The following is a 144,179-nucleotide window of genomic DNA, read 5'->3' as shown; positions in this document are numbered from 1 at the left end:
AACACAGTGATAATTTCATGTTCAAAAGAGCTGGGAGGGCTAACCATTATGCAAGGTTTCAAAACCACTTTTCACAAGATGGAGATATGGCACATGTGACGCACCCAACGCACCATTTTTCTTGGTAAACACAATGTGTTCATGATTTTTAAAGCCCAAGTAACGAACCAACAAACAAATAAGTAATCCCAAAGGAATAAAAGAAGATAAAAAAGTGAACTCGCCATCTTATTCTAGCAGGGAACAAAAGATCGACATAAGTTGTCATCTTCCTCAATAAAACCCTGCCTTAGAAAAGGTAATTACAAGACCCCACTGACTCTGACGTGCGGAGGGGGAATGAAAACATTTGGGTTCTGGAGAATCACAGTACAGTACACAGCGCTCACAAACAGAATGAATAATTGAAATCCAGTGCTTTTGTGCTTCACTGAAAAAAAACACACACAATATTTCATGGCACATAAATTTACTCAGCTTATTTGCATTAAGGTTGAATGATCAAAGCACTGTCCATAAGAAAATAGTGATGGTACCTTGATTTAAATGTGATGAGGATTCATAAATATTCTTAGGCAGCAAGATGTACCTACATTTAATCAGCACTTATTAAAATTTTATTCCCTATAGTTATTCAACAGGATCTGTGGTATAAAAACATAATTACAAAAATCAGATTTGAGCTCATTTGACAACAGAAGGGTTTTATGGTGACCTATCTCCAAATGTTCCTATTTGTAATTAAATGCAGCGATCAGCAGTAAGGATTTTGAAGCTGTTTTAGTAGTTCCGCTATTCTGCTTAACATGTGGCACCCGTAATAATTAAAATGATACTAACACATGCACAATTTTATGGCCCTTATGGTGCAACCCATTATGCCAAATAAGGGCCTCTGTTTTCACAGCATACTGCACATGGTCTCATTACACCCACTTTTCTTTTCCTGTCTTCACACTAACAACTGTTAAAGTGAATCAACACACGAAACGTACTATAACAGCTTAGTGTTTATGATATGTGTGCTGTTAGTCAGTGAACAGGAAAATCTAAACATTTACTGTTTATGTAAAGAATAGCGTTAGTGTTAGCGAATTGCTCGGGTCTGCTTACTTTATTATCTAGATCACAAACGTAATGATGGGTTTCAATGGCATCTATATTTTTGCTTTGTTTTGTTTTTCAATGCAGATGTCTATAAAAACCGTTAGAATTTGGCATTTACATATCTTAGAATACATCTTCTCAACCATGAGATAATTTAGGAAATCACTTAAAAAGAGAAAGATCAGTCAGTACATGTCATTCGTTGTTGTTGTTGTTTTTAAAAAAAAAAAAAAAAAGGAAAGAAAAAGAAGAAGAAGAAGAAGAGTGAAAGATTTAAAGGATTTGGAGATGATTTCCCCCACAACGTACCAAGGCTGGATCTGGTTTATCTAAGGTGTGAAAAGCAATAAACCATTTTTACGTGGCACCACACTAAAATTCACAAGAAACTGGGAATTTGAGATTAGTGCCATTTTAACATGAATAATTTTGTAATTAAGAAGCTCCTCAAAGACTTCCTACACTCATTTTACAGTCATCAGTTCCGAATGGCGTTCAGTCTTTTTGTTCTGGGACACGGTCCAAAGTAGTTCCCATCGGTAGAACACCAACGGATCGGGCAAGATCTCACTCCTGCATTTCACATTGCCATTTTTTTTTTTTAACATTATTGGAAACTTCAGATAAAGAATAACCATCTTTCTTCTTTTTTTTTTCTTCTTCTTGAGTCAAATTCAATTCTGTCCATTTAGGAATTTTGCCATATTGGCGCTAACCAAGAGTAAGCTGAGCTGAGTAGGCCTTGAATGTTAACGGTTTAATAGCTCCATTGATTGCAAAGATACAAAAGAAAAATGCTCACAGATTGCAGCCTTCACATGGTTTGGCTCCAAGATCTCATCAACAGTGTGACGTCGACCGGTAGAGAACCATGTGGATGCTGTATGAGGACCATGCGCTCGTTACAGAACTGTGAAAATTTGTGGGACCGCAAAATAAAAATCATCAGCCAGGAAAAAGAACACACACACACACACACAGAAAGATGAGAAGTGGTAGGGAGAAAGCAGCTTGAAAAAGACCTAACACATTCTTCTATACAAGCTCCTTCGTAGAAAGACTAGGAGCAGTTAATATTATGTAAATATCACCACAGGTCCAACAAATCTGTCACAACCACAGCTACCCCAAGCTCAGCGTGTCACCGACACCAAAGATTTCACCCACCGTAGTTAGGATGCTTACAAAAACAAAACCAAAACCCACCCTGTTCAACAAATAAAGAAGCCATAAAGCTTTCCATCTGAACTTAAAGAAAGTTGCATTTGGCGATCCCCATCTTTTGATTAAAGTGTTTGTCATCAGCAGTAGTATTTACTACCCTCTGATCAAAAACAAATAACCCACTTTGTTTGTTTCTTACTGCAAATGAATTAAATTAGAAGCCATTAGGAGGACTCGCTGTTTCTATCCTTGTTTCAGCAGTGGTAGTATTTGAAGTTTCCTGCGGTAAGTTCATTACTCGTATTTTGTCCAGAATTAGTGAAGCGTGCTGAAAATTGCTAATGACAGATGTTTCTCCACTCTGTCACACTTCTTGTATCATTTGATTTGGAAAGCAACATACGGTGTTCTGCTCTATCAGTATGTCACAGACTGTCTGTAAACAGCTGGTCATAACTCAGTTCAGTGAAAACCATTACTTTCCAATGAAGGGCTGGACACCCTCCAAATTGCATTTTGGCATGGCCTCGGCTGCATAATGCACAAAGTTCCTCTGTTCTGAGGTTACCTAAGGAAGATTTCTCACTTTCCCCACTTGTTTTTGTGTTTCAGAAAATAAGAGCGTTTTCTCAGCAGTGATAGAAAAATCAAGAGAATATGAAATAAAAAACTATTCTAATAATTTTATCAAGCACCCCCCCAAAAAAAATCTTCAAATAGTGCAATGCAAAAGACAACACAAAACCCACCCAAAATTTGTATCTTACCATTTCTAGTTATGACTCCATTTGAAAGGAGTATGCATTATTTGGGTCAAGACCTATAAGTGGGCATATTTAAATGTTTCCTATAAAACAGTTGTGGCGTGTGAGCATGACCATGTGGCTATTCCATGATGTCTGGTCATAGTGAAAAGTACTAAAGTCATCCTCGTCATTGATACAGTGGTGAAATTCAAAGAAATTTGTCCTGCGTTTTTTTTTAAATCTGAAACTCATTCAAGCCAAAAACCAAAAATAAAAATAATATAAGTACAAGACCATACACACTATTTTTAACATGACATTTTAAAACATACCGATAGTCACATTAACAATGCCAAGTTATTTGAATAGTCATCATATATCGAACACCAAGGACTTGTTAGCATCACCTTTCAGAAAGATTGGAATTTTGTTTCCCCCTGGTAATAAAATCTCACACTGAAAACCTCTGGATAGAGTAGTGATAACTAGAGACATTAAATATCTATAAAGCCACCAAGCATTTCCAAATCCATAGAACTTTCTTATACATATGAAGGACTTAACAAAAGGAAGTGATCCCATTTGGGGGACTGGATGATACATGCCCATCTCAGCTTAGCACTCCTTTCAATCAAACATCAAGTACTTACATGTGCCAGATAACTGCTGGAGATACTTTTGTGAGACTCTTTTCTATACATAAGGGCAGAGACTTATAAACACTGAACTCTAAAAGTATTCTTTCTCCACCTGGCAAACCACACCTCCTTCCAGATCCGGGTCCCACATCACCTCTCTGAAGCCTTTCCTGACTCCCCCAGGCACAGCTGGCCTACATCCAGGCCTTCCCCACACACTCCTAGAAACTCTACTAGAGGATTACAGATAGCGGCCGCCTGAGCACAAGAGTGAGCGTAATTCATTTCGTGAGAGAATTCAGAGGATGTGACACTTTGTCTTAAAAAGTAACTCACATGTTCAAAGTATACAACATTTTAGAACATCCTGATGAAGAGATATGTCCAAGAGTAGAAGACAACTGCATAAGAAAATTCCAATAAATAAAAACTATGTACATTGTGAAGAGTCTCTTTAAAACAAGATACGTGATCTAATACCTGGATCTAATTTTTTTTCTCATCTTCTTTTAGGCCGGGGGTTTAACAGGTACCCTCCTCACTCGTAAATAAAATCAATAGATCCTGTGTATGAAAGGATGAAGGATTGGACAATTGGCCAAAGATAATTTTTAAATGAAAACACAAATACTTTAAAAGTCATATAACTCATTACACGATTGTCTATAACTGGTTGCCCAAAACATTGGTATTTTAAGGCAGTACTTCAGTATGAGATATTTCTGTATGACTCCTAATATGAGATTATTCCTGAAAATTACTTTACATTGGTCTTGCTTATATTAATAAAAAGAAAAGCTGCCTTCCTGTGGGATGTGCCCAGCTTTTTGAATAGGCTCTTTTCAGTTGCTATATTTTAAGTTTCTTGGCTTCCATTTACCTGCCCAATTGAACTACAATGAGCCACAGAAGAGTATTACCACCTATAATGAGCAGCAGAAGGGGTTCAAAGGGGCATTCCTCTCTGCCAGCTGCAGAGGGTTTTACCTTTTTAAGGTAAGCCAAGAAAACATGTGATTGATTCCCTTAGCTGCTCAAAGCTGATGAAAGAAATTTAGAGAGAGAAATGTCTTCAGAACTGTTAGCCTTTCCCCCAAGTCTCTCTTCCCTCCTTCCTTCTTGGAATATTTATCTGTGTTTATGATGAGTCCCCTTCCATGGCTCACCTCTCACTCCTTTGCCTCTGCTAACACACTTAGTGAAGGGCTATTGCTTTTCCTTTGCAGAGAAATACTCTCACATATCATTAAAAGTAAGTGCCTATTCATTTTTCCAAAAGGTAGTACAGGAATCTATGTAGAGTGATTGTGCCAGGTGACGGTAATATAAAATTAGGGTTTTTGCATGAATATTACAAAGAGAATTGTCTTTGTTGTTGCTGTTGTATTTGCTGTTATTTCGATTATAGATTTTTATTCTTCTTTTTTACCTTCCGTTATAGCCTCCCCCCCCCCCCCCCCGCCCCCAACTGTAAGTAGTGCTACTTCTAAATGTGAACTATGGCTCCTAGAGCAGATGGGTGAGAAGAGAAATAATTTCCACCCTATAACTTGCTAGAAGAGCTCAGTGCTTTGCCAGTTGGCTGGGAGTTTCTGTTCTCAAATACAAAATACACAGATTCTCAAAGCTTGGTCCTCTCTATGTGGTTCTTACTTGAGTCTCTTGAAATCTCAATAGGGCCAAAAAATTATTCATTGAATTTTTGACTAATGAAAATTGCACATTATGGCCAACATCCTATTGATAGTCCCCTGTTGTACTTCTGATCAAAACCTTGGCCAGAAAAAAAAAAATGATACCATTTCTGTTCAATATATTCCCCAAAAATTAAGGTGGACATTTTTCCTCAACGAACATAATTCTTTTTAACCACTTCAGGGAAGAAATGCTTTGCAACAATACACAACTAGAGCTTTTAAGGAGACAGCAAAGCAAGGAGGCATAAAAAATTACTTCAGTATACCGTGTCTGTAAAATTATAGTGGCATACTGGCTCCTCCCAGTTTGTGGATAGGAAGATAAACCAATGCAAATTATCCATGATGAAACAACTTAACAATTTTATCTCATTTGACTCAATTCCACTGAACAAATATTTATCGAATGTCTACTAAGTGCAAAACTCTTTGCAAGGCATTAAGAGAAAATAAAGATAAGTATATTTCCAAGTGTGGAAGAGTGCTCTAAGGCCAATGGAAATAACTGTAGAAATAATTAGAATACAAGACAGTATTATAAAGTGCTTTACAGTTGTGTGTACATGTATAAAATATCTTAAAAAGTGGTCGCGCATTTTATAATTTTCAATTTAGGTAGCTAGATCCCCATTTTCCACCAAAACAAGACAAAAACCCTAACTCCCTGTGATTAGATTACAAATAGCTTTTGATTATCTGGGGCCTGATTAATAGTGTGCCTATATAATTTATCATCCAAACAAGGACACTTTGAGAGTGAAAGTGATGCTATTAATAATCATGCCAAGTCAATAGGAATAAACTGGGATTGTCTCAGGCAAATAGGACATATGGTCACCCTATTGATTACCTAATCTTAGTATTACTAAGACAATATCACTCTCATTTTTCTGCTTCTTCCTGCTACCTGCCTACAGCAGACGATTTATAGCATTCCATGAGACAAGCCAGGAACAAAATGAGACTGTGTCAGAGCCATCAGTTTTACATGAAAAAAAAGACTGAATGAGAATTGCTTAAGAAACACCCAATGGATCAGGTGCTAGTGATACAAAGATATGAACAAATAAATTCCTGTCCATATTTTGCTTTAAAAAAAATTGGAAGAGCTTATATATATTAATAACACATTTAAATATTTAAAATTCTTTTTAATTTTTTTATTTTACCATTAAAGTATATTTTGATTATTATACAATATTTTTACAAATAAATGTTTTAAAAACACTGAAGTGCATATGGTAAAATACAAAGAGAAGGGAGCAGTGAAATTACTCTTCTGCAAATGACTTTAATTCAATTTTCCCATTCATGAGTCATGATAAATTCCTCCAGAATGTCTCTTACTCTTTCCTGCCTCCTTTCCACTTCCTCTTTTACTTTTCTTCTCCAAATCCAACATAAAGATTATGGACAGAGAAGTGAAATAAGCTACGCAGTCAAGATTACAAGGACATGGTAAAGGTTTGTGGGAAAGAAAGTCATCCAGTGTCTTTATTTCCCATCTAAAATCCACATTAAAATGGCAAAAACATATGTGTGCAATGAGCAAAATCAAATCGAAAAGAAACACCAAATCCAGTTCCTTAGGAAATCCTTAAGGAGATGTTTTTAATTATATGCATAATGGGATGATATGTAAGGAAGGAAAATATTCCATCAAAAACAGAAGAAGCAGAAAGGTAATATTCTATGCAGGCCTAAGCCAGCAGACAGACATCCCTCTTGCAGTCTGGGGTTCTCGCAGTCCAAGACCCTTCGCTCCTTAGCTCCCGCCACTGCCACTGTGCTCGCCAGCCGTGAGCCCAGCTTCTGGCTGAGCGGTGCTCCCCCTGTGGGAGCACAATGACCACCAGGGGGCAGCTCCTGCATTGAGTGTTTGCCCACTGGTGGTCAGTGTGCATCATGGCACACTGGTCTTTCCGCCACAAAGACCACTTAGGCTTTTATTATATACAGTGGGGCCTTGACTTACGAGTTTTATTCATTCCGAGACCGAGCTCGTTAAGGAGCTTGTTAAGGAGCTCATTAACTCAAATTACTGTCAACTCAATGCAAAAAATCGGCCAAGAGACAGCTGGTATCTCAAAAAACTCATTAGTCGGGACACTCGTAAGTCAAGGCCCCACTGTAGATACTTCAGCTGGTCAAGGGAGCATTCATCTGCTTTTCTAACAAATAGTGCCATTTTCTTCAAAGAAAAGTCACATAAGAAAAAGGATGATTTGACTTGTCTGTGAGAGGAAAGTAAACTAAGAAGAAACCAAATAATAGGAAATAGTTAACAATGAACAGAACATGCTCTCAGTAGGATATATGGAACTATTAAGAACTATACTAAGCCCTGGCCAGTTAGCTCAGTTAGTTGGAGCATCATCCCCACACCAAAGGTTGTGGGTTCAATTCCTGGTCATCACATATCTAGGTTGTGAATTTGATTCCTGGTTGGGCCTATACAGGAGACAACTGATGGATACTTCTCTCTCAAATCAATGTCTCTCTCTACCTCTCTTTTTCTCTCTCTCTCTAAAATCAATAAAAACATATCCTCAGGTGAGGACTTAAAAAAAAAGAATTATATTAACAATAATACCTTTAATAATATAATGTCAACTATGTAAAAATTATACATTTACTTATTTATTCATAATATGGAAAAATACATTAAAATATTAGTATTATCTTTAGATATTGGAATTGTGGAAGATTTTTGTTTTCTAATTTTTTTATAATTTTCAATATTTCTAGACTATATTACTAAGACAAACAGTAAACAGAATCCATAAAACATTATTTAAAGAAAAAGTAATTTTGTCCAGTGTATCATTTTCAAGTGCAGAAACATAATTAGGAAAAATAACCCTCTCACACCAAAGCTGAATCTTACTTATTTTTCTTGAACATATAGTCTCAGACATTTATTTTTTACTAGCATAGGCATCATAACCCACCAAATATGAATAAAAAAAGCCTTTAATGTAACAAAGTTACTTCTCTGAAATTAGGTGATAATGACTTCGGTGAGAACTTACAGATCTGCCAACATATAACCTCCTCTCCATTTGTCATTCAGCTAGCTACTCTTTCAGAGGACTGTTTTTACCCTAAGGGCCAATATCATTTTAATAAAGAAAATATGCAGATGAATTTTATGATTTTCCTGCTTTCATCTACTACTTCCTGAAAATCAAGCCAAGCAATGCCAACATTCTACTGTTTAGAGGTATATGCAGATCGCCCCCATCAAAATCAGTATCTTAGACTCTGCCTGGTCGTGAAGAAAACTGCTTGTCCAAAGAAAGGCACATAATCAGGAGTTAACAGAGATTCTCATTCAGGAAAGAATTGTCACCATTTTTTCTGTGCTCCGGCCAGAACAACATATGGCAGCCCAGCTGACAAATATAATCTTTTCCTCTTTTTTCCCATTTCACATGCACATTTCATTTGTGGAATATTAAAACTTCACACAAAGTGCCTGTTAACCCCTTGGCACCACAGCATCCCTCGTCTGGGACGTGCTGTTTCCCAGATTCCTCCCGTCCAGCTGTGAAAAGGGTGAGGCCAATAGAGAACCGGTGGTCAGGGGCCTTCTGCCTCCATCGAGAAGGGACAGATTCTCAGCTCTTTCATGCAAAGCTGTCTTTATGTTAGAAAATTTATAGCTTCCTGGCTTCAATATAAACTGCCCTGATACCCTACATCCCACAGCCTGAACCAGAGGTATTTTCAGAAGCAGCTGTACTCACATCCTGCTGTCCGCGGAGGCCCCCGGCAGGCCCACTCTCCCCTCCACCAGCACACTGCCGGCCCCATCCTAAAGGAAGAAAGCAGGCACACGTGATTTAACTAGAAAAGACCACTTTGCTCAGTTCTCTGCCACCATCCCCAGACTTAAGCGTTGGTTCAGGTTTACACATCTTTGCTGATAGAGGCAGTATAGGAGGCCTCCTCACACTCACCTGCATTACACTGCAGAGCCCCCTGTAATCCCAGGCAGCCCAAACACACTTCCTACAAGGTGTGGCAATGTATGATTTCTCTTTCCATTCACTCTTTTATATTTTGTTTTTTATTTAGAAAAATTGCTTCACATAAAATGAGGCACTGAAAATATATTTGTTTATAAATGTCAAACATACAGAAAAGCAAAAAAAAAAATTTAAAACACATAATGCATGGATTCATCACTGAGATTAAGCAGATGGTACCAACTTGCCATATTCGCATCAGATTACACTCTTAAAAAAAACAATATATATATATATATATATATATATATATATATATATATAATGTTTCAGGAGCATCTGACCCCACACCACATTCCTTCTCCCCCAGGTTAGCCACTACTCTGAAATGTGTGAGCATTATTCTTTTGCAATATTAAGTGTCCTAATACACATTCATGTGACCATAAATCGTACAAATACTAGTGGTTTGTCTCTTTCATATTTTCTATGAATAGTATCATGCACATACATTTACATATGTTTTGCACTTAACATTATGCTTCTTTGTGCAATTTATTCATGTTGATGTCTGCAGATCTAGCTTACAATTTTAGTTATTGTATACTTTCCTATAATTTCAATAAATAAAAGTTTACACATTCCCCTAGTAAGGGGGCAGTAAATTATCCCATGTTTTTGCTATTATAAACAATCCTGCTTGGAACATCCTCCGTCACGTCTCCTTATATACATAGGCCATATATTCTCAATATGTGGAAGTAGCACCAGGAAGCAGAACTGCTCAGGCCTAGACTCCCAACACCATCAGCTTTAAAAGTCTGGCAAACTGTTTTCCAAAGTGATGGTATCAGTTCTTGTTTTCACCATCAATTATAAAAGTTCCTGTTTCCCCACTTTCTTGCCAACATTTGGTGCCATCACACTTAATAACTGGCAAAAATGGGATGTAGGTGGTAGCTTTTTGTTGATTTAGTGCTCAGCTCCCTAATTATTAGTGAGGTAGAGCAGCTTCTTATGCTTATTAGACATTTGTTTTTTCTTCTTTATAAATTGCCTTTGCCCATTTTTCTTTTAAATTAATTACCGTTTCTCATTGATTTATAGAAATTTTTTATAAATATAAACATTATGAGGATCTTCTCCAAGGCAGTCAATAGCTTATCTTTGTACTTTTTTTCATATCATATTTTGCTATTATGTAAAATTATTATTATTATTATTATTATTATGGAATATAATCAAATGTATCCTTATCTTATGATTTTTACTTCTCATATCTCAGTTAGAAAGTTTTTTCCCATACCACAATACCAAAAATATATACAATCCTATATTTTCTTATACAGTCAGTTTGGCTACAGTGTTTGTTTTGAAAATGCAAATTTAAAAATATATGAACATAACACAAATTTCCAATTTACTTATGTGAAATTTCATCAGCAAGAAACACTAGATGAATGCAGAAAACAGAATGCGCTTAACCAAGCTGCATAGGAATACACAAAACACACACATGGATGTACCTGAAACAGCCAGCAGCTCTCTCAGTTCAGTCTTGTTATAGGCCACGCCCATTCCCATCTGGTGTTAAACTTTCCATGAGATTTCAGATAACCTCTTCCACTACTTCAGAATTACTCACCAGTTGAAACTCCTGTGGTGACCACTCCACAAGCAACCTTGTTTTTCAAGATAAAGTGCCAGATTTATTGTTGTACTTACGCATTTTGTAACCATTTTTTCCAATATTTCCTTTTTGTGTCTCAATGATAAAGTTTTTGAGTGTTGTTGTCTTAATCTCATTTCTGTGCTTTTTACTGATTTTGTATGATAAGTGTTTTGGTATAACAGAACTGACTTATGAGGTGTATAGTATTGCACTTTCCATCTAGATCTTTAAGCCATCTACAATTTAATTGTATTAATATTATACTATAGAGATAATTTTTATTTATTTTTTTCAGAGAGAGAGAGAGGAAGGGAGAGGGAGAGAGAAACATTAATATGAGAGAGAAACATCAATCAGTTGCCTCTCATATGCACCCCAACCAGGGATCTAACCCAAAACCTGGGTATGGACCCTGACCCAGAATCGAACAGCAGCCTTTTGGTGCACAAGACAATGCTCAACCAACTAAACCACACCAGCCCATGCGAAATAACTTTTAAATTAAAAAAACTATTTATCCTCCATTGTAATTATCACATGCTTCTGTTTTGTTTTGTGGTTGTTTGTGTGTGCTTTTTGGGGGGGAGGGGGGTGCTGTCTCAATTTCATTATCTAGGACCTCAAGGAAAAAGTTTGATTAAGACTAAGACCAATGGTATCTGTGAAATTGAATACTTCTCAAGTTTCATGATTTAGAATATTTGCTATAAGTTTTTGGAAGATAAATTTTCTCAGGAAAAGGAAATTCTCTTCTATTAATAGTTTACTAAACAAGAGTACAATTAATTACTTTTGAATTTTATCAGCTTCTCTTTCTGTATCTATTGAAATTATCCTTCTTTCATCTCTTAATATGATTATTTATTATAATGGCTTTATTTAATGTTAAACTCTTTGTTCGTATTTTGAAATAAATGCAAATTAACCATGAAATAGATATGAGTGGTTGATATTTATGTGTGTGTATGTTTGTATGTGTGTATTATATTTTTTCTATAGTTTTATTTCAGTACTAGAGGCTCAGTGCATGAAATTCATGCACAGGTAGGATCCCTAGGCCTGGCTGGCGATCAAGGCCAATCTGTGGGGCAACCAGCGGGGCAATCAGGGGCCCCTGATGGCACCTGCCTTGGCCAGCCTGGCACTGCCTGCTCACCGGACCCACCCCCCACCACTGGTCACCTCCCTCTGTGGGGCGACCGGCAGGATGATTGGGGTGACCTGCTGGCAACCGCCTTGGCTGGCCTGGAGTCTGCAGGCTAGGGGAAGCTCCTGCATTAAGTGTCTGTTCCCTGGTGGTCAGTGCACGTCATAGTGACTGGTGGTTCCATCAGTCTTTCTGCAGTTTGGTTGATTTGCATATTAGGCTTTTATTATATAGGATAGCTACAAAAATAAATAAAACTGCCCAGCTGGGCATGGCTCAGTGGTTGAGCGTCAACCTATGAACCAGGAGGTCAATGTTCAATTACCGGTCAAGACACATGCCTGGGTTGTGGGCTTGATCCCCAGTGTGGGGCATGCAGGAGGCAGCCAATCAAAAATTCTCTCTTAGCATTGATGTTTCTCTCTCTCTCTCTCTCCCTCTCCATTCCTCTCTAAAATCAATTTTAAAAAATATTTAAAAAATAAATAATTAAAACGTACTAATTTCAACTGTACAGTATGAAGAGTCTGGGAAGATGTATATAATCATGTGACCACAATCAAAACATTCTATAACCTGCCAAATTTTTATCTTCCTGCAATCTCTATATATAAAAGCCAAGCGACCAGAACGACAGAATGACTGGAACAATTGACAGAAGTGTTCTGTGTAAAAGTAAAGGAGACACATGGAATAAAATGACTCCAGGGTTTGGGTTTGTTTTTTATTTTATTTTATTTTATTTTATTTTATTTTAAAAGCAGTCAACTAGAGATTTTGGCAGAGTTTTTTCTTAGGTTTTGGATCTTAGTCTTACTAAAAATATCTTTATTTTTACCCCCAATATTTTTTTGTACCCCCAATCTTGATTTACATTTTAGGTATGCTTTAAATTCTAAGTGGACAGTGGTTTGTTGTTGTTTTTTACTGTATTTTGAAGATGATATTCCATTGTCTACTGCATTATACTGTTAATTATAAATTTGCTGTCAGTTTAATTTTTCTATCTTTTTAGAAAATCTGTCTTTTCTCTCTAGCTACTTTCATAATCTCCTCTTTGTCTTTGGAGTTAGTTCTGCAGATTCACTATGATATATTTATGTCGATGTATTTTTATTTATCTTTCTTGGGACATGTTGTATTTCTTGAATTGGTACCTTCATGTCTGTATATCAAGTCTTGAAAATTCTTAGCGTTTGTCTTTTTTAATATTGCCTTTTCTCTTCTAGGCTTCTTCTCTGGGACTCCTATTAAATCTCTATTGATCTTTCTACTTTTATCACCCATAGTTTTGAAACTTCCTTTCATATTTGTATCTACTTATATCTCAAACCATATTCTGGGTAACTGGATTATTTCATTTTCTGATTAAGATATATCTTTTAGTTTGCTAGTTCTTCCATTTATTTAGCTATTCTAACAACTTATCAATGGATTAACTGGTACTTTTGTTTTTCTGGTGATTTGAATTATGCTAATCTTCCCCCATAAGACTACAGGCTCCATGTGAGTGAGGATAGGGTCTCACAATTATGTCTCTATTACACAGCCATAGTGCTACCCACCTGAAAATGCAAACCAGCATAGCATTGTTGCAAACCAACAATAAGCCAACAATTAAATCTTTAATAGGTTAATTTTCATATTTAGAAATTCTGTTTGATTTTCTTCATATCTGCTTATTTATTTTAGTATTGTATTCTTTTCTTAAGTTTTGGATTTCTTCTTTTATATTTTTAATTATAATAAATATACAGTCTGCATCAGATTGCACTATTCCTGTTTATGTGTATGTGTATATATGCATGTGTGTTGCTGACTCTTATTCTTATGTGTTTTGTAATTTGGGGTTATGAGGTCATCTATACTGAGACTTTATTCATGGAAATCTTGTATGATATGGGTTGAGGAACTGTCCTTCCAGAGTTTAATGCTTGCTTCATCCTGGTACCAAATTTCATGTTGATTTCTTGGTGTAAGAGTTCCTAAATAATGTTAATAGAATAATTACAAACCCCAACCCCTCATAAAGTTCATTTTTGGGGGTTTCCATTCTTATGGATTTTATTATTAACTAGAGGCCCAGAGCATGACATTCATGCATGGGAGGGGGATGGAGGGTCCCTCAGCCCAGCCTGTGCCCTCTCACAGTCTGGGACCCCTTGGGGGATGTGTGCCTGCCAGGCCCTGCTGGCTTAGGCCTGCTCCCCACAGGCCTAAAACATCCCACAAGGGGTCCTTAGCACTGCCGCAGCGGCTGGAGAGGCTCCCGCCACCACCACTGCACTCGCCAGCCGTGAGCCCAGCCTGGGGGAGAGCACTGACCACCAGGGGACAGCTCCTGCGTTGAGTGTCTGCCCTCTGGTGGTCAGTGCACATCATAGCGACTGGTTGTTCCACTGTTTGGTCAATTTGCATATTAGGGTTTTATTATATAGGATTATTATTATTATTACTGCTGTCGTTATTATTATTTAGCTGATGGCACAGTCTGAACTTTATGCAGATACCCTAATTCCAACTTCCCACCTCATGTAATCTTAAGGTCTCATATTCTGTTCCTGCATGGATATTAAAACCCAAGATTCTAGATGATTAAGACAATCTTTTCTAGGATCTAAGATAACCACAAAATCAGCTCAAGTCCTTATTGTTTTATTTTAATTCTTATATAAATTGGGAATTTCCATTTTGTTTATTGAAAGTTCAGCCATGTGTGCAAATTAATGTTGCTGTGGTCCATCCAGCATATGTAAATGTTTCAAGAAAGAGAATTTTCTAATGATTTTGGTCTGTTGTCTCACTAGAATCCCCATTTACTCTTCAACTCACTCCATCTGGCTTCCATCCATATCATGCTTTGAAGCTACTCTTGTTGGGGTCACTAATGACATTCATCTTGCCAAATCCAATGGACAGTTTTTTGTCCCCTTACTCAGTTTTCAGCATTACCTAACAAATTTAATTATATCCACCTTTTGAAAGTTATCTAGTCTTGGGTTGTTCTTTGCTTCCTGTGTCATCCTATTCTCTCCCTGGTTCAGCCCTGGGCACTTTTACCTTTCTATATTTTCTCCCTAGGTGATCTTATCCATTCCCTTGGCTTTAACCAAGCATGCATATGCCAATAGTGCCCAAATATAAACCTCTAGCTCAAACCTTTTTTGAATCATATACTCATATGTCTAAAGACTTTCTTAAGGAGTCAAGTTAAATGTTTCATAAACATCTCAAACATGTACAAAATTGAACTCTTGATCCTCACACCAACACAATTAATTCCTCCTCTAGTCTTTCATTTTAGTAAATGGTCCTTCCCTTCACATTAGCATCAAAGACTCATAGGGATTCACCCTTGATTCTCCACATCAAATATATCATCAGCTCCTGTCAATTCTTAATCTCAACTACTTCTCTTTTTCTCCAGTTTAACCACGAACATTCAAACAACCATCTCTTCTCTGAATTCCTGCAAGAGACTTCTATCTTGTCTTCTGCTTCTGCTCTTTCCCCCTCTAATTCTTACTCACTCTACACAACAACTAGAGTACTCATTAATGAGAAGGGAGTTTATATTGGGGACCTAGAACCAAAGCCAAGGCCTAGATATTCATGAGTGAGACAGTAGTTGCCATGCAGTTGCATGCTGTACTTTGGGAATGACAGCAAAGCATGTAAATAATAAACTAAGAACTTTAACCATGAAAACCTAAAAGGCAGTGGGTGAGGCTAGCTGGGAAGCATCAGCTTTCAGCATCCTAAAATTAAGAGCCACCTAGAGCTGGATCTTACTGGTAGACTGATGAGAATTCCCAGTTCTCTCCTTGGAAGCACAAGTCATGTCTTGAGACAGAGTAAAGGCCTAGAATTCTTGGATAATTAAGAGCAAGGAAAACCACAAGAGACAGAATGGACTTCCTGCTAACATGCACAGATTAAGGGGATTTAATGAGTAATTGGGAAAATAAAAAAGATAGGATTGTATTGCAGCCCCGGTGCGGGGGGGTGGGGGGGGTGAATAAGATACCACTCCAAACCATAGTTCATATATGAGATAGGGCATTTTCAAATGTTTAAAGACTAATTATAGTTATGAGGAATGGAGGAAGCTTCTTATACATGGCATCTAGAGCAGACAGACCATTGCTCTAAAAAGCCTCCTTAATGCCCAGCTCTCTCTATTGAAGTCCATGGACAGTCTGACTTAGAAACAGCCATATGGAGAGGAAAAGGCAGTTATAGAGACATTTTCAACTGACAAGAAACCTGCTCTTGGAAGAAGATAAGCAAGCGAGGGCTAATTAGTAAGTGTAACACTGGCTCCTTAATTAAACTCTCCCTTTAGATTCAACCTATTCCATGGAATGACATTTAATAATATTGAGTTATAGTTATAAATGAGTTTGCCCAAATGTTTTCATCTTTGATTAAGATAAACATTGCCCATAGAGAAACAACCTTCTCAAGTTAAGTCATCTATGAATAGAGTTTTAGCAAACCTTTTTATTCTGGAGCTCAGATTTCCTGTGAGTACTGGCTACCAAAGTGAGTAGTCACTTTTCAAAAGCTACCAAGCAAAATCATATGCCAATAATATTGTGACACACTTTAACAGCAAGAATATACATATATCCATTCGTGTATATATAAATGAATATATAGCAATGAAAGATATTCCTCCCCCCCCCCCCCCCCCCTTTAGAGATCAGTAAGAGGTTGAGAAGGAGTAAGTCTTATGTTGAAACATAAGACTGCCATTCCCCAGGACATCTTTGGAAACCATGATGGCCAAAATTCCCTTGCCTCCACTAACGATACTTTGTTGATGGTGGGTAAAGAGCAAAAGACGGAAAGAAGTAATACAAAGGTTTGGATTAAAAGGATTTCTTTTTTTGGAGTCAGTTGTTTGTTTTTTTTAATAATATAAATGTCCAGACATTTGGATTTACAGCTCTAGTCCACTTGACTTCCACTGTTGTTTATGGTGGACGACTTTCTGAAAGAACCAGGATCCTTTAGGACAATAGAAACAATTGTATTTGCTATTAGCCATATGGACCTGATTTTCCGAAATGTTCAAGACTGGTCAGGCTTTTGTTCATTTGGGCTAAACTGGGGCATCAAGGATGATTTTTTTTTTTTTTGCTAGGATTATAGTTAGTTGTGATTGTATCTAGTTCATGGGACTAGGAGCCAGGATCAGGATCTATTTTTTCTTAATTATTGTATCCCAAAATAAACATCTGCGGAACTGAAACTAGACTATTACCATGGTCTTCTAACTAGTCTTCAGTTATAAATGACAGGAAATCTAACCCAAATGGCTTGTGCAAAGAGGCAACTTATTGGTTCATAAAATTGATAGTCTGGTAGTTGGATTAGTTTTGAGCATGGCTGAATTCAGGAGCTTAAAGGATATCATCAGAACTTGATCTCTTGGTGAGTTCTCTTTTCCTCTGTGTGTTGGGCATTATGCTCAGGCAGTTCTCATGAACACAAGATGGCTCCTGCACCTTTAGTTTCCTGCCCACCCAGATTAAAGTACAGAGGGAGCATAGTTATTTGATAGATGGATTTTTCACAAATGACTTTCGGTCAGGATGTTTCGAACCCCATTGAAAGAAAGAAAAGTGTATTCTTAAAGATCAAGCGAGTCTCCCAACAGCATTACCTATGATGAATGGGTGAGTCAAAAAACTTTAAGAAGTTCCTAGAAGACAATAACCTACACAGTGTGCATCAACTACCCACAACTAATACAGTGTGGGGACTTTTAAAAAATATTAGCCTTCATTGTGACTTCAGCATGCTGAAACAATGTCTGCACAATGCCAAAAACATCCAGATGGAAGTGGAGAACTCAGCCGCCACCACATGCTTCATCTGCACCGGAGTCTTATGGAAGCAGCCAGCATGGATCTCTGGGGCCTGGAAGAGTTGCCGGGCAAAAAGCCAGAAAGGAGGAATATTGCCAATATATGTTTAAATTAAATTAATTAACATTTATATAACTCTCTACATGGTATAAAGAACTTCTATCAAATATAGTGTCTCATTTAATCAGAACCACCACCCTATAAATTGGTGTTATCCTTTGCTGCATTTTACAGATAAAAATATGTAAGACTCAGAAAAGTTTAGATGATATAGCTGGTAAACAGTGGAGCCAGGCCTTGAACCCTGGTCTTCTCAAGGAGTCTATAATGACTGAGTGCTTACCATGTGCCAAGAACTTCTGATGACAATGAAAACATATCCTTGTACTGTAATTCATGTCCTCTACATAGATGTATTATTATAGAGATGGAGGATAAACGTAAATGAAGCATACTGCATTCTACCCCTAGGTTTTCATATATATAGATACTTATGTCTATATGCCTTCACCTTTCTATGTTCCTACAAAGTACTAGGAAGCAAAGAAGAAAAGTAATAGAAGTATAAGAATACATTTGAAATTCAGTGGATTTTGTTTCATGAGGCCCTAATACTACAAACATGAGCCCAGACAGGTTTCACATACCTTCTTGGATTATCCACACCTAACAAGGCATATGCTTCAGTGAAGACAGATAGTAATAACCCAATATGTTTCTAAGATTCACAAGTAGACAACATGGGGCAAGTTGCCAATTCCGTATTCCTGAGACTTATTCTAAGTAATGGTCTTTGTTTAATGATATTATGCTCCAGAAAGAGAGTTCTGGGTTTATTCTTGTTTCTAGAATCATCTAAATCAAAGCAATCCTGTTGGCACATTTTTGACCGATATACTTTTATTCCCTCTAAGTCATAAATAGTTATCCACGAGACCTTAATTTTAGGGGCAAGAATAAAAGATATGCGCAACACTGAGTTTGGAATCACCGGTTTCTACAGATTGAAAAGAGAATCAAAGTTTCCTTCAGAAAAAAAAAGAAAAATACTATCAGATCAGAGATACCACAACTAGGTGCAGTGAGTTCCTGAAGTTTCATGGCAACTAGGAGACAAAAATAAGTGTTGCCTGGTTGGTGTGGCACAGTTGGTTGAGCGTTAACCCATGAACCAGGAGGTCATGATTCGATTCCAGGTCAGGGCACATGCCCAGGTTTGGGGCTCAATTCCAGTGGGGGCATGCAGGAGGCAGCTAATCAATGATTCTCTCTCATCATTGATCTCTCTCTCTCTCTCTCTCTCTTGCTCTCTCTCTCTCTCTCTCCCTTCTTTTCTCTGAAATCAATAAAAACATTTTTTTAAATGAGTGTCTATGTGAAGGATGCAGCCATGCATGTGTGTCCTGAGGCAAATTCAATGTCCTAAAGCATTATTATACCTCAAAGCTAAATCTCATATTCAGGGTGAACAGATTTTTCTAGAACATTGGTCACCTTTCCACAACAATTTATACTTCCACCTACTGCAAAAAGATTTTTTATGTCAACAGATATTCACAGATATCTATACCCAGATCCCTGCCTAGACTTCTAAATTCCTCCTATTCAACAGTTTCAGAAAAAAAGAAAAAAAAAAAACACAAGATTGTAAGTTACAGCCAAGCAGTCAGACTTGGGAATGATTATGTATTCCCTAAACTGAAAAGATTATAACCCAATAAGAACATATGAGTCAGGTCCTAGATATAGGAGCATTATATTTTGAGTGTCTAATGTAACATGAATTACACGTTATAATTTCATAATTTTACATAATCATGCACATGAAATAGATACCCTATGCTCTTCATATGATTCCTTTCTATCTACCAGAGGTTTCCATGGTAAACACAATCATCATCTTTGCATAGTTTAAAAACATGCTGTTTTACTTCAGGTTTAGCAATCTATAGCCAGGGGGCCAAATCCAGCCAGCAGCTCATTTTATATGACCCATGAGCTAAGAATGGTTTTATAGTTTTAAATAATTGTGTGTGTTTAAAAAAAAAAAAAAGACCGCAACAAAAACCATATGTGGCCTACAAAGCCTAAAATAATCACTATCTGGCTTTCTATAGAAAAAATTTGGTGATCTATTTTAAATTATGAGTTGCCAACGAATATATCTAGTTCGTTTACTTTAGTTTATTTACTTATTTATTTAATTTTCTTTAATGAGGTATATCAATACCACATACCTGAGCTCAGGGCTGGGGCTACCTGAAGTGCTATATACAGAACTCTGAGGCTGCACTCAAGGGTGGCAGAAAGGATGCTATGATCAATTAGTGAAGCCTCCAGAGATGTAGGAAATGGGGGTGCAATCCTGACACATTGCTCTCTGTGCCTTAGCTCCCAGGGAGAGATTTTTTAAAGTGTAGCTATATTTATATATGTAACTAAATATGCAAGGGTAAGAAACAAACTCACGAGCTAAAAGCTAGTCCTGGCCTGGAATATATCACCGCATGTTCACAGGGTGACTGAATTAGCTTCACAAAGTTGCATAAACGAGATACTTGCACCCAGTGGTTCGGATCTTCTTTTTCAATTGAGCATCTCCCCAAGTGTGGGTTGCAGCTTAGGTGATCTAGAACCCCAGAGAATCTACACTCGAGCTTTACAATCAAGCATTTATAACATTTTAGCAAATATTCATAAATATTGAAGGATTATGATAGCCAAGCATGGCCCGGCTCGCTGCTTCCTTTATAGCAGATTACATATGTTCATGTGCCAATTTTCTTCTTTCACCTATGAAGAAAGTGAAACCAGTCGCCAAAGGAAAAGGTCACTGCTTGGTCTGCAGTTACAGTTTGAGACCAGGAAGTACATTCCTTCGAACTCTGACAAGGATGTAAACCAGAAACACAACCTTGCTGTTGTACGCCAGTTCTAAAAGCACAGCATGTGGCATTGCTTCAAAATGTATTACCTCATCAATTCATTTCTGAAAAAAGTCAAAATAGTGGAGGCAGTCTATTTTGCCAACATTTTGAATCAAAGCTGTTTTGAGTTCTTCAGGCACCAGAAAGCAGCGTTACTTAATGAGCCGCATCCATGCCCAGCGCTGGTGCAGCTTTGGGGTCCAGAGCTGCACACGATGCATTCATTCACTTGTTCATTCATTCAACAATACTCATCGAGGGAGGACCAAAGGCCCAGTTACTCTACTCAGCTCTAGAGACACAGAAGTAATCAAAACACAGTTTCTGGACTTACAATCTAAGAGGAGATGTAAATGGATAAGCAAACAATTAAGAGGCAGTGTGGAATGTGCTGTGAGAAGAAAAGCTTAAGGTTCCATGAGAGCATGTGGGGGGCACTTAGCCCAGATCTGTGGTGACAGGAAGTGAGGAAAGGCTCTGGAGAGGAGTTGAAGATCTGATGAGCTCTGAAAGAGGAGAAGCTAGACAGTGTGACTGACTTGCACCACCACCTGCATGCTCAGGGCATAAAATGGAGAGGACTCTCTGGATCCCCCAAGGGTAGCAGGGACCTCCAGAGGAGCATGATACACACAAGATGGCTTGGGACTGGAGACAGCTGTGGAGCAGTAGGGACTGGGGTATTTGGGGCAGAACAACCTAAGGGCACACTTGTGTATGCTGTCATCAAGAGACCAATCTTAGGGCTGGGAATTAAGACAATTGCATAGCATAAGAACATATAACAAGACTGTGACGAGTTCTGGGGGAGCGTATGTTACAAGGACTCCCTCTATATTATTTTGCTAGGGTTGCCTAACAAAGTACCACACACTTAGTGGCTTAAAATACAGAAATGTGCCCTGGCTGGTTAGCTCAATGCACCAAAAGGTTGTGGGTTTGGTTCCTGATCTGGACACATGCCTAGATTGCAGGTTTGATCCCAAGTTGGGGCACATATGGGAGGCTGCAGATCAGGGTCTCTCTCTCTCTCTCTCTCTCTCTTTCTCATCAAAAACAAACAAAAAAAGTATATCCTCAGGTAAGGATTTTTTTAAAAATACAGAAACGTGTTGTCTCACAGTTCTGGAGGCTAGAAATAAAAATCAAGATGGTGGCAGGGTTGGTTCCTTCTGAGAGCTGTGAGAAAAAATCTGTTCTCTCCCCTGGTTTCTGGTGGTTTGCTAGCAGTCTCTGACACTTCTTATAGGCAGTATTCTCCTTGTGTCTCCACATCATTTTCCATCTGCACATGTCTTTTTCTCTTCATATGACCTTCTTTTAAGATTAGGGCCACCAGTCATATTGGATTAGGGCCTATCCTACTCCAACATGACCTCATCTTAACTAAACACATCTCAATGACCCTATTTTCAAATAAGGTCCCAATGTGAGGTCCTGGGAGTGAGAACTCACGGGGGGGGGGGGGGGGGGGGAGTAGGGGAGGGGGGGAGAGGGGGGGGCAGGAGGGGGCACAATTCAATCCACAATACAAAGTAAGGGAATTTCCTTCCCGCTTCTCTCCACAAAGCAGCAGCAGCAACAATGACAATCTAATGACACCTAAAGTGGAAGGGACTGGGGTTCAGCCCTTGGAGCCAGGACCCCAGGGTGCCAGGAGTGTAGGGTTAGGGAACAATGGGAAAAAGCGCAGCGTAAAGATAAAAATCTCCCGTTTCAGCTCTAAGTCCTTAAGTCATCAGGTCTTCCACCTTGGCATTGTGCCTGTCCTAGTCACTAGACCACAAAAAATGGAATGAGGCCCTCTGAAGGTGAGCAGGTTCCCATGTGCCCCTGTGCCCAGCAATGAGGGCAGGTAGCCCTCCTTAACCATGAAAAACAGGCTCTTTGCTGTTGTCAGGCCAGAAGCACAGAGCTGGATACAGGAAGCAGAACCTCCAGTCTACTCGAGGAAGGGAAAGGAGGGCAGGGGAGGAGGAAGAAAGTCGAAGGTCACCTGGTTGTGTCCTGTTTAAGAGGCTGGAGCCCATGGCCAAATGTTATTTTAGAATTTGGTATGTCACACCGGCACAGCACCACCTGCCTGCAGTCACTCTCCTACCAGTGGGGGAATTAGGCTAATTATGTCTCCAGGCAGGTATTCCCCTAGTTTTAGGGGAACATAGACCTAAAGTAGGAAAGTTGCTGTGGAAAGGAAACTGTGGGTACAATACAGTGGCGAGTGAGCAATGAATGAATGCCACGAAGTCCTGCCCTCCCCAGAGCCCTTGCATTCACATTTCATAATGAACTTCCAGAAGCAGCAGGACTCACATGGGGTCAGTGAGGAGGCCTGCATGTCACAGATGTCAGCTCCTATAATCCCAACCTCCTCCTTTGATACTAGTCCATGGGGAAGCTGGGGACTTCAGACATGAGGAGACTTACCTAAGGTGCCCCAGTGGGAGAATAACAAAAAAAACACCCTACTGCTAAACGTTTCATTCAAAGCTCTTTTCCCACCATCATTCTGTCTAAAATTGCTTGCTCCCTGTGTTATTACTTCACTAGGACCACTGTAGCCAAGTGCCACAAACTGGGTGGCTGAACCCAGAAATTTATTTTCTCACATTTCTGGAGGCTAGAAGTCTGAGATTAAGGTGTCAGCAGAGCTGGCTTCTTCTGAGGTCTCTCTGCTTGGCTGATAGATGACTGTCTTCTCCCTGTGTCTTCACATGGTCTTTCCTATGGGCATGTCTGTGTCCAAGTCTCCTCTTCTTATAGAACCCATCATATTGGCTAAGGGCCTATCCTAATGATCTCAGTTTAATTTAAATAGGCATTTAAAGGTTCCATCCCCGTTTGGCCAGCCTGGCTCAGTCGGTTGAGAATCGCTCTGGGCACCAAAAGGTTACCAGTTCAATTCCTGTCCAGGGCACATTCTAAAGGCAATTGATATCTATCTATATATCTATCTCTCTATCTCTTTTTCTCTCACACATACTTTCTCTCCTTCATTCCCTGCCCCCCTGCCTCTCTCTAAATATGCCCTTGAGTAAGGATTTAAAAAATAAAAATAAAAGAATAAAGTTACCATCCCCAAATACAGTCACGTTCTAAGGTACGGGGAGTTATAGTCTCAATATATGAATTGGAGGGACACAATTCAACCCAGAGCCTTTTCCCAGGAGTTCTTGCTTCACAACCAGCTTTGCTGGTGCCACACGACCCTGCCCTTGGATGAAAATTGGACAGGGCCCAGTGAGCTCCTGGAGTACCATCTCCTGGCAGCCCACAGCCAGAAAGTTGTTTGTTGTGACAGCTTTGCCCAGTAGGTACAAAGGGCTGGACCAAGTCAGGCTTTGGGGGCTGTCCACAAGGCACAGATTGAACATTGAGCAGGCTCTTGATGAAGCAGAAGCAAAGGGAGCAGGCAAGGAGAAGCAGAGGCTGCAGAATGGTGATTCTAGAACAGAACACAGCGCCTGCTGCTACTGAAGAGAGAAAAACACCTGGACTCTAGAGCCAGGCTGGACTCTGGATGAACTTCCAACGACCACATTGCTCAGCTTTAGTAAGGTCCCCACGCTGTGCCTGGGTTTTGAAGCTGCCAGTCTATGATCTTTCTTATTTCCAGGAGTATCTTGATGTTAAAAACCAATCAACATAACCAATGCCTGAAGTAGCCATGGTAAACCAAAAGAACCCTACTCTAGATGGCTCTTTTTCTTCTTCTCTGCCTAAGAAAGGCATGTTCCCTCTGGCAGAGAAAACACTCGAGCATATGCTTTCTTTTTTCTCTGAGCCTGTGACAGTCGTGAGGGGTTGAAGTGGAGCTGAAATGGCCCTGCTACTCCCTGAAACAGGAGTAAATGGAAAGCAGGAGCCTGGAAAAGCAAAGTCTGCGATGGTCACAGCGTCGCGGACCGCTCTCATTCTATTTGTATCTTGAGTTGAGCTAAATCTGATTTCAAATGCAATAAAAAGAAAGAACGGGAGGAACGTGACCCATTCAGCAAATCTTCCATGAATGTCCTCCCCCAAATTGTACTCCTCACCTCCCTTTTGAGTACATTTCAAAACAGAGAGGTTGCAAGAACCTCATGTCGTCTATCTCACTGCTCCTACTTCTTACCCCTTTACATGGCAGTGAATCACCTATCTGCCCTCTTCATGATATCACCTTTTTGGTGTGTTTTTTAACAGTTAGATTCCATCTTTTGCCATTACATTCGAAGAAATATTTTTTAAAATATATTTTTATTGATTTCAGAGAGGAAGGGAGAGGAAGAGAGCTAGAAACATCAATGATGACAGCGAAACACTGATCAGATGCCCCCTATACGCCCCACACTGGAGATGGAGCCCACAACCCGGGCATGTGCCCTGACCGGGAATCGAACCCTGACCTCCTGGTTCATAGGTTGACACAACCACTGAGCCACATCAGCCAGGCCAAAGGAATACGTTTTAAATTTCTTTATCTTTTTTTTCGTTTTAGATGAAGCCCTCTATTCCTTTGCCCATTTCCATTATTCATTCTAGACTTACTTCAATCCATCTTTATCTTTCTGGTAGCCATGATCCCCAGATACTCTTCAAGATTTCAGAATCCTTAGTTAGTTGCAGGTCCCTCTGGGGTGGAAATCAGGTCCCTGGCTTGTGTTCTATTTCCCTGCTGTGTCTGAGCCAGTGCCCCTCACCCAGGAGGCAGAAAACAGATGTTTCCTGACTCATTCCTTTATTCCGGCTATTTATGGCAGGGGGGCCATCCCTCCCTCAGGGCAATGGGAATGTTTACATACCTCACACAGAAATGCTAAGATTCTAGCCTTCTCTTGCCTTCTAACTGATGGTTAGTTACATCACTATCTCTTCTGGTATCTCCCCTTGTTGACCTGAAGCCACAGTGAGGCTACAATATATTTCTCATCCCTGAGTCTTTCTATCAGCTGTGGAAGAATCCAGGTATGTGATATAAACTCTTCTCCAACCCCAAACTTTCCCAATTGCCAATGGAGGGATTGGAAGCTGGTAAAAATAAATAAATAAATTCAACCTTGGCACTACTTCTTGAAGCAACTTAGAGATCCTGAACCAAGCCTTCTTTCTTAGAATTAATAATTTCTTGCCAAGAGATGCCTCAAAAGGCTTTAGAGCAGTGGTTCTCAACCTTGGCTGCACATTAGAATCACCTGGGAATCATTTTAAAATCCTGATTTCTGGGCCTCATCTTTCAGAAATTCTGTTTCTTTGTTACTAATGTTGTGGCCCCACCCCATAACAAAGAAACAAAATTTCCGAAGGATGAGGCCCAGAAATCAGGATTTTAAAAAGATTCCCAGGTGATTCTAATGTGCAGCCAAGGTTGAGAACCACTGCTTTAGAGGCAAAGCCACCCTGACAATAGCTGATGAGGACGCTGCAGGGCTAGCTGAGCAAAAATAAGCAGTACCTCCAAGGGCTGGAGAGGGAGAGAAGCCTGTGTGCATGAAAAAATAAAAAGGTGACTTATTTCTAATCATGCCTAAGTATCTTTTTTCTTTTTTTTTTTTTTTTTTTTTTTGTAAAACAGTTGAGCTGTTAACTTCTATGCTAAGGCACGTATGCACTTTGGAAAGGTAATTTGAAAGCGAGTTGAGCCATGACAAATAGGGACAGCTGGCCTAATTGAATCATTTGATCTAAGACAGCTCAACTTGGTTATCCTCACGGCAGCCCACACTGATATTAGCAAGTGAATCATTAGCCATGAAATCATGTCGTCTTTCTCCACTGCAGCGTCTTGACATGACAGCGATCGCAGTCTGCCTTTCATTATGGCCCCAATACGTTCTTTAGTCTGTCAGGAGCACAACAGAGCAGCTTAGAAAACTTTTAGGCTCAGCCACAAGGGAGTCATGTGCTCCAACGTGCCACACAGTGCATTTCAAAGGAAGATGGCACCAGTTAGCGACAGGAGCGAGCTAGGTGCACCCGAGCAAGGGCACCCAGGCTGCATGCGTTCAGGCCTCTCCAGCATCCACGCCTGCAGTTGGAAGACAAGAGCAGCCAGTTTGTGGTCACTTGGGGGAAAGTGGACTCTAATGGAGTAATGATAAATACTCTAACACTTGACCTGCAGGCACCCTAAGGGGAGTCTTCATGTATGGAGGACATTCTTGTCATCTTTCATTTAGTTTCAGCAAAGGAAACGGAAGGGACGAGTTCCTCTTTTCAGTGGGTTTGTCAAAGGCGCCGAGGCAGGGAGTTCAAGTGAAGGCTGTGAAATGAGTGCTGGGCCCACAAGGCACTAAAGCTTTAGGGCAACAGGATACCTCCCTAGCTTGTTCCTGCACAAACAGAGCCCTTTTTAGGTCCCCCTCTCAACACTGTGCCTAAGGGGGCATGTCCTCCATTCCCCGCGAGGCAGGGACTAGGACAAGGCTTGTGAGGACCGAAGGAGTGAGACGGGGAAGGAGAGAAAGCCAGTACAAGATGCACTGGCCTCTGCTCTGACCAACTGCTTCGTCCTGCTGGGGCCTCTGAGGATCTATGAAAGGCGCCTCGGAACTGTCCACCACAGGGAGAAAGGAAGAAGCTGTCATTCACTGGCTCCTGGTCAGAGATGGCCCCACACGGATTAACTCCTTGCACGTTCAGTTTACACATGTGAATGAATAGCACTGTCCTTGGCTGCCCCCACCAAGCATGAGAAGGAAGGCCCAGGGCCGTGCGGCCTCGACAGGGCACCAAAGAAGTGCCTAGAGCAGTCTCTCGGCCTAAGGGGTGGGCTAGTCAGAACTGAAGCAATCATATTGATCAGAGTTATCAGAAACAGAAGTGTAGCTTGACTGCAGTTCACGGCAGGTAACATGTAGACGAGGTAATAGATACAAAGATTTAATGGGGAAACGTCTGAGTAAACAACCACATTCACAGAAAATTTTTATGCTGAAAATGACATCAGATTAAGAATGCAATCTAGTCAAGACCCAAACAAAATCTGATATGGATCACTTTCACAGCCATCTAAACAGTAGGTGAATCTGAAAAGCAATGACAGAATTTTCTTAAAATAAATGTTGAGTTGAACCCCCCTACCCCTCAACATTGTAGGTGTGGCGGGGGGGGGGGGGGGGGGCGGGATATGGGAACAACAATCAATCTGAGTCACAAAATGTCAGAGCTGGAGAGCAGCTTGGAAGTCATCTCCTCCAAACCCCCTGTAATTACTGAGAGAAAATCGAGCGCTCCAGATTCCACTGCTGGCGGTGGCAGAGTGGATTCCTGAACCCAGACCTTGCTTCGCCTGTGAACCTGAACCACAGGACCAGCCTCACCTTCTGAGGGGAGCATGGCGCACCAATTGAGAGTGATTTGACATCTAGAACCTGACATTTTGTAACGCCCCACTGCTCTATATGACAAAAATATTTCATAGTAACCATGACACAAAACAAATAAGAGCCAGACAAGAATTGCAGGCATAGAAAAAAAGTTTAATGTGCGGCTTGATTTTAACTATGCCAGGAAAAACGTTAAAAAACTTTAAATTTAAATAAATATTATAGGACAAAAAGGGGAAAGGGCCCAATTAGTTATTCACTAGTTTTTAAATATACCTAGTAATTTGAATTTTGATGCATTGGTTACAATTCAATATAATAATATTTTATGTAAATCATTGCCCAGTAACTAATTTACAAATTTTAATAAAACCAACATGTCTGCAAGAGGTACAATTTAGGTATTATTAAACAGGGCAACTTATGTGACTTTGTGTTGTCTTGATTTTTAATAGTTGTAAAGAAATTAACTATTTTTGAATAATATATTTTAATTTTAAATACATATTCAAATTCAGTAAAATACTTCATGCAAAGCTAAAATTTGTCTTTACCAGCAAAAATCTTGCACTTGCCTTTTGCACTCAGTTTTAAATTTTAAATACTAATAAAAACTCCAAGTAGTCACGTCGAATAATAGAATTAAAGAAACACAAGTTTTCTTTCTTCATCCTAACACTAACTCCATTATCACTGTTTACTTCTAACATGTCCATCGTTTAAACTTGTCACACCCAAGGATCAGCGCATGCACTACACGGAAGGCAAACTGGGACAATTCTGAACCAAAGGAACTTTCTCCTGAAATGAACACATTGTACAGTCCATGTGTACTGGGGGTCGACCGTATCACCAGGAATTCTTTAAGATAACTTCCGGGTAGAATACTACGTTTACTAAAGAATAAGTAATAACAACAGCCTAATTAAATGATTTAAACTCAGCAGTAATCCCAACAATTGTTAGAACTTAGATCCCAAAATATCTAAGTTTTTTCCAGAGAGTACTTTGTCACTGACATTGTTTAGAATCATTGGCAAATGGCGACGATAAAAAGCAGACCCGCTTTTGGTAAGTTTTATAGTTGTTCGTGGATTCTCTGCAGAGTCACCCCTTACTTGAGCACGGTTATGGACGTGCTCAACAGCAGGGTGGCTCTGGTTTAAGAGGTCTTAAGGGAAGGCCCGATGCTTTGTTCTTATTTTATAACATTTGGCCCAGTGCCTAGCATGTGGTGGGTATTCAACAAGTATGACATCATTCAATTAAACTTGGGAGGCTCATGTTCCATCTTTGCGGGCCTGGGCTCCCCCAAATCACAACATTCTAAAGGCAGCAAAAGCTCACAAACAGACCTGCATTTTATGTCTGGCTTAGTCAGATGCACAAGTATAGTATGGCATTCTGTTCGTTTCTAAAGCAGAGAGTATGTTTATGGGGTAGTGTAATTCTTCTAGGAGTGGGCCAAAATCATGCTAGAAATCTGGTAGCCGGAGAGAAACAACACAGCATTGTCTCTGCTGTGAGGAAATCAGGCTTAAGGAAGGAATCCCACTTTAATGCCAATCTTAAGAGGCTGCAGCAGGGACCCAGTTGTATGCAAAGTGAGATGCAAAGCTGTTGCTATTGAAATAAAATGGGAAAAACCCTACCCTCAGGCCGATGCCCTGTTTCATATATAAAAGAGGACTACTATGCTCACCCCATTCTTTCTAGGCTCTCTGGCTGGCTTCCTTTTGCCTTGTAATAGGTCTGCGAGAAAAAGCAAACTTTGGAGTAAGGATGCTCTACACTGAATATTTGTGTTCCCCCAAAATGCACCGAATCCTAATGCCCAGTGTAATGGTATTAGGAGGTGGAACCTTTGGGAGGTGCTCAGGTCACCAGTGTGGAGCCCCCGTGAATGGAACTAGGGCCTGATATAAAAAAGGCTCCAGAGAGACCCCTTGTCCCTCCCACCATGTAAGGGCACAGCCAGGAGATATTGTCTATGAACCAGAAACCACCAGACACTGAATTTGCCAGCAACTTGATCTTGAACACACCCAGCCTCCCAAACTGTAAACAATAAATTTCTACTGTTTATAAGCCACCCAGCCTGTGTATTTTGTGAGGGGAAACCCAAGTGAACTGAGACACAAGGAGAGCAGTAAGGCTTCCATACAAGCCCCCCTAAATTCCATTTCACTAGCCAAAGGTTAAGAATAACAGAGCCCAGGTAGCATGGCTCAGTGGTTGAGCTTCAACCTACGAACCAGGAGGTCACAGCTAGATTCCTGGTCAGGGCACATGCCCGGCTTGCGGGCTCCATCCCCAGTGGCGGGCATGAAGGAGACAGCCGATCAATGATTCTCATCATTGATGTTTCTATCTCTCTCTCCCTCTTCCTTCCTCTCTGAAATCAATAAAAATATGTTTTTTTTAAATAATAATAATAGAATCCTTGGCAATGGGCACAGTTGCTTTCAAATTTGTGATTTCATTTCCATTTTTCACAATGCGAATACTCCGCTGATTTTTCAGGGTTAATTGAACAATTTGTAAGAGAATATGCCCACCTTTTCAAGTATATCCAATGTTTTCCCCAAGTATTTCTATTTTTCATTTTTCCCTGATTTTCACATCATTTTCTCCTGAGCAGATAGCATACTGTGTGCCAGCTGGACCTGGACTATAGTAGGTTTGTTTCCAAAGTAGGTTCATGTCTAGAGCACTGGTAAAAGACCAAAGAAAATTGACCAGAAGAAGATTTTCTAGGAATATGAAATGAAACAACCCATATCTGAATTGTCATTGTTATACATGTTTACAGTGTCAAATGCAGATTTGCTATGTCTACAATTTTTCAACCTAGTATTCCCGTACCTCCATGCCCTTACTTACTAACTCCTATAAGAAAGGAAGGACAACTCAACAAAAGGAAAATAAACAATCCAATCAAAAAATGGGCAAAGGACCTAAATAGAATCTTTTCGAAAGAGGACACTCAGAAAGCCAAGAGACACATGAAAACATGCTCAAAGTCACTAATCATCTGAGAGATGCAAATCAAAACAACAATGAGGTACCATCTCACACCTGTCAGAATGGCTATCATCAACAAATCAACAAATGACAAGTGCTGGAGAGGATGTGGAGAAAAAGGAACCCTCCTTCACTGCTGGTGGGAATGCAGACTGGTGCAGCCATTGTGGAAAACAGTATGGTGTTTCCTCAAAAATTTAAAAATGGAACTGCCATTTGATCCAGTAATGCCACTTCTAGGAATATATGCCAAGAAAACAGAAACACCAATCAGGAAAGATATATGCACCCATATGTTCATAGCAGCACAATTCACCATAGCTAAGATCTGGAAACAGCCTAAGTGCCCATCAGCAGATGAGTGCATTAGAAAGCTATAGTACATCTACACAATGGAATAATATGCTGCTATAAAAAAGAAGGAATCTTACCATTTGCAGCAGCATGGATGGAACTGGAGAGCATTATGCTAAGTGAAATAAGCCAGGAAGTGAAAGAAAAACACCACATGATCTCACTCATTTATGGATAATAAAGAACATTATAACCTGATGAACAAAAAGATAGATACAGAGGCAGAGAAGCATGGAGCAGACTGTCAAATTACAGTGGGAAGGCTGGGGAGTGTTGGGTGGGGGGGCGGGGGGGGGAGATAAGAGATCAACCGAAGGACTTGTATGCATGCATATAAGTATAACCAATGGACACAAGACACTGCAGGGGTGGGGTGAGGGCATGTGCTGGGGAGTAGGGGAGGCCATGGGAAGGTCAATGGGGGGAAAAAAGGGGGAGACATATGTACTACTATCTGTAATACTTTAAACAATAAAATAAAATTTTTAAAAAAAAGAAAGGAAGGAAGGAAGGGAGGGAGGGAGGGAGGGAGACAGGGAGGGAGGGAAGGGGGAAAGTGAGTTAATTTGCAAAAAAAAAAAAATGTTTTAGATAAGACCAAGTCATCCTAGTTGAATGCCCCAATCTTCACAGCATGTTAAAAACATCATTAACTGCTTTGTGATTAATAATGTAAGAACTTCCCTTTAGTCGACAACACAAAATACTCCAAGTATTGTCAACGAGTCACTTTTAAGTTACCTGCTACCCAGCTCGTATAAAAAATTCTGCTGTTAAAAGTTATATAAACAAGCAAACAACAAAAAAATCATCTGAAGTCCACATAGAGACCTCCTTCTCTTGTTCTATCCTTCAACCTCTGAGAACTGTATTATGTAAGAGCTTCACAGACTTGCTCTCCCCGAACTGTGGCTTCACAATAAGGAAAATCTACCCCCCCCCCCCCCAGCTGTTAGTAAAATCGTGTTGCGGGAAAGGGCATGGTCCCCTGTCATGGGTGGGCCCTCTGCCTGTACAGCAGTCTCTGCATGGTTTGCTTTGAATCCAAGAGAAAGAAAAGCTTTGCTTCATCTGGGGGATGAATTCTGGGGAATTCATGCTGGGGAAGTGGGATGATGAGGACAATGAGAAGTCTGATTTCACTGCTGATCTTTAATGGCTGACAGCTTGTAAGACAACCCTGTCCCTCTGTCCCTTGTGCCCACATCAGGACAAGCTGATAAGAAGGTCTCTTCTTTGGTGCATGAAGGAGATTCAAACCACACAAGTCCCCCGTGCCCTAACCACAATAAAAAACCCAGGCCAGGTTCCTTTCCTTGCTCTCTCTCAGGCCACTTCTGCCCAGCTCTCCCCCAAAGACCTCATTTATAGGAGTTGCAAACCTTTTCATATCCTCCATCAGTCTTGACATTCCAAACCAGTTTCAGGTCAGGGTCTCTCTGCTTTGGCAGGGTGAACATAATCGCTACCTTCTTTCTTACAGGAGAACTAGATCGTGTCTCCCTTTTGATCTTGGCCAATGTAAACACCAAGTGGTTACAGCAGGCCAGCGTGGTCTGTAAATTGTGGACATCTCCAAGCCAGGTGAAGGGGCACCTCATGGTCACTGAAATGAACTCCCAGACCCAGTTGGAGGCCCCTTTCATGCCTTCCTAACATGAACACTCCTTTGTCCCCGGGGCACTTGTCTGTGTGGCTCACTACTAGACTGTAAGCTCTCAAGGGCAGGTATCTACCCATCATGTTCACCATAGCATTCCCAGAACCTAGCTCTTAGCAAATGTTTGATCAACGAATAATTGAGAGAATAAAATTTAGGTAGTGGTTTGTATAAAAGCAGGGCAAAGATTAATGTGCCACACCCTCACAAAAAGATGAATGTGCCACACCCTCTGTAGCTCAGAAAAAGAGAAATACCCAACAGAAACCCTACCTATGGCATTCTAATATAGTTAAGCAGCCAGTGTGGCTTATAATTGCTCAGGCCCTAAACCACCACAGCCACCTGCATTGACATACTGGAGCAAATCACAATTTACTTCCCAAAAGTTAAACTTCATTAAGTATTAGTTTAATTTAATGTTTTCCAGATTAATTTAAGATTAATTTATATCCAGCTATTTGCACAGCCCAAGCAGTATCTCTCCTTTCTGTCATTTCTATCAGCTCGCAGACAGCAGAAAAAGGGGAAATGTATGGTTAAGGAGCTCTATGATAGAGTAAGTAGGGGGAGATTTAATTAAACTATTACATATCTTTTCCTCGAATGTGAAAAAAACTCATAAATTTGCCAGTGAGCAGAGTGGTATGCATATCAGAAAGCTTGATAAACAAATCTTTGCAGATATGACAGTGGTGCTTACAAAATGACTGGAGCTGAAAATCTTGATACTGTGCTTAACCCTACATTTTCTGCCTGTCTAATAATGTGTATTTATGCCAAAAGACTCTTTTATCTCTTGTTGATAGAATTTGTTTTCAAAAGGAATGAGAAAAAAGGGAAGATTGCTCATTAATATTCAGTGAGTCTCCTTTTGTGCATGACTGTCTTTCCCAGAATCAGAGGATCTTAGGGCTCAAAAGAAACCTGGGGAAAATCTAGTCCCAGGGAATTCACACCTTTAAACAAGGTGCCCTCCGTCAAATGACATCTTATATGGAAATCCATGTTTAAAACAGAGCAAAGCAAACTGCTGTGAAGTTGGGGGTGGGCATCTGAGTCTTCCCCCACACCCCTCCTCATTCTGAGGAGCTTCATCTTCAGTCCCAGAGTTCTGGAAATACAGTCTGAAAGGAACTCACGTAATCCAACTCCCCCATTTTACAGATGCATAAAACTGAAGCAGGCAGGGCAACGAGTTTCGTCAAATGGTGCTGGTAAACTATAACAAATCCAAGTTATACCCCGCCCCTCCCCTCCTGACTCACTGCTCTTCTGACCACCCTGCACAGCACCCAGAGCTCCCTGTCCACATGGACAGTGACTGTCCAGGTCTGGGAGAGAGTCTAACCAGAGGGAAACGGTCACAAAATATAAATCTGTGAGCAGAACGGCTGAGCCCCTATGTAATGAGATTGTCTGCTGGTGACTCTGTTTTAATTACTAATACCTGCAAATGGTTTTGTTAACAAGAAGCAACAGGCCCAAAATGGCTAAGCCCATGACACCAAAATGTAATACCTGACCTAAAAGCAGTTTTGACCTTCCCAGGAAGGTAATCCAATCCAGCCAGTCTGGAATTTTCTGGTCAACACCAATGAGGTAATCATCCTAATATAGAGACCTTATTATCCCCCAAAAGGAAGTGACCTTGCCCAAAATAATGTTTTTGTTCGTTTATGACTTCCTTGTCCCTTCCTGTCTCTAGAAGTCTTTCCCTTTCTATACCACTCAGGAGCTCCTTTTTACTTGGTAGATGGGATGCTGGCAGATTCATGAATCATAAAGCAAATTAAATCTTTAAATTATACTCGGTTAATTTTGTTTTTTAACAGATTCCGTGGCAGAAGTAAGACCAAAGGAGACTTCCTATGGCTCTGGGGACAATGAGAAACACAGGCGTGGTACTAGTGAACCTCTTTAGTTTACCATCTTTCTCATTTCCTAAGTTTATGGGTCAGTTCCCTCTCGGTTCTGGGCTCTGTTTTCTTTCTATTGAGCTCCCAATGTAGTTGGCTTTCCAGTGCAGGGCTTAGCAGGTCAGCCTGAACTGGCAGAGGTTCCATCTGGAACAAGTGCCTAGTCCAGGGGTGGGCAAACTTTTTGACTCGAGGGCCACAATGGGTTCTTAAACTGGACCGGAGGGCCGGAACAAAAGCATGGATGGAGTGTTTGTGTGAACTAATATAAATTCAAAGTAAACATCATTACATAAAAGGGTACGGTCTTTTTTTTTTTTTAGTTTTATTCATTTCAAACAGGTCGGATCCGGCGGGCCGTAGTTTGCCCACGGCTGGCCTAGTCCTTTGTTTGTCTGCTATTCCCCAGTTGTTTGCAATCCCCTTCCCCAATTCTGGTCCGAGTCCTCACTTACCAGAGTCTGCTGATTTGAGCCACACTGGGAATTTCTGGTGGTGCTCACAGCCTTCTCTTGGCCTTCTCGGTCCACAATAAGACCTTTTGGTTACTGCTGGTGTGTTAAAGTGCACGTGTCTGTCTGTCCTGCTGTGTGTAAATAAAGACTATTGGTAGCAGAGATCTCAAAGGCTAAGAAGCCTTGCAATTTGGTAAACACAGGTGAAGCATTTTAAGGCTCAGAGCACTCTCCACCTCACGAAAACTCCTGGGATAGGGTAAGTTGGTCACGGAATGAATTAAATTGGCAGTAAGTCACCTGCCAAACTCAAAGTTTCCATGCAAGAAACTACATTGTAAAACACCCAACAATTTCCAACCCGGTAGCACGCTTGTCTTAGACATTAGTTTGGCTTTGAGAAACCCAAATGCCTAGTTACAAGAAATGGGCTCCTTTAAATCCAAAGAATTGGGCATGCCACCTTCTGGCACACCTGTTTATTTTATGTCTAAATAGTCTAGTCCCAGAACCTGCAGCTACCTAACAAAATGGCAAAATATGACTAAAAACAACCTAGAATTACAATGGCCATTAGGGGAATGTTCCAATTAGACAAGATCATTCCTTTAAGAAGTGTACTTGAAGGCAAAGGATCCCAAATTAAACAAATAGAATAGATACCTACTTTAACTGGTATGCAGAAAACTTCCAAACGGCTTCAATCATCAAAAATAGCTTCATTAAAAGACACGATGCACGGGGCTAATGAAAAATTAAAGACACAGAGATACCTAAAACAAAAGATGAGAGGACTGACATGACTCCTACTGCTCGCCTCGAACCTTCTTTACTTCATACTCACATTGTAGCAATTCTCCATCTGAACTGCCTTTCCACTCTGAAGAAACTATTAAATAATTACAGTTTTTAATATAAAACTACCCATGTTTGCAGATAAACCTCCTCAGGCATCCTTTACCCCTGAATCAAGGACCAAACTAATAGCTATAGTTAAAGAATTTCATAAATCTAAGGGATGAACCCCAAAGTTTTGTTAAATAGAGTCAGTACAGGGTCTATGACCCCCGGCTGACAGATCTTTGTCAGCTTGTACACATGTTGCTAGGACCTGGTGAAGCTCAACATAGATGCAGGAAGCAAAATGGCAAAACCCTTGATTTTCAACATCTCAGGGGCCAAAAAAAGTTCACAAAATAGCAACTGACTTGTACAAGCCATTCCTAGAGACTTCCCTGCCTGCACTGGTCAGTCTGTTATACAAACATGAAAACAAAAAGAAAGATGAACCCATGGCTGACTTTAAAGGCCATTTGGAAGCCCTCTTTCTACAGGATTCAGGGTTCCATACAAAAAATGAGGTCACTCAACCTTCTCTCGCTGCCCTATTTGTCAACAGATTATTTCCTGAGATTAGTGGACAGAGACAGAAAATAGGATGAGAGACCACCAGCCTGACTGAACTTGTGACCTTAGCTGAACATTTCTAAAGGACCATGGAGCAAGACCTCCAGCAAAAATCCACCAAGCTTTACAGCTACAACAGCTCCAAGGCCATAAAATAACACACCGGCCTCCCATACCACATCCCCTATGAGGCCATCATCTAAAAGCTGGCCCAGAAGCTAATGTTTCAATTGTGATCAATTGGGCACTGGAGAATAAGTTGTCTTCAAAGGTCCTATACCAATTCCTCAATATTCAATCAAATGCCCCCACGGGCCCCAAAACTGAAGGGGTTTCCCGGTTTTCTCTGATAACTCTTACAGACAAGGGAAAATCAAAATTAAAATTAATGGGAAACCTTGTCAAATTTTAGTCGCTACCAGAACTATCAACTAAACCCCACTCTCATAGGACATCGAATCCCTCGGCGTGAAAAAGAGGTTTCCATCATGGATGTGCCTAATAAAGTTCAGAGAGAATTTCCATCTCAATCAGTAAATATAACCTTGGGACCTTTTACTGAAAAGCATTCCTTCTTGCTTTGGGGTATTGTCCCAGTCAATCTATTAAGTAGAGATCTCCTTTCTAAATCAAAAGGGCTAATATGTTTTGCTTCTAATGGAGACCTCACCTTAGAATTGCCTGACAAACCTGGACTTGATTTTTTATGTTCTGGCCTTGATATAGAAGAGGAAGAATTCCAACAAAAGTCTACTAATTTAATGGAGGTGCCCAAAAATCTGTGGGCTACCTCCAATACTGACATTTGGAGAATAAAAAGTGCAGAACCTATAAAAACTCAGATATACAGAACTAAACCTCTCCCTAAATTACCTCAATAGCCATTAAAGCCTGAGCCATGCAAGGCATCACACCAATAATAGAAGGACCTAATCGCCCAGGAGTTAATCATTCCCCATATGAGCCCCTGTAACAGCCTGATTTGACAGTCTCAAAACCTAATGGGAGAGGAAGGCAATTTGTCCAGAATTGAAGAGCTATTACATTTCCCAGTTATTCCAAACCAAAACACACTTTTGCCACAAGTCCCACCAGATTCAAAATGATTCACTGTTATGGACCTTTGTTCAGCCTTTTTCAGCATCCTCGGAGACCCCAATGGTCAATATCTATTTGCCTTCAGTTGGATCAATCAACAATATAACTAGACAGTCATGTCTCAGGGCTCACTGAGGCCCCTTCTTCTTTTTTCCAAGTACTCTGCCAAGATTTAAGTAGCCTACAGTTCCCTGGGAAATTGACCCTTTTACAATATGTAGATCACTTACTATGCTCAGTTATCAAAGAGATGTCCATAAAATATTTCATTTACTTGCTGCAACAGTTAGCTGAAAAGGGGTATACCTTTATCTCTAGACACTGGTTATTACCTGGGTCATAATCTAAGTGCTGAAGGAATCCAGCTATCTCCAAAAATAATAAATCTAATTCAAGAATGTCGTAGTAGGCCCACAGCTAAGTGACAGCTTCCTGGATTTCTAGGCCCAGCTGGCTATTGCAAATTAAGTTCTAATTTTTCTCTCTTGGCCTCCCTACTTTAGAAACTTACTAAAACTTTAGTCCCTGAGCCCCTTCCTTGGGAGAATAAACCTGAGCAGGTCTTCATAAGACTACAACAAGTACTAGAAGAGCCACCTGCCCTAGGGCTGCCAAACTTTCAAAACCATTCACCTCATTTGTACGTGAATAGGTAACGAAACCTTGAGATGCTCACACAAGAACATAGCATAGAACTGGGTTCAGTTGTGCATATAAAACTTTAAGGCTATAGGGGCAGCCGCAAAGTTAGTAGAAACCTCAGCAGATTTGACCCTAGGAAATGACATTTATTTACAAACTCCTCACGTTGTCCAAAGTCTCCTTAACTCTGAATTGACTCAGCATTTCTCTGCAAACCTAGGAACCTCCTATGAGATCCTCTGCTTTCACCACCTCATCTTAAACATTGAAATGTCCTTAATCCTGCTACAGTTACTACTTCTGCCTGAGGAACGTGAGCCCCATGACTGTGAGGTAACAGCGTCCTATTTTGTGAGACCATGTCCTGATTTACAAGACATCCATTTTACTGACCCTGATTTAATGTTGGTGGGTCTTACTGTAGAAAAAGGGAATTTCCAAGCTAGTGATGCTATTACTACCAAAAAAAACTACTTGAAAAAGGAAACCTCTCACAAGACAAATCAGCCCCACACACAGAGCTCCATGCTCCTCCCAGGCATTCCAGTCATCAGGACAGACTGTTATTATTTGTCCAGAGAGCAGAGTGCCTTTCTGGCCGCCCCTGATTTGGAGATCTTATGGAAACAAAGTGGTTTTCTTATAGCCTCTGAGACCCCAATCAAACATGGCAACAAGTAAATGACCTGCTTACTGCTATTCTCTTACCTTCTAAAATTGCTGTCATCAAAATTTAGGCTCACACTGAAAGGACTGAACCTGAGTTTCAAGAGAATGCCCTCATAGCTGCTTTCATGCACAGGCAGCAGTAACAGAATCTAAAGACTATGGCACATATGGATAAAGTGCATTCTGCCTCTGCAAAAACTGACCCCTGCCACCAGACCTCTGACACTCTAATGTCTTTGCAACATGGTAACAGTGTGCTCCTGAATCAGAGAAATTAAGCTGGGTGAACAATGGTTGGAAATGAAATGAACAACCAGGCTCTGGGAAATCCAAGATGATCACTTGGTTCTTCCAAGCTCCCCAGCAAACCCCATTTTTTGGTTTTTACATGCCTTCATCCGTCATGGTGCATTTAAGATGATTCAAATCATATATCAACACTGGTGAGGAGACTTCTATAAAATTGTGAAACCAGTTTACCATCAATGTCTGACCTGTCAGACCCATAATCCTTGAAAAACTGTTGTTGTTTCCAGAGACCTCAATCTCCTCCCTCTGTACCCTTTGAACACCTTCAGCCGGACTTCATTCAATTGCCACCTAGAATGTGTTATCAATACATTCTCGGTATTGTACATATGTTTTCCAATGAGCTGAAACAATCCAATTTAAAAAAATGGACAAAGGTCCTGAAAACATATTTTTCCAAAGAAGATATACAAATGTTCGATAGCCACATGAAAAAATGCGCAATATCACTAATCATCAGGAAAACGTAAATAAAAAACACAATGGTATGGCAACCTCACACCTGTCAGAATGGCTATTATAAAAAGAAGAAGAAGAAGATGCCCTAGCCAGTTTGGCTCAGTGGATAGAGCATTGGCCTGCAGATTGAGAGGTCTGGGTTCAATTCTGGTCAAGGGCACATGCCCGGGTTACGGGCTCAATCCCCAGTAGGGAGCATGCAGGAGGCAGCCAGTCAATGATTCTCTCTCATCATTGATGTTTCTATCTCCCTCACCTTCTCACTTCCTCTCTGAAATCAATAAAAATATTTTTAAAAAGAAAAAAAAAGAAAACAAAAGATGTTGGTTAGAAGGTGATGAAAAGGGAACCCTGCATACTGTTGGTGGAAATGTAAATTGGTACATTCTCTATGGAGGGTTCTCATAAATTAAAAATAGAACTATCATTTAAAAGCCAGCGATTCCAGTTCTGGGTACTTATCTGAAGAAAATGAAAACACTGATTTAAAAAGATATGTGCTTCCCTATGTTCACTGCAATATCATTTAGAATAGCCACGATATGGAAGTAACCTAAGTGTTCATCAACAGATGACTGCATAAAGAAGATGTAAATGTGGGTGTGTGGGTGTTTGTATAAAGTATATATTACTCAGCTATAAAAATAAAATCTTGCCATTTGTGACAACATGGATAGACCTTGAAGATCTAATGCTAACAGAAATAAATAAATTATTTCACTTATAAGTAGAATCTAAAAAAAAGAAAACAAAGAAATGAACAAACAAAATTCATAGAAAATTAACTGATGGTTGCCAGAGAAAAGGGATGTTGTGGGTGGGGAGTGAATGAAACAGGTAAAGGGGATCAAGAGATACAAACTTCCAGTTATAAAACAAACAAGTCGTGGGGATAAAATGTACAGCATTTATAGACAATAATATTTTATCAACTTTGTATGACAGATGGTAACTAGCCTTATTATGGTGATTTATTTCATAATGTGTAGAAGTGTCAAATCACTATGTTGTATACATGGCACTAATATAATATTGTATGTCAATTATAGTTCAATAAAAAATAATAATACACAGAGCATAATTCCATTTTTCCAAACCCAGGCAAAATTAAGCAATACATTGCTTAAAGTTACATACACTCATATGGTAGAGTAAACCTATAGAGTAGAGTAAGAGAATGATTCACACAAAATTCATTACAATGACTACGTTGGGAGGGAGGAAAGAGAAGAATATGATTTTAGAGGGACAGGTGGTGGAATTGGTAATTCTTTATTTCTTAAGTTGCATAGGGGGCAAATGGGTTCTTAGTCCTTAAAAAATATGTATATATATATATATATATATATATATATATATACATATTACACATACTCCTTTGTATATAAAATAAATCTCACATAAAAGTGATTAAATTTAGTGTACATATAAGTTCTGTGCACTACATTTAATCATTTCTATACGGAATTTGTTTTATATAGGGTGGTAGAGGACTGGGCGGGACGGGAACTGGGTGGAGGGGGATAAAGGGGGGATAAAGATGGGGAGACATCTGTAATACTCTCAATACATATTTTTAAAACAAAAATAAATAAATAAATACTGGTAAGAATAGTGTACATAAGAAGTCCTGTTTAAAACATTTATTCACGGTTTCAAGTCTCAAGGAATTTGTTTTAGTAGATTTGGGGAACAAGAGGACACCTCAGATTCAACTTTTTAAAATAAACATTCCAGGCACACTCAGGTAATCCATACAGAGCCATAGATCACATTATGAGAAATACTAGACTACTCTTCCTGAGTTATAAAGTTTTATACCAAGAATTTATATTGTAAAATCTTATTCTAAAAACTCCAGTTTGTAAAATGGATCTAAACAGAAGTGTTCTGGGTCGAGTCGGGAAGGAGGCCCCACTTGTTTATTGGGCCTTCCTCACCCTCCCTACAACTGCAGTGTTAAAAGCAGCCCTAGAAATGACCAATGACAACGATATTCCCTGCATCGATCCCATTCAATAAATTTCAAAAGAAAAAGAAGCCCTAGGTTTGGCTCAGTGGATAGTGTGCCTACAGACCAAAGGATTCCCGGGTTGGATTCGGTTGGGGGCATGTACCTTGGTTGCAGGCTCCTCCCTGACCAGGGCCCTGGTCAGGGCAAGTTCAGGAGGCAACCAATCAATGTGTTTCTCTAACTCACATCAATGTTTCTCTCTGTCTTTCCCTCTCTCTTCCACTCTCTCTTAAAGATCAATGGAAAAATTTCCTCAGTGAGGATTACAAAAGAAAAAAGAAAGGAAAAGAAGTAATTATGTAGATTTGACTATAAATCAAAGGGAAGCTGGAAAATAAACTTGAGGGTAATGTAACTAGACTTTGTAAAATGTACATGGTAGTGTGCTTTGATTATGCACACACAATTTGCATAATTGAAAGTACAATGTCTGACACATAGTAGGTCTGCAATTCAGTGAATAAGTACCTGATTCATTCAGAACTTTGGATAAAATAGGACTTAAGGAAAGAGACTTGTTATCCTGTGATTCCAAATTTTGGGTGCAATTCACAACATAGTAATAGCCACAATTTCTTCCACTGGACTACTTCCAGGCAACAAGAGCGATGAATTTGTTAAGTTACCCATGGCAAACCACAGCACCCTGAACACCTGCTGAAAGAAAGAATTTTCTAGTTGCAAGTATACTTTGAACATGCTGTCTAGAGCAGATCTACTCTGCATGAAACATGAAGCCAAAGTGAGAAAAGAATGGAATGGAATATTCAAATAGGAAAAAATAGGTGGGTGGCTACAAATTGGTGTAAATGGAACATCGTGTAGAGAAATATGTGCTTTCTTTTCTGGACTTACATTTTATATGCAAATTGTATAATTAATATTCAGCCACAAACAAAACTTCATGAAATGGCTTTGGGGATAATTGCTAAATTGTTGCTACATACAGAGCCCCTCCCCAACAACTATTGGTCAAGATTTATACTATCTGTAATGGTAGAAAGAACACAGAAGTTAGCAGTCTCCATGAAAACCCTTCTCCTCCTAAGCCCATTGGATTCTGTTGATTCTCCTGGCCTTTATTCAAGAGAAGCTGGCATGGGTTGTTGCTTAGCAACAGCATGCAGTGCACTTTTCTTCCAGCCCAGGCAAATGCTGTCTCTGGACCTCATGCCATTCAGCACCATGATTTTGTAAATGATGAGTATCTTTCAGGAACTTTTCTCTCCTCCCTCCAAATAAGTGCCTGAAGAGGCTATTTTAATACCCATCACTTCATCATAAACATTGCACTTGGCTTAACAAGGGAATAAGAAGGAACATTAGTGGCAACCCTCAACTTCTCTGACCATTGACAGAGGAGCCAATAAGATTATACAACTTCTTGATAATTGCAATATATTTTCTTTGAATAAACTGTGATGTTTGATATTTAATTAATGCCTATGTGCCAGACATAGTACTAAGTGTAAACCATGGTGTATATTTTATCTGTAACAACTTTACATATGATTATAATTCAACTAGAGGCCCAATGTACAAAATTCGTGCAAGGGGCTCAGCCCTCGCAGGCCCGGCTACTTCGGCCCTCGAAGCCCCGACTTAGTCCGGGAGGTCGTCCAGACGGTTGTTTGGCTGTCCAGTCTAATTAGCATATTACGCTTTTATTATCATAGATAGTATCAATTCATATCAGTCACTTAAATTCTAGTGGGTAGCTCATGAGGTAAGGAGGAGACTACAAGGCCTGGTATCAATAACCCCACCTTATCATGGGCAGCCAATACCTTACAACAGTTATTGGATCTCCATGTGACTATGATTAAAAGAAAAATCAATGTTGTTGGAGTCAACCATGAGGAAGGTGCTCAATGGAATAAGGACTGGAGGGTGACTTTAGCAAAACCAAGTGAAGTGTTTTAATGATAGATACATTTTTCAATGAGATAAGCTTTTTCCAGGCCCTACCGGGTGCTTTTTGAGCTATCATGGTTAGTCACTGGTTTGACAAAGCCTTCCTCCACAATTCTGAGGCATTAGAAAGTTGTCAGAAAACTCACACTTGTGGTGGAGATCTGTTTTTGAAGTTTTAGAGAATTACCAATTAATGAATTCTCATGTTATTCTTTTATAGCTGGGTACATCTGAGTGAGACTGAACCACAAGGAGACCCAGATATGTTTATAATTAATTCGAATTTCCAGAGACATTTCTGGTCTCCACTCTTTTTGCCTTTGAATTCTGGAATCCCGATAACTCCAATTAATAGTCTGATTAGCAAAATCTTTAATTCTTCTCAAGCAGCTTTTTTATTATTATTACTGTAGATGCATCAAATCCACTAAGCAGGACTATGATGTATTTTAGCTATCTGTCTATAATCAACTCTGCAAGGCAAGTGTCCATGTGCCAAGCTGTGGGCAGAAATGGAATTATAAAATGGATCACAAGTTCTGAAAGCTATTTTATTGGTGGTAAACATACTCTCAGAAAAGAAAGTTAGGCATTGCAAATACTCAAAGGATCAGCGTGGTACCTGGCAGGTAACAGATGCTCTAAAAATATTTCTCAAAAAAAATGCTGTTAATAAATCTTCTACCATGACATCAGTTGTGGTATTCTTCAACTTGCTCTCAAGTCTCCACATGACAGAGATTATAGAGAATATATCCAGAATAATTTTTAGATTTGCCTAAAAGTGCAAAGTATAATTTAACAAGTATTCATATTTCCAGCACTTATAATCCATTAGTGTTAACAGTTTGTCAATTTAAGATCTTCAATAAGAGAAATATTGATAACATTTATTGAAGGTTAACCATGTATAGGCAGTATTCCAAGTGCCATACTAATTTGGTTAAATCTTACAAAAACCCTGTGAAATAAGGTTGTGATTATCTAAACGTTACAGAAAAAAAAAAACTGATGCATAGAATTTTTTAAGATTATGCCAAGACACACGGACTTAAGAGGCTGTGCTAGTTTTCTAGGGCTGCCATAACAAAATACCAAAGGCTGGGTGGCTTAAACTACAGAAATTTATTTTCTCATAATTCTGGAGAATAGAAATCTGAAATCAAGGTGTCTACAAAACTGTTTTTAGCTGAGGCCTCTCTTCTTAGCTTGTAGAAGGCTATTTTCTCCTTGTGTCTTCACATAGTCTTCCCTCTGTGCATGTGTGTCCTAATCTTTTCTTCTTATAAGGACACCAATCATATTGGATTAGGATTGAATTAGGACCCTCATAACCTTATTTTCACTTAATTGTATTCCTGTCTCCAAATACAGTCATTTTCTGAGGTACTGGGGGTTAGGACTTCAACATATGGATTTCAGGGGGACGCAAGTCAGCCTGTAACAGAGGCAGAGGTGGCATTCATTCCTAGGAAGCTGTGACCCAAAGCCCTGCCCTTGCTGCTTACAACATAGTTCCCTCTGATGACACGGAAGTCCCCACTGCACACTTCTCAACCTCCACATCCCATGCCCTCTACATCGCAAGGTTTATGGTTTTTTCAGAAGTTACCCTACAAAAGCATGCATCTTAATCTTTTGTTTTTCTAGCAAGTATTAAGTTAAAATAATACTCCCAAACAAGACAAGAATCTTAAGTATTTTAACTTCTCTCCAAATCGTATCACATGCTCACAACTTTCACATTGTTGGTGTCTTGACCATCATTTTAACCATCTCCCACCCAAATTAGTTAGTTAATAGTGCCATTATTTATTAGCCAATGTGCATTCAGGCTTACCAACATGCTTGATTGGTTTCTTTGGTCACAACTTTTTCTTGCATTTGGGCTCATTGTCCTTGCTGCTGAAGTGTCTGCGTGAGCATTTCTTTCAATGAAGGTCTGAAAGTAGGGATGTACTTCATCTGTGTATATCTGGAAATATCTTGATTACTCTTACTTGATACAGTTTAGGTTCAAGTTATTTTCCCTCAGTGCTTTGGGATAGGATTCCATTATTTTCTAGGATCTATTGTTCCTGGTAATTAACTCCTGTAATCCTAATTGTTATTTTCTCTCTGGTGTCTTTAAATATTTTTGCTTTTTTTCCTTAAAGTTCTGCAGTTTCTAGATGTAGATTTATTTCTATTTACCCTGCTTAGGACACATGTCATTTTTTCCATTCTAGGAAACACTTGGTCATTACCTCTTCAAATATTCTCTCATTTATTATTTTTATTTTATCACTCTAAATCTCTAATAGAAAAAGTTTTAGGTTTTCATTATATCTTCTACATCTTCCATGTCATTAAACTTATCTTCATCTCCTTATGTCTCCATAGTGAGTTCCTCAACTTTATTATCTACTTGACTAGTTTTCTCTCTTCCTGTATCTTCTAAACTATTGTTTAACCTACAAAGCAAACATTTCCTTCCAAGGCACAAGTTCTTTCCAAACTCCGCACTTCCCAGCATCCTGTGACAGGCTAACATTCATTTCAAAGAGCTCTGTTCATAGAGCCCATACAGTGTAGTAAAATGTTTTCCCCAGAGACAACAGCAAAGAGTCTAAAACCTGATTCAAGTAGCCTTTTCTAAAGTAGTTCATGGACTGGAGCTCCAGTGGCGCAATCGGTTAGCGCGCGGTACTTATAAAGTAGTTCATGGATTACCTATTGCACACATTGCAATCATAGAGAATCTGTACTAAGAATGGTGGGACAGTAAAGCAAGCATTTCCCAGAAATGGTAATGAAGTGCAGCCAAAATAGAGATAATTATTTTAATTAATGGTAATGATTTTAACGGTTGAACATTTTAACTAATTAATTATGATTGATTGCTTGTTATTAATCAAGGAATATGATTCAAAGTTGTAATTGAAAAACTAGGAGCAATAGGTTCTGCCGAGAGCATTATCACAACCCCACTGAGATCAGGGGCATAACTTCTGCCTTGAAAACTGCATTCTGGAGAATTTAATCCTTTTTCTTTCACATACTCCTTATGATATACTGCTAGGACACTGATTTTAGTTCCATGTTTAGAATTCTTCATCAGAAATGGGAAAAAATGTAAAATGTGAATACAGTGAAAAAATATAGACATATTACTTTTATAGCCACAGCTTTTAATACCATATTATTCATCTAAATTTTATTCTTGCTATTCTTTAAACCTAAGCTTTCTTTTTTTCTTTTTAGATAAAGACCTTGGATACAAGAAACCACTCTATTTTTTAACCTATTCAGAAACTGTGAGACTTTTTTATTTTAATAAGCATATTGAGTGAAAATTCGTTTCCCATATAATTTAGATACGGTACTTCAGACATTGAATTGTAAGCTTTTTAAAATCTGACACACTAAAAATATCACATAACAAACCTCCAAGACCATTGATATAAGCTTCATTTCACTCTCGGCCCAGTCCTCTAATGCAGCGGTTCTCAACCTGTGGGTCGTGCCCCCGTTGGGGGTTGAACGACCCTTTCACAGGGGTCGCCTAGGACCATCGGAAAACACATATATAATTACATATTGTTTTTGTGATTAATCACTATGCTTTAATTATGTTCAGTTTGTAACAATGAAATTGGGGGTCACCACAACATGAAGAACTGTATTAAAGGGTCGTGGCATTAGGAAGGGTGAGAACCACTGCTCTAATGGTTTTAATTGAGGCAAGTCGGTGTCTCCACATGACCTGGATTTATCTTGTGATTCACTAGTAATTCAACCTGCTTTGACGAGGTGGCTATTTTTATCCTTTCATCAGAAGGAAAAAGGCATGTTGTTCCATTTCTGTTTGGTAGAGAAAAAGAGGTAGGGAGAGGAACAGAAGAATAGTAGAGTGATAACCGAGCACAGCTGGTTTGGAAAAGGACAGAGGTTCAGTGTAGATGTGGGGCAGAGTAAAAATAGGAGTGGCAAGAAATAAGGCCAGAAGGTAGGTGGAGGCCAAATCATACAGTCTCTTGTTTGTTACACTATTTAAAGACTCCTGCAGACAAAGAAGAAATACTAGAGGTCACTAAGGCATGCATGACATAATCAATTTTATTTTAAGGAAGACCATACCAGTGCACCCCTTGGAAGATTGATGGGAATAAGGACAGAAATTGGGAAGGCGGCTGTTCCTAGAGTTCAGGTAACAATGACAACATGGGCTAAGGTACTGACAGGGGCATTCCTAGAATAGGACCGCTGGATTTGGTTAACAATTATCTGTGTGCGTACGTAATTACCAATTAAGTGTACCATGACTACAGAGGAGGTTCAAGTTTCAGGGAAAAGACTGAACTCAGCTTGGGACATGTTAAAATCAAGGTGCTAAGCATACGCTGGATACCTCACATTGGCTCCTCTTCTTTTCACCGATCCCATCCAACAACTGCACCTCAACAACCTGTTATGCACAGCCATGGTCCCCAGATCACAGGTCTACCTTTCAGAGTAGACTTCACCCAAAGACAGAGCCAGGTTCTACCACCAGGGGAAGCAAGTCTGAGAGCGGGGCCTGCATCAGATTGGCATTGAGAGCAAATGCACAAAGGTGCCAACAGCAGACTATTTTTTCTATACCTCATAGTCCAATCGCTGATTTTTCAATCACTTAACTTATATTTCCTCCTCTAACATTATTTTAATCATAGTCTTTAAGAACATTGGCTGTGAGTTACTTTTGTAGAATGTGTTCAGAAAGAATGGCTGATCTTGCTTCTTTTCTCTTAGTACTAGTAAATGTCTGTAACTAATTATCTATAACTGAATGTCTCCCACTGCCCAGCCCATCCTTAGAAGAGTCTAGCTCCAAATTACCAGACTCCTTCCCATTTTCTGCACCCTGCGCAGTTACGATAAATGCCATCACACTGAGGCCCAGAACACTAGACTCAAAGTCCCTGTAATTCTTCCTGTCCATAGTTGGGATTGCACCCAGGGCCTCCGAGACCACGGAGCCTGTGGGGTCAAGTGACTCATTAAATGTGAAGAGATGGGAGCTGTAGAATGTGGGAACTGGGCAATTCCTCAACATGATTTGATATCAACGTTTGCAAACATTCTCCTTTTCATAATCTTGTGCTGAAACTCCGGAGACAAGAGAAAATATCTTCCTTTCTCTCAGGGATTATCAAGGTTAAAGTGCACTGTTTGTATTTCAGCCAAGAAATTATTTCGCAAAATCAAGGGGGAAGTTGACACAGAGTTGAAGGAATAATGATATGCAGATCACCAGCTCTTTTTTTATCTTGCTGCAGATTGTCCACTCGGTAATTTACCCTTGGACATTTTCAGTCTCAGGTCAGACTTCCTTCTGCCATTTGGCATTCTCCCAGGCACCATCCTTTTCCATCAGTCAGTGTAAACATTAGCCAAGCATAATTAGGAAGGTAAATCTGCTGTAGAAATAATCATGATTTCATTTAGATTTAGCCAATGTTAAACAATGGATAGTCAGTTAATTTTCTTTTCCTGGAAATTTAAAAACAAATAACAGACTAATCATCCAGACACAGCTAAAGTGTGTCTAAGTCATCCACTGCAGCTTGTTTTTCTAATAATGCTTTCAGTTGTGCTCTCATTTCGGTGCTAAGAAATGAGTTTGGGGGTAGGACGATAGAAGGAGCACAGAGATTGAAGGGAAAAGTAGAAGAGGACAGCAAGAGACCATTGTGTATCATATAATGTAGGTATTTCAGCTGCAAACAAAACTCACTACTTATATTGGTTTGCAGAACTGACAGTCTGTTTTGCCAGAATGATCAACATTAGCGAGCAGCATCCTACTGTTCAGCTGCGGATTTAGTCTGGAGTCATAGAAGAGGATAATATGCTTACGAATAGCACCTCTCAGAGTGTGAAGTGCACCTCCTGGGCTGGCAGTCTAACCCTGGTTCTGGCAGGGCCCCAAGCAAGGTGAAGGATATGAAGGGAGAAATGAATGAATAATATTTCCTCTTTTACTTAGGACTTGCCAAAACTAAAACCTGGCATCGAGTACTCAGAGCTGAAATACTCCACAGATAGTTCCTTTCACATGCTGGATCAAAATTAAAATGGCTTAGTAACATACAAAAATGAGCACTGGCTCTTCCACCCATACGATAAAAGTAGGAGCCTGAGAACATCTCCTTTCCTTCCCCATCACCAGCTTTGGCATGTTCCTAATGTTATGCCTTCAGAAAAGATATACACCTAAGATCTTGATCACTAATTTTTTAAAAGCTCTTATATCAGTGTTTTCAAGATGACAATGTAGGCTGAAGTTCCCCAGACAGAGCAAACAGCAGTATTCTCTTATGTATGTATACACAGCTAGCCATACTCACTAACCACAATGAGTTCAGCATCTCACACTAAATAATCCTACTGAAATAACAGCCTTAATTTTCTCAGCCCAAATGAATTATAAAGATAATCCATTTACCAATTATAAATATGCCAAGCAGAAGCTATTATGATACAGTAAGTATGTATCTTCTATCCAAAGATGATGTTATTGTTATATTCTGGAATAGCGTTTTCTCTTTCTAGCAGTGGCAATGAGTTCACACACAACTACTGACATGCTTTTTTTTTTTTTTTGCTTGTTACTGGTGACCAAAATCCCCATTGTTAATTGGTTAGATTTGGAGGCATCATAGCAAAATAGGTTAAAACTTGGATTATTATTACTATCTAGGTTAATTTTTTTACTAACAAAATTTGCATAGCCTATAAAGAGAGTTTTTAAAAAAAATATTGTATGTTAACCTATAAAGCAACTAAAACACATTAGGTACATTTTATCGCATAAGTACATTAATTTGATTAAGGTAAAATATCATTTTAGTAAATTATTATTAAAGAAGAATATTGTAATTCTAAAAGGGATGATAATTGAGTTATAAAGAGAACCAATAGACCCTTTCTCAAGAGGTTTATGATGAGTCCTAATTTTATTGCTTTAGACAAAAATTAGTATAAAACCTAGAAAACAAAGCATAGTGATGCTTAATTAAGTTATTAAAACTAAATAAAATAAAGTTAGAGTAAACTATTAAGCATTCATTTTGAAAAACAATGATGCAACTATATCACCATCTCTTTTGAACTCAAATAACTTTAGTTCAGGTTTTTTAAGAACTTAGTACAAATAATGTCTCCAAATTCTAAATATTGTGTCACTGTCAGATAGTAATGTCTCATCTTAGTTTAATCAAAAGTATTAATTACAAGTACCATGCACTAAAGAAATTTTTTAAAAAGTATTAATTATAATTTTATTGAGTCTGTATCCTACAGTTTTAGACAAATAGATAAATGAAAGATGACAAAGAAGTTTCCCTATCTTGCAAGTTCCAGATATAGGGTCTGGCTTAAGAGGTAACATATGACTAAAACAATATAATATTATGAGGGCATGCACTAGATAATCTTCTGAGGAAGTTTCTTCTAGCTCTGTGACTATATTTAGATAATAACCATTAGAAGAAAGTGTATTATCTTTTTAACTTGATATCTTTATTCCTCTCTTCCTTCATTGACAGGGCATGTGCTTTGAAGCAATATGATATAATAGATGAAATCATTTACCATTTACAAATTCAGTTCATGTATAATAATAATGAAAATAACATTACCTTCCCTACATACCTCACATGGTGAGTTTCTAATGACATTTGTAAAATTTCTTACATAAAATGTCTTATATAAAGGTTAAAGTTGTACATTGACATTGAACCAGTTTGGAATTATTTAAAACCAAGGGATAAAAATACAATATCTGTAATCAAAAACTCACCTAGTAGATATATCAGAAAATAGGATTAATGTGCTTAAAGACAGATAAATAGAAAATATTACTATTTAAGCACAAATTTTAAAAAAGAGTAAGGGGGAAATCATTATAAATATATAGTGTCCCAAAATTCACGCAAGATTTGCAATTGTATTGAATTGAAAATCTTGCGTGAATTTTGGGACACCCTATAAATGAGAAACATGTTTAAAAGTTCTAATATGTGTATAATTGGAGTCCTAAAACAAGACAAGAAAAAGGAGTAGAAGCAATATTTGAAGAAATAATTATTGAGAATATTCCAAGGACATCAAGAAGCTTAATGAACCTAAAGCAAGGTAAATCCAAAAGAAACCACACATACTCATATCCTACTCAAAATCTAAAAATAAAAGACAAAGAGCCTGCAAAGGAGCAATGTTAAGACTGATGACTAACTTTTTGCCCAAAATTATGAAATCTAGAGGATAACTGAACATCTTTAAAATACAGAGAAAAATACATCAAGCTAGAATTTTACAAAAAGCAAAATATCTTTTTCATAAAATATGAAAATATACAATTTATCACCAGCACGTATGTGTTACAAAAATACACTGAGAAGAGTTCTTTAAAGTAACAGAAAATAATTCCAGACAGATATACAGAATGACAGGTAGAAATTCATTACACCAGGAGGATTTTGTTGCATGAATATAGGATGTTTGGAACCTCTTCAGCTATCTGGCAAGCATAAAAGATATATTCCTGATACACAGAGGATGGCGAAAAGACAGAAAAAGTCTTAAGGCATCATTGAACTACTGAACCAACCTTGGAACTGGCCTATTATAGTCTTTTTTTTTAAATATATTTTTATTGATTTGTCACAGAGAGAAAGGGAGAGGGATAGAGAGTTAGAAACATTGATGAGAGAGAAACATCAATCAGCTGCCTCCTGCACACCTCCCACTGGGGATGTGCCTGCAACCAAGGTACATGCCCTTGGCTGGAATCGAACCTGGGGCTCTTCAGTGTGCAGGTCAATGCTCTACCACTGAGCCAAACCGGTTAGGGCTATTATAGGCTTCTTAAGTTAGATAATAAATGTTCCTATTGTTTAAGAAAAAGTATTTTTATTCTTTTAAAAAGCTAGCAATATTTGTTTCTATCTTATGGTATGTTATGTGCTCTGAGGGATACTCCTGCAGTAGAAAAAAATATATTCTGGATAGCACATACTCTTTGTTGCATTGCTTTTCTTCCAGAAAGTATGTGAAGCCTCCAACGGCCTCCTCCTTCCTCCCAAAAATAATCAACTGTCATCTACTAGGTTAGGGTTGCCCGTTGAGTGCATAAGAAACTGAGATGCTAAAGTAAAAAAGAACAACTGAGGCTGGGACCCTGTGCTAGCCAAGACCAAGGAGAAAGGCTAAAGGAAATAGTAAGTCCTCTGTAGAGAAAAACTATTCTAATTTACAACCACATGACTCCCGTATGTTAAAATTAAGCAACAAGTTTACAAATTTTTTAAAAATCAGCAGGTGTTTAAGAATGCAAACCATGATTATAATAGAATCAGGGACATAGAAAGGGAATAGACTGACTATTCTTGGGGGGAAAAGGGGTGTGGGAGATGCGGGAAGTGACTGGACAAAAATCATGCACCTATGGATGAACACAGTGGGTGGGGAGTGAGGGTGGAGGGTGGGGTGGGAGCTGGAAGGAGGGGAGTTATGGGGGGAAAAAAGAGGAACAAATGTAATAATCTGAACAATAAAGATTTAAGAAAAAAAAAAAAAAAAAAGAATGCAAACCATCATAAGTAAAAGTCAGAAGTAACAAACAACAGAATTGGCTTCCCAAGAAACTGGGACCCACCCAACTTCCTCTGTAGATAGACACCTAGGAAACTATATCACATTTTAAATCAGCAAAAGACCTTTCTATTTAAAGAAATCCTACATTTTCATAACATGTTCTGATATAAAAATAATTTCATAGTAAAAAATTTGGAAAAATATATAGTTTTGATATAAATTCTTTAATCTTTTTTCTATAAGAAGGAACAGTTCTAAAAATGTGATTATATACTAACGCTTTTTTATTACCTCTTCTTATACTTAATATATTTTACTTATTTTTTTCTTATTTTGTCTTTGAAAATTATCCTAAAACATTGTTTAAATGACTGTATAAAAGTCTACTGTATGTAAATACCATAATTTAACTTAACCATAATTTGTTAATCTCTTAGTATTGGTTCTTTTCTTTTTCTTTTGCCTTTTGGATACTATAATTAATACTATAATAAAAGTCTTTTAATGGACTCCTATTTAATTTTTTTCTTTCACATGTATCCAGAATTCAATTTTTTTTTTTAAATTCATGGAAGTATACCTGTAGCCAATTGTTTGCTACTGTCTGTCAAGAAAAACAGTAGAAAAAAGATATGGAAATACTGCCAGGATTCTTTTTAGTGAACAGAAAGCCCGCACACAGGCAGTGACTAAAATCTGCAAGGAGAAATTATTTTAGAACCAGGGATTAGCAATGCAGAGAGGAGTACAAATGCTTGTTAAGCACCTACCACGGGACAGCCTCTATTCTGAGCACAGGGGATGCCACCATAGCAAAACAGACAGCCTCATCCAGAGTTCGAAGTTTAACCAGGTGGAAATGCTTAGAGAAACAACACCGGAGATTCACTACAACCAATGCAAAAACTACACCTATAATTTTTTCAGGACTACTGGTGTTTAAGGCTCATTGTCTGCTATTAAACCTCATCCTTCATAAATATTAATCAAAGTTACCTCCACACCTATACTAGTTTCTTTCATTAGGTCTTGACCCTTATTCATTCGAGAGCATTGTGCCTTTGTTAGGACTGTCATATCTTGTCTTAAATTCTGAAAATGGCTCCTTCCTCTGATAAGAGTTCATTCGGCATCTGTTTGGTGTACCCTAGTGTTATTTTTACATCCCAAATTGTAGGATCAGTGTTTGAGAAACACAGAATGCTTAGGGCCCTGGTCAGCATCTTCCAGGCAACCACAACCTTATATTTGTCTTTTGAAGGGTCCCCAAATTCATGTTTCTTAATGTAAGACATACCACTGATGAGCTAGATCAGAGGTGGGGAACCTTTTTTCTGCCATGTGGGCAGTTACAACATTCGTTTAATATAATTCACTTAATATAAATTTACGTTGCTATGAAAAAGCTCCTAGATTTATTGAATTTTGAGTCCTGCCTGCAGTTGCCTTTGCAGGCCAGACCAAATGAATTCTTCGGTCTTATATGGCCTGAGGGCCAGGGGTTCCCCACCCCTGAACTCGAGATCTGCTTATCTTTTAAGACTTAAATACAATTATTTCCCTCCCTCTTTGCACCAACCGAGGCTGTTTTTAACTCAGAAGCCTCCACTGAAAAGCATATTTGCCAAAAAAAAGGACAAGTGGGGGTGGGGGGCTGGTAAACTTTTTCAGAAGAATGTGCTCTTTCCCTATTTAATAGATAAGAATGAATACTGCTGTTTAACTAGATCCAGTCTCTGAAATATCTAATTAAAACTGATGTGCTTATTTAGTTTCCAATTCATCACAGGTGGGTCCACATTAATGTGAAAATGAGAGTAAATTACCAGCATTTGGCAACCTCACTGAATGTCATTCACATTATTAGCTCAAACCTCAAAATGCATTTTAAAATGTGGTTCACAGGTAGGGTCCCGTCTCTCCACACAAACAGAACTCTTCAGGGGTGGGCTGCCGGAATTTCGCTTTGGGGTAGGGAGTTCCCGATGGCAAAGTCCATCTATTCAAAACACCTCACCTGTGATCAAAAGAAGCTGTGATGCAGAGAAGATGGTAGGAAGGGCAGCTCTCTCTGCTCAGTCATGAGCGTCTCCTGGGAATGACTGTTTAAGTTTGGTCCAACTCTCTTCCACATTGTCAACCAGACTTCATATAAAATTCAGTTCATTTAACTTCACAGGACGCTTCTCGGGGCGTCCTCATGTAGGACTAGAAAAGGAGTGCAGCTTCAACGTCATCCCAGAACACGGCCATATCCCTCCAGCAATGGGCCTCGAGTCCTGCATCTACAAAATGTAAAGTCAGCTTCCATCTAATTTAGCTCTGAAAGGCTCTTTACAACAGTCTGCTGGAACGTATCCCGGACATGGGTAGATTACAGTCTTTGATGAGGATAGGGCAACACTCAACTTTGTTCCGTCTACGCAACACAACCTGCACAGTGACTCATCGGTACCTCAGAATCACTTTCGCTCAATCCCATTCCCTCCCCTCCCCCCTTTTTGTGTATAAAACATCCTATTTAGAGTGATGATTGATAAGGCTGGGAGAAGGTCTGGAAGGACAATCAATCTGGCTGCTACATAGGCAAGTAGTTAAAAGAGTCAAAACAGTCGCATAATGGAAAGCTATTCATGGCCTATGGTAAGTGAAAAGAACAATTTTTTCCTCTCAAAAATATCACTTTTGTTTTCTGCTTTTCCTAGCCCTTCCAAATCCACATGGAAGATAATTTATTTCACCATTAAAGCTCCCACTGTTACAGGCTAATTTATAAGCAGAATTAATTCTTCTAAGGGCATAGCAAGGAGGCCAAAAAAACTCCCACCTTAAACATACATTCACACATTCATAAGCTTTTTACCTGTTTTGAATGCCTAAAGTCCCAAATGGAAATTTATTCTTGTAATTTAAAGTTCTGAACCCTTAGAATGAATTTGTCTCTACCAACCATCACATTGACATTCTGCTGCAAGAAAGGAAGGCGGAGTGATAACTTACCCACTTCGCCTGGGACTGTCCAGGCTTTAAGACTGAAAGTCCCATGTCCCTGGAACCCCCACAATATCGGGCAAATGAGGACAGTTGGTCACCCCAAAGAGAGAGCAAAAGCCAAAAAAGAAACTGCCAGCTGGCTCTGTCCCACTGTTTTAAAAATCTTTCCCAGAAATCCTACCCAAACAACTTCTGCTCAAATCCCATTGGCCAGAACTTTGCCACACGGTACCCATTTGCAAAGAGGGCTGGAAACGCACATGGCCACCTGACTACACTTTGTGTCCTGGTAGGAAAAGAGGAGATGGAGAGTAAACAGGTAGCATCTTTTATACTTCATGAGCCTGGAACAGCATAGTCAATGGAACCTCATGTCATTCCTTAACCTAAAACTACTCTGAGCCCAAGAGCATTCTTAGGGTTCTGTGGTAAGTACTGCCACAATAGAGGTGGTAATGACTCAAGAATTCAGCAAACCAGAGCACCATTGAGTTGAGAAGAGCTGAGGTGGACTATTAGAACTGTGACTGCCTGGAGGCTCTGGACCTCAGGGTCCCGTGAAAAATGGCCCCAGTGAGAGGGCAGGGGCTGGTTCCCAATGCCACTCCTGCGATGAGTGTGCATCTCTGTCTTGTATCTAAGCTCCAGGAAGCAGCAGAAGGAAGAAAGATGCACGTTACTACCAGCACTGACAGGGCTCTGATTAGGGATTAAGCTTTCTCCAATCCCATCTCCACCCAACCAGAGTGCCGTTTTGAAGAATCATTTGTGGTAAATGAAGAGAGAGAGGAGCTATAAGGGCAAGAAATTGGTAGAAAATAATAGGAAAGAAGTGCCATCGTTTGATGAGGATAATAACCTTTCTAAACTAGTGTCCTACTGCATTAGATTTTCCATGAAATTATTTAAAACAGCAGGGAATCAAACATCCCCACATTATTAACCTCTAGTGTGTGCTTACTGAAGAAAATCCAAAGGATATTTATGCGTCTCGTGCATTGGTTGAAACGTAATGTCACAGACTGAAGCAATGAAGCTATGGAATCCTGCCTGGATTGTCTTCTGCCGATCACAGAGACCACAGCTGTATTTCTTGCCTGGTGAACCTGAAAAATCATTCTTCAGCCTACTGAGATAAGCAGAATGTCACTCATCACTTTCTAGCTTTTGGCAGCTTGCTGTATAAAAGAATAGGTTTTATTTGCAGCTGGTCCTCACTTTTCAGGGAGTCTTAGTTATGAGAAACACTAAAAAGTTGTTGCACAAAGTAGTGTTCGTTTGGGGGTTTTTTTGTTGTTGTTTTTTTAGATTCCTTTCCTAAGAAGAAACAATGGTATGAAAGCTTCGCCACCATAGTCCTGATATTGTTATAATGAACCATCACAACACATACACAAATGAGAACATCCAGCCACAGCTCATCACATTCCCTGGAAGTAAATATGTCACAGCGAGAGTCACTGTAGAAGTGCTATGGTCAAACGTTGAATTATAGCTAGGTTTCAGCATTAATTATAATAATTATATTGTAGCCACCATCATAAAAACCAGTTTCACTATGACATTTCGTTCATTTCAGGACTTGCAAAATTCCCAAATTGCAATGGCTGGGTCAAAAATAATGTTTGATTAAGGTTACAAAAATGTAAGTTTTTACAGATTTATGGTCTTTTAAGACAGCAGTCAAATAAATGATAATTCATATACAGGAAAGCTTGCTAAAACTGATTGATTTCCATACTCCCTATAAGTTAGAAGGGTTTAATTTTTGCATTTTGAAGAACTATGCATGTATAAATTATAGGTAACTGTGAATTCCAAAGCTATAAATACACTGGAGGGCCCTGGTGGTATCAAACTGAACAGCTGTTTGCAGAGAATAAGCCTCTCCAGTACCCTGAGGAAGAGGCACAGAATACTGAAACGTTGGCTAACTGTTCGAATCATTCAAAGAATAAATACCTCTGAAAACAAAAGGGAAATACCAGCAAGGTACAGAGTGTCCTCACAGAGGGAAGGCAGGGCACGAGCGAGGGCAGGAGGGCAGCACAGAGCAAGGGTGTGGAGCCTGAGAGGCTTGACAACGCCTCCACTTACGGAGGGAAAGGCAGCATGGGCTCCCAGAGCCCAAGGCAGAGCAGGTAGGCCCTGCTTGAGATGCTTACCTGTCCCCTCTTGGGGTCTGGCATCCATTCCCAGATGTCTGAACCCAAGCTGGGTAAGGAGGAGGTTTAGGTAGAAGGTCCCAGAATAGGGTGTCAGATCCTGAGCAGGATAAAAAGGGCGTCCAGACTGGGGGGCGGGGGGGGGGGGGGGTGGTGAGCAGGCCAACAGAGGTTGTGTCCACATGAAAGGGTGACTTAGTGCAGCATATCATAGCCCCCTAAGGGGGGAAGGAGGATATTTACAGAGAAGGTGGATAGGAGGCAATGGTGGTGACCATCATGGAATGTCAGAACCCAAGGAGGGTGAAGAGGATGTCCAATGTGGAGGCTGGCTCGGGAGGGTACTAGGCCCTCAGAAGGACATCCTAGTGCAGCACATTAGAGTCTGAGCAGGGGGAAAGGATCGGGAGGACATTCATAGGGTGGGGGGTGGCAGTTGTACAGCATGGAATTTTAGAGCCCAAGTGGGATGAGGTGGGTGTACTAGGAAAAAGTGGCATCAGGCTGGTATTAGAGACTGAGCTGGGTAAGTATGATGCCCATGAGGGGCGGCAGGGGGCAGCCCACAACAAGGAGTCCAAGCTGGAGCAGTGTGTCCATGTGGGATTGGAAGGACGGGAGTGTGGCAGCAGCGGTGATAGGAACTTGGCTACAGACAGGGATTGATCAATTAAGTAAATATGACAAGGACAATAGGAGTCAGGTTTCTCACTGTCAGAGAATTTCAAATACTAAGAGGGAGAAAACAAGAGTGAGCCATATGATAATAGAACCTGAAACATTGCTATGAATTCATGGTTTTAAATATATTTAGATAGATATTGAAACACATGGGAATTCAAATATTTGTATGAGTATGTATATACAAACATATAATACCTAGCCTACTCTAATAAGAAGGCCTGGGATGAGTGACACCCCAATAGCAGTGAGCACACCTAATCTCTAATCTTTATTTTCCATTTAAAATAACCAATAGTCCTTGCAGAAATGGCAGATTCCAGGGCTGGGATAGAGATGTTACAGAATAAGATGAAACACTTTTGTATGTGAGAGAGAGAGATGTCAAAAGGATACCAGCTTAAAGGGGTTTCTGTTGGACAAATTGGAGATAATTTGAGCACCAAAACAGGCAGCAATAGTAATAAATTTGTAACTCATTCAATAGTAACAGAAATGCATGAGTTCATACCTATGTATATAAGTAAACAAGTGTATAAGTTAAAAAAAAAAATAAGTTTAATGGGAAGGGAATAAACATGCCTGACAGACACCACCTTAATCAAGTGATCAAAATGAATATCCACAGCGGAATGTCAAAATCGTGTGCCACCTGATAGAATACAACAAGAACAGCACAGCATTACTTCTGTGACATTTCTGCCAAAGATGCAAAGTCTGAACCCAACCATTATGAAGCACCAGACAATCACAAATTGAAAAGCATTTAACAAAATAACTGGACTGTAATCTGCAAAAGTCACATGGCCTTGGAACTCAAGGAAAGACTGAGGAACTAGTCCAAATTGGAAAAGTCTCAGGAAACATGAAAACTAAATGCAGTGCATGGATTCTTCTGCCTATAAAGACCATCATTGGAACAACCCCCTAAATTGCATGAAGTCTAAGAATTAGATGGAAGTAATATATTAATCTTATTTCCTGATTCTGACTTTCCTGATACAGTCACATAGGCACATATCCCAATTCATAGGAAATACACTCAAAAGCATTCAGGGTGATATACTATCATGCCAGCAATTTACTTTTCAATAATTCAGGAAAATTAAATTGTACTGTATTTGCAGTTTTTCATTGAGATTGTTACAAATGCATCTTAAAGTAAAAAGGACTTGGCTCCTAATCTGATTTTTTTTTCTCACCAAAAAAAAAAAAAAAAAAATGTATGACCTGTTAACTAAAATGTGTAGAGTAAAAACAGAGAGAACTGAACCCTAAGAGAGAAAAAAACATACTGAGATTGGATATAACCACTTTCAGGGCTTTAAGACTTCAAACCTGGTTGGGTTATATTCCATAGGAATTTTCCATATGCATCACAGAACCACAATTGGTAATTTTCAAAAAATTATAGAAAATGAAAAAGAGGCTAAAGATTGCTCAAGGGCAAATACCCCATTGTCACAAAATATTTTTTTAAAAAAACACTCTATTAAATGTATTAGTCACCAATGGTCTCACTCCTAAATGAATTAGTGAATACATGAGTCTTTAGAAAAGACAAAGGTATTCACTTGGATTAAGCATGAGTCACTTATGAACACATATACCAAATTAGTCTCACTATTTTCTTAATAATTGTGTGACCTTAGGCAAGTTGGTTAACCTCTCTGTGGGTTAGTTTCAGCATTGAAAAAAATAGAAATAAAAATAACACCTACTTCTAAGGCGTTTCTTGAGTTTTAAAGGGTTTATCTCTGAAGTGATTAGAAGAGTGTCTGACACAGAGTGAGTTTTATACAGAAGTTTGCTGTTAACGAAGAAATTAAAAAGTTTCTGGACAGATACAAATACTGCACGTTGCTTTTTTTCCCTAGGCATTATTTTCTTGGCCTCATACACCCCTTCAAATTTGTGTCCAACTCCATTTTCTTTCAGAGTATTTTTATTTCCTGCTCTTTGACAAAATGTTTCTTAATCTTAAGCAGTAATATATCAATATGGAGTGACAGTTTGACAATATGGTTCTCACTTTTCATAGTATAAATTCAAAGACAAATTGTGAATGAGTCAAGTGAAACTTGTAATTCACAGCTGTGAGGTCACACTAGTGAATTATAAGCTTTTCATTATGTCAGAACTGTGAATTACAAAGATCTTTTTCTGTATTTCCTGTCAAATAATTTATTAGCTACCCTCTATCTCGGGAGTTTGCAGCGTGCCAGAACCAGAGAGCACAGGGGCTATATTGAGGCATTTCCAGATAGAACAATAAGCGTTCAGACATTAAGAAGAATATAAAAGGAAAACAGTTATGATTTTTAAACTGCACTCTTCTCAAGTTTAGAGTCAGTTCGTTTTCTCTAAATTGGGGCCATTGCCATGCAAACTTGAGAAAAGTTATCTTTTTATTTTTATTTTTTTTTAATATATTTTATTGATTTTTTACAGAGAGGAAGGGAGAGAGATAGAGAGTTAGAAACATCGATGAGACAGAAACATCGATCAGCTGCCTCCTGCACACCTCCCACTGGGGATGTGCCAGCAACCCAGGTACATGCCCTTGACCGGAATCGAACCCGGGACCCCCCAGTCCGCAGGCCGACGCTCTATCCACTGAGCCAAACCGCTTTCGGCGAAAAGTTATCTTTTTATTGTCTCCTTAGTAACACCATCAAATGTCATTTCTCAAAAGCCATTAAGTGTGTAGTTCTATACAGTTTTAAAAATTAAAAGATATTAACATGAACATCACTATTATTACTGCTATCATGAAACTCTGGATAACTCTCTACAGTTTGCAGAGCATGTTCGTGTCTTATTTATTGTTCACACTGACCCAATGAGGTAATATAATGGGGGGGGGGGGGGGCGGGGGCGGCGGACGGCGGAAAGGGGGAACAGGAATTATATCCCTATTTACTTAGGAGTGAGCTGAGGTGTGGAAAGGCTCCGAGAAATGACAGAGGCTTGTCCAAAATCATGCCACCGCTAAATGTCAAAACAGGAATCACATTCAAGTTTCCAATCTAGAGATTATTCCCCACACTGCACTCGCCCTCCTGCTCCGTGTGAGCATGCACGTCTGTGCGGCGCAACCGAAATCGATCCCCGGTGCTTCATACAGCACAGTCTCTTCAGTGTCACACTTGAAGTATTCTAAAGTGATTATTTAAAGAATTCCAAAATCTGCACCTGCAGACCCTAAAGAAAATACATTCGGTTTCAGTTTATACCCTACAGCCACATCAACTCCTGTTTTCTCTTCTACTCTCAAAACCCTCCTCCCTGCTGGGTCAATATGGCTTCTGTCATTTGTTCCCTTTCCCCTTTCCTTTGGTCTCTCCAGTCCTGTCCCTCTCTCAGTAGGCTCCTGAATCTACATCATAAAAGCCCAGCAACTAAGCACCCACAACCACATTCTCTTTGAAGTTCCGAGAGGTGGACAGACAAAAGTAAAATTATATTCTATAAATGGTGTTGGGATAGTGAGAGTTTGTAACACTCACCCATTAGTAAATCTTATCTCTATTCCTATAGTTTTTGATCTTGCTAGCTTGAAGATTATACTGATGACAATATTGTTGTTGACACAGTGTGATGGGTGAAACCAATACCTGACCAGCATCCCTTCCGTGCTTCATAGAGTTCAACATTTGTGCAATTCCCTAAGCGTATCGTGCTCTTTCTAACTTCTGCACCAGTGTTTCCCACCCTTTTCAGGGGATACTTGGGATAAATAGCAGAAGTCACTCAACAACCAGGAGGCATCAGAGATACCCTATTTGAGGCACTCCAGGGTATGGAGGGCTCATCGATTAGAGCACTCAGTTCCATGTCCTACATGTTGCTTTTCTTCCTAGAATCATCTTCCTCTCATTTCTTTGTCTAGTCAGCTCCTGGTCATCCTTCAAGGAACCACTTAGGTGTTACCTCTCTCAGAATGTCCCCACACTGCTCTCCCAAGGCCAAGGAAGGTGACAGGCCCAGAGCATTTCTGTGCTTATCCACATCTTAGCACCCCTCATTAATTTTGTGTTTAGTTTCATCTCCCACTAGACTGTAAGCATCCTGAGAGTAGAAACTTTATTCTATATATTTTCATTTTTTTTAGCATTTATATGGTGCCTAGCAAATAGTTGGCACTGGATAACTACCCTTTAATGAATTAATGAATTAAGGAACTCTTCCTAGATTCTAGATTCTAGTCACCAGCAGGGCTCACAAGAAAGAACTCACCTCTGATAGTTCTGGCAGGGTATAGTCTGATAAAGTTTCTAGGTCCTGACCACAGGACAAGCCACGCCTAGCTAGGCTGTCATGTACCATGTTGTTCTTTCTCATAGCACCTTGTTCTTTGCCTGGATTATAATTTGTAATAATTCATTTATTTACTTGTTTAATATCTCTCTCTCCCACTAGACTGTAATCTCAGGACAGGAACAATTTAGATTTGCTCCAACATTATACCCAGTGCTTGTAAGAGTGCCTAACTTAGTGGAAATGGATGAATGAATGAATGATTTAAGTCACTCTTTCTTTAACAACTAAGATTGCATATCACCTCTTTTCATGGGCAATTCTTAAACCCTAAGCTCTGCCAGGACAGGGTCTATGTATATTCAAGGGCATCAAATGGATCTTTTCCTGTTTCTCAGAATTTCCCTTAATGCATCTTAAAGAGAAAAAGCAAAGGAGGAGAAACTGGGAGGGGAAGAGACTTAATGGCTTGGATGACAGCCAGTCAAACCACTAATTCTGAGTAGTATTCCCTATGTAGTCAATACTATTATCCTATCTAATAATAGACAAACATGGTAATTGACCATACCTTCACTACACCTCCCATTGGCTAATCCGCGAGATATGCAAATTAACCGCCAACAAAGATGGCAGCTAATTTGCATACTGCAGGCAGAATGGGACAGCGCCATCCCGCCTGCTCCGCCGCCATCCAGGCCTGCTACTTGCCACCCGGGGCGGTGGGGCGGGACAGCGCCATCCCGCCTGCCCTGCCGCCATCCAGGCCTGCTATCTACTGCCTGGGGCGGCGAGCGTCCCGTGTGCAGCCCGACCTGGGGCGGCTGGGCGGGGGCAGCAGCGATCCGCTGGTCCGCCCGGGCGTCCTGTGTGCGGCCCAACCCGGGTTGGCCAAGCGGGGCAGCAGCGATCGGCCAGCCCGCCCGGCCGCCATCCAAGCGTCCTGTGTGCAACACAACCCAGGGCAGCCAGGCGGGGCAGCATAGCTCCTCTGTCACCCCAGCTTCCTCGTCACAGCTCCCTTGGGGGCCTAAGCCTTTAGTTGGACATCCCCCAAGGGCTCCCTGGCTGCCAGAAGGATGTCTGTCTGCAAGTTTAGGACTGATCCCCCGGGGAGTGGGCCTAAGTTGACAGGTGGACATCCCCCAAGGGGTTCTGGACTGCAAATGGGCGCAGGCCATGCTGAGGGATCCCCCCACCCCTGAGTGCACAAATTTTTGTGCACTGGGCCTCTAGTATCATTATAAGCAGGATAAAGAGCACAGGCACATTTCAGATGTAAACTGCCTTGACTAGGCCTCTCTTTTGAGAGAGAAATAATATTGTAATCTTTTTAGACATGATTTATAAAAAAAAAAAAAAAAAACCCACAAAAATACCAAGATAATTGAGCCACTTATAAAGTGGTACACATACCTGATTCATAGGAGATTTGAAATAGTTAAACATATGCTATGGTATATGGTCTGATTTAGTATTTTTAAATTGGACAGTATTAACTTTAAAGCATATTTCTCCTAGTTTTCAAAATAGTCAATGCTGAAATAGCACCCATCAAATGCTTCCCGTGACTGTTATAACAAGCTTGTCCTAGATACAAGAAAACTAATTGCAGAATCTGTTTTTCTCTCTTTTCTATAAATACATTCTAAATAACAGGTTATGGGTTTAATTAAATAAATATTAATATGTTCCTTGAAAAGATAAATGTATTTCCTAAGATTTTATTCTCTTGGCACTATCTCTACAATAGCCAGAACAATAAGAAATTTAATCTTATCCAAAATGTGAATTTTTAGTGACACTGGAATTTCTGGAAAGCACTCATTACACACCAGCATGTTGAAGGAATGTCTTTTAACCAAGAACTTGACTGAGTCTTCTCATGAAAAAGTTATACAGACTTATGTTTGTGCACGGAGTGGTAAACTGATCTTATGGCCTGCTAAATTACAGTCATTTATTTTTTAAATCCTGAGATCAACCAACCTTTAAGAAAACTATAAAAGTTTAATTAGAATCACAGAACCAACCCCATTACAAAGGCAAATAATTTTAAATCACCTACAGGGATACTTGGGAGTTCTAAATTTGAATACTTTATCACTAGATTTGCTTGTCACTTTTGAGCTGAAATTAGATAAAAGAAATCACTTTGCAGTCTCTTTCCTTAGGATCCTCACCATATTTTGACAACCAGTGGAAACTGTATAAGGCTATCGATGGTCCAGCAGTTAAAAGCTTGGGTTTTGGAGTCATATTGACATGGGGTCAAGCCCTAGCTTTGCCACTCACTGGTTGTGTGACCTTCACAAAGTTACTTAATCTCCCCAAGACTCAGTTTCTTACCTATAAGTGATAATAATAACTGAACTATCTGATCATAATGACGTGAAGATTAAACAAAGATGTGTATAGCACTTAATACCTGGCATAGAGTAAGTGTTCAGTAATATTAGCTATCTATAATATTAGTATTTATTATAAGTGTACTATATATCACTCTATTATTTCCTGTGTCATCTATTGTCCATGGTCCAGGCTACCTTTCATTACCTGCCTCCTCCCACTCTGTCAGACACGCAAGCCAACAAAAGACCTATATAGATAAAGGCCAGGAAAGGTGGTAGTCCAGTGGTTCTCAACTTTCCTAATGCCGCGACCCTTTAATACAGTTGCTCATGTTGTGGTGACCCCCAATTTCATTGTTACAAATTGAACATAATTAAAGCATAGTGATTAATCACAAAAACAATATGTAATTATATATGTGTTTTCTGATGGTCTTAGGCGACCCCTGTGAAAGGGTCGTTCGACCCCCAAAGGGGTCGCGACCCACAGTTTGAGAACCACTGTGTAGTCACAGAAAGCACAGAATAGATCAAGAGACAACCTCAGGAGAATCTTGTGGGAAAGTAAAAATATGTATTATGATGGCAACCTGTTTATCCATCCACAAAACTGCAGTAATATACATGTGGCCTTTAAAAGAATTTTGATCAATTTAATTAGAAAATTAAGTCACTCAATAAACATGTGTTAAGTGCCTACTATGTACTCACCATGAATAAGGCTCACACAGTCTCTGCCCTCGTGGAGCTGATAGTCTAGCTGGAAAACAAGCTTTACACAAAGAATTATTTTCTTACAATTGTAGTTAACTGTTACAAAGAAGAGAGGTGTGCAACAAGCCCAGCCAGTGTGGCTCAGTGGTTGAGTGTCGACCTATGAACCAGGAGGTCACAGTTTGATTCCCGGACAGGGCACTTGCCCGGGTTGCTCAATCTCCAGTGTGGAGCATGCAGGAGGCAGCCAACCAATGATTTTCTCTCATCATTAATGTTTCTCTCTCTCATGAGTGAGGCTACTAAGCAGATCTCTCCTTTCTCTCTCTCTCTCTCTCTCTCTCTCTCTCTCTCCCCCTCTTTCTCTTCCTCTCCGAAATCAATAAAAATATATATTATTTTAAAAACAACAAACAAAGAGCACTAAAGGAGAAATTGACCTTTCAAATTGCAAACCATGGGGGTCAGAGAAGACTTTCAGTGGGGAAGTGGCAGAGCAAACAACATGTGTACAGGTCCTGCAGCTAGAAGGAATGTGGTGCCCTTGAAAACTGAAAGAAGGCCTGTCCAGAGCAAAAGGCAGGCATGCTTACTGCCCATTAGAAAAGATTTGAGCCGAAACCGGTTTGGCTCAGTGGATAGAGCGTCGGCCTGCGGACTGAGGGGTCCCGGGTTCGATTCCGGTCGGGGGCATGTATCTGGGTTGCGGGCACATCCCCAGTGGGAGATGTGCAGGAGGCAGCTGATCGATGTTTCTCTCTCATCAATGTTTCTGGCTCTCTATCTCTGTCCTTTCCTCTCTGTAAAAAATCAATAAAATATATTTTAAAAAAAAAAAGAAAAGATTTGAGCTCCCAATCTTAGGGCTCCTCTCCTGTCGTGTAAAGTACTGCATATGCAGGTGTTAGATTCCCTCTTCATGGTTCCTCAGGGTATTTGGGGCTTGAGATATATGTATAAGAGAGAGAAAAAGAGAAATTAAGAGGAAAGTCAACAGAGCATTGGAATTAAAAGCATAAACTTTAGAGCCAGCCTTCATAGCTTGAGTATCGGCTTTGCCCCTTATTAAAGTTTGTCATTTTCTTTCAGGAAACAGAATTTCAAAATAAATTTAAACAAAAAAACTTCTCACCTGGCCAGTGTGGCTCAGTGGTTGAGCATCAGCCCATGAACCAAGAGGTCACGGGTCCCAGTCACGGCACATGCCCAGTTTGTGAGCTTGATCCCCAGTAAGGGGGGTGCAGGAGGCAGCCAATGGATATTTATCGCTCATCAATGTTTCTATCTCTCGCCCTTCCTCTCTGAAATCAAATATATATCTATATATATTTTTAAAAACACTTGCCAATGTATTTTACAGGAATGTATTAACCATGACACAAAGCTTGACAAGGACATTAAAAGAAAGAAAACTTACAGATCAACATTTCTCATGGACAGAGATGAAAAATCCTGATGAAAATACAAGCAAATTAAATCCAGATATGTAAGACAAGAAAATTCATAATGATAAAACTGGATTTTTACGGATCATGAGGAATTGAAACCTAAGTCCAACAACCCACAAGGAACGGAAGCTTATCAACAATCACATGAGTGAGACTACGAAGCAGATCCTTTCCAGTTGAGCCTTGAGCTGACTGCAGGCTTGTGAGAGACCCAGAGCCAGAGGACCACAGCCAAACCATATCCAGACTCCCAACCTCCAGAAACGGTGAGTTAACAAATGTTATCAACTGTGTTAAGCCACTAAATTTGGGGGTAATTTGGGATGAATTCGATTTTAAAATTAACTTAAAGACACAAGAAGGTCAGTGAACCACAAGCAAGATAAATACAATTCTGACACCTAGTCATGTCTGAATCACACAGCTGAAAACTAAAGAGAAAGAGAAAAATGATATATCACATGTGGGATGACAACAATATTAATGACAAACTTCTCAAAAAGTCAGTGGAGGCCAGAGGCAATGGAAGGATATCTTTAAAATGTTCAAAGAGACAATAGTAAACTCTATATCCAGTCAAAATCCTTCAAAGTTATAATAAAACAAAGACATTTTCAGACAAACAAAAGCTACAAGACATTTTTAACAGCAGACCTGCACTACAGGAAATTCTAAAAAAGCAACCTAACAAATACATAAATAAATAAATTTCCAGGTTCAAAAGAATGATACCAGATGGAAACTTGGATCTATCTGAAGACATAAGATATACTGCATATGGTACATATATGGGTAAATATAAAGATCTACACTTTTTTTAATTTCCTTAAAGGACAACATACTAAAACAAAATAATAACATGGGGGGCTTATAACATATGCAAAGCAAAATATACAGCAACAATAGCATAAAAGATGAGAGAGGTATAAGTGGATTTAGGCTACTGAAGTTTATCACATTTTACATGAAGTAATTCACTCTTCATTTTAAGCAGACGATAGTAAAGATATATACTGTAATTCCTAGAGCAGCCATCCATAAATACATTAATTAATTAAAAGATGATAGAAAATATAAAAAATAAAGTTGAATATAAAAAAATCCATAATTAGCCCTAGCCAGTTTGGCTCAGTGGATAGAGTGTCAGCCTGCAGACTGAAGAGTCCCAGGTTCAATTCCGGTCAAGGGCACATGACCAGGTTTCCGGCTTGATCCCCAGTATGGGGCATGAGGAGGCAGCCGTTCAATGATTCTCTCTTATCATTGATGTTTCCATCTCTCTCTCCCTCTCACTTCCTCTCTGAAATCAATAAAAATATATTTTTTAAATCTGTAATTACACAAAAAAGAAGAGAGTAAAGAAGAAACCAAAAAATAGATGGGACAAATAGAAAACAAATAGCAAAATGGTAGACATGAACTAACTATATCAAAAAGTACATTCAGTGTAAATAGATTAAGAGGAAGGGACTCAGAATTACTACGAAACAAAACCTAACTCCATGCTGTATACCAGGCACACACTTTGAATATAAAGATATATATTGATCAAGAGTTTTAAAAAAAAAACAGAAAGTAACAATGCAAACAATAAGCTGAAATGGTTAGACTGATATCAAAGTGGACTTCAAAACAATAAGTATTTCCAGAGACAAGTAAGGGTATTTCATAATGAAGAAAGGGTCAATTCATTCGGAAGACACTACAGTAGTTCCCCTTTATCCACAGGGAATACATTCCAAGACCCCCAGTGGATGCCTGAAACTAGATAGAGCACCAAAACCTATATTTATAGTGTGTTTTTCTCTACACATACATACCTATAAAAAAGTTTAATTTATAAAGTAGGCACAGTAAGAGATTAACAACAATAACTAATAGCAAAATAGAACAATTATAACAATATACTGTAATAAAAGTTATATGAATGTGGTCTCTCTCAAAATATCTTACTGTACTGTACTCACCCTTCTTCTTGTGATACTGTGAGGTGATACAGTGCCTGCCTGATAAGATGAAGTGAGGTGAATAATGTAGACATTGTGACATAGCGTTAGAGTACTAGTGACCTTCTGATGATATGGCTACAAAGTGTCCAATGGCCTGCAGCATACACAGTATGAATGGATAAACCAGAAAAGGGAAGATTTACATCATCACGCAATTCAGAACAGCTTACAATTTGAAACGTATGAATTGTTCATTCCTGGAATTTTTCATTTAATATTTTCAGACCATGGTGGACCACAGTAACTGAAACCACAAAAAGCAAAGGGGAGCTACTGTATAATTCTAAATGTATAGCAGCGGTTCTCAACCTGTGGGTCGCGACCCCTTTGGGGGTCGAACGACCCTTTCACAGGGGTCGCCTAAGACCATTGCAAAACACATAATTACATATTGTTTTTGTGATTAATCACTATGCTTTAATTATGTTCAATTTGTAACAATGAAATTGGGGGTCACCACAACATGAAGAACTGTATTAAAGGGTCGTGGCATTAGGAAGGTTGAGAACCACTGATGTATAGGTACCTAGAAATATATAGAGCAAATATTTACAAAACTAAAAGGAGAAAGAGATAAGTCTACAATCATGATTAAATGTTTTATAATTCAGTAACTGATAAGACAATGAGAAAAAAATTAATAAGGCTACAGAAGATTTGAATAACAATGTCAACTTGACCTAATATCTAGCAATACTGAAATAAAGAATCCACATTCTTTTCAAATGCACATAGAATATTCATCAAATAGACTATATGCTGAGCCCCAAAATAAGTGTCAATACATTTCAAAAGGTTGAAATATTACAGAGAATGTTCTTGGAATAAGAAAGATTAAATTAAAAAATAATAAAAAAAATACATCTAAAAATATCCCCCCAAATTGGTAATCAAACAATATACTCTAAACAACCCATGGTCAAAAGAAATATGTCAAGGAAAATTAGAAAATATTTATAATTGAATGCAATGAAAGCACAACATATCAAAATGTGTAGGAGGCAACAATAGCAGTGCTTAAAAGGGAATTCGTCATCTTAAATGTCTTTATTAGAAAAAACTGTCACTAAGAAAAAAATTATATTAAAAACTAATTATACTGAAAGATACACTAATACATAATTTGGAAGAGTTAAAATTATCATTATCATTCTTCCCCCAATTGATCTATGGAGTCCATGCAATTCAAATAAAATCTGAGTAGTTTTTCTTTTTTTATTCTTTTTGAGTGGTTTTTATTTATTTTTTAATATATTTTTATTGATTTCAGAGAGAAAGGGAGAGGGAGAAGGAGATAAAAATATCAATGATGAGAGAGAATCACTGATCAGCGACCTCCTGCACATCCCCCTCAGCCCACAACTCAGACATGTGCCCTGACCAGGTATCAAACTGTGACCTCCTGGTTCATAGGTCAACGCTCAACCACTGAGCCATGCTGGCCGAGCATCAGCAACTTCTTGTATTGGCTTTCCCTTTTCCCAGTTCCTCAATCCTACTCCCTGGATTGTATTCCAAAATGCCATACACGGTCCTTCACCTCAGGCTCTGCTTCCAATGGATCTCATGCTAAAATGATGTTCTGGTTCAGAAATTACAGTGAAGTCCAGTTGGCTGGGAAGAAAGGGAAACTAACACTTCCTGGACACTCAGTGTGTGCCAGGCTCCATGTCAGGCACTCAACATCCACTATCACACTTGACACTCACCAGAACCAGGAACTAGCTCAACTGAGAAACTGGGGTCAAAGTTATTCGAAGTTACACGACTTTGCCAGAGATACAAACAGAGGTTTCTCTAACTTCAGTTTATATTCTTCCTTATTCTCCATGCTGCTTCCAGTGATATCCACCTACCTTTGACTGTGGTCTTAGATGTATTTTTGGAAATGCATGGCCATGACAAATAATAATAGTAGCTATTATGCTTTGAGTACCTATTTGTGCTAAGAACTTACAACTGAGCATCACTATACCTCTACAAATGTTTACTATCTCCATTTTATTCAATTGCAGATGGAGGCTTGCTGGGGTTAACCTTCACAAGGTTCTCTGCTAGCAAAATAATAGCTAATATTTGTGTTTACTATGTGACCCTAATGTCTATCATTTCATGTAATCCTCACACCCACTCATGAAATAGTTTTCCTATGATCACACATTACAGAGCCAGTCATTCTAAAGCCCATGGGTACCTTTCCCCCTCCCATGCTGCCTCTCGTTACAGGAAAATGGGAAAGACAGTAATACCTGACCAGAAAAAAAAAAAGTGTACCATGATCACTTCCTATGTCAGCTGTGTTGATAAAAGGCTTAAACAAAGTGCATTGAACAGAGCAATAGTCTTACCAATAAGTGTATATTAAAAATAAGACCTGTGGCTAATTTAAGGAAAGGTTTCATAACTTCAGCACTATTGATATTTTAGAGCTGGATAACTCTTTGTAGTGGGAGACTGTCCTGTGTATCACTGGATGTTTAGCAGCATCCTCACCTTCCACTAGATGCCAATAGGACCCCCTCTCAAGACAACCAAAAGTATCTTCATATTTTGCCAAAATTGTGTCCCATTAAGAACCACTGGTTTAGGGTATTTTAACCAAATCCTTTTAATTCTGGAGTTGAACAAACTACATCGGGACAATTCTCAGGAGAATTCTACATTTTTGGGAATTCAATTGAGGCCTTAATCCAGACTCGAATCTTCTCCTCCCTCACCCTTACTTTCTCCCTTCTACTATTTTGTCCCTGACTCCCAGGAATGCCACCCACGCAATGACAATAGACTAAAGCACTGGAAGAGACCTTGTTCCTGGGCCATAAGGACCCTCTAATTTCTCATCAGATATTTCTCCTTTGATTCAAGATTTTCATCCAGCCCTGATTAGCATACTGTCATCTCCAGACTAAGAAAAAAAACCTACGTAATTGGTTCTGCTTCTAAGTGACAAGCATACCATGTTAAGAACGTGGTCTCTATATTTACAAATCCCAGAGCAGACATGATTGAAAGTGTCACGCTCTCAGTGTAGGACAATATTCCCATAATCAAACATCCAAAGCAAATTGTGTGATTATTTGTATTACCCAAGATTTCAAGGCTCCGTTTCAGAGCAGAGAATCCAAGTAGAAATATGCCAACTTATTCAGCAGCCCCTTTTCCTTCATATACGAATAGAACTATTGTTTTATTATTTTGTCCAAAATTTTGATATGAATTCCCCTAAACATTTTTAATTTCTTGATCATTAATAAATGTTTTAAGTCAAACTATAAGATATATGACTAGCCTAAAATGGACCCCAGAAAGTTTTTAAATATTTTCCTAAACTATCATATCTTTTTTGATATATATCATGAAATAGTATAGTGTGTGTGTGTGTGTGTGTGTGTGTGTAATATAAGGCTGCAAATAAATGAGTGTACCTGGTATACGTTCTCAGAAATGTAGCCAAATAAAATGTCCTTCTATAAAGCTAATCTATAAATAATTTCTATTCAGTTCTATGACATTCCTATCATGTCTTTTAAATAAATCTACTCAGACATAGTTAAAGTGGTAAACTTAAAGATGGCCTAGAAATTAGTCCAATAATATCCATCTAAGAGGCATTTTACCTTTATATTTAGAGGTATTGGATTTAAAGATTAGAGGCTAGTCTTACCTACAAGCAAAAGTGCTTTCACTATGAAAAACACCCATATATCAAGATTAGAGCAGTTTACAGATAACATGAATAATAATAATAATTTTTCTGTTCCAGCCATATGCTAAGTGCTCCACATGTATAACACATTTGATCCCCACAACAACTCACTGTAGCCGAGTACAAAGCACCGGAAGAAAGCAGGCAACTAGAAGAGCCACAGGTGGAAAGCAGGCCGTCTAAATTGGAAGCCCTTGCTCTTAACCCCAGGCACTCTGCTGCCAGCAACAGGGCCTGACAGTGAACCTGTGGAAGGTAGCAGCTCAGGGAGAGAGAAGTGGGCTTTCCGAAGAGTTCTTTGTCTTCTTAAGAAATAGTGATTCTTGGAGCACCAGCTTATCAAACCCAGAAGTATTGGGGAAAAGAGGCAAGGAAAAAGGGTGTGGAAAAGCTATTGCCTCCTCCAAGAAAGCTTCAATTTCTCCCACCCTGGAAGAACAATATGTTTCACTGATAGCCTTCCCAGCTCCCTCAGGGAATCCCTCATTACCAGCAAGATGAGGCACAAAAGGGAAAATATTTATTTCTTCCCCAAATGGGAGCAAAGTAGAACATATGAATAGAGTTATACCTATAATGCACATGTATATCAAATGAAAGCCATAAGACAAGAACTACGGTTTAGGGAATTACCTTATAATACACAAGTTTTGAGGAGAAAAATACAGAAAGGTGTTAGGCAGAGCCAGAGTTGTTTTTTTACTTTCCCTCAAATTACTGAATTGTTAAACCTCATTACAGGAGTCCAATATATTGTTTCCCTCTGCATTATACTAAATAGGAAATGCTATTGAAAATTCCAGCAATGTAAAATTTTCTAAATTTGATAGTCTCTTTTCTTGGTCTCCTAAAAATTTTCAACTAGCTCCACTCATATCAAAATATCCTCAACTAAAAGCAACAGTAAGCCACAGAGGAGGAAACAAACTCTCCATTAAAACACAGAATGCTCAATGGTGACGGGGGGAAAAATACAGAAGGCTCAGGCACAAAGGCCTATCTGAAATAACTGTGCATTGCAAACAAAGCGGAGTTCCCAAAGGGTTCCATAACAGTGTCTCCAAATGATAAGTGTACACTTACATTTCCAAGAGTACAATTTTGCTGATCTAAAGATATATGGGTGGAGGAGGGAAGTGGGCTGGAAGAGGTGTATGGGGGGGAAGAGGACCTATGTAATACTTTCAACAATAAATATTTTTTTAAAAGGATGTATAGGCTTGTTGAACAAAGAACATACAAATAAGTCCGTATCTGTGACATTTTAATGTCTGGGATAATAAGCTAGGCAACACAAAATAGGTGTGTGCTGAGCCTCCTGGTAAACATCGCTAGCATTCTAAACCATTTTAGAAAATTGCCTAAGCCTGGCTGGCTGGTGTAGCTCTGCAGTTGAGCATCAAGCCAGGAACCAAGAGGCCACCGGTTGGATTTTGGGTCAGGGGCACATGCCCGAGTTGTGAGCAAGAGGCAGCTGATCGGTGATCTCATCGATATTTCTATTTCTCTATCCTTCTCCCTTCTTCTCTCTCTAAATCAATAAAATATTTTTTTTTAATTACCTAAGTTTTTGGCATTTCATCCTCTTTTCTCCATCAATGCACATCCTTTGATGTCTTCAAAATCTAACTAAAAACTCATGTTCCCCAAAAAATTCTTCCCAAAATAGACATCACTGTCTCGGCTCATTTCTTTCCAAAACCCCCTCAACTTCATATGTTTAATCTGTGCTCTAATCATGTGTAATTCCGATCTGTGCTAAGCATGTAAGTGTCTCTCAGTCTGCAAATACTCTTTGTAGCTAACGAAAGGGAGAGACTTCATCCCCTGGGTCACTTACTGTGGACCTTTATTGAGCACTTACTTTACACTCTGTGCCATGTAACATGCTACTGCTGTGTGGGTTCATTCTTTCTTTCTCACCCCAATACGTGAGGCACTGTACTAGCTACAAGTAGAAGAGACATCAAAAATGTCTCTCAAACCCATTGTTTATTTTATGTTCTGTCTGCCACCATAATAGTGCCTAATAGTGGACTGTGCCTAGTGGGAAGGCAAGAAAGTATTATGTCAATGTAATTCGACCAACATTTAGTAAGAACCCGAATAAAAAGGATTGTGATAGACAACGAAGAGCCATGAGTCTCAACCAGGAATGACTTTTCCCCAGGGGACATTTGGCAACGTCTAGAGACAATTTTGGGTGTCACAGTTGCAGAGAAGCTGCTATTGGAATCTAGTGAGTAGAGGCCAGTGATACTGCTAAGTGCCCTACAATGTACAAGCTAGGCCCCCATACAACACGGAATTATCTGACCCAAAATGTCAGTAGTGACCGAGGCTGATAAACACCCCTCTAGAAGATGACTTCAGAAATTAATTTACATCTAGAATGTTTACTTTTGCGAGGGCAGGAGCTCTGTCTTATTCATAGTGGAATCAATCCACAGGCCAAGTCCAGAACTGTGCACACAGCATGAACTCAGCAAATATTTCTTACATTATGCGTATGATAGTGAAATAAAAAAGGTAAGTATACACACAACTTAAAGAGAACATGGAAAAAGGAAGTCCCATGAGAAGGGTACAAATACAGTGGGGCCTTGACTTACGAGTTTAATTCATTCCGTGACGGAGCTCCTAACTCAAATTACTCGTATGTCAAATCAATTTTCACCATTATAATGACACGTGATGCTGGGCTGATGTTGTGGCATTCACTGTGACGTTCGCTGCGCCAACTAGCAGTCGGGTATCTGAAGCTGGCTTGTAACCCAAATTTTAGCTCGCAACTCAAAGCAAAAGATTGGCCGAGAGACGGCTCGTATCTCGATAAACTCGTTAGTCGGGACACTCGTAAGTCAAGGCCCCACTGTAACAGGCTTCAAAGTGCCATAAATTATATCCAATTGTGCAAATAAAGGGCTTTGGGGCTTCAACATTCAAGAAATCATATCCAATTGAATAGAAAATGAAGGACCGTGCAGAAGGCAGCATCTGAGGTGGAAGGACATGTAGGGTTTCAACAGAGAGAAGTGGATGAAAAAACCATGTGAAGCTAGAGGAGCAACCTGAGGGAAACACTGAGGTCTGGTTGAGGAACAGTCCAGCCAGGGTGGTTGGCCCAGTATAGAGTGATAGAAATAAGCTTGGAAAGATAGAATAGGGCTTATAGTTGCTACATACCATGAACACCCAGGTAAGGAATTTACACTGAATTTAAGATATAATGAGGAGGTAGCTCCAGCTAAACTGATTAATCAGAAAGCAGAAGAGAGTGGAGAGGGAAGGAATAAGAGACAGGCAGGTTTGTTGGATGTCTTTTACAATCATGCAATTGACACAGAATGAGGTAGCACCAGGAGCTGGGTTTACAAAATATTTGGAATATAAAATCCACATTTCTTGCCAAGTAACTACATGGAATCAATATATGGCATGAATAAGCCAAAAATGATTACCTAGTTTCAATTCTATATAGAAAGAGGAAATTCAGATTGAAAAGTTTGCCTGTAAAAGGATTAATAATTGAGGGGGTTGGTGAACAGGGTGCAAATGAGAGATGTTACACAGTTGTTGCTCATTTTGGAGCACACAATTCTGGATCACAGAATCAAAATGAAGGCTAAAGAGGGAGATTGGCAAGAAAGTAGAAGTTAATGATGGCGCCTGTGGACATAAAACATCATTAACATCCAGTGAGAAGTCCACAGTCCTCCATTTAGTTGACAAGAGAAAGAAGGGAAACGAAGAAGGTGGAAAGGAATTGGGAAGAGAATAAAAACAGTGCTATCTTAGACAGGACAAGAGGTAAAGGTTTAAAGAAAAGAGAAAGTGGCCAGGCCTGTGCAATGCTGCAGAGAAACTGGGAAAGGTCAGGTGTGAAGACAAGCCCTTGACCTTGCCAATTAAGAGATGGCTCCGAGTGGGCAGTTTGTGTAATGTAGTCAGGACACGAGACAAAATTACAGGAGCAAAGGAGTTGATGAAAAAGTGGTACAGCTTGTTATGATGAGATATTATTTAACTAAGTTATAGTTAACATACAATATTATTTTAGTTTTAGGTGTACAACATGGTGTTTTATAAATTAACAAAATGATTACCATCTGTCATACAAAGTTATTACAAAATCATCGACTGTACTTCCTTGCTGTACTTTATATCCCCGTGGCTTATTTATTTGTAACTGAAAGTTTGTACCTCATGATCCCCTTCACCTATCTCACCTAACTCCCCACCCCCACCCCACCCAACCCAACCCTCGCATCCACCTCCCCTCTGGCAGCCACCCATTTTCTTCTCTGTGTCTTCTCTGTTTTTTGTTTTTTCTTTGTTCATTTGTTTTGTTTCTTAGATTCCACATATAGAACTGAAGTCATGTGGTATTTGTCTTTCTCTAATTTATTTTACTTAGCATGACACCCTCCAGATAATGGAGATGTTAAGATAACTTTAAAATGAACAGATTCTTGACCTTGGTTCTCTTTGCAGTTGCTAGTCCATTGCATCTGCATGGCCATCTTGTGTATAGGTTTGACATTATTTCAAATCCACTTGTTAGGACTTAAGTGAAGTTGTTTTAATCCACTTGTTTATGACAAAGACCCCAAAAAAGTTGCTTTGATATAAGTATGGTGTCAATCTACATCTGTTGTTGATAAGCAGTCAGCAACTCAGTGAGTGAAGGTAGAATGATCTAACTGGGCACATCTCCTTTCTCAAAAGGGATAGATGTCAAAGACAACGACCCTATCTAGCTTGACTTTGATTAAGAAGTATGTTTCTGATTTTCATCGGTAGCACAGTTCTGGTGCTTGAAATACTGTCATACAATATCTATCAAAAGTTGGGCAGGTTTGGGATTATATAAACAGTATGCAGTCCCAAAACTACTCTGCATATTTTAAAATTCACCCCTGCATTAAGCCAGAGGAGCAGAGTTGTGTCCTTGAATGGAGAAATTTGTTCCCTTTTAAAAAAAATTTTTTTATTGATTTTTTTTTCATTATTAGAGAGAGAGAAAACGGGAGGGAGAGAGTGAAGCATTGATAGACAAACTCAGAATCAGGGATTGAGCCCACAACCCGAGCATGTGCCCTGACCCGGAATCAAACTGGCAACATTGCCATGCATGGGATGATGCCCAATCAACTGAGCCACACTGGCCAGGGTGAGGTTTTTTCCTTCTTAAATTCCATTGTAGATGAATAAGATGACTTCCACCTCAGGAATGCATTGGCCTTGGTGCTATTTCAGCACCCTTGTTTGTTTTTTCCTCCTGCCACTCATTTCTATTACTTTGCTGTATTTCATAGATTCTTGCAAACTACCTTAAAGTCTTCATTGGAATGAGACAAGGTATAAACAAACATACAAGCTCCCTTTCCACAGCCCCCACACACAGAAGGTCTGATGCACCGTATGCCTCAATTACTGTAAAAAACCTTCTGGCTGGTTTCCCTGCCTCTATTTTCTCTCCTCACAAATGTTGGATTCCTCTTGTTCAATATTGTTTTCATCACTTCACCCAGCTGCTCAAAATCCACAGTTGCTTGGTAATATCACTGTTGTAGATACAGTCTTCAGGCTTACATTCAGAACCCCTCCATCAATTGCCCACACACTTCCAATTTTATCCTTCATGCTCACTAACAAGGTGCTTCTGCTCCAGATAATTCAAAACGATTGCCATTCTTGACTTAACCACTTCAATTGTGCAAAGCCCAACTCCAGCAACTACTATCCGTATTGCCTTTGTAAAACTGTGTAAGCTGAAGCTTTTAGAGCTTCAGTTTCTTCAACTGAAAAACGGGAATACTACTTTGTATGGTTTTTATGAAAAGAGATGGCATATTAAAGTGCCTAGATTAAATAGATAGATAGATAGATAGATAGATAGATAGATAGATAGATAATGTCTATTTTCTAAAGTGCCCAGCACCTCATAATAAGAACTTATTTGAGCCCTATCAAGTGCTCAGTGGTTAGAGCATCAGCCCAAGGACTGAACGGTCTCGAATTCAATTCTGGTCAAGGGCACGTACCTCGGATCCCCGGCCCCAGTAAGATGAGATCATACTGGAAGAGGGTGGGCCCTTAACTCAATATGATGGTGTCCTTATAAGAAAAGGAGATCAAAACAAAAGGGGTACAGCCATGTGAAGACACAGAGACCAGGAAGGCCATGAAGACAGAGGCAAAGATTAGAGTGATGTGGCCACAAGTCAAGGAATGGCTGGGAGTCCCAGAAGCTGGAAGAGGCAAGGAAAGACCTTCCCTTGGAGGCTTAGGAGAGAGCATGATTTTGGACTTCTAGCCTCAAGAACCATGACACCATACATTTCTGTTGTTTTAAGCTATCCAGTTTGGGGGATTTTGTCATGTCCGCCGTGGGAAATTAATACACTGTGAGTCTGTATTTATTTTCCCAGACTCACTTGGGAAATGAACTCCTCTCTCCTAAACAGTACTAGGCAAAATGTATGTCAATCTTTCTTGAGCCAATTTGCTTTGTCTTGAGTTCCTTCTTCCTGAAACTCAAAAATACTCATGGACTGATGGCTCTAAAGTCTTTGCATTTTCTTTCCCAGCAGAAAAGAAGAGACAGGTAGAGCAATGACATCTAAAGAGCAGGACCCTCCAATTCAACAGTGTAAAGCACACACAATGTGCAACGAAGCTTCAATAAATACTATTCCCACTCTTTCTGGACATCACATCTTTCGAGCTGCTCAGGATAATACTCTTAAAACTGTCAGAAAAACTATCCCAGGCTCCACTCCACTCCAGATTAACACCAGCAGTGTTAAATTTAAAAAGAAAGGCATCATTAGTAACTGCACCATCTGTAAAATGAGTGGACTAGTATTTCCAACACAACCCAGGACCTCTTTGACCTCAGGTGGGGTGAGAGGTCAAAGGAATGGAAACACTGTCTAGCCAATTCCTCCCATTTTCTGCTGTTTATGCTTATAATTACATCCCAATTAAATGAAAAAGTCTGAGTATAGGGCACAGATTTGACTTTTTAAAACCAGATGTCTGACCGGGTGGGTCCTCCTTTGAAATTAACATAGGCAAACAACATTATCTCAATGTTAACAAAGGAAGCCATCTCCTCCCTCCTTTGTGTTTCTTTTGGAGACTTTGGGTAAATGAAGGCCACACGTGGTCTGCTGGGCACATTTGCCCAGGACAGAACCAGTGCCAATTCAGCCAGTTCCTTTATGGGAAATGACATTCGGCAGCCGGGACTGGATCTCCCATAAGCTCCGCATATTGTTGAGGCAGCTCGGAGGACGTGCTCGGATCAGTCAGATGGTGCCCGCAGCTGCTCACAGCCGCCTAAAACTGCTCTGACCTCCTGTCTGCCGATTTCATTTGACTTTCCCTTAGACTTCCCTCCTCCCGCTCTCTGTACGGCCACTGCCCGCAGTCACAAGACGCACATGGAGAACCCACAAGTCCTTGTCAGAATAAAAATAAAAATAAACAACAAGAAAGCCCACTGCATGGGAGAACATATTTGCCAATGATATCACCGATAAGGGTTTAATCTCCAACATTTACAGGGAACTCATGCAACTTAACAAAAGAAAGATAAACAATCCAATCAAAAAATGGGCAATGGACCTAAATAGACACTTTTCGAAAGAGGACATACAGAAGGCCGAAAGACATATGAAAACATGCTCAATGTCACTAATTATACTAGAGATGCAAATCAAAATGACAATGCGGTATCATCTCATACCTGCCAGAATGGCTATCATCAACAAATCAATAAACAACAAGTGCTGGAGAGGATGTGGAGAAAAAGGAACCCTTCTGCACTGCTGGTGGGAATGCAGACTGGTGCAGCCACTATGGAAAACAGTATGGAACTTCCTCAAAAAACTAAAAATGGAACTCCCATTTGACCCAGTGATCCCACTGCTAGAAATATATCCCAAGAAGCCAGAAACACCAATCAGAAAGGACATATGCACCCCTATGTTCATAGCAGCACAATGCACCATAGCTAAGAATTGGAAACAGCCTAAGTGCCCATCAGCAGATGAGTGGATTAAAAAACTGTGGTACATCTACACAATGGAATACTACACTGTGGTAAAAAAGAAGGAATTCTTGCCATTTGCAACAGCATGGATGGAACTGGAGAGCATTATGCTAAGTGAAGTAAGCCAGTCAGAGAAAGATAAATACCACATGATCTCACACATTTGTAGAATATAGAGAACAACATAGACTGATGAACAGGGACAGATCCAAAGACAGAGAAACAGCGATCAGACTATCAATCCCCAGAGGGAAAGTAGGGGAGGGCGGGGGTAAGGGGAAAAGATCAACCAAAGGACTTGTATGCACGCATATAAGCCAAACCAATGGACACGGACAACAGGGGGATGAGAGCATGAGTGGGGGGGAGGGGAGGGTGGGGGTTAATGGGGGGATGAGGACACATTTGTAATACCTTAACCAATAAAGAAATTTTTAAAAAAAAATAAGCTTCCAGGAGCAGACTAGTGGAAAGGGAAATGAAGTACACTTTGCATTTTATCTTGAAAGGTAGGGTTTCCCCCCTTTAAAATGTGTGTGCTCTGTTTTCCTGAACGCACGGGCTCTGGTTCTAGAATTAACACCGGGAACTGGAGAGGCTCCATCAGACAGAACCTTTGATTTCAAAGCAGCTTTGTCTCTCATTTCTTTAACCTGGTAAGCAGGTCCTTGAGAAGGTTCGGTCTTAGCTTGGAAAAGCAATTCAGCTGGTGGTGCAGAGACTTCAGGGAAAGCCAGCCAGCTCACAGTTTGCATTTTTTCATTGTAAGAAGTGTGGCTAGCAACATAGGTGGGCAGAGGGATGTGGGTGGGATTAGCTTATACATAGTCATTTTATACTGTGCCATCTTGCAGCAGATTTTCTGAGGACTTTGTGTGGGTTTGTCAGGGAAGTAAAAATTGGGTCAGAATAGTTTCACACTCTACTACAAAGCTCTTTGCGTTGTTGTCTTTTATAGCCTCAATTTAGGCAAATCATATTCATGTATCATAGCTAATTTTCACAACAATGACACAAGAAGACTTTGGCTGAAAAGAATAACATTTTAATCTATTCTTGCTTTTCCCTAATTTATCAGTTCAACATTATAACAAGGGTCTCAAAAATGATCTGTAAATATCATTCCTGTTTTGCCAGGAAGATGATTACAGTGTTTGTGTTGAAAGGGTTTATTAAGCCTTAATAAATTTTTCTTCAAAAAAAGAAAAAGACTTCTTAAATGGACACGGGATTTTCCATATTTATTTAGATGGCATGATTATCAAGTTTCTCATTGAAAGGAAATTGAGAGTATCATAAATATACTGAATGACAGAATCAGGACTCAAAATTATTTCCACATAGTAAAATTATGAGCAAATCTAACATGATTGTATAGCATGATTGGAACATTTTTTTAAAGGTAAAGTCTGGCACTTAGGGTTCAAAATAACAATTATATAAGGAATGATAAGGTAGCTACAGCTAATTAGCAACATTTGGGGGAATGACCAAATAAATTTTGTTGAGCACAAACTTAGTGGGAAGTGGCTTGCCAAAAAAGCTCACACACCGTAGATGGCTTCTAACGCCAAAACAAAGACAAGTTTCCTGCTCTCCTATTCACAGCCCAGGCCTCACCTGGAGCCTGGAACTTACTTTGCTTCCAGGCAGTGCTCATTACCAGGAGCCCACACAATCCAGACTGGCTGTTCTGAAAATTTGAAGAGTCATAAACCCTTTAATAAGCTGATAAAAGTTATGGGCCTTCTGTCCAGAAAAATGCATATACATGCAATTTGTACTCCCTTTTCAGGGGTCCACAGATTCCTTCAAGAGTTCTGAGCAACAGGCCTGGGCTCCACTTAGTCATGGATACCAGATTAGGTTCTCCTGGTCTAGACTATATCCAGAGCAACCAGAATCAGAGGAGTTGTGGAACTGAGATTTATCTTGCAACTCATACTAAAATGTCTGCTTTGCTCATTCCTGCTTATCCCCAAGGCTGAGTTCCCAGAGCAGCAGACTATGCTGATTTTCTCCTATCAAAAACCACAGGGGGCAGTCCACTCAATCATTTTAGTTCAGTAAACATCAGTCACATAGCTGAACGTCTTCTTTACATGAATAGATATTCAGGTGTTTTTTTTTCATTTTAGCTTCCTGTACATAAGTCATAATAATATTAGCTAAGATTTATTAAGCACTTACCAAATGCCAGACACTATACTAAGCCCTTGTATGAACATTCTCAGTATAGCCTCACAGCAGTTCTGCGAGGTCAATACTATTGTTTCCCCCAGGTCAGAAGAGGAAACTGAGGCAGAGAGAAGTTGAGTAACTTATCCAAGGTCGCACCCGTATGAAGCGGTGCCCACACCTGCCTGCTCCTACCCTCACTGCTATCCTGCATTGCCTCCCAGTATAAAAGAACCAACCTTCCTTCAGAAATACTGTTGAGCATCCTTCACAGTCAGATTCACCTCCAAGGACAAAGCAGGGTGGCCTTTTACTTACACGTGTACAGGCTTTGTTGAGTTGCCACCCTGTTAAAGTTTTAATTCTCATTTCACATTTTTCTTAAGGTTTGTGAAAGAAGGGCTCTCACCTTTTGTCCTCTTGTGTCTATATGCCACCCTACCCACTGGCTGAGTTTTGAAACTTCAATGTTTACGCTGATCTTTTAAATTCATTACTCTGCAGAGTTACCAAATTTCTTTTTGCGATTTAGTATCGTGGCCTGATTCAAGCAGCTCTCATAAACAGACAGGTACGAACAAATCTGGGAGTGCTTCCCAGCTTCTGCTCAGATACTGAATTCATAAAACTCACCCTGTTGAATACTAGCTTCCAAAGGAACCCTGGGTTGTATAACCTCTTTGTCTTTAGGGATTCAGTGACAGAAGCCAAGATGTAAACAAGAGACGCACCCTGTCCGGCCCCTCTCTGCTATCTCCCTCCAACTACTTTCCAATGAGCAAGTTCACGCTTGAAAATATGTCCCCCTCTTCTCCTGTCACCCCCCTTTTCTCTTCTGTCCTTAGGCCCTCTTCTTCCTCTCTGAATTTGGGGGCCAGAGAATGCTGGATATCTGTAAGAGAGTTTCACTTGGTGCTCATTGGACCAAAAGCAGCACATAAATTATTACCAGAATCATTACAAGTTAACAGAATGTAAAATATGCAGGTCACACACTATAGTCCCTTTTGATGAGTCTTGTGCCATAGACCTCTGCTTTTGTTTTAAAGAATATGAGAACTCCCATCATAAACAGGAACAGTCAGGAAGGGAGGGGTGTCCGCCCTGACCCCATAAGGAGCACATTTCTTGTGCAATGACCCACAGTTCAGGTTCCTGAATTAATGTGCCTCACAAATAATCTCACTGAACATCAAGCTGGGAAATGAACACTGGCAGAATCCTGGTAAATTCTCTTAAACTGGCCCCTGGCGGGAGCAAAACATCTCAAAATGAATCTGATATATATCCGGATAGTACTTCTAAAGGTTGTCCATAGTATGAGTAAAAAAATATCCTGATAAACATATCCGACAAATCATGATGATAGCCTCCATATTTCTTTGTTTAATTCTCAGTTTTCTTCTAAGACCTTCTTGAAGTTTGGTTGTAATGGATCATTACATCCATAATGTGCTCAATGTTGGAGTGAATTTTGAACAGTTTTTAGGCTGCATACTGTTTTCTTCCAGATAATTTACTGGATTAAAATTAGCAGTGTGAAAAGCTGTAGAGAAATCTAAATGCCTGCCAAATCAAAGAAATAATCACATTTTTATGAATATTTAATATCATAGTCATGGCAAATAAGGCAAGTAATTAGTACTTACCATAAATTTGCAAAGTATTATTTTATGTAAATGTTACATTCTACTAGTTTGATATGAATTATTCATTGTATAACCAGACACTGACACAAACCAGTAAACATTGAAATCTATGTGCTATTAGTTTACTTACCTTCAATGATTTTGTGCAGAATTTATACATATTTTTTTCTGTGAATCCATGTTTTCCCTCCTGCCCTAAAAAGGGACAAAAGACAATGAGAAGAATGTTACTTAAAGCCATCTACTACATTTTCAATAGTAAAAAAAACTTGAGTTGCAAATGTAAGCTGTGTGGTTCCCTCATGTGTACAGATGAAGAACCCCAGTCTGCTTCTGCCTCCTCACCTGTCATGTGAGTTTTTAATGAAGAGCAGTTATGAGTGATATCATGAAGACAAATGTGTTGGAGAAAAGTCGTTGCATGTTATCAACTGTGCAGTGAAGTAACCTTATCCAAAAAAGAGGTCAGGCCCGCCCTAACTGGTTTGACTCAGTGGATAGAGCATCGGCCTGCGGACTGAAAGGTCCCAGGTTCAATTCCAGTCAAGGGCATGTACCTTGGTTGCAGGCACATCCCCAGTAGGGGGTGTGCAGGAGGCAGCTGATCGATGTTTCTAACTCTCTATCCTTCTCCCTTCCTCTCTGTAAAAAAATCAGTAAAATATATATATTTTTAAAAAGAGGTCAGGCCCTAGCCAGTTTGGCTCGGTGGATAGAGCATCAGCCTGAGGACTGAAGGGTCCCGGGTTCGATTCCTGTCAAGGGCACATGCCTAGATTGTGGGCTCCATCCCCAGCAGGGGGTGTGCAGGAGGCAGCCAATGATTTTTCTCTCATCATTGATGTTTCTCTCTCTACCTCTCCTTTCCTCTCTGAAATCAATAAAAATATATACTAAAAAAAAGGAGGTCAGGCCTCTGCCCTCAGTTGGGAGAGTTGATCTCTCAGCTCCTGGCATGTCATACCTAGTAGGAATGTCTTCTTTGCCTTGGGGGATTTGAGCACCAGACAGGTAACAATGTAATTTCTGTTAGGCCATGTGGCATTCGCTGCTCTCTGGAGGAAGGAGACTAAAAGCATCAAGCTGGTCTCCGAAGGACTTGAGAATAAAGAACAACCATATGGGCAACATGTGATGAGTCCTGATAAGAACACCCAGGCTCGCCCTGACTGGTTTGGCTCAGTGGATAGAGCGTCGGCCTGCGGACTGAAGGGTTCCGGGTTCGATTCCGGTCAAGGGCATGTACCATGTTGCGGGCACATTCCCAGTGGGGGCTGTGCGGGAGGCGGCTGATCGATGTTTCTCTCTCATCGATGTTTCTAACTCTCTACCCCTCTCCCTTCCTCTCTGTAAAAAATCAATAAAATATTTTAAAAATTTAAAAAAAGAACACCCAGGCTCAGGAGAGCTTCCCTGGTGGGCAATACTCTGCATATTGTCACACATCGATGCCCCGAGGAGTTAGCACTGTCCACGTCGCCAAACGAAGAGGACAACCAGAAGCTCAGCATGTGGACCCATCATGGACTCTGCCCTGGGATCTCTTCCCATGGCTGATTTCATCTGCAGCCTCTCCCTGTTATAAACCATAACCATGAGTGTAACAGGCGTCAGCAAGTTCTGTGTGTCCTTTCAGTGAGTTACTGGAACTGAGAACTAGAACTTGGCATCAGAAGTGAGAGCAGTGCTGTGTGAACTGTGCCCGGTCAAACCTTGCAGTTGGCTAAATTTTGCATAAACAGACAATTCATGTAGATGCAGGATTCTATACCTGAGAACTGAAACAGAATAGCACCTCCTTGGGGAAGAAAGGATGAGTCTCTAAGAGCATCGCCAGCTTTTCCTTCTGATCATTTTTTTCCTGAAAGTCCCACTGCATCTGCCCTGACTTACAGAGGTCACTTGAGCCCAGACCTGATCCCAGATATACCAGATCAGCGAGGACCACAGTGGTCCTCTGAGCAGCAGCTCTCCTGAAAGGCATGGTGTTCCCAGCTCCATCCCCAATTCCACAGCTCACTTCCTGCCCTCCTTCGAGTCTGCTCAAACATTACCATCCAGGCAAGGCCTTCTTAATGCTCCAACTTGAAACTAAACCACCTCCCCCTACCCTAGCATCTCTATCCCCCCTTCCTGTTTTATTTTTCTTCATAGGTATGTATCTCTAACACACTATATATGTTACTAATTTATTTTGTTTACTTTCTGTCTCAACCCATGAGACTGTAAGCTTCATTAAGGCAAGGATTTTGTTTTGTTTTGTTCCCTGTACTGCAGTGCCTAGAACAGTAACTGGGACAGAGTAGATGCTCAATAAATATTTATTAAACAAATGAAGAGATAGCCTTCTATATAGTAAATTCTTAAAGGAGGCAGTGTGTACACAGGAAGACTTGGGAGGCTATCCTGAATCTGACACATTTTTACTTGGATTACATTTAACACAACAATAAAATGGCATGGTTTTCTAGAGATTTTTTTTTTTTTTTTTGGTCATTCACACTGGTCATAGGATTCTCAGGCAAATTGTCTTTAAAAAAAAATTACACAATGCCTGACCGGTGTGGCTCAGTGATTGAGGGTCAACCTCTGAACCAGGAGGTCACAGTTGATTCTTGGTCAGGGCACATGCCGGTTGCAAGCTCGATTCCCAATAGGCAGTCAATCAATGACTCTCTCTCATCATTGATGTTTCTATCTCTCTCTCCCTCTTCCTTCCTATATGAAATCAATAAAAAATATATATGATATATATATACACACACACACACTCCATCACCTGGAATCTATATAACCTTGGGTATGTTGCTAAAACTTCATCAAATGAGAATAATAACATCACTTCATATGTGGCCATTGTGAAGGTACAATGGCCAGTCTCCATAAAGCACTGAACATAACATCTGGGACAATGTGAGTGCCCTATAACTGTTTAATTATTGTTTTTGTGATTAATCTTATTTCTTCCATTTTGAATACTGTTTTACTTTGCTGCTGAAGAAGATGATGCTATTGAAGAAAGGGGTCAAAACGGCTCAACAGTCCTTCTGTCTATATCTTGAAGCTATGTTAAGGGTTTCCTCACAAAATTGTCTAGTTAGAAACAAGCAATAGGACTTCTCTACTTTGGGAAGATTTTGTTTCCCGTATGAGCTCTTCATTCAAATGCACATGTAATTAAAGAAGAAACAGAAGAGAAACTAAATTTTAAGTTGTTCAACGGAGGATGCATAGATATGCACATGTCCATATGAGCATAAAGCCTACAGTTTTAAACTCAAACTTGGATTTAATATAACCAGATGTTAAATAAACCACTTTGACTTTAATTTCAGCAGAGGTTCCAAGACAATAAATATCACATTTCAAATTAAGACACGAGACCACCAATCAGAACATGCACGGGACTGGCTTCAGAGCTGGTATTTAACACTTTGCTGACACCCTCGGCCTGAAGAAAACAGTTGAGATTATAACAGGGCTTCTTGGATCGCTGCTGTGTACTGTGTGCCAGCCCTTCCCAAGATTAAGGGACTTGGGGGCATAAGTCAGTGCAACCCTCCCTTCAAGGATAAGGAAAGAACCCCTCTGAGAACCTGATATGCATTTTCTTTCCTTTTTTTAATCTTTATTGTTTAAAGTATTATAGCTCTCCCCTTTTCCCCCCATTACCTCCCTCTATCTGGTTCCCACCCCAGGTCTTCACCACCCTATTGTTTCTGTCCATGCATATGTTCTTTGGTTAACCTCTTCTCACCCCCCTCTTCCCTCTGAGATTCATCAGTCTGTTCCATGTTTCCATGCCTCTAGTTCTATTTCATTTATCAGTTTATTTTGTTCATTAGATTCCTTGTTCATTTATTTTTAGATTCAATTATTGATAGCTATGTATTTATTACCATTTTATTGTTCATATTTTTTATCCTTCTTCTTCTTCTTCTTCTTCTTCTTCTTCCTCCTCCTCCTACTCCTCCTCCTCCTTCTCCTTCTCCTTCTTCTTCTTTAAGAATACCCTTCAACATTTCATGTAATACTGGTTTGGTGGTGATGAACTCCTTTAGCTTTTTCTTGTCTGTGAAACTCTTTATCTGACCTTCAATTCTAAATGATAGCTTTGCTGGGTAGAGTAATCTTGGTTGTAGGTCTTTTCTATTCACCACTTTGAATATTTCTTGCCACTTTCTTCTGGCCTACAACATTACTGTTGAGAAATTGGCTAACAGTCATACAAGTGGTCCCTTGTAGTTAACTAACTGCTTTTCTCTTGCTGCTTTTAAGATTCTTTCTTTGTCTTTAATCCTTGGCATTTTAATTATGATGTGTCTTGATGTGGGCCTCTTTGGGTTCCTCTTATTTTGGACTCTCTGCACTTCCTGGACTTGTAAGTCTATTTCTTTCACCAGGTAGGTGAAGTTTTCTGTCATTATTTCTTCAAATTGGCTTTCAATATCTTGCTCTTTCTCTTCTCCTTCTAGCAACACCATGATGTGAATGTTGGTACTCTCTGACATGCATTTTCTATAGCTTGGGAAAAACCACACTGCATGGCTCTGGGAGTTTCAGAGGGATGAAGATAATGACCAGCTACTCTGACAGTGAAGTAAAGATGGCTTTTGGACTATGCTCCCAGGACTTCTTGGAACACAAAATTCCTGAGTGTCCCCAGATGTGGCCTCTGATCTGAGAAACCCAGCATAAGAGTAACTTAAGATCTACCTAGGGAGGTGAGATAATCCCAACAGGGTGTGAACTGCTGAATTCCCAGGGCTAAGGAATATATATGTGACCAACCAATGGAGATATATTAGCAGGTAAGAAAACCTCAGGAATTCGTGTGTGTGTGTGTGTGTGTGTGTGTGTGTGTGTGTGTGTCCTATTAGAGAAAAGTCATTTTACAGATCTCTCAAATCCAGAGAGCAGCCATGCCAACAGTGAGACCTTTCTGACGTACTCCTCTTCCACACCATCTCCCACTCTGGCCCTGGAAAACCAGAGCACTATATGGGGCAAGTGGGGAAGCCCAGCACCATTACCCCAACAGCACCCCACAAGCCTGCAAGGAGACTCTCTCTCTTCAGCAGGCCCAAACTGAAGGAAAAGTTTCCCATTAAGTGAAAACAGGTGTTGTATTTATTAGCCTAGCTGGACACATTAATTACTAAACTGAAATTGATTTATTACTAAAGAAAGTCAGAGGATCTTTTGTTATCTGGAGGTAACCAGAAAATCAAGAGGCCGGCCCTTAGGGCAGAAGAAAAGCAAGCAGTGGGGGAGATGAATTGAAGGTATGAGCCCCAATTCATCAGAATGATGACTGTTATTAAACGGCATTCTTACCAAGTTTACTAAGCTGGTTCTGCCATATGCTTCCCATACATGGTAAGGCAGAAGCACCTGCCCACAGTGACACTAGGTGTAGCATCTTCTGAGTGGAATACGGGGACTGTTGAGAGCCCCCTATTTCTAACAAATACCAGCCTCACCCCCTAAGACTTCTCGGCCATCCTGTGGGAAGAAATGGGGGGCACAGTGATGTCTCAGGGCCCCCATCTCCTACCAAGTATCCTTCCCAGTCCACAACCAAGTGTGTAGCTAAGAGCTGAACAGAATTGGTGACAGGAATGACTGTTGCCCGTTTCAAACTGAGTGGCCTAACAATATCTAAAAATGCTCCCAAAGTAATTTCATCCAACGATTTCCCCTCCCATTGCCAATATTTTTTATAATTAACAAAAGGCCCCCTCACAGAGATTCCCATATAGTTGTAATGGCCAGAGAAATGGTCATTTCAGGTAACATTCGGGGTCTCCCCATGCCTAGTCAAACCCCACCCAGGCTTGTTTATAGCAATGAGAAAGTGGATGTTGTCAAATTTAGAACTGCTCAAAAAGGTGTTTCTAAACCTAGAATGAAATGTGAAACATTTGGAATTTGAATTTCATTTGGCTCTGAAAAAGGTAAGTTTGAAGCTGCTGCAGATTCTGTAGTCTTCTTCCCTGGGGAGTCTTAGAGGCTGGGTAGGTAAAACTTTAGTGTCCTACTGGTAGAGTCTGGAGGTCATGATGTTTTGAAATACATGGACTATAAAGGCTGTGTTTCTCAGCACAGCCTCAGTTTGTGCTCTCTCATGTCAGCTGAGAAACTGTTAGGTGAGTTGGTTTGTACCCTGGGAACAACTGCCCCCCATTGCCAGGAATTCTTCCTTGTGATGCTGGAACCAAAAGTTCCTTTTTTTGTTTTTGTTGGGTTAACATATGAAATAGTTCTGCTTCTTTTATCTACGAAAAAATGGCACAACCAGACACACAGACACACCAAAAAAGTCCATGCCTGAGAGAAGGTGTCTGACAAGCACAAGGAGCAGAAGAGAGCTGGAGAGTGGAGCCACGTGCTCCATAGGACTCTTCTTGGCTTGAAGGGTTTGGTCTGTGCTTGCAAGCCACATGCTGTAAATGAGGAAGTCCACTGTGGAGTTGACAGGTAAGATACAGTAGGTGCCTATCAAAAGTCAGCTCACAAAACCAAGCTTTTGACAACACACTGTGACACTCAGTGGGAAACATAAAATTTGCCAGTTGGCCCAGCAACAAGCAGAAGCGCATCCAGGAAGCTCAGCTTCCTACCTCCTACAGCAAGGGGACAGCCCCTTTTGATTTCAGGTTGGCATGCCGAAAGAGCCAGAAAGGGAGACCATAATTGCTTATGATCAAAAGATTGTGAAGAAGATAACTAAACAGTGGAAGGCACTCAGTTCCTCGTGTTCCTTCTGGAACCTCATCAATGCACAGTGGATATGAAAGACAGAATCCAGGGCCAGAGAATATTAGAGCAGGAAACAGGAGTCGACCCACACAGACAAAGAGATGGGGCTCGTGTAAATGTTTGCCTTTCATTTATTTTGAGCAAACATTTCCTTCCACGTAGCAGACTCATCCTGATCAGCGACTTCCACCTGGTGTTCTTCAAACCAGATGGAAGTGTGAATTATTTAAATACATGATCCCCCCCATTAGCTGTTGAGCTTAAGGGCCTCAAAAAAAAATTTTTTTAAGTGCTTTCCAGGATTTTAGAAAGCATTTGCACTAAGATAGATAAACATATTTTCAAGACACGACTCCAATGACAGCAATTTTTAGATTTGAAAATACCGTCAGCATCAGCATCGATAAGTAATCATGACTTTTGCAAAAGACTGTTTACACTGTAAAAGTAAAATCAGGGCTAATGAGCTAATTAAGGGTTTTCCCCCTCCACATGACACTATTCTATAAAATTCAAACATGTTCATCATGACACACTGAGGAGCTATAATGACCCAACTTAAACTGCTTCTCCCATTCAAGGTTCAGATGTGTGTTTTTTTCTAAAACATCTTTTTAAGTAAAAAAATCTGACGGTAGATTTTGAGTTTAGTCAGCTTCCTGAAGAGAACTGATATTAGCACTCATGATAATACAGTAACCACTGTGCTCATGTGTGCAGGCAGTGTGGAATGGATAGATCCATAAGAGTGATGACATCATAGTTTCAAAACTCTGATTTCTCACTTGATTATATACTTAAACATTCAAAATTCATAAAATTTCAGAGATTAAAAAGAACACAGAGATCACCTGGTACTTATCCTGATCTTGTTAAAATAACAGACCTTGTTAAAATTCTGATTCTGGTGTTCTGGGATAAGTTCTGAGATTCTCCATTTCAACAAGCTCTCAGATGATATTGATTGGAGCTGGTCTGTGGATCATCCTTTAAATCATAAAACTCTAATTCAGTGGATCTCAACCATGGCTGCACATTAGAATCACCTGGGAATCTTTTTAAAATCCTGATTTCTGGGCCTCATCCTCCGGAAATTCTGTTTCTTTGTTACTAATGTTGTGGCCCCACCCCATAACAAAGAAACAGAATTTCCAGAGGATGGGGCCCAGAAATCAGGATTTTAAAAAGATTTCCAGGTGATTCTAAGGTGCAGCCAAGGTTGAGAACCACTGCTCTAATTGCTGGATATGCCCTCATCAGCTCTTCTGGAGATACCACATCTTGGGAGGGAAAATACATAAGATTTTTTAAAATGTATCTTTATTATTGAGAGTATTACAGATGTCCCTCTTTTTTCCCCATTGCCCCCCTCCACCCGGTTCCTGCCCGCCTCAGTCCTTCATTGCCCTATTGTCTGTCTCCATGGGCAATGCATAAAAGTTCTTTGGTTAATCTCTCCCTGCACCCCTGCACCCTTGTCTCTGGATCTATTTTATTCATCAGTTTATTTTGTTCATTAAGTTCCACATATAAGTGAGATCATCTGATATTTGTCTCATTTTACCTTGCATAATAATTTCCAGGTTCCTCCATGCTGTCTCAAAAGGTAAGAGATCCCCTTTTAACAGCTGCATAGTATTTCCATTCTGCAAATCTTTTTATCCACTCATCTACTGATGGGCACTTGGGCTATTTCCAGATCTTACCTATTGTAAATTGTGCTGCTATGAACATAGGGGTGCATACATTTTCTCTGATTGGTATTTTGGCTTTCTTAAGATATATTCCAAGAAGTGGAATCACTGGGTCAAACAGCAGTTCCATTTTTAATTTTCTGAGGAAACTCCATACTGTTTTCCATAATGGCTGCACCAGTCTGCACTCCCACCAGCAAGGTACTAGGGTTCCCTTTTCTCCACATTCTCGCCAACATTTGTTGTTTGTTGATTTATTAATGGTAACCATTCTGGCAGGTGTGAGATGATACCTCATTGTCCTTTTAATTTGCAACTCTATGATGATTAGTGACATTGAGCATTTTTTCATATGTCTCTTGTTTGTCCTTTTTGAAGAAGTGTCTATTCAGGTCTTCTGTCCATTTTTCAATTGGATTGTCTGTCTCCCTTTTGTTGAGTTGTATGAGTTCTTTATATAGTTTGGAAATAAACCCATTGTCAGGTGTATCATAGGCAAATATGTTCTCCCATATAGCGGGTTCCCTTTTCATTCTGATAGTGGTTTCTTTTGCTGTGTAGAAGCTTTTTAGTTTAATGTAGTCCCATTTGTTTATTTTTCCTTTCTCTTGTTCTCAGTGATGTAGATTTCACAAGTTAAGCAAAAATCACTTCTTTGCCCTTTATGTAGTGTTAGTGAGTTTTATGTCTAGTAGCCAACCAGATATCAGAGTGTTACAGCATTGTGTGGTGTAGCCAATTGATGTTTCTCTCTCACGTTGATGTTTCTATCTCTCCCTCTCCCTTCCTCTCACTCTAAAATTCAATTTTAAAAACTCTTAAAAACACAAATACACACACACACACACACACACACAAGAGCCAAGAGAAAAAGATACATTACCTTTAGAGGAGCTAAAATAAGCCTAACAATTGAAGTCTTAATAGAAACAATGGATGATAAAAATGCATTCTTATAAGAATTATTAAACAAGTGACTATGTATTAAGCAAAGAAATATATATACTAGGCTTCAAATTTTAAATAATTATTCCTTCCCTATTCAGAAGTGGGATTGGAATAGGAGAGATGAACAGGAGAAAAGGTTGCTACAGTTTAGTAATAAGAGTTGGACTTGTATCAGCATTGGCATCATTTAGAAGAGAGCAGCCCCAACTATGCATGACAAAGGTGAAAAGAAATGTTAAACAGTGGCTTCTATCTACCGCAATATCTTCTGAATCTAAAGATTCCATCCACAAACATTCACTGAATGGCTTCTATTGTCCAATTCTCTGATAAGTCCAATCACATGCTTTTATCTTACATTATCTTCACAACAAATTGGCTGGCATCATTGTCATTCTGTAAATAAAACTGAGCTTTAGTGATTCTACATGACTTACATATATACTCAGAGTATTGTAGCAGTTCACTGAACCTAAGTCAACTTCAACCATAAGATTCACCATTATTTGATATTCCAATAAGAAATTTCTGGAAGTTAAAATATGACAACATGCTAAGATGTCATTGAATTTAAAATGCTTCTCAAAAAAGATGCTTCTCAACTTTAGACAAGTTGAAAATGTGTTTTTTCAAATCAATAAAATAAGAAAAGCAGTGGAGCTTGGACTTGAACACTGGTCTGCTCTCACCTCACCAAAGTCAAATACACAGTGTTTGCATCCAACAGGTTAATGTTAGGTACCGCTGACTCACAAGACTGAGTGCCTTTGAAGGAAAAGTGACATTTCTGACCATCTAGTCAGGTGAGAAAAATCAGGGTTTGCCCCCTGGGAGGTAAAGAGCATTTTGTGCCTAACAATGGAAAGACAAGACAGAGAAAGATAGAGAAAGGCACACAGGAAAGATATCATTTTCTCACTACACTCCCAACATGACCAAGAGCTGCAGGCCATGCATCTAACACCTGAAGGCCTAGACATAGAAAGGTTCAAAACTTACCCAGCAGTACATTGCATCAGGGGGTAGAATCCTGTATAATAAAAGTCTAATATGCAAATCGACCGAACAGCAGAATGACTGGTCGCTATGATGCACACTGATCACCAGGGGCCAGACACAACGCAGGAGCTGGTGGTCAAGTGCACTCCCACAGGGGGAGCACCGCTCAGCCAGAAGCCGGGCTCACGGCTGGCGAGCACAGCGGCGGTGGCAGGAGCCTCTCCCGCCTTTGCAGCAGTGCTGAGGATGTCCGACTGCCAGGGTAGGCCCACACCCCGCACAGGCCGGACTGAGGGACCCCCACCCCGGAGGGCACGAATTTTGTGCACCGGGCCTCTAGTCTAAAATAAAATGCAGTTTCTTGTTCTGGAGTCTATCTGCGCAGCGTCCGCTCTGACATGCTGCTTTCCCTATGCAACTGTGAGTCTTGCTGAATAATTGAAGCCCATGCTTTGTCCAGATCAGGGATATTACTGTGTGATTTTGTGGTCCCAAAGGGACAGCTGCAAACAGCTGATGCCTCTGCTGGTACTGAAACTGCTATGGAATGTGGGAATTTTTCTAGTATCCTGTTGAAAAAATCTCCAGGCACTTCACTGGAAGCAGGGGCTTCTTAGAGGTTTAAAGAAAAATGGGTGGGAAGAACAAGAGGTTAGTGAGTTGCTCCTCTGCAAGTAAAATTTCATCTGCGTAATAAATTGTAAAAAAAAATTAATTATAAATGGAATGACCCAGCCCCTAAGGAATTGAGATAATGCAGAATAAGTTCCTGCTAATAGAAAGATGTGAATTTTAATATGCACATCATACCAGGGTGATACTGCCCACATACATGGACTACAAAAACGTACTCCATTCCCCCTCCACACCCCAAGCAAAAGAAGAGAACACATCACAAAGGTTGAGTTGCAAAAGATCATTTCTTCAAATAGAAACCCCAGATGTGAATTCCCAAATGAAGATCGGCTGTAGTATCATCATATGAATAAGACCTGAGATAGCCTAATAATTCCCCACGTGAGTCACAGAGCACAGGGCAGCGTCCTGTCCAACTGCAGAGCTTGTGTTCTCTGCCACATGCATCTGCAAACTCCCTTCCAAAATGTCTAGTAGTTATTTCTCAGAGAAATACTATTGATGAAAAGTATTTTTTTTTTAAGTTTGAAACAGAGGCAGAGATCGATTCAATGACTTGCCTTAACAAAAACATTTGCAACTGAGGTCATCGAAATTCCCAGGTTGAAGCAAAGGAACAGAAACAAAACATCTCTCCTTGCTTAGTGATGAAGAACTTGAGAGGAAAATAGAATCCTGAAAAGGATTTTCCATCGCAAACTTATAAAAAGCAACAAATAGCTAAAGTCAAAGCAAAGCCAATCACTCATACTCGCCTTTTCCCCTCTGTTATCCCATAGATGAAGTACATTACATACAAGCATTGCCAATCTAACAAAAAAAGCTTTCACTTGTTTTTAAAAAGCTGGTAGCTACAGGGAGTTAGTAAATGTGACAATTAGTGAAGAATTCATTAGTTGGATACAGCAAATGAAAAAATAAGGGTCATAAGATTCCGGAATTTTACCTGAAGTTCTGCGTTCTGTGAGGGAGGAGGCCTGGGTTCGAATCCCATCTCCATCATTTCCAGCTGTGCAAAGCCAGGCAAGTCATTTACCTACTCTGTGCCTCAGCACCCTCGTTGTATAGTGAAGGAAAAAATACCCACAGTACATTCTTGCTGAGACAGGAAAATGCAATAGTGAAAGCTCTTAGCATAGTGCCGGGACTCAATACAGGTGAGTTGAATATTAATCTGGTAGCCAAAAAAGAAATACATTTTGCTGACAACTAAAAGCAGTCAGAGGCAGCATGGGATAAGAGTCATCTCTCTCAAAACAATGTCACCAAGAAAAAAGTCTTCCTCATTTGCTGGAGGACAAAGATGAATAACTTGAAGACAAAGATTGTTTTATTTTGTTTTGTTTTATCAGTCTGTCTTTGGTTTGGGTACTATTCCTTGTTGTTATTTTGGTTGGTGGTTGATTTGTTTTTCTTGGTGTGTAATATCTATCATATCTTAGCTACTCAGTAAGTATTTGTTGAAAGAAATTAAAAGAAGAAGGAATTTAAAAGAAAGAAAGAAAGAAAGAAAGAAAGAAAGAAAGAAAGAAAGAAAGAAAGAAAGAAAGGGAGAGAGAGAGAGAGAGAGGGAGGGAGGGAGGGAGGGAGAGAGAGAGAGAGAGAGAGAGAGAGAGAGAGAAAGGAAGGAAGGAAGGAAGGAAGGAAGGAAGGAAGGAAGGAAGAAAGAAAGAAAGAAAGAAAGAAAGAAAGAAAGAAAGAAAGAAAGAAAGAAAGAAAGAAAGAAAGAATTTGGTCGGGGGCCTGTCTTCCCTGCACTATACTGTACACCATGTGTCTTCAGGGGTGGGCAAAAGTAGGCTTACAGTTGCTCATATGGAACATAATACAATAATCAAAAATAATAATACAAGAATAAACTCTGTGTTTCATGTAGTCACAACTGCCAACCTACTTTTTGACCCAAGTCCACAGCATAACTTTATCTGCTTTCTCACCCAGCATCCATCTGCACATTTAAATAACATAAATGCCACATAGCAAAGAGGAGGAAGGAGCCCCCATCTTTGATTATGCCTCAATCACAGGAGAGGCTGTTGGAATTCTCCAAGGCCAAAGGAAATGTGAAATACCCCTGACGCGTTTTCCTTCCATGGGGAAAGGGAGGATATCGGAGAAAAGCAATCAGGAGTCTCTTACTAGCTATGACTCCAGACAAGTTCTGAACTGCTCCCGGTCTCAAGTTCCTCATCTCAAAATCAAGATGACGATAGCCCGTGCATCCTAGAGTTTTGGAGGCTAAAGTGAGGTTTATATTTTAAAACACCAAGAACAAGGCCTTCAATAAGCTCTACTGAGTACTTTTTTTTTTTAATGTTGGAGAACATAGACACAGAGAACAGACTGACAGTTGCCAAAGAGAAATGGGGGCTGGGTGAAAAGGGTGAAGGGATTAATAAGTACAAACTGGCAGTTACAAAAGTCACCAGCCCTAGCCAGTTTGGCTCAGAGGATTAAGCATTGGCCTGCAGACCTAAGGGTCCCAGGTTGGAGTCTAGTAAAGGGCACCTACCTCGTTGCAGGCTCCTCCCCTGGCCCCTGCCCTGGTCGGGGTGCATGCAGGAGGCAACCAATCAATATGTTTCTCTCACATCGATGTTTCTCTCTGTCTTTCCCTCTCTCTTCCACACTTTCTGAAAATCGATGGAAAAATATCGAGTGAGGATTAAAAAAAAATAGTCATGGGAATGTAAAGTACAGCATAAGGAATACAGTCAACAATATTATAACTATGTATATGATGCCAGGTGGGCACTGAAAATAAGAGGAGGAACACTCTGTAAAGTATATAATTGTCTAACCACTATGCTGTACACCTGAACCTAATACAAAATAATATTCAATGAAAACTGTAATCGAAAAATGGAATTTTAAAAAGTACTGAAGACTTCTAATTAATGAGAAAATATCTTTTTTTTAAAAAAAGGCCTTGCAGTTGCCTCCTAAGCCACAAAGTTTGCAATCACATATAGATAATGCTCACAAAAATAAACAAACAACAGACAAAGTCACTCTGTAGATGCAGTGGAACAAGGTAGAGACAAGGTCTGTTCGAGCCATGTGTGAAATGAGAGAGAGATACTAAAGGCCCCTCGCCTGCAACTAACTGAGTGATTTTTGCTGCTTTACTAATGACAGCTCTATCCCACTTTAATCTTCCCCCTCCTGGATAAAACACTACCAAGATATCCAATCAGTAAACTGGTAACACCCCATCCAAAACCAGCCCTTACTTCTTTAAACCCTCCTTAGAATTACCTGGCACTAGCCTAAATCCTGCAATAAGCCCCTGAGTCCCTCTTAGCAAGTCACCTTAGCATTCCCTGATATGTTCCTCCCCTGCCCCCCGCTCCCCGGCCACCAACTGCAGCAGCTAAATATACCTGACTTTTGGGTGACTCCAGGTGTGTTCCTGGAGTCACTCTTTGCCTGGTGGACCGAAGAATAATGCCTCTAACAACAACGAAACCCACAGCTATCACTTACTGCGTGTGTACTCTGTGCCGGAGGCCTTCAAGGTGCTTTGCGTGTATTAACTTAATCTCCACAAGCATCTCTGTCCTGGATTTAGAGAAGTAACTTTAGTGAGCAGAGAAGTGTGAACGCAAACCTGGTCTGCCTGGCACGGCACTGGTGCCCTCAATCCCCGCCTTCACCTGCTTCCCTGCATAGAGACAGTTGTCCCTCGGGCTTACTATCCTGTCTCTTAAGTTGGAATTGAGCACAGCTCATCCCAAGTCTGCTTATTATTTCCCAGCTCATGTGTATCGTCAAAGGGATGAGAAGAGAAAGGAGGGGTCCAACCCCTCCCCCAGTGGAGTACAGTTTCATTTTGTGTTCATATCCACATCAACCTGAAACCAGATCTCCTGGTTTTGAGTATGGAGTTTAGAACAGCTTCTCGGGTGAGGAGCAAGATGGCACTGAGGAAGGAGACGGTGTGAGCTGTGAAATCCAGGGGACCAGGGTTCAGTCCTGGCTGCAACCCTTCTTACAAGGTGGACTTTAGCAACTTCACCTCTCTGACACGTGGCTTCCTATTCTGTGAAATGGGCACCATAATGCCCACCACAGTGGGAGGTGATGGAGTGCCTGATACAGAAAAGCACTGGATCTATGAGAGCAGTACTTGGCCCATCATGGACAGCAGTGACTCTCAGTGCCTGCAAAGAGGCTGGCAATGGCTCCCACATGCTCAGAGATCATAAAAGGCCCAGGTGGGTCGTTTCCGGGGTCACTGAGAGTCACAGAGGCCATCAGCATCAGGAATGAGGCCAGGAGAAGGAAGTTATTTAACATCAGGAAAGGTCTTGTTTGAGACCAGTGCCTACTCATCCTGGAAGCCAACAACACAAAGAAGCAAACTGATAATGTTCTACTTTCAGGATATTCTAATTTTTAGAAGCCATCAGAATTCAGACCCACAGGGAATTCAATGTATACCCACTGCACAACAAATTTTCATCTTTGTGGCAATCTTGGAGGTTTTATAGACGGGCTTCTGAAGAAGAATGGATATATATATATATATACACACATATACATACATACATACCTATGTATGTATATGTATATCAGAAAAGAAAGCTATAATTACTACCAGTAAATGAACAATTCCCTGTATTTGCCACAAATCTCTCTTCAATGAACTGCAACCTATTCATTAAATGGGAGGAAAAAATAGGACAGGAAATGGGAAGGGGCGGAGTATGGGGGGCAGGAGAGAGGGGAGAAGAAATCACTTTATTTCCAGCATGATGCAGTAAGATACAAATATAATCAAAGGGGTTAATCTAATCCCTTTGTGAAGCATTGAGTCAGAGAACAAGACAAAAACAAACCTGTGATCTGGAACTTCCCGAGCCCCCACTCGGGGGGGATTAATGAGGAGTACACGGCTGTGAAATTACGTGCCCTCTGAGTCAGGAAAATGGTCCTACTGGTGCATGACCTTGAAATGAGGGGACGCAAACCTCACCTGATCCACAATTACGAAGCCCTGAAAGGAGGGGCTCAGGGAGCAGAGACGGGACGCTTAAAAGAGGCCGTGCAAGTGCTCAGAATATGAAAACCCACAAATCTCAACCAACCTGAGGCTTAGGGGGGCGGGGGTTGTCTAACCACAACATAAAATATTCAGAGGACTTTAAAAGGACACTGACATTTGTGCGGAAGCATTAAGAGGCAAGCCTGTCCTCTTTATTTACATGAAGTAGATATTTTGTGGCTGTTGTTATGGACATAGTGATGTTTGTCTCTGTTCGATTTTCTTTTTGCAATGAAAAATTGTGGCGAGATGATTTCTCGTCTTAGCTGCTTTACATGACAGTATTATCAAGGATTCATCAAGAGGCCATCTGTCGAATTTATGAAAAAAATATGCAAAAACAAAACAGATGAAAAGGAAGGAGCAAGACAGACTGGTCCAGGGGAAGATAGATGTGGCAGCATGTGCCTCCGTGTGAAAATTACAACATTTAAATACTGCGGAATAAATTACTGTGCCGAAAAATTAGTGATGCTCTCCCACTTTCGACGCTACCCTTACCATAAGAACATAATGAAATACATCACATATCAAATCACCCTTTCCTCGGGCTATTATTATATTCCAATGAAAAATTAGGAGAGGAGACACACATAAACCTCCAATGGGAGGGATGAAAATGAGCCAGAGTGGATTTGCTCTAGTACTGAGCCATGAGAAGCTTCTCCAAAATGCACAGTCCATATGGAAATAAGAGATTTCCCCCCACCCCTATTTATTAGGAAGTCAATAAAATAAATTACAGATTGTGTGAAAAACTGAAATAATATATAGTAAAATGACAATGAGGCTAGCCAAGCTTACACCCAAATTAGAGGGGCTGTAAAAACAATGTATTTCAGAGAGAGAATGGGAAAGAAAAAAGCATGAGGATACAAATGACCAGAGTGGCGGTGTTGCCCCCTGTAGGCGAGACACAGAACTACATGCACATACTGTCCACTTGCTCTTGGATAAGGAAAGACCCAATGAAAAACTAGGTTGGACAATATCATCTCAGACTATTGCAAACCACAATCCTAAACAACCTGGTGCTCTCTCCTCATCTGCTCTCTTTCTGGTGGGTGAAGGATACATATTTAGAAAGAAATATGAAACAAAAGAAAATGGGGTTATATGATAATGCAGACAAAGAATATTATGGCAACACAAAGTGGAAGCTGAGCACTGAAACCCAAAGGTCTGGTGTAAGGGAACTACTTGACACTAAATTAGATCCTCCCAGAATGCTCTCCACTTTTACTTTCCTTTCTGGGAAATCTTGGAACATAGTAGATCTATGATATATAAGAGTCTGCAGAAATTTAATCAAGCAACCAAAAAGTCTCAAACCTACATTGAACATCTGATTAAAGATTTCACGCCTGAACGAAGTGCTGTGTGTATTTACCAAACCAAAGGTTTACAAGAGAATAACATTATTTGGGAAATGAAAAATAATTTCAGTATTCAAAATAGACAGGTTACATTATAGACCCTACATAAGGCTATATTATCTGTGCTGTACCTTGTAAGACATTTAAGTTGACATTTCTTCTACTTATACTTTCAATACAAACAGAAAGTTGACCAACTTTAATTCAGTACCTTATTGTATTCCTTGTTTTATTCTCAACTTTCATGTTTTATGGAATTATGATTACCTGCAGATAAACCTAGAGTATATCAATTCAGGAAGCTTGCTAGTCTCAACTCACCTGGTATTGATGATAATGAAAAAAAACTATTTCTGAAATTTACCCAGTGGATAATATAATGGGTCCCCCCCTCCAACCCCCATGGAAGCATCTCAGCTATAGCAAGACTGGGGTGACACTGTCTGCGTGTTATCTGTTCCTCTCTTCTTTTATTCTCTCTTACATGTAGGCACAATCAACATTGACAAACTTCCTAAACATATAAAAATAAAATTTTATGTATTATTTTCTCAAATTATAAACATAGTGGGATTGTACTCATTGGACATTTAATGTAAAGTGCATTTTTATCTAATTTCCACCTAAAGTGACCCCAAAACTGAAAACAAGATTCCAGATGAACCCTGTCACTCTTGCTGCTAACAAGTCCTCTGGCTTGATAACTCAATATAGCTATACTGATATGAGTAGTTTAGACTGAGCCACATGTTCCCAGAGTGTGAATTAGCCCAGGACATAGCAAAACTACTTCCAGTTACCACAGTGACCTCAGACAAATTTTAAAATGGACAGGCACAAAATACCTTATGAGCAGTGTTGATTCGAACACTTTTACTCTCAATTCTCCTGTCCCTCCTATGCTATTCGACAAGGAGGCACCCAATGGCCAGACACAGACCATGCACAGACATCTTCATACACAGGTGTGGAGAGTTGGACTTTAGCTGTCCAAAATCCCAGTACCCGGGATTACTCTCCATCTAGTAATTCTTTGGTCACTGAACTTTATCAGTTTGTATACAAGTGTAAGAGTGAGTTAGCTCATTGAATTGCAGCCTGACTTAACTTTCCTATCCTTGACCCACAGTCCCTGATAGACCTTGAAAAAGCATCTCATGCACGTGAATTCGTGAAGGTAGCATGTGATACCTATTTCACTCCACACAGCTAGTTCTAAAACACTAGCTCATTTTGCTCTTTCATTATCTCAACTTCCCTTCCCTTTTCTTCTGTCTCTACTTACCACTTATTTACACTTTTATTAAATCTGAAATTCATATTTGAGTAGGCCTTCACTCAGACATACATCTGAAGCTGGGACTAATGATTGTCCCTCTGGAATGCCCTTATATTTCCCATCCATGAACCCATTTACCTTGGTCTGGTCTCCTTCCAATTAATCTCCTCCAGGAAGCATTCTTTGATTACCCTAATCCACAATGATCACTACTCTCTACTGTTATATATTTTTCTCACATGTAAGACCCAATGAGCTATTTATATATTCTTCATATACAGGGGTCTTATACATTTAAGTGTTCATGATGTATGTTGAATTTAAGCAAATTCTTTTTCACATTTTTTAATTTATTTTTATTTTGTTGTTGTTAATCCTCACCTGAGGATATTTCTCCATTGATTTTTAGAGAGGGTGGAAGGGAGGGGGAGAGACGCAGAGAGAGAAACATCAATGTGAGAAAGACACATGGATTGGTTGCCTCCTGCATGCAACCTGACCAGGGCTGGGGATCAGGGGCAGAGATCAAGCCTGCAACCAAGGTACATGCCCTTGACCGGAATCAAACCTGGGACTCTTCAGTTCACGGGTTGATGCTCTATCTACTGAGCCAAACCAGCTAGGGCTCAAGCAAATTCTTGATTCATTGCTTGTAATTTATTCATTTAACTAAAATTCATTTATAATATCTCTAAGTTAGTTAATATATAACATTTCTCCTATGTGAATATAAAAGTAAGCCATTCAAGGACACTATCCTTAAACTTACAGCAGAGAAAAATGTAGCATAATCAGCATTTCAAACTTAGTATGTTCTAAACAGAACTCTTAATTTTTATACCCCAAAACTTTCCTTCTCCCAGCATTCATTACCTCTAAAAATGTCACCATAATTCACTAAGTTTCTTAAGTTAAAAATCTTAGATCATCTTTTCCTCTGCTCACTGCTAACTCGTGATTGGCATTTATGAATACCCTTGTTACACAACCAGCTGTAAAATGAGAACAGTGGGATTCACCAGCTTCAATGCTGGAGAAGGCTGCACTGCCTCTTCCGCGCGTACAGCTCTCACCAAAACAAATTGGTAAAATGAGAAATAGGTGATTATTGTAACAGTGAGAACTAAACAGAGACTGAAGATAACTGTTTCTAAACTGTTTAAAGATGCCATATGTCATGTGGGGTATTTTTATAAAACATACCTCAAATATTGAAGAATTTGAGTGTAGGCTCCACGGATAATCTATACATATAAAAGCCTAAGCAGCCGGCCAAACAGCCGACAGGCTGGTAGGTATGATACGCACTGACCACCAGGGGGCAGACGCTCAATGCAGGAGCTGCCGAGTGACAGCAACTTTGCAGAGTGCCCTCTCGCACTCCGGGACCCCTCGGGGGATGTCAGAGACTGGTTTCGGCCTGATCCCTGCAGGTCAGGCCAAGGGACCCCACTCCGCAGACAACCCAGGTGTGGCTGGCTGGGAAGAAACCGCGGGAGGTTGGCTCCAAGGAGTGTCCGGCCCGTCTCGCCCAGTCTTGTCCAGTCCTGCCCTGCCGTCCACCTTCTAATTAATTTCCTTTCAGTGTGCATGAATCTGTGCACTGGGCTTCTAGTATCCAATAAATGTAGATATAATAAGCCCTTACATTTGCATGGGCTAAAACATTTGTCAGTCCTAGTCTTATTATTAATGACAATATTTTATGTTCACATTATCTATAATAATAAAAGCATAATATGCTAATTAGACTGGACAGCCGAACGACCTTCCAGACGTCCTTCCTGACAAAGCTGTGGCGGTGGGAATGAGGCAGAGGTAGTTAGGGGCAATCAGGCAGGCAAGCAGTTAGGAGAGATCAGGCAGGCAGGCGAGTGGTTAGGGGCAATCAGGCAGGCAGGCAGAGGCAGTTAGGGGTGATCAGGCAGGCAGGTGAGTGGTTAGGGGTGATCAGGCAGGCAGGCAGAGTGGCTAGGGGTGATCAGGCAGGCAGGCAGGCAGGCAAGCAGTTAGGAGCCAGCGGTCCCAGATTGCGAGAGGGTGCAGGCCGGGCTGAGGGACACACACCCCCACCCCCCACCCCCACCCACCCCCTATGCACGAATTTTGTAATGGTACAGTGCATATTACACTAGAACTTGCTCTGGGCAATTCTTAACCTACGAAACCAGTAGCAGATTCCCAAATGTGTGTGTATTTACATATACACTTTTACTACACAGGCATGCACCTATGCACACATACATACACACACACACAACGCTGAGTTTCTTTATGTTCACCAAAAAATCAGGCTGTTTGAGGAATCCATAACCACCCTCGAACTCAGTGATCTTTGCCTGCCTTATTCCCTCAGAGGAGGGTATTTCATGAGAAGCCTGAAAGGAGTCACCTGAGACCCTATTAATACACATTAAACTAGTCATTCAGTGCATGACACGGCCCCACAATGGAGTCGCTGACACCAGTAATAGAGGCCACCCCTCCCTGCCCCCTTGGCTGGGCTCATGGAGGGCAGAGCTCTGGGCCCAGGTGCAGCAGGGCGTGAAGCCAGAGCGACCAGGCAAACACCCTGAGTGGCAGTCCCGGTCTCGGGTTGTACGTGGGTCCATTTTGTTCACTGTAAAGCCACTGCCTTTAATAGAACAAATCTCTTTTGATCGCTGCCTGCTCAGCATGTGGAGAGGAGGCTGAGAGAGTTTGTGTTATCTTAGTTAAATAACTGTTATGCCAAATAAACACGACGCACACCTCTCAGCCTCTTAGAAAAGGAAAATAAATCATCACCCAAACCTTACTTTACAAAGCTACAAATCATCAGAAATATAAATGCTTTTCTTTCCATTTCCATGTTTTAATAAAGCCCCCCCCCCCCCCCACTTGGGGTTTTTTTTCCCCAGACTCACTCAATTACAATATCACTATCAGTTCACATTACAGGTCAGAGATACGGCGCTTAATGTATGTAGAGCCAGTTCTGCTCTCCTAATAACCTGTCATTCCGGGGATTTGAATGTCAGAATACAGCCTGCCGCGGTAATGCTTGTCGGCAGCCCGGTGATGAAAACTTTGGACAAATCATGAAGAACACTCCATATCCACATCCTCGGAAGGTTACCGGGGAGAGCCTTTCATTCTGCTTTGACCCCTTGATCTGACAAGTGACACCTACAAAATGAACAGCTCTCCAACTTAAATTGTTTAACTGTAGCCTGATCAGTTTTATTATCTTGCTAATCCGGATATCAGCCATTTCATCAGAATGGAAGATATGCATATCATGAATTATTTTGACACGGGGACCTTTTAATTTTTGCCGGCAATATTTCACTGCCCCAATCAGGGCTTTGCAGTCACGGATGCCGTTCGCCTCCTGGGATGTCAGAGGACAGCGCACTCGTGACAGCCCCAAATCATCCGGGAGCTGTAACGAGCCATTGCTGCAATTATTATTATCTCCTGTAGTCATGCATTTCATTACCGCGCAGGCGGCCAGGGCTTCGCGGTTCAGGGCAGTCTTCCTCGGGAATCTCTGCCATTTTATGGGCTCCCGGAGCTCTGAGGTATAATTTCCCTTTTCTTTCCCCTCAGTAGACGAGGTGAGATGAATTTCTAATAAAAACAAAACACTAGGTAGGCACAGCAGGAACAGCCAGCTCAGTGCAGGACATTAAGCAGCAGTAAGGCCGCTTGCATGGCCCTCTTGAAGTTTAGGAAGGCCGTAGTTAAATCAGGAATGTGGTTTGCCACAGAGAGAAATAAAGAACAGTTTATCCTGGGTGCTTACTAGTAGAATGGTTTCTTTTAGAAAAGTCCCTTTCTCCCTGAAATGTGTGTCTCCATTCCTCTCTCCCCAGCTAACCATGTTCTTCTTTTGAAGTTCCATCCGAAGGGAATCCAGCCCCACTCCAAGACTGGACATCGTGGTCTGCAATCACCAGCCTGAACTTTGGGTGGTGCCATCAGCCACACGAAACAGCCCCGGGAAACACACTGTTGTCTTTACTCTAAGGCTGCTGTCGCTCAAGAGAACCTTCTCTATTAATACCAGCGCCAGGAGGAAGTTTTTTAGTCTCACAAAGAGCTGATCTGTGTTTACCTTGGGGGCACTGGGAATCATATGATTTACCATGTTTCCTTTTTTGAGAAGGCTTCTAGAAACCTCAAAACTAAATTTGCTATTTCTCAAACTATTAAACATGGAACTACAGGGTGATCCAGCAATTCCACTTCTGGGTGTGTGTCCAAAAGAATTGAAAGCAGGGACTCAAACAGATATTTGTTCATCCACGTTCATAACAGTAATATTCATAACAGCCAAGAGGTGGAAGCAACCCAAGTGTCCGTGGATAGATAAATGGGTCAACAAAATGTGGCATATGCATACAATGGAATATTATTCAGCCTTAAAAAAAGGAAAAATTCTGACCCATCCTGCAACACAGATGAACCCTGAAGACACTATGCTCAGTGAAATGAACCCATCACAAAAGAACAAATGCTGCATGATACCACTGCTATTAGGTATTTAAAGTATTCAGATTCATAGAGACAGGTGGTTATTGGGGCAGGAGGGGAGGGAGAAATGAGGACTTATTGTTAATGGGTACAGAATTTTATTTTGGGATGATGAAAAAGTTCTGAATGTGGATGGTGGTAATCTATAATAATAAAAGCGTAATATGCTAATTAGACCAAATAGCCAAATGACCTTCCAGACATCCTTCTAGACGACCTTCTGGAAGAAGCCAGGGCTGCAAGGGCCGAGCCCCTTGCACAAATTTTGTGCATCAGATTCTATATAATAGAAGCCTAATATGCTAAGTGTCTGGTCATCCATTCAACCAATCAAAGCATAATATGCTAATGATATGCTAAGGCTGCTCAACCACTCGCTATGATGTGCACTGACTACCAGGGGGCAGACACTCCGACCGGTAGGTTAGCTTGCTGCTGGGGTTAGCTTGCTGCTGGGGTCCGGCTGATCGGGACTGAGTGAGATGGGCTGGACATGCCCTGAAGCCCTCCCACAGTCCCTCCCCGGCCCCCATCGTGCGCTGGTGGGATCCCTCAGCCTGGCCTGAGCCCTCTCTCAATCTGTGCTGAGGGACCTCCCCACCCCGAGTGCACGAATTTCATGCATCGAGCCTCTAGTGGTTGTATAACAATGTGGATATTCTTAGTGCCACTGACTGTACCCTTAAAAGGGGTAAAAATGGTAAATTTTGTATGAAATATATTGTACCACAATAAAAAAACTAAATTTGCAGATCTCTAGAAAATATAAAGGATCTCATAGCATTTATACTTATCTCATTACTGCCTTCATTTATTCTTTCTACCCTGACATTATCTTTGCTTTATTTTCCTCACTGACTCTTTTAAAATGTTATTTATTTATTTTTTTTTTTTAGAGAGAGAGATAGAGAGACAGACAGACATCGATTTGTTGTTCTACTTATTTATGAATTCATTGGTTGCTTCTTGTATATGCCCTGATGGGACCAGGGATCAAACCCACAATCTTGCCATATTGGGACCATGTTCTAACCATCTGACTACCTGGCCAGGGCTTAAAACGTTATTTTATTCTTGTGTGTTTTTGACATAAAATGAGTTAACTTTTTTTTTTTTTTTGGCAGAACAAGGAAGGATTTGGATATTAAAATATACTCAGTCTGGCAAGACAAAGCTGTTGGTTATTGTGTCCCAGGGAGAGAGTAAGTGAGAAATATGTATTTTTGAAGTCTTTAGTGACACTGAGATGAGACGAAAAATCTCTGAGAGGGAAGGCCGCCTTCTCACTCCTCCTTGAGTTGGGGAAACACGCTTTCATCTGTGCCGCCAGGGGCTTGGTAGAGAGCTCTCCTGGGCCCTTTCCCTAGCCTTGTAAGGATTTACATACATCGTCTCTCCCCACTCTCTCCGCCAGCCTCATGGGCATCCAACCTGTGCAGTCTCACAGAGCCCCACGCTCAAAAGGACACTTGGGTTAGTGCACTACTCTCAAATATTGAATATCGTAATAACTTTTAAACAGGAGCCCTTAATTTTCATTTTGTACCTCACAAATAGTGCAAACTCACAAATTATGCAGTTAGTCTTACCTCCACCAGACAGTAAGCATCTTAGGAGGAAAGAATCTGTCTTACTTTTCTTTGCATCGCCAATCCCAAACCCAGTGCCTGATAGGCAATTCCACAGGAGATAGTCAACAAATATTTGTTGCACAAAGGATGACGGAAACCATAGGGAGCCCTTTATTTCACAGCACTAAATATTCCTTCCTCATTATTACCGTGTCAAACCCACTCCAAAAAAAATAATAATAATAAAAACCCTGCAAAAGCAGGAAGGGCAAGCTTCATGGGAGGAAAGAAGTCTTATGAGCGTGACCAAGAATGAAGAAGACACTGTGTCCCTTGGTCTTTCCCAGGCTGGAATCCACAGGTGGGACCCACCTCTGATGTACGGAATGTGATGTGTGTTGCACCCACAGCCACAGTGGTCACCCCCGAGCCTCCGCCACCTCTGAGAAAACCACACAGGGACTCATCCCAGGCAAATCACATTGACACTATTTTTAAAACGCTCCTGAGATGTGATTTTTCACAACTTCTCTAGGTTACACAGCCTAGCTGTCTCATTCTGGTCTGCCATTTCCCTGGGAGTTAAGGCTTTCATGGCTCTCCATTTAACTAGACAGAAACACAAAGACAAAAGAGCTGGAAGAACACTGGGAGAAGGGAGAAAAGAAAGCTAAGGAGGGAAGACAGAAATGCAGACAGTCAGAAAGAAAAAAATGACCATCACAGCTCACTTCAAATCCAAGGCCTTTAACCTTCAGAGGAGGTTGTCCAGAGTCGCAGGGATTTCATCTCTCTCTCTCTCTCTCTCTCTCTCCATTTCCTAAAGCCTAACAAAATTTAAAGAAATTTCAACCAAAGAATGGCCTTTGGATTTTTGACATTTGTCATTGAATTTCTGTTTAGGTGACGATCAGGGGCCAGGGTAAATCGAAGACATTAATTTGAGGCAAAAAAGGGGAAGATTTTTTTTTTTTAATTGGGTGTGGAGGGTGAGTAGGGGATTCGAGAGGAAATGGTGCCCAGGACAGCATTTTCTAATTTGCAGATTTCACTAAGCCATCCCCCATCCACATGCTCACTCTGTTCCTAACAGCATCTTCATCAATTAAGATTCTATGAGACTGGCAGGCTCCAAGATCAGCAGTACCATCCACATATTCACTACTCCACTGGCAAGACGAACAATTCCGAATATTAAAAGTAAAGCGACACATTCTGCCGTGTCTTTTGTATACAGACAGCTGAAGCTGTGTGAAAGTTTGGCACCAAAAAGCCAAGTACCATATTTTCAGCCACCCACACGCCAAACCCTATAATAACTACAGACTCTAGATGTGAAATTTTCAGACATTTGCAGCAAAGGAAAACTAATAGTCATGCTTCTTCATGAGCTTCCTTCCCTAACAGGGCAGTTTCTCCACTTCAAAACCTCATCGATGTAAGCGACAGAGAACAAAGGGTGTTGCGGAGATATTTTCACCAGATGTCAAATGGTGCTTATTTATTTAAACAGAAAACCCTACTTTGTACATTTGGTTCACTGAGTGGTATGTGTTCTACAACAAGTGTTTTTTATGAGTAAAAAGCTGCCACCAGTGCGCCTAAGTTACAATAGGGCTTCAGGAAAGTCTGTTAGCTGAGACTAAATACTGCTCTTTTTGCTTTTGGTTGAGATGTAAATTCTACTTCCATTCTCCTTCTATGATAGGAGAAACACTGTTGCTAAGGTCACACCAGGACTAATACAGATTCTAATTTGACCACCTTCTGTGGTCAAATCCAAAAGCAAAGATGTTCAGTTCACTGTGCTTTCTAAGGTAGGTCTATACCTAGAGAGCAATGAGTTTATCAAAGATAACAGAAAACATTAATTTTCTCTTCCATAAATATCTGAGCTCCTGTGGCCTGAATGGGTCACGAGAACCTAAAGGTTGAGAGCTTCAGTTTCCCACTCAGTGAGGATAATACAGTTAACTTGACACTCCTCTGTGCCTGTGTAAATAGGAGAATATTAAGTTGTTCTGGACAAGGGCCTGGAATTCCCCCATTCTGCCCAATGGAAATGTAATTTCAGATCAGCTCTCTGTCAAGGAGTATTTCCAGCTCTCAAAGATGAGGTGTTTGAGATACCGCACACGGGTAGGGGGCACAGCCAGGACCAGAACCCAGGCAGTCAGGCCAGACACATTTGGCCATTCTAATTGGTGTGGTGATATTTCATTCTTGTGTTAATTTGCATTTTCCTGATGACATCTGATGTGGAACATCTTATCATATGCCGATTTGTCATCTGTATATCCTTTGATAAAGTGTATATTATGTGTTTGGCCAATTCTTTAATTGGTTTGTTTGTTTTCTTGTTGTTGAGTTTTAAGAGTTCTTTGTATACTTTTGATAACAATCTTTATCAGATGTGTCTTTTGCAAATATTTTCTCCTATCTGTGGTTTCTCTTTTTATTCTCTTAACATTGTCTTTTGTAGAGCAGAAATTTTTAATTTCAGTGAAGTGCCGATTACAATTCTTTCCTTCATTGATTGTGCCTTTGGTATGGTATCTAAAAAATCATCACCTTACCCAAGGCCACCTAGGTTTTCTCTCATGTTATATTCGTATAGTCATAGCTTTGTATTTTACATTTAGGCCTATGATCCATTTTGAGTTAATTTTTGTGAAGGGTTAAGGTTTGTGTCTAAAATCATTGTTTTTGCATGTTGATGTCAAGTTGCTCCAGTAGCATTTTTGAAAAGATTCTTTTCTCCATGATATTGCCTTTACTTCCTTAATTGCCTAAATTGATATATAGATTCAATACAAGTCCAATCAAAATCTTAGCACATTTTTGTATGCATGTGTGTAACTAAAATTTTATGAGGCAATTATAAATTTATGTGAAAGAATAAGGAGACAAAGAACTCTGGAAAAAAATAATAAGGGAGGATGATTTGCCTTACCAAATATCAAAACTTAAATATTAAGACCAGGTGGTATTAATTAAAACATGGAAACAAAATAAATTGATCAGTAGAATAGAACAGAATAGAAAGGCTAGAAGGAAATCTCCACATATATGGTTTAGAGTTGGCATTTCAAATCAGTGGGTAATGCATTTTCAATAAATAGTGCTAATATAACTACCCCATCAAAACAAAGAGAAATGACAACCACCAATTTACCTGCCACTAGTTGTGCAATAAAGCATTACTAATCCATCAGCTTCATTCTTTATATTTAAAATGTTTTATGATTGTTATCAGAATATATCTTTATGTGAATTTCTCAAAACTGAGTTTGCCAAAACACTGTGAATCTTCTGGCTTCTCAGTTTTAGATCATTTAAAAAATTGGAAGGAGACAGGGAATAGTAGCAGACTCATCCATAATGAGCTACTGCAAACTGTGCTCATGATGATATTCCTTCTTTATATCCTTTGCCTCAAACATTTTATAGCTAAAAACATCTTACAGTTACATTTTTCAGCTTCCAAAAGAAGGTTAATGGCACTTATAGAGATATTAGATCTACATAACAGTAAGTGTGCATGTGAAGAAGGAACTGTCAGAAATTCCTTGGTAATCTGTCAAGAGGAATATTGGAAAGGGGTTATCCATGATGAATCACATCAAACCATCTCCTGCTCTAAGTCAGAGTCCCATTCATATGCTGCAGTCTAATGATGGTTCTGGTGCTAGAGGTCAGATAAAATTCTTCTATAGACTATATACTCTTCCCAACTTTTCCATGATGAAATAATCTTCTTGCCCACTGGTGTCTCAAGTACTCATGGCACGATGGCCAACTTGCTCTGAGCTTTCTAGTGAATAACATCAAGACGGGTAGCCCACCTGGTGTGGCTCAGTGGATGAGCATCTTCCTATGAACCAGGAGGTCACCGTTCGATTCCCAGTCATGGCACATGCCCAGGTTGTGAGCTCAATCCTCAGTAGGAGGTGTGCAAGAGGCAGCTGATCAATGATTCTCTCTCATATTAATGTTTCTATTTCTCTCTCCCTCTCCCTCTCTGAAATCAATAAAAATATATATTTTTTAAAAAGACAGGTAGCCTGGTGTAGTGGCAGCACATGGGTTTGGTGGCAGCCTGGTGTTAGCCCCATTACTCCACTTACCATCTCTGTGTCCTTGGGCAACTGTGCAGTCCACATCCTTGCTTCCTTCAGCTTTCCAATTTCAAAATGAGAGATTATCATAGAGTTGTTCTGAGGGTTAAATGGGTCAAAATACAAAGCACCTGGATTTGGTAGGTGCATCAGAAAGGTTAGCTACCTTTCCCCAGCCATTCTTTTTGCAATCGGAAATATAAAGTCCTATATCCCAATGTTCTGAACATCTGTTTAGAACTGGCCAAAAGCTACAATATAAGATTATTTAGGGATGTCCAAATTCCTATTCTTACCACCTGTGATTATATTGCCTCAAAAATGCTTTATGAGCACTTAGAACAGTTTTCTGTTGAATGAGCTTTATACTATAAGCAACATTACATATATTTTTAAATTCTTATGAGAAGCTATAAATCAAGTCTGAACATAATTGAGATCATAAATAAACTAAAGATAAAACAAAACCACTAAAAACAAATATGAAATCTAAAACAAATATAAAATATGAGGTTAAGGTACTTCCTTTGATTTTGATTTTTTTAAAGATTGCTTAATCTTTTTAAAAATATATATATATCCCACATTCAAAGGCTGTTAAATCGCGTTGTTTACCCATATCTTCAGAAAAAAACCCACTTCTACTGTCGTGGTAAGCAACCTGCTTCCCTATTTATAATGGTCTGGCCCTTTAGCAACTTCAGAGTGAAATTATAGCTAATTTGCCTACAAACGTCAGGTGGTCATAATAATCTGGCCACTCAGTGTGTGTGTGTGTGTGTGTGTGTGTGTGTGTGTGTGATATATATAGATATATATATATATTTTTTTTATTGATTTCAGAGAGGAAGGGAGAAGGAAAGAGAAATAAAAACATTAATGATGAGAGAGAATCGTTGGTCAACGGCCTCCTGCATGCCCCACACTGGGGATCGAGCCCACAACCCAGGTATGTGCCTTGACAGGAATTGAACTGTGACCTCCTGGTTCAGAGGTAGATACTCAACCACTGAGACACGCCAGCCAGGCCTTCCTTTGATTTTTATTTTTTTTTTCAAAAAATATTCAAAAAAAGATTTTTTAAATTTTGTGATGTTAAATATAGGTAATATGTTTTTCAACAATTTAGAAAATAAAAAACTATATGCTTTTTAAAATTTTTTTTACTAAATATAGATAATATTTTTACAAGCCTGAAAACAAAGGCTTAGCCTAGTTTTAAGGGGCTTTACCATAATCAGATGATGTTTACTAGTGTCTCCTGAGTGCATGGCTTGGCATTTTCCTTTGCGAAATATTAAATAACATGAAAATATCGATTCTTGCCCTCTAAGGGTTTAAATTCTAAGATATCTCATTCATTTGAGAGAAAATAATTCTTTTTTTTAATATATTTTATTGATTTTTTACAGAGAGGAAGGGAGAGAGATAGAGAGTTAGAAACATCGATGAGAGAGAAACATCAATCAGCTGCCTCCTGCACACCTCCCACTGGAGATGTGCCCGAAACACAGGTACATGCCCTTGACCGGAATCGAACCTGGGACCTTTCAGTCCGCAGGCTGATGCTCTATCCACTGAGTCAAACCAGTTTCGGCAGAAAATAATTCTTTTGAGAGAAAATCATTCTTTCATTTTGAAAATAGTAGGCATATGGTTTACTCCATTGGGTTTAGTTTCAAACACACAAACAAAAACATTTTTGAGGTATAGAAAAACAAAATAAAAGAGATAAAAACATGTCAAGAGTTTTATATATAACTAGAGGCCCGGTGCATAAAAATTTGTGCACTCAGGGGGCGAGGGGAGGGCCCTCAGCCCAGCCTGTGCCCTCTCGAAGTCTGGGACCCCTCAGGAGATAACGACCTGCTGGCTTAGGCCTGCTCCTGGGTGGCAGAGGGCACGCCCAATCCCTAGGTTCAGCCCCTGGTTGGGCTCAGAGCAGGGCCGATTGGGGAGTTGGGGCGCTGCCCCCTGTCATGCACTGAGCAGGACAGATCGGGAGGTTGCGATGCCACCCCAATCACGCTCAGGGTACAGCCGATTGGGGGGTTGGGGCACCGTCCCCTGTCACACTCAAGGCAGGGTCGATAGGGAAGTTGCGGCGCCACGCCCTGTCACGCACAGAGCAGGGCCGATCAGGGAGTTGAGGAGCTCCCCCCTGTCACTCACAGAGTAGGGCCGATAGGGGGGTTGGGGCGCCGCCTTCTATCACCCACAGAGCAGGGCCGATCAGGGGGTTGGGGCGCCGCCACTGTCACACTCAGGGTAGGGCCGATGGGGAGGTTATGGCTCTACCCCGTCACACACAGAGTAGGGCCCGTGGGGGGGGAGGGTTTGGGGCGCCGCCCTCTATCACCCACAGAGCAGGGCCAATCAGGGGGTTGGGGCGCTGCACCCTGTCACACACAGAGCAGGGCCTATCAGGGGGTTAGGGCACTGCACCCTGTCACACACAGAGCCGCAGGGCGATCCAGAGGTTGGGGAGCTCCCCCCTATCAGGCACAGAGCAGGGCTGATCAGGGGGTTGGGGCGCCTTCCCTTGTCAGGAACAGATCAGGGCTGATCAGGGGGTTGGGGTGCCTTCCCGTCACGAACAGAGCAGGGCAGATAGGGAGGTTGTGGCCCTGCCCCCTGTCACACACAGAGCAGGGTTGATCAGGGGGTTGGGGTGCCTTCCCATCACGAACAGAGCAGGGCAGATAGGGAGGTTGTGGCCCTGCCCCCTGTCACACACAGAGCCGCAGGGCGATCAGGGGGTTTGGGCACTGCCCCCTGTCACGCTGATCCTGGTGCTCGGAGGCATATTACCCTTTTACTATATAGAATAGAGGCCTGGTGCACAGGTGGGGGCCGGCTGGTTTGTCCTGAAGGGTGTCCTGGATTAGGGTGGGGTTCCCCACTGGGGTGCCTGGCCAGTCTGGGTGAGGGGCTGAGGGCCGTTTTCAGGCTGGCAGCTCACTGAAGCTCCCAATCGCTCCTTTTTTTCTTTTTTCTTTTTTTTTATTCTGGGCCAGCTTTAGCTCTGAGGCCTCGGCTGCTGAAAGCAGGTTTCTGGCCTTTGTTTACCTTCTGTATTTGATACAATGTTTTGGTCCGGCTGGCTGAAGCCCGGTTGACTACAGCAGGTTTCTGGGGTTTTGTTTAGCTTCTATATTTGCAACATAGTTGCTTAGAGTTGCAGCTGAGAGGCCGGCAAGTCAGACAGGGAACGTTGGAGTCCGCCGTCACTGGAGCAAGCAAGCCTCCCTGTTCACTTCAAGCTGCCTGGCTGCCGGCCGCCATCTTGGCTGGCAGTTAATTTGCATATCTCACTGATTAGCCAATGGGAAGGGTAGCGGCCATACGGCTAATTACCATGTTTCTCTTTTATTAGATAGGAGGATTTGGCTCTAATGGAAACATTCAACATTAAGTGTTATGTATGCATAATATTAACATATTTATTCTAAGTTAATGATTTAACATTCTCCCGTTTCCAAGACGTTCCAATGAAATCAACAGTAATTTTTCCAATACCTACAACGGGCCTGGTTGCTACCCAGAAATTCTACCACCATTGGCTTACTTAATATTTGTTGAACGCCTTATGTTCCAGACACAATTCTAAGTCCTGGAGAGAAGAGGTTTGAACAATACAAACTTTATACCTGTTCACTCAACGTTAGCGGTATTGAAATGCTTCCTAAATCTCCAAACACCAATAAAGATGGAAGGAACTTTGAAATGAGTTTTGTCTGACATTTCATTTTATAATGAAGAACACTGAGGCAATGTCAGAATGTGCATTACATGCATAGGAAAGCCTGTAATATCAATGTCACAAGCATCCAGAAGTACTTGAACGTTACCCTGAACTAAGGATGGAGATTAACACCACCACAAAAATTTCACTCATAACTTTGGTTCCTAAACACAAATAAATTTCACAGAAATTAGAATTTTGGATTAACTGATAGTTAGTACATATTTACTACACTGAGGGAAACTTCTAACTGTGCAATAAAATAATAACAAGAATGTCCTTGGGAAGGTTGATTCTAAAGCTGGTGGGGGTGGGGGGAAAGAGAGAGATCCTGGAATAGAACCTCCTAACAACCTCCCATCTCTTCTCTTGCCCACCTGTGATCAAATAGCCAGAGGGAACTTTGAACATGCAAGTCTATATATGTCTCTTGCCTTCAAGATTTCTTTTTTTTCCTTTTTATTGAATTTATTGGGGTGATACTGGCTAACAAAATTATATAGGTTTCAGAAGCACAATTCTATAATACATCATCTGTACACTGCATTGTGTGTTCATCTCCCCAAGTCAAGTCTCCATCCATCACCATTTACACCCCCACATACCTTCCTCCACATCTCCCCTATCCACTTCAAGATTTCTCAATGCATTGAGATATAATCTGTGATATACACTGTGATGGATAATCTTATGATTCAACTTGACTGGGCCATGGGGTACTCAGTTATTTATCTAAACACTGTTCTGGGTGTATCTGTGAGAGTTTTTCCATGAGATTAGTACTTGAATTAGTAGACTAAGTTAAGCAGCTTTCCCTTCCCAATGTGGGTGGGCATTATCCAATCCATGGAGGGCCTGAATAAAACAAAATGGCTGAGAGAGAATTCTCTCTCTCGCTCTCTCTCTCTCTCTCTCTCTCTCCTCCTGCCCCGTTTGACATGGGACATTGGCCTTCTCCTGCCCTTGGACTAGGACTTACACCATCAGTACACCTGGTCCTCAGGCCTTTAGATTCAGACTGAACTATATATATCATTGGCTTTCCTGGGTCTTCATCTTATAGACGGCAGATCACGGAACTTCTCAACCCCCATAATTGTGTGAGCCAATTCCATACATGGAAGGAATAACTTTCCAATGGAAACCAAAGAAAGAGTAATGAGTAGGAAGTTCCATCAGCATCAGCTTTAAATAAAAAATTAGGAATTTGTTTCCCTTTCTTTACTCCCTCTCTCCCTTTATGAATAATTCATTCAAAAAATCATTAGATTAGCCGAAGCCGGTTTGGCTCAGTGGATGGAGCGTCGGCCTGCGGACTGAAGGGTCCCGGGTTCGGTTCCGGTCAAGGGCATGTACCTGGGTTGCGGGCACATCCTCAGTGGGAGATGTGCAGGAGGCAGCTGATTGATGTTTCTAGCTCTCTATCTCTCTCCCTTCCTCTCTGTAAAAAAACAATAAAATATATTTTTTTAAAAAATCATTAGATTGAGCCCAGCTGGTGTGACTCAGTGGTTGAACATTGACCTATGAATCAGGAGGTCACAGTTTGACTCGCAGTCAAGGCATATGCCTGGGTTGCAGGCTCAATCCCCAGTAGGGGGCATGCAGGAGGCAACCGATCAATGATTCTCTCTCATCATTGAAGTTTCTATCTCTCCCTCTCTTTCCTCTCTGAAATAAAAAATATTTTTTAAATAAATAAATAAATAAAAATAGAAGGCATTAGATTGAAACAAGTAGGAATCTGGGGGGCAGGGTAGAAGGGTGTGTATATTGGGGGTAGTGGAGTGCCCCACAGCCCCGTTGAGTGTTGGAGCCTTTCCTATAGAAAGAAAGAGGAATACCAAAGCCCAGCACAAGAGCCCAAGAAGGGCAGTGATGCTGGGAGATTTGTTACATGGAGAGGGGAGGATGGTGATGGCCCTGACAGTATTTTAATCAAGGAATCAAGATTAACATCACCGGCAATGAAACCAATAAAAGTGTGTACCATCTGATAGAATTTGATGAGAACACAGCATCAATTCTGTGATAGTCCTTCCCCAAAAAAGTATAACCTGAAATCCATGGGCTTTGTACAAAATAACCAGCCTATAATCTTTACAAATGTCAAGATCATAAAAAAACAAAATAAAATAATAAAATGAGGAATTGTTCCAGACTGAAGGAATCTATGAAGCCATGAACTACTAAATGCAACACCTGCTCCTGAGTTGAATCCCTTCCCTATAAGGTCTGTGAGTTCACAGCTATAATGCACCATCTATGGTAACAGAATACATGTGGCATGGAGTACCATATCAGCAACTTTCTCTCAAATGGTTCAAGAAAAAAATATATATTTGTCTGAATCTTGCAACTTTTCTATAAATTTGAAACCATTTCAATTTTTTAAAATAATTATGATTGTCAGAACAGTAAACACTATTTTTAAACTCTACTCATCACGCTTTTGTGACAACTAAATGAGTTAATACCTACAAAGCATTTAGCCCAGGGTAAGGCTGGTACAGGGTAAGATCTTAATAATACAGTTAGATATGGTACAAGATATTACAATATTAAATCACAAACACACACAGTCCTCATCCCACTGGCTAGTGAGTATGATCAGGAGAGTCAAATGAAAGGAGTCAATCAGATAGTTGGAATTGTTCCCCGCCACGAAGCAAATGTTAGGAGCAGATGACCTTGAGGCACCATTTGTACTTAATTATGTCTGGTCCCATAGTACTAATTACCATATTTCCTCAGCCCTTTCATAAGCATCCTCCTGATTAAAAATCATTTATTAGGCACAGCACAGTGTATACCACCCCACCAAAGCATGATAAAGGCTAGATTAAACATTGCATTTTCCCAGGCTCCTCTTCTACACTTACCCAGTCTCACTTTGTAATTGATGAACCTGATTTGAAGGGTCTCACCCAAGGGCACCAAGCAGGGTGATGGCAGAGACAAGAACAAATACCTCGAGAGTCACTGACCTTGCTTCCCCTACTGACCAGCTAAACTTACCAAATTGAGGCTAAGGTTCCAACTCAGCCAAGTTGTAATAATAAAAATAATACTAAAAAAAAAAAATAATAATAATAATAATAATAACCCTAGTTTGATGTGTCCCTTTTCAACTTAAACTTTGCACTTAGTTCTACATCCAAAAATATTGTCTCTAGGGCTTTTTAATGCAGCATTTCAAAGTAATTTTATGAGATTTGGGTTTTTTTGCAGATAGTGAAGTCTCTTGATTTGGAAAACTGTCATCGTAAAAAAAAAAAAAAAAGAATTTAAAAAAAGAGAGAGAGAGAGAAGAAAGAGAAAGGAAATGCAAACCACTCAGACCTGGTATCTCATTCTCCTCACACTGCCTCATTTCTGGCGCGCACAGCTCACTTTGACATCAAGGGGCGCTCCGCCAGGAAAGAGCCACATGGACTGCCGAAGGGAGTCAGAACCTGACCCTCTCATCTCCCTCTCCTCCCCCTTCTCCAGGGCCCCACTGCCAGCTTCCCAAACAGTTAATTGCCTTTTTATACAAAGAGTTTGACAGCCACTCTCCCACAAACGACACTAAAAAATTACCCCCTGGATGGTTTGTGAAAAAAAACTGTTTCCATTTTTAGGAGCGCATAAGACCTGGCCCATTTTATTTAGAAATTAATAATAATTCTGAGTGCTCTCTTTTCTCTGTTCTGGAAGAGCAGTGAAGCAGCTCTGAAATGAAGAATTTACCACTGCGTGTGCCAGGACAAAAACAGATGGACCAAAAAAGTTTAGATGGATGGATCTGAAAAATTGGATGACCTTTATTATACCCCAAAAGTTATAAAAAATTAGAAGAGCAAAACTTCCATTTGCCAGCAAGATTCTCTCCAAGTTACAGATTTCATATTGTGGATTCAGGCACCAGAGTAAACGCTCACATCATTCCCTGGACAGCCAGACATCATCTCTTAGCCATCAGTCACCTCAGTCTCCTTACACAAAAATTCTAGAAAACTATTCTGTTCATAAATTACTACCTATTCACTCCAATGAAAAAAAGGAAGGTGCCTGGCTGGTGTGACTCAATGGTTGAGTGTTGACCTATGAACCAGGAGGTCTGGGTTCAATTCCCAGTCAGGGCACATGCCTGGGTTTGGGCTTGATCCCCAGTGTGGGGCATGCAAGAGGCAGCCGATCAATGATTCTCTCTCATCATTGATATTTCTATCTCTCTCTCCCTCTCCCTCTCCCTTCCTCTATGAAATCAATAAAAATACATTTTTTAAAAAAAGAAGAAGAAAGGTGAGGAAACTTAACTCATGGTCACATGACATTATGAGATACCTGAAACCAGGTTAGGGCAAAGGATGGATGCAATTCATTAAAACACAATCCACATGAAACCAAGAAGTGATTCATTTCTCAGTCAAGCCAGCTGACTTCAGGCTGCTGCCTGTTCCAGTTGAAGCTACTCACCTCATATATTCACCCGAAATCAGAACTGATGTAAGAAATGGCCGATTTATAGAATGTAATTGGATCAGTACAAATCCAGCACCAATTACAAAGTCCATTTAAAGCATCTGCCGTAGCAATGATGCGTCGGTAGCATGGAACTGTGTATACGTTTTGGGCATAGATATGGTACAGAAAATGTTTACTTCACAGACATTCTGAATAATTCCTGGGCAATGCATAAAATGTACTGTTGTAAATTTACAATATTATTTATAAATCATGAATGCTGAGGTAGAGATATCCAACATTCACCCAAACCCAATTCTGCTCTGCTTTTGGAATATGGGAGACTTATATTTCCTACCATCCTGTTCTTATATGGGGCAATCCAAGAAGTCCTAGCCCATGACCTATGGGAATGTGTCATTTCTGAGCATTTAATTGTTGAAGTGACAAATACCATCTCTGCACTTCCTCAGCCATAGTGAATATTGAGTATCATGCTGATTGGTGAAACCATAAGATAAGTGAAATGAAACTGAGAATAGAGCCCCCACAACCTTGACCCTAAGAGCAATTGCTTTTTTCTGTTTTAATCTAATGAGTTTTGTGGGATCTTTGTTACTGCTACCAATGCCTATTTTATACACTTTGCCTATAGCATACAGTCTCTAAAGTTCTAACTAGAGTCTTATTCCCCAGTCTGCCGGGAATTAGCAAAAGTGTGCAGGGCACACCAGATCCCTAAAAGAAGTATGAAAGACCTCCTATGAAAGCTAGTAACAGAATCAGAGCAGGAAGTGGGGTCAGCCATGTGCACTCAGGTGGAAAATCTATGAAGGCATGGGGCACAGCAGAGTTAAGAGTTAGCTACACAGCCAGATAGCAAACAGAAGAGGCAATTCAAAGTCCTAAGAGAAAATCTGAGTCTTAAACCAAGTACCACCAATATGATTAGGCAGTAGATGATTCTGTGAAATTTACCAGTGTTTATTGCTATTTCAGATGGCTTATACTGGCACCAAAGTACATAGAGGGACTCCATCTCCTCTCATTCTGTGCTATCCTCAAAAGCACCACATGAAATGTGACCAAAAGAGAGCTCCCAAACCTTTTTAATTAAAATCTCTTGGAATCCAACCAATCCCACAGGATCTACTTTTTAATTTATTTAGTTTTCAAAATAATATCCAAACAGAATCTTTAATAATCTCTTCAGACTTTATCTCCCTCCCAAAATAATTGACCCAAACACCAATCACCAGCCCTACATCATTCAATTCATCTTTTCTTCCATTATAAGATGCCTTGTGCATAAGCAATAGTCATAGAATCGTGTTATATATAAATCTTAAAGGATACTTAAAAACTAACATCCATTTCCCCCCAAAAAAAATTGGACAAGAAACAATAGCCAAATGTTAAAATGTAGTTCCCTAATCTATAGCCTTAGTCTGTTCTCACCCACCCCCTACTATATCATGAATAAAATAACGAAGCATCAGAGAGGCCACTGTACATTAATGTAAATATAACAGAAAAAGATCTTACTAATAATTAAATCAGAACACAAGCTTCTGGTATCCCTTAGGTTTTTTATAATAATAACAAGATGTTATCATTTGCTCACATTCTTCAGCTTATTAGGAAATTTGGACTGTAATTTTGGATCCTGAGTTGAAAGAACTAATTAAATGATAAATGTCACTTTTCTCCCAACTTACACAACCAGAATTTTGAATAACACATTGTTCTATTGTGCCAAATCAAGACAGAAAATATTACTTTTTTGTGTTTTATTGGACTAAAAGAGACTCATAAAAAGTGATTAATGTATAAATAAATGGGACTCATTATATTTACTAGGGTTTTATATTTTTGCTTTTTTATAAAAGGCAAAGGTATTTATGATCCTGTAAGCACATCACAAACATGAATTCACTATTTGGATAAAATCCTAAATGGCTTTAAAATACCATCGTCCCCATTTACAAATAAGATTCATAGAGGCAATTTTATGTGTATCAAGCTTGTCTTACTCAAGTAAGACAATGGTAAAACCTGGTCTGGACTCCAAATCAATTGCATTTCAGCTGTACAGTTAAACACTCTAGTTCCCTCCTGCCTTTCTCTTACTTCCTACAAATATAGAAGTGGGAGGGGGAGAAAACACTAGCAAGGATATGTAGAAAAGGGAACACTTGTACATTTTTGGTGTGGATGTAATTCATACAGCCACTATGGAAAACAATATTGTTTCCTCAAAAATTTAGAAAGAAAACTCCTATATGATCCAGCAATTTCACATCTAAGTACATATCCAGAGGAAGCAAAATTACTTTCTTGAAGAGATGTTTGTACTCCCATTTTCACTGCAGAATAATTTACTACAGCCAAGGTAAGGAAACAACTTAAGTGTTTGCAGACAGATGCATGGATAAAGAAAATTTGACATATATATAAACAATGGCATATTATCCAGTCCTTAAAAATGAGGAAATCTTGCCATTTGTAACAACATGGATGAACCTGGAGGGAATCATGCTAAGCGAAATAAGCCAAATAGAGAAAGACAAATACTGTATGATATTATATGTGTAATCTAAAATAAAGTTTTTAAAAAGTCAAACTCACAGAAATAAAGAGATGAATGGTGGCTGCCAGGATCTGGGAGTAGGGGAACAGGGAAAGGTTGGTAATATGTAACTTACTTCCAGTTATAAGATGAATGAGGTCTTAGGATCTAATGTATAACATAGTAACTGTAGTTGATAATATTGTGTTGTATAATTGAAATTTGCTGAGAGTAAAATTTAAGTTTTCTCACCCAAAAAATAAAGTACATACGTGCAGTGATGGCTATATTAATTAACTTAATGATGGAAATTCCTTCACAATGTAAATCGTGTTGTATACTTGCAATATATAATAATTTTGTCAATTATACCTCAATAAAGCTGAAAAAAGATACAGAACATTCCTCATATTCCAATAATACTTTAAAAGTATTTTAAAAGTTTGTCTAAAGAATGCTAGATAGCGGAAATGGTATTGTTACATTCAACGGTGAGTTGGGGAAACTGTTGGGGAGGTAAAGTGATTAAAGAAAGACTGGGAGGTCAAGGGTTGAAGGTATAGGTTTGGGAATCAGAAAGACTTACTTGCCACTTGCAGTAGTTGACATTTGGCAAGACATACCTGTCTGGCCTGCAGTCCCTTTACTTGTATCATGAGAATAATATCATATCCGTAGGACAGTCCTATGGGGATTAAATGAGTTAATGCACGTAAAAACTCACAAGGTGCCAGGCAGGCACATCACAGGTAAAAACTCAGCAAATGGCAGGTATCAATATAGAATTAATCATTTTTTTTAAAATATATTTTATTGAATTTTTACAGAGAAGAAGGGAGAGGGATAGAGAGTTAGAAACATCGATGAGAGAGATCGATCAGCTGCCTCCTGCACAGCCCCCAGTAGGGATGTGCCCGCAACCAAGGTATATGCCCTTGACCGGAATCGAACCTGGGACCCTTGAGTCCGCAGGCCGATGCTCTATCCACTGAGCCAAACCGGTTCGGCTAGAATTAATCATTTTAATATTCAGCTGATGTGCAGTCAGCGTGGGCCAAACATCTTCCTTCTTCCCAACCACTACACTTTCATGAGATAATGCTTTCAAGAACAGAGTGACAATATTCTCACTTCTACCATTTTGATTTTGCTGTTGAAAGAAACTATTTCACTTGAACTACTGTATAAATATCAAATTCCATTCAAAAAGCAATTGTTAAGAATTCTGGGAAAATATATTATCTTTGATCAAATAAGCTGTTGTAATCAGAATGAATGTGCAGCAATGATCAAGCTATTTATTTTTCAGAGCTTCCAATTTTTTTAAAGCCTAAACTGGTTTAGTTCTGTCCACCGAGCAATTAATATGTTCTCCTAAACAAATCAGAGCTGGAGAACCAAATTAACACCTTTCAAGAGTGATACATCAATGCTGCTTCTGCAGAATGCTTTATGACCTTTCCCACCAATTTAGTGGATAAATTCTAAGTATCAGAATGCCCCCAATATGGCTTGAATTCTCTCAGAGACAAGAAAATATCCATGTGTATGAAGTGTAACTTAGTAGAAAAATTAAACTCTACTATGTAGGAAATTCTACTTTCAAAACCTTAACCCCAAAACTAGAATCAACTTCCATTCATTAACACAGACTTCATTCAGTTAGAAAGGATGTTTTGTGTACATGGACAAGAGCTGAGACAAATGCACACTAGATCCCTTTCCAGCCCTAACTGGTTTGGCTCAGTGGATAGAGCATCGGCCTGCGGACTCAAGGGTCCCAGGTTCGATTCTGGTCAAGGGCATGTACCTTGGTTGTGGGCACATCCCCAGTAGGGGGTGTGCAGGAGGCAGATGTTCAATGTTTATCTCTCTCTTGGCTCTGAGCTTCCTCTAACTCTTTATCCCTCTCCCTTCTGTAAAAAATCAATAAAATACATTTTTTAAAAAAAGAAAATAGATCCCTTTCCAGCCTGTGACTGATAGGTCAGGTCCCAGGATTGTAGACCACTCAGTTGTAATTACCTCACCCTGGTCTTCAGTTTGGGGCAACTGATCAGCCTTTCTGCACACTCAGTTGAACAGTGCTCTATGGCCCAAAACCTTAGCCACATTCCAACCAGAGTAAACCATGTGGACTTACCACTACCTTCCCCCATACCTCTCTGTAAGATGATAGAAAATATATGTATTGGAATATATATACTGGCTTTTGCCCTGGGTTCCTGCCACAGAGCTTCTAAAACCCTTATAATTTCCTGAGTGGTAAGAGCACAAGGAGCATTCCTTGCTCTAATATTTGATCTTTTACACTGTCCCTGACACACAGCTCTTTTTAAAATAATTATTTATTGTTGAAAGTATTACTCAATATGTCCCCTTTTTTCTCCCTGACACATAGCTCTTAAAAACCTTATCAATTCCAAAGAGCACTAGGAGCTTGTTTTGTTCTAATGAGGCAATTCTGGATGGCTCCTGAGTGTGGCGCTAGTCACCAGGAAGACCACGCCACGATTAGAAACTTGGAATTAACAGTCCTGCCCCCCACTTCTCTGGAGAGGGGAGAGGGACTGCAAATGAAGTTAATGGATCATTACCCAGGTTAATATACCAAAGGAAGCACTGGTGGGGAAAGGCACCACTTGGAATCTCTATTTCAAGAGCAGGAAGACCCTTGAATGATCTCATTGTCCATGGGACTGTTTAGGGTCTTTCCACTGATCCATTGAGGAAGCCTCCATAAAAATCCTAGAAGTCCGGGGTTTGGAGAGGTTCCAGGTTGGTGAACACATACCAGAAGGGCAGGGCACCCCAACTCCATAGGGATAGAAGCTCCAGGGCACCCCAACTCCACAGGGACAGAAACTCCCAGACCTTGCCCTCTTCATCTCTTCATCTGTAAACTATCATGTCTTTTAATAAACTGGGAAACATATGTGTTTCCTTGAATTATGTGAGCTATTCTAGCAAACAACTGAATCCATAGGGGAGAAGGTCATAGGAACCTCAGATTTGTAGCCAAGTCAGACAGAAACTGTGGGTAACCTGGGGACCTACTACCTATGACTGACATCTGAAGTGGGGTCAATCTCATAGGACTGAATCCTTAACCTGTGGGATCTGACACTATCATTAGGTAGATAGTGTCAGAATTGAATTATACTAAAGGACACCCACCTGGCATCACAGAAGTGGTTGGTATGAAAAAAAAAAAACACATACACACACATTTGGTAACCATAAATGTCAGAAGTGAAGTGTTCTGTGTCAAGTAAAGGAGAAAGACACAAGAGAAATGTAAGTTTTTCCAATTCACCCCCACTCCTGGCCTCATGGACTTGAAGTAGTTTGGTGGGAATGGACAAGAAAAATTACCTTTTTGTTCCCCAAAACTATCTCCAATATTTATTTTAACTTTATTTTAGGGATTAAAGTCCAAAAGAAGGAGCCTACTCAGAAGTGCTTTAGAGCTATACGGGAAACAGAAGCCAATATACGCTGCTGGAAGCAAATGTTAGATCGTACCGCCAGTCAGTGGAAAGACCCTAAACAGTCCCATGGACAATGAGATCAGTCAAGGGTGCTTCCTGCTCTTGAAATAGAGATTCCAAGTGGTGCCTTTCCCCGCCAGTGCTTCCTTTGGTATATTAACCTGGGTAAAAAGACTGGGAGGAAACTTCTATGTTTTCACTTTAATAGAACTTAAGGAGGGCCTTTGTCTTAAAACAAAAAGAGAGAAATAAGAAAGGGGGTATCATTATTGTTACTATTATTATTACATCAAAACCAAGATTTTGGCAACAGAAGCCAAGTTCAGCTACTAATTGTTATGATGTGAATGGAGGAATAAGGACTTATGCTGATAAATAGGAAACCAATACAGTAATTGATCAGAAAGATGCCAATAGGTTGACAAGAAGATAAGAGGTGAAGAGGAGCATCCTTCTGGGGCTGGGGACCTGGAGCAAGATTCTCAAAGGCTAAGAGAAGATGGCAAAGGAGAATGATGGGTCAGGTGATAAACATGAGTTTGCCAGGCTAACGACTTCCAAGTGCTGGGAGCTGAGCTTGGCTGATGAAGTCAGAAAAGCTATGAGGGTAAGTAATATCTGAGGCATGGTCCTCCCAAGGTAGCTACATCAAGAGTAGCATCCTAGCCCTAGCCGGTTTGGCTCAGTGGACAGACCATGGGACTGTGGACCAAAGGGTCCCGGGTTCGATTCCGGTCAAGAGCACGTACCTTGGTTGCAGGCTCCTCCCTGGCCCAGAGCCCTGGTCAGGGCTTGTGCAGGAGGCAACCAATCGATATCTTTCTCTCTGTTTTTCCCTCTCTCTTCCACACTCCCTAAAAATCAATGGGGGGGGGGGGGCGGGAATAGTAGCATCCTAAATCAAAATTCCCTTATAGCTCAATGACCTGGAAACTTCCCTTCACTCATCTAGCACAACGCTCAAGAGACGGATGAGCTAAAGCAAAATCGTCTTAATTGAGAGAAGATAAGTAGCTTCAATTAAAGTAACACACACGCCATAAAATAGCTTGTGATATCCAGGAAAATAGAGTAAGCTCATCCCAGGAAGTCCCTTAGAGTTCTAGAAATCTAAGGCTATCCTGCAATGTTTTAAACACTCGGAGGCAGAGGAATGATACAAATTGCAAAATAATAATAATGACAATAACCATTCAACAGTTTAGGAAGTAGATATTAGAGTGATGCTGATCTCAGTTTGCATCCGGCTCTGATCTTGGAAAAGTTTAGACTACCTGTTCCTCAATTTTATTATCTGTAAAATGGGAATAATAATACGTAGGTTAGTCCTTGGGTTGTTCCAAAGTTAAACTTGCATAAAGTGCTTAGTACTTCCCTGAGCACATAACAACACCCAATGAGTGGACACTTTTATGGTGATGATGATGAGGATATATTTTAATCTAATTCTGATGTTCAGAGAGTTCAAACCACCTGCTTTGTTAATGCTTTCACCCTACCTATAGTCAGGTATATAATCAGCAAAAACAGGAGCCTCATTCTTATAGAATCAGAATCCATTCACTTAAAATGCATTACATTGCACTGAGCCTGAGGAAGTCCTAATATATAATAATCAATATAATAAACAGTATTATTTAGTAATGTTATAGTATTGACATTGTCACAGAGAAAATAATGAGGTAAAGTGATAGAGCTATAGCTATAAAAACAAATGGTAAAGGGAAGAAGTGTTCTAATAAGATCTACCATTAACTGAACACTCCCATGGTACTTTATATTATTTTATTTAATCATCACAACAACCCAATGAGGAATGTACCATCCCCTCTTTACAAATGAGTAAACTGAGGCTTAGAAGAGCTAGGTAGTTTGCTTGTGATTACTCAGTTTGTAAGGGGAGAAGCTGGAACCTATATACATACTAATCTGCCTCAAAAGGCTATTTCCTGCCCTAACCGGTTTGGCTCAGTGGATAGAGCATCAGCCTGCGGACTAAAGGGTCCCAGGTTCGATACCAGTCAAGGGCATGTACCTTGTTTGCAGGCACATCCCCAGTAGGAGGTGTGCAGGAGGCATCGATGTTTCTCTCTCATTGATGTTTCTAACTCTCTAGTCCTCTCCCTTCCTCTCTGTAAAAAATCAATAAAATATAAATTTTTTAAAAAAAGGCTATTTCCTCCACCTGTGGCTTATGGTTTCCCCAGCAGGTACCAAGCCAACTTATTGAGTCTGAAACGGGTATTCCAGTCAACTATACTGATGCAAACTTGACTATCCATTTCTGTAAAAGAAAACAAACTGAATGCAAAATACAAGCATGAAAATTATTTCACATAGAACCCAATAAAGACTCAAACCCTAAGTATTCTTAAGCAACACCAGGTACCTATAAAAAGGTAGATAAAAACCTTTATTTCTTTTGCAAACAAAACAGAAACCATAGAAATGAAGCATGAAATTTTGCCCACCACTGGAGTACTTGTATAACCAATGCTCATCTTAAAATTTGAGACAGAATATATGGAAACATGGGCAGTTTTATGATTCTATGTTCAATCATGTTAAATTAGGTATGTGTAAGCATCAGGTATTGTATATGTGCATATTCTTACTTTTTTTCTGCATAACTTATCTACCCTTTGGCTCTACAGACATATTTATAGATATACTTTTAATTAAATTATTCACCCTGCCACTACTAATAGACATTTTTAGAATTTAATTAAACTGCTTCATTAACTTAGCCTTTCCTCCTTCCTTTTCTTCTTAACCACATATTTTACTTGAGCTGTGTGGACAGTTTGAATGAATGAAAATGAGGAAACTACACAGTATTATGACCAAGCTCCCCCTTATGACAAACCCATAAAAAATTTGCATGTGAGGCTCCTAAAGAGCCAGCCCCCCCATAAGTCTCTTATGGTCTCATAACCAAAATCACCACAAGAACCAAGCATTTAGTGCCTATGTATTTATTGAATGACCACTATTTGCTTGGCACTAGGCTAGATTCTGAGGCTACGGTGCCCACCTATTAGAACATAGGAGGATTTTTAGGAGGAATATATGTAAACCAACAATTACAAGAACATTTGATAGGGACTCTATAGCATGCATATGACAGAGTGACTATGGAAGTATAGTCATCCTTGAATACAAAGGACTTTCTTATTATCTTGTATTAACATGTGCCTCGTATAAATATTTCTTGACAGAAAGTACAGATTTTAAGGGATCATGCTGAGATCTAACAAAAACTCTTTTTAATTTCACTTAATCCATAGAGTATACTGGGACAATGTTTTCCACAATTGCATCTTAATGAACCTTTATTTATCAAGTCCTCATGAGCTCCAAGCTGTAGACTGGCATTCCTGTGCCTTATAATTTTTAATCTCTTTTTCCACCTTTAATTTCCAAACCAACAAGGACTTTGTCATCCACCTTCCAGTATGGGGAGAAGGTCATCACCCGGTCATTTATATTGCCGTGTTCTCAAAATAATAGAGACATATGGCTAATGTGTCCTTAATTGTGTTATTTTGTTGTGCTCTGCTGCTATCACGTCTCCTGAATTTTCTTCAGCCAATTACTGTCAAGTGCATTTAATTTCTTCTATTTCATGTTAGCCCATCGCCAATATTCTCATCCCCACAGAGCTGATATTCTGCTGGAGAAACTCTGGGATTTTATCATACACCGACACAGAGAGTCAGTCTGTGATGTTTTCTTGAAAGGGAAGCCACTCTTTTCTGGAAGGCCTAGACGGCCATTATAAGAGCTGGTTTCTTTTAGCCTTGCAGTGCCTGTCCCTGTTCTTTATTCAGTAGGTCACTGTTCCCATGCTCCACTTAACTGTGTGATAATGTGTAGAGTACCAGGGTAGTCTGAGAAAGTTACTCTAGATTCAACAACCAATGGCAAAGCACACAGACTGCCATTTACTCCTCTCCCCGCCCCCCACTCAATAAAAACCCCAATGGAGATCTTAGAAGAAATATCTGAAGGCATAAGTGAAAGACCTAAAATCTCTATACTCCTATGAAATGAAATGTTTTCCCCCTAAATGTGCCAATTTATCAGTTTTAATACAATTGAAATACTCCATATAGAAATTTAAAAAAACATAGTGTGCAGGATGCTTTTCTGATTTCTTACATTATAGTTTCTTTGTTTTATTTATTTTTTTTACCATAGAAACTGATCAGTTTACTTCCTCCCTCCAGGATGCAATTTAAATTTCTTTTTATCTCTTTAATTTTTTAAGTGCATTGTTTCCACAAGTTTCAAGGGTTGGTTTCAAGATGAAATTTACAATTTGCATCTTTTACATTAGATTACATCTACATTTTTAGTGCATATCCTAAATGTACTAAGCAGTAAAACATTTTTTAAAACTCCGTTATAACAGCTTAGTCCAGAACATGATTTTCATAATTTTAGCTATTTAGGGAAAACATTAACATTTTTTTAAACAGCACAACATTTCATCATGAAATTTGTAGTGCATGGATACCAAATTTCTCCACAAAGATTTTTCAAAGGTATGTAGGCACCAAATTTCTCCACAAAGATTTTAAAGATGATACTAGAAGTGGACTTAGAATGCTGGGTGGCAGCTGGTCTGACATGACAGGCATGAATAAATGTGCCAAAAAAGCCCTTATGGTTTATTGGGTAATTACGGGAAGTGGCATTGGTGCCAGCCAATCAGATTCCTGGGCAGCTACTTCGAAACCCACTTACTCTTAAAGTAGATCATTAAAAATGCACTTCGGTGGAGAAGCTTTGCTCCTACTCGACATAAACAGTCTATTTGCAAAGTTAGTCATTTGGTCAAAATGCAGCACATCAGTAATGGTACAGTGAACAACCACCTCTATATTACACAAACATCTTCCATTAAAGGCATTTTGGAGTGAAGCTTTAAAACATGAGAGGAATGAATGAGCCTGCACCAGGCATGTGCCCGTCCATTTCCATCCATAAAACCACATATTGACACACAAAAGTGAGTCCATTCCATTTGTTTGCAGGTTTCCTAAATGTAACTCTAGAGCTTATGTGTACAGTGCAAACTGAATCACATTTATTTCTATGTCAAACAAAGGACAAATTTTTCTAACTTGAAAAGACAAATCTTAATTCCTGGAAGCTGGTTAAGTCCATATCTTCTCCTGCCAAACCACCAGACAAAGAGGTGATAAATAAAAAGCTTTCCAAAAACCGCTCAGAAAGATTTGAACTTTTACTTAATGACATGGAGGTGGCTATTCTTAAATGTGCAATCTGTCTGGCTGGTGTGGTTCAGTGGTTGGGCATCGACCCATGAACCAAGAGGTCACCAGTTCGATTCCAGGTCAGGGCACATGCCGGTGTTGTGGGCTTGATCCCCAGTGGGGGACGAGCAGAAAGCAGCCAATCGATGTTTCCCTCTCATTGACGTTTCTATCTCTCTATCCTTCTCCCTTCCTCTGTCTCTAAAAAAATCAATTAAGAAAATGTATTTAAATGTGCAAACTCCCATTGCCCAAAACTTCAAAAAGCAAGTTGGCTCCAAGTACTCCCTTGGGGAAAGGGATGTTGGAGCAATATAAAAAATTTTTTTAAAAACATGAAGACTTTAGCCTTGGTCTGAGAAATTGATTTAAGCTACCCATACTTTTGGATTGTCATGAATATGATGTTTATTTCCTAATATAACATTCACCTTATTCCCAGAAGGATACTGATATCTAATCCTTTTAGTGCCCAAAAGAGGTACGAGTGTTAAGGCCTAAAAAACTTTGCAAATAAATCTGTTGACTCGTTCCCAGAGGCAATGTTGAAAATATTTGTAACTGGTAGGCGTGAACAGTAAGTGATCAGAATGGATTCCTGGATACTGTTGTACCTGAGTAGGGTCTGAAAGACTCCTAGGTGGTGAGTTCCAAGGGATGAGTTCCAGGGGAGGAGCCAAGGAAGCGAAAGCAAAAGTAGAGTATCCAAGATCTCAAGAAAAGGGCCATTTATTGACCAGTTCATACATGTTTCAGTTTTTAGCCACTAGTGTAGGTGTATACCTGTGTACACTGACTCACATGAACTTTGCTCTTACCTAGAGGAAACATCTGTCACACTGGTTTAGATCTATAAAAGAAGCATTTTACAAAGAGGCTGGTAATTTTCACCGAAAATGTAGACACGAATCAGATGCACCTGAGGTCCTCCCATCAGAACACAATGGGACAGGTAGGAGGGGGAAAAAGGGAAGAAAGAAGGGAGAGTTCGGGGAAAATATAATTTATCACAGCAACCAAAGGATTTAGTACTGTGGAGCTTAAGGAAAGGGAAGCATTATTGGCTAGAAAGGAAATCTTAAACAAGAAGAGGTTTAAGGAGGTAAAATGTAATGTTTTCTCTGGCTGACAAGAATGACAAGTGTGCAGGCCACCAGGAGCAATGAGGTAGGCACTGCTTTCCATCAGCATGCTAAATCCAATTTGAAACCATCATTCCATCTTCAAAGTAATAGATGAAAAAGTTTACACTGAAGACAAAGCACCTAAAGTTGAATCACATCATCAACCTGGGGCTGATGAGACACTGAGTGGATTTTCTATTACATTTCTACAGACTGAACATCTGTCTTAGAGTGAGCTTATTCAGCCTCAGCCAAAAGCTTTCATATCTCGGCATACTCATCATCATCGGAGGGCACTGAACGGAAAGATACTCTGAGGAGACAAGACAGACCATTGGGAAATCATTTTAACTCACGAAAGCTTATCCTGAACAAGAAAAAAAAAACCCAGATGAAGCAGCATGAGAAAGAACCTATGGCCTACCAACCGGGTTCTTTTCAAAACTAAGCCCTCACACTGTTGCTGTGAGCAAAGTGACCTTCCATTTTCTGAATAGGTGCCAGATACCAATGGGTGGCTGACTTATTAAAAGCACAAAGCACTCTATCACTAAAGCAGAGGAAAATTTATAGACTTCTATTTTCAGACTACAAGCATCTAAATGTTGAGCAAAAGAATAAAGGGATGAATACATCCAGCTTAATTCATTGTGTTATTCTGAAGATAGGAAGTTATGACTTAACATCTCTTCCCTGACAACATTGATGAGGATAAGATCTGGTGAAAGTAGAGCAGACAGAGATTAAATATCAGCTGTGATCAACCTTCTTTCCAAGACCCTTAGGGAGGCCTCATAGGATCCTGGAACTCTAAAGACTGAATTTGGAAAACCATGACAACATACCACAGGATATGTGTATAGGATGGGGCAAAAGTAGGTTGACAGTTGTTTGTATGGAAAATAATATAATGAATAAATAACAATAAAGAACCAGTCCTGTGTTTTGCATACTCACAACTGTCAATCTACTTTTGCCCCACCCTGTACCATATTGGTCTCTTCCATTTCAATGTGTTGGCCTTTCCTTAGGCCAGCGGTTCTCAACCTGTGGGTCTCGACCCCTTTGGGGGTCGAACGACCCTTTCACAGGGGTCGCCTAAGACCATCGGAAAACACATATATAATTACATATTGTTTTTGTGATTAATCACTATGCTTTAATTATGTTCAATTTGTAACATGAAATCGGGGGTCACCACAACATGAGGAACTGTATTAAAGGGTCGAGGCATTAGGAAGGTTGAGAACCACTGCCTTAAGCTGTTCCTTAAAGAAGAAACTATTGGAGATTATTAATTTCTCCACAAATAGTTTCTCCTCAACCTCACAACAAGCAAATTAAATCCTTTATCTTAGATCTCCCCAAGGAGGTCTAAAAGAGAAGACCCATGTATCAAATGAAGAACACTTTGGAGCAAGCGTAAGCTAAAGATGTGTCTTCTTTCTCTGAGGAAAATTGATAGACACACTTCTAGATCTTAAGATCGAAAATGTTTTTGCAAATGGGGTGAGTGTGAAAGAAGACCTATTGGGCTTTCTCGCCTGCTCTTTAAGCTCGGCTGACAGCCACTTGATCACAGTCGGTCTCCTTGAGGTCCTGAGAGACATCCCTCAAAGCAGTGACATGGTACATTTCACAGAAAGCCTCTCCCTGGAAGGCAGAGCTCCTTGGAATGGTACCACATTGGCCAGAAAATGTTATTTCCTGCAGTGCAGCATCCATCCAAGAAAAGTCTCTCCAGGATCAATATTGCCAAGAATAATACAGACAAACACGTTGGCATTCACAAACTTTGAAGGTAGCCCAGAAACTGAAATGCTCAACCTATTCACAGCAGAGAAAGACATACACCCCCACTGCTTTGTCTGGATTACCTATCCTACCTGAGGGATTTAGCTAACCCACTACTAGGTCTTTGGAAAAAGCCGCTTATGCTAAAAAATTGGAGACGTGAGCAAAATATGATTCTTTAGAACAGTGCCTCTCAGGGTTACAGAACCAGACCTAGCCAGTGTCTCTATTCCACTTTATGTTTGAAGGTTAGATACGGAGGACAAGGGTCTCCAATAAGTCAACTAAAACTAATTAACTGACATCAGTCTTCATATATATATATATTTCAGAGAGGAAGGGAGAGGCAGAGAGAGATAGAAACATCAATGATGAGAGAGAATCATTGATGGGCTGCCTCCTGTATGCCCCACACTGGGGATCTAGCTTGCAACCCTGGGCATGTGCCCTGACTGGGAATGGAACCATAACCTCCTGGTTCATAGGTCGACCCTCAACCACTGAGCCACTCCAGCCGGGCTGACATCAGTCTTGATCCAGTAAAATGCACCATTTGGTAAAGCTAACTCAAAGTTTGTCTCACCAACCTTTCAAATGCCCTTGGGCTAGAGAGAGTAGGGGACCCCATCCTGGACCTCTGTCCTCGGCGATTTTAACAAGGAGATAACAAGTGTGCAGAAGTTATAAGAGATTTAAATTTTGGCAGAAACTGTTATAATATAGGATGTCCCCCAAAAATGTACATACATTTTAACAGCTGACAGCTCAATTTTGAAAATGAAACGTATTTTAATAAACACTGCCTTTATAATTATTCCAAGTGTATGTATACATTTGGGGGGGACACCCTATGTATTCCCTCCAATTTCATGGCACAAAATCCTGGTCAGAAGTTTCTAAACTCCTTTCCATAGTTCTCAATAACTACCAACCCACCTAACATCTTCACAAACTCAGTGCCCACCACCTCTGCTGGCTGAAATAACTCCTTACAGCAGAAAGAGGATCCTTTCTTAAAAGGATCATTTTATTTCAGAACCCTTGTATATTTTAGTCTATAAATATTATTTAAGTAATAAGTGTTTGGGAACACTGTACTGATAATAATTTAGCTTATGAAATTATTAGTGGCTGAGTTAACACAATTTCACAAATGACCAACTTATATTTTAGAAACTGTTTCCTGTCTTGGACTAATCTAGACAACTGTATCTTCAGGTACTAGTTTGAGTTTCATAAGCCAAATTTGCAGATATTTTATTGCAAGGTTTCAATTGAAGAAGAAGGTTAGCAAACACCCCCCAAAAAAAATGTTAGACATTGGAATCACAAGGCCACCGAGAGAGGCAGAGTAAAATTAAGAAAGATGGGCAAGGGGAAAATATCTAAATACCTTTTAAATGAGATTTGAAAAGGAGATGGAGGAGCAATGAGGTGTAAAGGTAAGACAAAGGCAAACTTCCATATTTCCAGATAAACAAGCTGATATCATTCATACCCAGTGAGCTAGGGGAGGCAGAGAGGCCATCAAGCCTCACCAGGAGCAACGCTCCCACCTCACACGTTAATTATCAGAGGAAGTCTATTCCTTGTCTTCATACAGCTAGTTAGATTTCTAGTTTTCCATTTCACTGCTCTAAGGAATCATTTATGTTGGCTCAAGCCACCAGAGACTAATGGATATTCCTCCACTCCATAAACCAGCTGCCACATTCATGTGTTTCTACAAAGAGACTGGGCAGGGGAACATGTATGTAAGGTTGTGTCTATAACCAAAACTATCATTCACAATAACACTATAGCATTATACTCCCATGTGTAAATCAAATCTATATATTTCTAAAGTGCTGGTCACCTTATTACTTAGGCAAATATTTATCAAGTCTCACTGTAAGTGAGTAAAAAGTTGCACCAAATACAAGAAAGAAATTCCAGCCCTGGCCGGTTTGGCTCAGTGGATAGAGCGTCTGCCTGCGGACTAAAAGGTCCGGGTTCAATTGTGATCAAGGGCATGTACCTTGGTTGCGGGCACATCCCCAGTAGGGGGTGTGCAGGAGGCAGCTGATCGAAGTTTCTCTCTCATCGATGTTTCTAACTCTCCCTCTCCCTTTCTCTCTGTAAAAATTCAATAAAATATATCTTTTTAAAAAAAGAAATTCCAAGCTGCACTAGGACTAATCCCCATGTAACAACATTTTTTAATTTGTCTTTATTGTTGGAAGTATTACAGATGTCCCCTCTTTTCCCCCATTGACCCCCTCCACCAAGCTGCCCCCAGACCATCACCACGCTATTGTCTGGTTATACATGAGTTATACATACATGTATATAAGTTCTTTGGTCAATCTCTCCCCACCCACCCACCCCCCACCTTCCCTCTGAGATTCGTCTCTGGATATTTTTGTTCATCAGTTTATTTTGTTCATCATTAGATTCCACATATGAGTGAGATAAAAATATATATGGAACATTTCACGAATCTGCATGTCATCCTTGCGCAGGGGCCATGCTAATCTTCTCTGTATTGTTCCAATTCTGGTATATGTGCTGCTGAAGCAAGCACTGTAAAAACAAAATTGACCTTCAGGTCTCCTAAGATACTGAAACGCGAAAATTGAACTGGAACGCGTGGTGTTCCTATGGTCAGGATGATTCCCGGGTCCTTGTCCAGGTGGGTTCAAAGAATGAAACCACTGACAAAAGGTGGTAGAGGAAAAGATGGAAATTATTGAGAAACAAGCACAGACTCCCACGTGGGGAGGGGGAGAGAGTCCCACTAAGTCCCCTTTTTCTAAGATTTATAAAGGCTGCAGTTCTTTGTGTCCTCATATCCCCTCTGATTGGTCACTATAACAGCTTCAGAGTTTAAACTCACGTGAGGTTGCCCTCTTCTTCTCCCTTATTGTTTTTCTATTCCCTTTGGCCTTCCTCTTCCTTTATTCTGTGAATGTAGAGCTTATTCTATGGAAATATATGTCTTCTGGCAGCTCCCTTAGTCTGTGAATGTAGACTTTCTGCAGCTCCCAGCTTTCAGCCCTGTGGTTTTTCCCCATGGACCCCCTAATTCCTAAAACTTCCTAAACCTGCCTATTTTACCCCTAAAAACTCCTTTCAATACTAGGACAAATAATTATGTTTAACTCCTCAGGACCCGGATATGATTAGAAAGCTAAATAAGATTGCTATGGCCCTTTCTTTCTACCACAAATATCAACTTTTTACCATTTTATTATCAGAACCCCCATCAAAAAAATTGTATCAATGTTCAGACTTAATCTTATAACGATTTAAAGTACCACCCCCAAAAAATAGGAAAAAAAGAAGTAAAACAACTAGTTTTTCTAATGTTTAAAAAAAGTCAAGAAGAATACTGAAATTATGAATAACTTTATTTGACTAAAAAGTTTTATCACTGATTAAAGCTGAGCATATCAGGTTTAACCCAAAATACCAGGCACTCAATGACACCATCTTCTGTTCAACTGAGTGGACCAGTCACACTTAAAAGAAAAAGATGGAAAGCCAAATTGAAACAGGAATTTTAGGGGTAAGATAGGACAGGTTTAGGAAATTTTAGAAATTAAGGGGACCATGGAGGAAAGCACAGGGCTGCAGAGCAGCAGAAGGTATATTTCCATAGAATGGGGGAGCTGGAAAGTTCTAACAGGTACATTTCCATAGAATGAGGAAGCTGGGAACAACAAAAGGTCTATATTTACAAAATAAAGAGAAGGAAGCCCTTCATCCAGAAGGAGAAGAAGAAAGCCCAAAGGGAGTAAGAAAACAATAGGGAAAGAGAGGTGGGGGGAGATCCTCACATATCTCATGTGAGATTCAACCTTTGAGCCCAGGAGTTACTATAGTAACCAGTCTAAGGGAATATTGACCAATCAGAGGAGGTATCAAGGCACCAGGATCTGCAGCCTTTATAAGCCATAGGGAAAAGGAACTCAGTGGGACCCTTTTCCTCCTCCCCACGTGGGAGTCCATTCTGTGGGACTCTTTCCCTCTCCCCACATGGGAGTCTGCACTTGTTCTTCAATAAATCTCCACCTTTGCTATGCCACTTTCTGTCCGTGGATTCGTTCTTCGATTCTGGTGGACAAAGAATCTAGGTTCCAGTCCAAAAATTCCGTATCAAAAATCACACAGTTTTGAATTAAACCCCACGTCCCATAAAATCAGCATCATAATAAAATAAATTGTTGGTTATTTTAGCTTCATCTTAATAAAGTTCAGATTCTTATGCTCGTGGCTATTTTATGTATATATTTGCTTGTCTTTTGTTGTTGTATAATGAGTGTAGCAAACTCAAGGATGGTGCTGGCTAGAAATTTTGCTCTGTAGCTTAGAACTTAAGAGGTCAGCCTAATCAAATTTACTTGGCAATAAAGCCAGAAGCCCAATTGTTGTGACCCTCTTACATACTCAGACTATGGTAATTTACAATATAGGAAAAGAAAATTAATCTTAGGTAAAAGCATTTAACTCAGCTACTGTGGAACAAACCCAAGTTTTTCTATAAAATTATATGAATCTAGACTATTCTGTACCTGAATCAACATAGAGGGATCTGAATCTCTCTGAAAAAGGATTCTCTACGACTCATGGAAACTCATATACCCAGCAATGAGGAGAAATCTATATTGTTTTTGGTGGTGGGTGGAAATGAAAGATGGCACTTAACTTTTCTTTAATAAAATCCTTTGTAAACATAGGGTATTCACTTTTAAAAAGACATAATACCTTCTTTTTATTGTTTTTCTTTCTTAATACAAAAAATAAAAACTTCACTTTTTACCTCCTCTCTACTTCTTAAAGAAAGAAAGCTTCAAGATGGACACCATCAGAATAAACGCTGTACGGTAGCTGTGAAAAACAGCAGTCTAGCAGCCACTGGAGCAAACAGGATGAGGTTGGAGTTCCCCTAAAAGCTCTGTTCCCAGAGAATTGTCACCATTTTATTTGGCTGGCAGCTCGCTGAAAAGCTCCATTCCTAGGGCTTGTTTTTATTTGACATGACTTAGAACTCACTCTCTGCAAACAGACCTATCTACAGGGCATTTGTCAAAAACAATCAATGGCAATTGTTCAACACTGCTGCTGCCTGAGGCAAAATTACCAACTGGGGCTAATAAGAGGCTGACCAAAACTCTTAAAAGAAAAAACTATAGAATAGTATCTCCATACAGACTTTGAAAAGTTTTGAAACATCCCTGACAAGCAAGAAAGTCATGTGTATGAGCTGGGCTTTGTGTATGCCCAGAAAAGACCTGGTCATAATCTCATACCCCATGCTGACCATGAAGCTCTGCTCAAACATAAAGTGAATGATAAGGCAGACTTGTAAATAACCTGCCACAGCATTGAAAGTGTGCCCCAACACACAACACAAACACACACACACACACACACACACACACACATCCTTAGCAAACAATGGGAGCCTCATTGGTTCAAAGCATTTAAGAAAATCTCTCTCCAATTTTTAGCTGATCTCTAAGGTCACCAAATAGAGACTTCAGTGGCTATATACAAGTTCATAAACTTTATACAGACTACGTAATTAGTCCAGGAACATCACTAAACAAGTAAAAGGCAATGACAAAATCTCGGGGGGGGCGGGGGAGCAGTGAGAAAGAAAGAGAGGGAAATGTGATTTCCAGAGTTGCTACATTATATTAAGTGTTCAGATTTTTTAAAAACACTATAAGAGAAGCAGCAGCCCTGTAGGTTGCTTGGTGTAAAAAACAAAACAAAACACTATAAGATATGCAAAGAAAGGAAAAGTGTAACTTATACACAGGAAAAAACATGAGTAATAGAAACTGTACCTAAGGAAGCCTAGATATTGAACTCACTAGGCAAAGACTTTAAGGTGGCTATCATAAATATATTCCAAGAGATATAAGAAACCATGTATAATGAATAAAAGGATATTTTAAGTATAATATCTCACCAAATAGAGATCATCAATAAGACAAAGAAATTAGGAGGAAGAAGAAGGAGGGAAGGGGAAGAGGAAGAAGAAAGAAGAAAATTAAGAAGAAGAAAGAGAACCAAATATTCTAGAGTTTAAAAGTACAAAAATGGAAGTGAAAAATTCACTAGAAGGACTTAACAATAGATTTTAACTGGCAGGAAAAAAATCAACAAACTTGAAGACAGAGTGATTGAGATTATCCAACCTGACAAATAGAGAGAAAAAGAATAAAAATAAACAAGTCTCAGAGACGTATGAGATTCCATTCAAGCGTACCAATATACCCATAATGGGAGTGCCAGAAGGAGAGGAGAGAAAGGTACAGAGAGAATGTTTGAAGATACAATGGCCAAAAACTTCCCAAAATGATAAAAAAAAAAAAAAGTTAACCTGCATATCTAAGAAGCTCAAGAAACTCTAAGTAGGATAAACTTAAAGAGATACACACCTCAACATGTCATAGCCAAACAGTCAAAACACAAAGACTAAGAAGAAATCTTGAAAACAACAAAAGCAAAGGAAATCACCATAGATGCCTACTTAAATTCTACCTTATCAGTAATTACATTAAATGTAATAGACTAATGACTTCAATCAAAAGATAGAGATTGACAGAATAGATATTAATTTTTTTAATGTATTGATTTTTAGAGAGAGAAAAGCAGAGGGGGGAAATGAATTTATTATTCCATTTAGTTGTGCATTTATTGGTTGATTCTTGTATGTGCCCTGCCTGGGTATGGAATCCACAACTTTGGCATATCGGGACAAGGCTCTAAC

General features: G+C 40.0%; 1 non-coding gene across 1 annotated transcript; it reads right to left on the bottom strand.

The window, feature by feature from the left end:
* Window positions 1–139,872: 139,872 nt before the first annotated feature.
* On the bottom strand, window positions 139,873–139,979 carry LOC138993590 (U6 spliceosomal RNA). The gene has a single exon (XR_011468306.1). It is a non-coding gene; the product is annotated as a U6 spliceosomal RNA (small nuclear RNA).
* Window positions 139,980–144,179: the final 4,200 nt, after the last annotated feature.

The sequence above is a fragment of the Myotis yumanensis genome, unplaced genomic scaffold, assembly GCF_028538775.1.
Source record: "Myotis yumanensis isolate MYYU_CA2020_CCGP unplaced genomic scaffold, mMyoYum1.0.hap1 SCAF_15, whole genome shotgun sequence".
In the NCBI taxonomy this organism is placed as follows: Eukaryota; Metazoa; Chordata; class Mammalia; order Chiroptera; family Vespertilionidae; genus Myotis; species Myotis yumanensis.
The sequence above is the reverse complement of the archived record's forward strand: the minus strand, read 5'-3'. Positions and strand labels throughout refer to the sequence as shown.